General features: G+C 41.0%; 2 protein-coding genes across 4 annotated transcripts; one reads left to right on the top strand and one right to left on the bottom strand.

The window, feature by feature from the left end:
* The first annotated feature begins 2883 nt into the window (after positions 1 to 2883).
* Positions 2884 to 3694, top strand: LOC307180698 (ferritin light chain-like). The gene has a single exon (XM_079911066.1). It carries the CDS (start codon positions 2974 to 2976, stop codon positions 3553 to 3555), a length of 582 nt encoding a protein of 193 aa, XP_079767192.1. The 5' UTR covers positions 2884 to 2973; the 3' UTR covers positions 3556 to 3694.
* A 56322-nt stretch (positions 3695 to 60016) lies between these two features.
* Positions 60017 to 115731, bottom strand: OTC (ornithine transcarbamylase; the record flags this gene model as incomplete). 3 transcript variants are annotated; one of them, XM_079911063.1, is made up of 10 exons in its annotated part: positions 60017 to 60076; positions 65796 to 65933; positions 67579 to 67728; positions 67809 to 67862; positions 73349 to 73471; positions 75293 to 75446; positions 96057 to 96144; positions 106982 to 107063; positions 108531 to 108669; positions 115655 to 115731. In XM_079911063.1, the coding sequence occupies 10 exons, from the start codon at positions 115729 to 115731 to the stop codon at positions 60017 to 60019; spliced, it is 1065 nt and encodes a 354-aa protein (XP_079767189.1). The 3 variants fall into 3 exon arrangements, with proteins under 3 accessions (XP_079767189.1, XP_079767191.1, XP_079767190.1); XM_079911065.1 differs by lacking the exon at positions 65796 to 65933; XM_079911064.1 differs by lacking the exon at positions 73349 to 73471.
* Positions 115732 to 144179: the final 28448 nt, after the last annotated feature.

The following is a 144179-nucleotide window of genomic DNA, read 5'->3' as shown; positions in this document are numbered from 1 at the left end:
AGCACTTTCCCAAAAAATCACTTGCATAGGAATCCTCATCTCAAGGTCTGCTTCTGGGGAATCTGACCCAAGACAGAAGCATTCCAAAGTCTACATTTGAGTGGGAGAGGAGGTGAATTCTACCATTCACATGAGACGTTCTGTAATCTTATCCTCTCCTATAAGGTAGGCGTTCATTAGATGTTTCTTGCTGTAGTGATGATCTCAAGCTGGAGAACTGAGAAAAGAAACAGACCTCTGCCACCTATGCACTGCTCCCCTCCCTCCACAGCTGACAGGGCCACAGAGGACCTTAGGAGGTGTTGATGAATCTCACTTAGCCAAGGGAAGTAAGAGAAGCTGGCTTTGCTCATGCTTTAAATGAATTAGATCTTGGACACCCAAAGCTGTATCTGGGTGCTTTCATACTTGAAAGGACATTGCCACAGAAGATAGTGATTCAGCAAAACAGGTCTGCAGTGAGGAAACGTGGATCAAAAATATATTGGGGTATGCTTCTGATACTTAATAGGGTTTGACAGTGTCTCTACAATTTTATTGCAAAACTGATTGATGATACAGCACTATTTTTTTTTTCTTTTTTGGTATGTGGGCCTCTCACTGCTGTGACCTCTCCAGTCGCGGAGCACAGGCTCCGGACACGCAGGCTCAGCGGCCATGGCTCATGGGCCCAGCCCCTCCGCGGCATGTGGGATCCTCCCGAACCGGGGCACGAACCCGTGTCCCCTGCATCGGCAGGCGGACTCTCAACCACTGCACCACCAGGGAAGCCCCAGCACTATTTTTTTGAGTGCTTTCTACTTGTTTGGCAGTGTTTTCTCATGCATTATATATCATTGAATCCTTGTGGTCTGCTTGTGAGATATTAACATTGCCATTTTACAGGCAAGAAAGCTGAGGCTCAGAGAGGTTATGCTCCTTGCCTAAGGGTTACACTTGTAACAAGTGGCAAAGCTGGGATTTGAGCCCACGTTATTCTGATTCAGACAACTATGTGCTTAACCACCCACCAGAGTACAGGTCCCACACTGGCTCTCTTCTCTCTAAAGTGATCATGGAAAGATTTATCAACATTTGCACAAGGCAGAAAACTATCTCATCTGAGAAAGTTTATACAGACAGTTTTCTTTTCCAAGAATAAGTAAATGCATAGGAAATTGAAATATATTAAATGAGCCTGACATGCTGCAATACAGAGAGTATGTTATATGGTGAGGTTTTCTCTAAGCTTTGCATTTTCTTGTTACAAGGTCAATATGATGTATGCACAAGGTAGAAAATTATTATTTTCTTTGCAGTTATTTAGAGGGTATTGCATCTGGTATAATTTCTCTCCTGTTTGGGGGAATACTAGGATTGTCCTTGGATTTGGACTTTTGTTTTTCCCCCTCCTTTCCACTCCCAGCCTCTTTTTGGCCCTAGCACCAAGGCCAGAAAGGCTGCAGAACTACTCCTGTTTTACCCAGTTAATTCCCTCCAGGACTGAAAAAGGCGCTATTCCTGAATACTAACAGTTTTTGCAAACCTCAAATGCAATATGAGAACACTTTGGGACAACAGCCTTTAATGAAAAAAAAAAAAAAACGAACAATATATCCTGTATTTAGATACAGGATATGTGTTCATATTTTAGCTTAAGCAGTGAAGGGAGACTGCAGCTCTTCTTGAAATTTTAAGGTGTCATTTTTCAACAACACAGAAAGTAAAATTTGAAAGTGGTTGCAAAACAGTGGGTCTTTATCTTTATTTAGAACTAAATCCAGAGTTTAGAGCAAAATTCTCTTCTCTGGGGTTCAAATATTGTTTACCCCGAATAGAATATGCCTTCCTGTTTGATAGAAAACACATGAAAGCATTCTAATTGTGAAACAGCCCCAGGCAAGTGGTATTTAGGAAAATAAAATGCTAAGCATGGAATCACGAAGCTGGAAAAACCCCTATGAGAACATCTAGTTCTGCCCTCATCTTCTAACTGAGAATGACTAACTCATCCTGTATGGGTTTTTTCTATTTTGGTAGGATTTATAAATGTACATTGTCATCTTTAGTGCCCATTCACATGACGTGTTTCAGTTAATGGTGGAATATCTGGGTAATCACGGGAAGCCACCAGTACCTAAGAAAACACCTGGCACATAAACAGTATTTAGGAGAACTTTTAGTAGAAGGAATAAATGCATCAACAAATGAAAAAATGAAGGCTGAATAGTAGAAAATTTATGATGGGACTCTTACTGGTCTGATTAATTAATAAAATAGAAAGGAATTAGCCCAAGTTCAATGTCTTGCAAACTGTGCCATTTCACATTACATAGTGTGGATTTTATCCTTCTCAATCAGTAAGGTGACTATGTAATGTATATTCCAAACAAGGACCCTTTTGGGTGTGAAAGGGGGTGTTATTTTTTAAATTAATTAATTAATTTAGGGGACACTATTAATAATTGCACCAGGACAAGACTGCTCTGGGCAAAGTGGAACCAATAGTCACCCTCTCCATAAGGGATCAGGGGCAGAGGAAAAATCTATTCATACAGGCTCTAAAATAAGAAACAACGGGGTGTTAAGTCACAATTGAAGATTGGAGGACGTTTACTATCAATACTTCTGGCTTTCTCACCTTGGACATTCTTGTCTCATCTTGGAATTACGGTAAGAAATAGGGCAAAATGATAAAGACTCCCTTCCAATAATTAGGAAAGAAAGAAACTCTTACCAAAAGCTAGACTGAGAGTGTGCCCAGCAGCCCCCCAGCTCTCTCTCTTGCTTCACCAGCCGTTGGATGGAACAAACGGGGTGCTCCCACCCCGGCCTTGCCTCCCCCTCTCCCTCCCCCTCCTCATGCCGCTCACCACCCTCTAGCGTCGCCACTTTAGTCGCAACTTCCGGCAGAATCGTTGAGGCTTATCCTCCACTTCCGGGACCCGCCTAACGGACACTTTCTGGAGAAGTCCTCCTCACTGCTGACTAGCCATGAGCGCCCAGAGCAAGCGGAGTTCCTCCGCCGAGGCGGAGGCTACCATCAGCCGCCTGATCAACCTAAACTTGCAGGCCTCGTCCGCCTACCTCTCCCTGAGCTATTACTTCGAAGGCGACAAGGTGGCTCTGGGGGGCGTGGGCCGCTTCTTCCGGGAGCTGGCTGAGGAGAAGCGCGAGGGCTCCCAGCTCCTCTGGAAGATGCAGCAGCAGTGGGGCAGCCGCGCCCCGGCCCAGGACGGGCAGAAGCTGTCGCCGGACGAGTGGAGCACCATAGTGGAAGCCGTGGAGGCTGCCATGGCCCTGGAGAAGAGCCTGAACCAGGCCTTCTTGGATCTCCATGCCCTGGGTTCTGCGAGCGCGGACGCCCAGCTCTGCGAGTTCCTGGAGAGCCACTTCCTGGAGGTGGAGAGGAAGATCCTCAAGAAGATGGGCGACCACCTGACCAACCTGCGCAAGCTGGCCGGGCCGCAGGCCGGGCCCCTGGCTGAGCAGGGCATCCCTTCGAAAGGCTCTTCTGCCAGCGCGACTAGGAGCCTCGCGGCAGCCCCGGAGAGACGCCTTTGCCTCCTCCAGTGAGATCTCCGCCCCAGCCTCCTCTTCCACCAGGAGGCAACGCTTTAACCACCCTGTAAAACCTTCACCCGAGCCGAGGCACCAGATAGAAACTCCCCTCTCTTTGCAGAGGGGGGAAAAAAAGCTAGGTTGTGAGAAAAATAAAAGTATCTTAATAGCATGAAAGATTTGTAGTCTGTTTAATTCTCTAGATTGTTTATAAAGAAACGGTTCCTAACTTTTGCGTATCACCTGGGTACATTGAGTATCTGGTAAATTATGTTTTCTCTGTCAAGAAAAAGAAACACACCTGTTCAGAAAAGGTTGCGTAGAATTTTAGGGGTTTCATGACTTCTCTGGAGTCATTCTGGGTACTGGATTCAACTCTGTTGTTCTAAAATGTATCTTTGGTTTCTCCGAGCAGAGCAGAGAGCTGAGTATCTTGACCGTATCACATTGTGTCCCCCCCTCAACCCTCCAAACTCGTGATAAACTTGCTTTTCCTGATTTTCACATTGGCGTGATGCCATCTGCCTGTATTGAAGAGAGAGCCCAGTGAAATTCACCTTTGTGTCTCCCGTTAGGTTGCTACTGAGAACACTTTATTAACATCATACACTGACCTCTTTATGAAGCCTCTCAAAAGCAATTTCTTTCTGGTCTTAATATTAGGAATAACGGTGCTTCGCTTAGGTCATTGGTTTGTTTTTGTTTTATGGGCTCTGTAAATGACGTAACTAATTAAGTTTCCTTATTTGACTGCCTGCTAAAAAGGTTAGAGCCAAATTTGTGGTCCACCCAGAGTAAACGAGTAAGATTGTATAAGCATTTTGCATACGCTTCATTCCTGGTTCTTCTAAGTGCTTATTGTAATTTACGGATTCTTTCAAGCCACCTTAAACCCCTTCTGGAACAAGGTTGTGTATAAACAGATACATAAACTTTTAAAATGCAGATTTTAAAATGCCTCTGTATTCATTTTAGAGAAAAGAGAAGATAACTTTAAGGAAGTACTAACAGAGCCAAAATGATTAGAATGGAGGTAGGTCAGATGGAGGTTACATTCCAGAAGCCAAGAGAAGGAGAAGCAGCAGTAAAATATAGCATTCTTTTAAAAAAAATGTGTTTCATTTTTCTGGTGAGTTGTTTTCCTGCTAAATCCGTGCATTTGTGTCTCACAAATAGCAATCTAATAATTGTGCATTATTTTCCTTGCACTTGGAAAAGCTGGAGTTATAACTTGTTCTCAAACCACAGAAGTGGAAAAAAATCAATTCTTTTCCTACAGCAACTTTCCTTCCTGGAGCAGGAAGACCAAAGGCATACTATCATTTCTTTTATCTTACCAGGGTCAGAGGCATAGAAGAGTATCTTACAGAGATTGCGACACCTGTTTTGCTCAGTTAAGGAGAAAACCTTATCTTCCTGTTTTCATGCAAAGTCCTTTGATAATGAAAAAGAATATACTGGAAAAATTACTCCTACGGAAAAGTTTTTTTGCCCATTTGCTGATAGTTGGCAGTAAGAGATATAAGGAAGCAGTAAACAATTTTCAGCTTTGGATTAAAACTTAAAACCAAAATTATTTTCAAATTAGCACTCATATAGACACATAAATCTGAATGAGAAAAAAAACCACCTAATAACTATGAGACTAATTGAAAGACTATATTTGGTAGATTATTTGGGAAGAAGGATACAAACATTTGTTTCCAAACAATGACATATTTATCAGACCATATTTACTTATGAGTAATGTTACTCATATTTACTTACGAGTGTCTTTTAATATCAAGAATGGGGCTGTAGGAGAAAGCTTTATTAAAGTCTCCCAAATAGGCTGAAATATTCTTTGGCAATCAAATAATTATCGAAAAAAGCAACTGGCTGGGCAGACAATAAACGATTCAAAGACATATGGATAAAATATTAGTTTAGCTTTTAAAAATGACTAAGTTTCTTGGCAAATATATTTGTGGAAAATGGGGATTTGATGACATTAAACTTCTACAGATTAATTTGGAAACAAATACCACAGTGATTTTCTCTGTTGCTAACCACTGTACGTATATGTGAGTGTGTGTGTGTGTGTGTGTGTGTGTGTTAGTGCACTCGCACAGAATTATAATAACTGATTCCTTTAGGCTATGACTAAATTCCTTATACCAGCCTTGAAGGCTCTCCTTGGTCTGCCATGTCTAATCTACTTTTTAAATCGAATTTTCCACTACTTCCCTATTGTTGGAAGTTTGGGGAATACCCACTGCTTTCCTTTCATCCAAGTTCAAATCAATTAGAACGGACACAGGAAGCCCGATGGAAATGAAGATAGCTTTATTGGTGGTAAAACCAAATTGGAGAATGTGTTAGGGCTTCCTATTGCCACGTTCTGAATTAAACTCAACCACCCAGTTTCAGGAACAGAAGTTGAAACAGAGCAGAAGCCAGGCTGGACTGGCTAGCCTTTTCTGCTAACCCCATGGAGACTGGAATCTAGAACAATGCTGGTGGCCCGAGGGAAGTGGGGAGGGCATGGCAGGCCCCATTGCTTTGTTATTACAGTGACCCTGTACTGTGGCTAGTGTGCACCAAAAAAAAAAACCCATCAGGCTCTCACAGTTCTCTACATTCACTCCAGTAACCCCCTGTTAGGGACCAGAGTGGAAGTTTCCTCTCTTTTATAGAAGTGTGAGGCCTAGGAATCCCGCAGACAACTGCAGCAGCTCTCTGCCATAGCCAGAGTGCTCAGTTTGCTGTCCCAGTACCAGCAATTTTCATGGGGTTCCCTTCGCCTGGAAAGCCCTTCATACTCCTCTTCACCACATCAAACTCAGTCTACTTTTCAGCCTAGTTCCAATCAGCCTTCTTCTGTGAAATCTTCCCTGACCAACCCAAACCAGTCACCTGACGTGGATTCATCTCCTTCTCTTAGTTGGAGTCTGAAAGGCAGAAAGCATGATGGTTGAGCAATGGGCTTGTGTTCAGATCCTGCCTCTAACTCATTTGGTCTAGTCTCTTCACCTTTCTTGGTCCCAGCTTCCTCCTCTGAAAAAGTGGACATGATCATAATAAAGGCGATACTATCCAACTCATAGCTTTTAGGGAGGATTAAATGGGATGAGCCATGTAAGATACCTAAGTCATGGCCCAGCACATGCTAAATGCACAATAATTGTTAACTTTTTTTTTTTTTTGCGGTACGCAGGCCACTCACTGTTGTGGCCTCTCCCGTCATGGAGCAGAGGCTCTGGACGCGCAGGCTCAGCGGCCATGGCTCACGGGCCCAGCCGCTCCACGGCATGTGGGATCTTCCCGGACCGGGGCACGAATTCGTATCCCCTGCATCAGCAGGCTGACTCTCAACCACTGCGCCACCAGGGAAACCCTGTTAGCTTTTTTTATCAGCTGATTTTATATCCCGGTAGAGCTTAGTAAAGAGCTATGATAGTAACATCTCAAAATAAGCTTGCTTCTCAGTTTCAGGAAAATAGATACCTTTAGATTGTATAATCCTCCTTAATGATCATTCCTCCCTCTAAACTGGCCCTATGTGTAGAAGTGAAATGTAGGAATTTGCTCATTTCTTGGATGGGACATTCAGTATGCAGGAGGGGAAAATAAAAATGAAGAAGGACCACTCTCTCTTTAGCCAAATAAGTGGAGCCACCTTATATAGGACCTGGGATTAAATGTTTTAATTACCATCCTGCTAAAAGCAGGCATGACAGCATCTTAACCTCTCTCTCAGGAAGGACAAGCCACACAAAGGGGTCATTTCAGAAACTAATTAGCTGCTGCCGGCTGCTACTCTTTGCACAGTTTCCAATTCTTGGGAGTCTTCTCTGCCCTTTCTTTTTGCCCACACATCCTCCTCCTTACACTTCATGGTAGCCTTGGATATGTTAGCTTGAGGGAGCAGGGACTGAATAGGCACAGTCAAAACTCCAGGTGTCACTGACGCCTTGAACTTCCTTACCGTCGGGGCTGTTTGAAGCTCTTACTTTTGGAGTACTATGTGGTTGACTCTCTCCAAAGAGATATACAGTCTTAAAGGGTTAGGTTAAAAATGCTACTTATTTAGAAAAAGACCACATTTTTACTACATTTATGTCATGTTATTTATCCCCATAAGCCATTTATCCACCTTGATGAATAATTTATTCTTCATAATAATAATGAAGCAGGCACTAATTCATGGGAGTGGGAGGAGGCACACATTAGGAAACAGTTTTGAATTAATATGAGTTTTCAGCTGAGTATAAAGTCCCCAAGTAGCATATATACTCTTCAAGATTTTATCAGTTCTGATGGCTAAATTAGGGATCATAAGAGGAAGCAGAGAAAAGTCTGGATTTCATCAGGAGACCTCAAAGGGCCCTCTCCTGCACGAGGTATCAGGTCAAAGTGTGGGAGACGTGGGTAGAGGCAGCTATTCTGGGATTTTAAATCAAGTACATGTCCCTGCTAAAAATTCACACCCTGAATCTAATAATGAGAAAACATCAGAGCCAAATTGAATGACATGCTACAAAATATCTAGCCTATAATTTTCAAAAGTGTGAAGGTCAAGAGATTAGGAGTTTGGGATTAACTGATACACACTACTGTATATAAAACAGATAATAAGAAACAGCAAGGACCTACTGTATAGTACAGGGAACTATGTTCAATATCTTGTAATAACCTTGTAATAATCTATAATGGAAAAGATTTGGAAAAAGAATATATATATATATATATATATATATATATATATATAAAACTGAACCACTTTGATGTACACCTGAAACTAATACAACATTATAAATCAACTATGCTTTAATAAAAAAAGAAAGAAAAGCAGAGAAAGACTAAGGAATTGTCCCAGGTTAAAGAAGACTAAAAAGCATGACAACTAAATTCATGATCTTGGATGGGACCTGTGTAGGGGTAAAAATCTATAAAGGACATTGAGACAATGTATAAAATTTTAATATGGACCATGGATTAGATAATGGTATTGTATCAATGTTAAATTTCCTGATTTGGATAATTTCATGATAGTTCGGTAGGAGAATGTCCTTGCTTTCAGAAAACATACACCAAATATTTAGGGGTATAGCTGAGCACAATTTCTCTAACTTATTCAAAAATGGTTAGGAAAAACAATTGGTGAATCTGTATGAAGGGTAAACTATTGCTGCAACTTTCCTGTAAGTTTGAATTTATATCTAAATAAAAAGTTTTCCCTAAAAGTCAATCCAGATAATTTAGACCTGTAATTACTACATTTAACATAGTACCTAAGTTATACTAAGTGCTCAAAAATAATTTATTGAATGAATATCGTATTGGCTTTCAAATGACCCTGTGGACCTAGCTTTATAGTCACAGGACTTCATAACCAATTTAACTACCAGAAAATTCCAAATTCTTTTTTTCTCCCTGAACATAAATTATATACTTTCAGGTTTCTTATCTAACCCTCACCCCCATAAAGGATGTCAACAATTTTTTTTTTTTCAAAAAGCGAGTAGCCAAAACAGGGAGGCAAGGAAAAGGAAATCCTATTACTTTATCACTACGCAAGTGATATTGCTGCTGGATTAAGTATTCTAATTTTCCAGACCTTATGGTTTTATATCTTCAAAGAAGAATCTGTGCTACTTGCTTTTCTGGTGAAAAAAATTCTTTCAGCCATTATATGCCGTTAATACTATGCAGCGCTTCAGAATTTAAAACTCCTGTCAACCTGAAAAGGTTATAGAGCAGGATTTTCACTTTTATTCCCCTTCTTTTCAGCTCTCATTCCACACTTGTGAACGCTATCAGCACATATACATACTATAACCTTTCTTTGGGGCCTTTCTCTTTGCTCCTCATGTCAAAAAATGCATTCCCTGATGTTCAAAACGTACCTGATGTTCACAACTAGACCTCGGTATTATTACAAGCTGATCAGACATTTACAGCCAGGCCATTTTGTTCTGTTGGACATAAACAATCTCACAGAATACCAAACTCAGATAAAGTTACTCTGAGACCGTAATAAAATGAAACAAAACAAGGTTACTTCATAATATTGTCTAAGTACAGACAAAATCAAAGTCACTGTGCCTCTTACAAAGTACCCAATCATAGGCTTGCCCCCACTTTCTGACAGCATCTCATCTAGAGCAGATCTCTGCTTCCTTGGTCCCTCTCCCAAATCATCTATCCGAAGCCCAAATCCTATAATAATTTCTTTCTCCATACTCTTACTGAGACACCCCACAGTCCCTCATGATGTGTGTTCTTTGTCTGCAGTGAGTAAAATTCCAACTTTTTAAACTACGGGTGTGTTCTTGGTTGTCTTTGACTGAAGGGCAAGGACATGCTGTTCTGGGGAATATTCTCCATTCAATCTACAAATACTTGATAGTTGTATTAGAAGTGCCCAAAGCAGGTACGTTCAGCCTCTTGTTTCATCTAATCAGGAAGTATTTATGGGTCATGTTCATTTGTTCATTCAGAAATATTTATTAAGCATTTACTCTATACCAGGCACTGAGCTAAGTGCTGCAGATAAAGAAATATTTAAGACATAGTTTACTTTCTCAATGAGCTCACACTCTGGTAGGCAAGACTAACACACAAAAACGTAAACTTCAGTACAGTATGTAAATTGTATGGTGGAAGTAAGAGCCAGGTAGTGGTTTGCAAAAAGGGCAGGATTACTCTACTTGGGTGGAACATGAAGCACTTATATGAAAGAAAAGTTGTTTAGCTGATCTCGAAAGACGATCAGTGTTGACCAATTGCACAGGGGAAGAAGAGGTATTCTAGACAGGGAGGAGGCACGTGAGGTAAATCGAGTGACTGGAACGCTTGGATTGAGAGAGTGGACTGCAAAGAGAAGTCTGGAGAGGGAGTCTGGGGAAGGCCCAGGTCATGGTGGGCTTAGTGGATTTAATCTCCCAGTAGCAAGGAGATCTCCAGAATTTATGGGGGGAAGCAATACAAATCCTATAAGCTGTGGCCCATGCATTCAACGAGTTTACATTCCTGTTGGTGAAATGAAACTCACACATAAAAAAACAACCAGAGAGTAACACAATCAATATAGAATTATAACACCCGCATCCTCTTCGTCTACCCTGGAAATTGCTTGTAAATAGTTCCCATACAACTCTTTGCCAGAGGGCACTCTCTGGGCGGAGGAGCTTGCTTGGTCTGCATGTGGGAGATTTCAGAAGTGCCATGTTAACTTTCGCCCTTTCCTCATAGTGACCTTGAACTGGTAGGGGGTGGGAATTAGTGTATAAATATCTCAGTGTCCTCAGCTCTCGGTAGGGCAATTCTGAGACATGTTTTACACAATGTTTCAGAAAGTGCCCAGTGAGATGGAGCCCTGGGATTCCCACAGCTGTTAACACTTTCATTTATACACATTTTATCGGTTTTCCTTCCTTCCCTCCTTCAGCATGTTTCTGGAGATCATACCTCCTCTCCCAATAAACTGCTTGTGCCCAAATCCTTGCTGAGGGTCCACTTTTTCAAAACCCCAACCTAAGACAAAGATGAAGTCATAAATTATGTGTTACAGTCTCTATTGACTCTAGGAAATTCTGGAAGAACCCATTCTGTTCTCCCTTTATCCTCCAAACAGTGTGCCTCACCCTTCTGCCCCTACAACCTTGTGCCATACATTGCTCATGACTTTGCCCCTAGGTAGGTAACAGTCTATCTTCACCGTGTTGATGGTCTTGGGGAGAGTCAGCCTGAAAAGCTCCCACTCCCATGCAAAGCTGCTTTTATTCTGGTATCCGCTAGGCGAGTGATTTGGCTACCTTTCAACTTTCAGATAAAATCGTCACATTTTGGGGGCACTGAGACCATTGCCAGTCACTGTAGCTTCCTAAATATTCATAAGTATAACAGCTGGGGCTTGGTAAACACATTTTTCCAGACAGTGGTCGTTCGGAATTCTCTGAGTAATGACAACCTTAGTACTGGGATCAGCTAATAAATTTATTCATCTAAACATCAAGGTCATGGACCCACTGAGACTCAAGAAGAACATTTGAGCCTGTTTCTCTGAAGCAAATATTAATGAGCTGGATGTCTATTCTTGAGTCAGCTCACATTCCAATTATTATTAGCGGCTTGCATCAGTAAAGTTGTATTTAGCATGACACCTGTTGCAAAGAGGCTCATGTTTCTTTATGCCCGTAACAACAATTTAAATCTCTAGGAGCAGTCAGACTTTGACATTGAATCTATTTCTATAACAGCATTGACTGGAAAATCTTTTTGGCATGGTCAGATAGAGTGAGAACTAAGACCAAAACAAGAAATTGGAATGTGATGCCTTTTCAAATGACGAAGTGCTAGTAAGAACTGTGAAAGTATGTAATAAAAATGGAATTTACTAAATTCCATTTATTTATTTATAAAATCCATATATAAATATAAAAATCAGTAATGGGGATGGTGGTTAAGTGGGTATATACTTTTATTAAAATTCATTGAACTGTACACATAAAATCTGTGCTTGTTGTTACATGTAAATTATACCTTCATAAAGTTGATTAAAATTAATACACTTTATATATAGAAGCAATAACAAGTTCGAAAATATAATGGAAGAGAAGACCCCATTTCAAACAGCAGATAATAAACCAAAATAAATAAAATATAATATCTAGTTGGAAACTTATTTTTAAAAACTCCAAAACCTATATGAGAAAAACTAGAAAACACTTATGAAATACACAAAAATACACAGGAACAAATAAAAAGACGTACCATATTCTGGTTAGGAAAATGTATATCACTAAGATGTCAATTCACCTTAGGTTAATTTCTTAGTTCACATACTAACTGAATATTTAATAGTATTGAAGAATTATTGTCAACTTTTGGATGTGATAATGGTATTGCAAAAGAATCCTTATCTTTTAGCAATACACTTTGAAATATTTATGAATAAAATAATATGATTGTCTGGGTTTTGCTTCAAAAAACTCCAGCGGTGGGGAGAGGGGAGAAGTGGCTGAAGGTATAGATGAAACAAGATGACCATTTTCACATCAAATAGTTAGATAAAAAAGTGTAAGTAGTCTGTTTTTAAATAAATCAAATTCTATTTACAGATATCATTATAATTTTCTATTTTCCCTTCTTACAGTGGTTGACCAGACAAACAAATCCTGAAACATATAAATCAGTATTTCCCAAAAACAAAAGGAAAGGAAAGGAAGCAAAAAGGAAAGAAAGGGAAGGAAAGGAAGGAAGGGTAAGGAAGGAAGGAGGAGTAAAGAAGGAAGGAAGGGATGAAGAGGGGGAGGGAGGGAGAGAGGGAAGAAAAAACATTTATATGATCAAGTAAGGTTGGAATATATTTCAGATGTTTTCTTTTTTTGTGGTACGCGGGCCTCTCACTGCTGCGGCCTCTCCCGTTGTGGAGCACAGGCTCCGGACGCGCAGGCTCAGCGGCCATGGCTCACGGGCCCAGCCGCTCCACGGCATGTGGGATCTTCCCGGACCGGGGCACGAACCCGTGTCCCCCACATCGGCAGGCGGACTCTCAACCACTGTGCCACCAGGGAAGCCCCTCAGATATTTTCTTACTCTTATAGATTCACAGTGCACATTAACCAGTGATTCTTAATCAGGTGACTATCAGAACTATCCAGAGAGTGATATTTTTTTTCTCTTATTCCGTAGATCTGGGTGGGGCCCAGTCATCTGTAGTTTTTTAAAGTTCCCCAGGTGACTCGAATGTACATTTCTGAGTGGGAGTCACTATGAGCATATAAAATACCTAGAAAATTCCTGCAGTCAAGAAACTTGTATGATATTACTTACCTTGATATTTCCAAAATTTATGTTACCAAGGAACCTTTTTATCGTATAACACTTATTAAGATTTCCCCAAACCAGTGGTAAGAGGCAGTAAAACACAAGCTCAAGCTTCCTTGAATGCTATGTAAACAGTAGGAGCTTGGATTAGATTACCTCCAAGGTATCTTCTAGCTATAAAATTTGCCAATTGTAAGGCCCAGATCTCTAGGGGTGAAAAGTAACTACCAACATAATTAACTTGTACCTTTATATTCAGCCAAATGATTCCCCCAATCAATAATATACTGATGAATTTAGATGTACTTTTAGTCCGTATTTTTGATAGCTTTGTGTCTTCCAAACTTGCTCCTCTATTTCATCCCCTACCTTTCAGCTTAAATATGTCATCCGAGTAAGATTAGTAAAGTCTTTCCAATGTCATTCTCACTTTTTAGTGAGAAGAAATAGAATTTATGGCACTACCTTGAAAAATAAACTCTGCCAGTAGGGTGTTTATAGCTTTCAAAAACAAAAGTTTAAGAAAGTAGCTTTTTATTGACCCCTCCAATTAAAAAGCAAACATCAATGGGAGCAGAGGCCTTTGGGAATTAATGGTTGTTGCTGGGGTGACCAACCATTCTGGTTTGCCAGGGACCGAGCTGTTTCCCTGGATGCAGGACTTTCAGTGCTAAAACAAGAACCTCAGACAAATCAGGACAGTTGTTGCCAACTGCTGTTTGAAAAGAATGGAGAAGGTGTGCACTTTTCCCCGTGGTTCATTACGCAATTGCTTTTATCTTCTGGACTTTTTCTACTCCTACCATTATAGTGGCTGACTGTGGCTCAGTGTCGTTCATTCCATTATTACCTTTTCTTGCTGTGGGAGTTGAAGGGCTGCATGTTTTTCAGTTTTACTTCTATCTTCTCTGAGTTTTAATCTGTCGTCCCATGGCAACAAGAGGCTTAGAGAGCTGGAGAAAGCATGCTTGGCTGATGTCCATTTACATGACAACTGTGCTATATGTGGGTGGGGATGCAGGGGCAGGGAGAGACACACACTGGAAAACATGATGTTGACTGGGAGTCACCGAACATAACTTTACTTATCACTGCGCAGTAAGCCAGCTGGTACCCAATTTGCATTGTCCCTTATTGATTAATTGATTGAAACAAGCAGAAAGCCAAAAGCTTATTTCGGATGCATTAAAAAAATTCCTTACCCAGTCCTCACTCCTAATTTATTTGTTGTTTACTTGGTTCTAAGGGCACCAAGTACCAATCACACTGGAAAGTTAATGCTTTTCTAGCGGTTTATTGCCACCATCCTAGCTAAGTTTATTGGACTGTAAAAGTACCAGAGGTGATAGATTATTGGTTAGAATTTCTATTGGTAAGTCACTGAGCCAGAAGTAGTTAAGTGTTACACAGAATAACAAGCCTGCCTCTGCTTTCCAGGTAGCAGTTGTTTTTTTGTTGTTGTTTTGGTTTGGGTTAGGTTGGGTTTAGGGTTTTTTTAAAATACCACACATTTATTTTCTCCCAGTTTCTGTGAGTCAGGAATTCAGGCACAGGTTAACTGAGCCCTCTGGCTCAGGAACTCTCGTAGGCTGCAGTCAAGATGTGGACTGTGGCTGTAGTCTCACTGGGGAAGGATTCACTTCCAAGCTCACTCCGGTGGTTGTTGGCAGGATTCAGTTTCTTGCAAGTGTTTGGACTGAGGGCCTCAATTGTTTGCTGGCTCTTGACTGGAGGCCACCAGGAATTTCTTGTCACATCGGCCTCCCCAGCATGGCAGCCTGCTTCATCAAAGCCAGCAAGAGGGTCTGCTAGCAAGAAGGAATTCACAGTCTTGGAACTATCATGGAAGTATCATCTCATCACCATATTCTATTTGTTAGAGGCAAGTCAGTAGGTCCAGTTCACACTCAAGGAGAGAGGATTACATTCGGGTGTGAATACTAAGAAACAGTGATCATGGGGTGAGGGGCATCTTAGATGTAGTTGCTTCCATTTAGCAATTTTGGAGGCAGCGTAGCAAAGTGGTTGACTGAACTGCCTCTGAAGCCTTGTTTGGATCCCTGGCATTGCAACCTCCTAGCTGTATGGCCTTGAAAAAGTTACTTAACCTCTCTAAGCTTCAGTTTCCCCATCTGTTAATTCAGAATAATAACAGTACTTAGCTCTCAGAGTGGTTGTGAAGGTTCGATTTAAATGAAATTACTTATGTACATGTTTAGCATGGTGCCTGGCATGCGGTAGGTACTCAGAAATGTTCCTTGTCTTAGCCAGGGTTTCCTAGCAGCACCCTGAGAGACAGGCAGATGGGTTAGGGAGCAGGGCAGAAGAGGAAGTCAAGCCAGGGTGATATCTCAGCAAAAATCCTGCAAGGGTTAACTTCAGCCTGACCCTGCAGAGGAACTCTCAGTGTGAGTTTGCCCTCCGAGTTGTATCATCTTGAGGTCAGGCAGTTGGACTTTCATACTCCCATGCTCGATATCAACAACTGGTCAACAACCACCCACCCCAAGGTAGAGTGGGGGGAAACTCCCAGCACTAGCCTTCTGACCCTCTACTGGCCAAGCAGCTCCAGTAGCCTGAGGGCAGCTCTCTGAAGAAGAGCTGCCACAGGTGCTGGCCTGGCAATTCAAAGAACGCCGACATTGGTGGAGGGAGGCCACAGAATAGGAAAATGGCAGAAAGGGATCTGGGTGGAGCGCTGATATTGTCCAATATGTTACCCAATTTAAAAAACGAGGTTCCAGGCTGAGCAGGGGGATGAAACAAGTTCACAGAAAACTGTAATTAGATGCAAAATGTAATCATTGCTGTAATTGAAGTTTCAGATGGGGTCTTGGCAGAAGTTTCAGCCAGATTTTTACAAGAGAAGATAGAGAAGGCATCCAAAATGATATTGAATATTGATCAAAATTTTAACAAGCAGAGATGAGGGTAGTGGTATGAACAAAGGCATGGAGATAGGGAATATGGGAACAGATTTAGGGAACAAGTAATTCAGTTTTCTTGTAGGGTATAGAGGGGGAGTAGGGGGGGAAAGCCAAGCATAGACGGGTTGGGGATAGATCACAAAGAAGCTTGAATGTGGGGATGATAAATTTGCACTTAACTGAGAAGCCATTCAAGGTTTTTGAACAAGGAAGCTATCATTGCTCCACTTTAGGAAATTAATTTGACTTTGCTGAATGTGATGGCTTAGAGTAAGACAGGAAAGATAGGAAGAGAGAAATTAGAAGCTTATTACAAAAGCAATATGAGTGATTGTGAGGATTCGGGGTAGGGTAGTGAGAATGGAAACGGGAAGCAGACGCAGATGTTACAAAGGCAGAGAGCTTACAGATTTGGCAATTGACTGGATAAAGTGAGGAACAAAGAACAGGCTTCCAGCCTTTGGGAAAGGAGATAATTTGTGGGAGAACATAATGAATTTATCTTGGGGCCTGTTGAGTTTGAGATGATGTTGGATTATTCAGGGAGCGATGTCCATCAGGAAGCTGTGAACACAGGGATAGAGCTTGAGGAAATAATTGAATTCAGAGATAGAGGTTTGGCAGATGAAAGCATGGACATTGATGAGCTCAAGGTTCAAAAGTGAGAAAAAAATAACGACCAGTGGCAGTCTTGGGAAGCATGTAGGAGCAAGAGGAGGAAGAAAATCAGTGCAGAACACAGAGAAGGAGCATATGCAGAAGTAGAGTGAAGAGGCTTCAATGTTGTAACAGTCAGGAGAAGATGGGCTTCCCTGGTGGCGCAGTGGTTGAGAGTCCTCCTGCCGATGCAGGGGACGTGGGTTCGTGCCCCAGTCCGGGAAGATTCCACATGCCGTGGAGCGGCTGGGCCCGTGAGCCATGGCCGCTGAGCCTGCGCGTCTGGAGCCTGTGCTCCGCAACGGGAGAGGCCACAACAGTGAGAGGCCCGCGTACAAAAAAACAAAACAAAACAAAACAAAAGTCAGGAGACGAGATGGCCTCAAAGAGAACAACATGAAAAAAAATGGAGAGACGGAGAGGAATAGGGAGAAGGAGACAGCAGTGGGATTGACAATTAGCAGTTCATCTGTGACATTTGGTGAGTGGTTTCAGCGGGGCAGCAAAAATGGAATCCACACTTCAAAGGGATAAGCAATGAGCAGGTTATGAGAATGTTTTCAAGGAGTCTGATGACAGTGAGTTTGGCAGCTTGTGAGAGGTAGGGTGTAAATATTTTTCATACAGGATAAACCTAAAAACGTAAGCAAGGGGAAGGGACAATAAAACAGGAGTAATTAAAATATAGATTGATGGAGCCAGATCTAAAGTGTCACCAGAAGAGACTGAGGTCAAGAGAATATATGTGTTCTTGCTGTCCTTGCCAGCGCTGGTCAGGTAAATAACCCATTACAGCTTCCTGTGGTTGACGTAGTTGTCATCCCCTGCCCCCATCTCATTCCCTTTAAACTTCGAATCTTTCACATTTTTACTCAAGTAGTGTCTCTAGTAAAGTGTCTAATTTCAGATGAAGTTTGCCATTTGAGAGAGTAATTTGCAAAGGATGACTATAGCAGGGTGAGGAATAGCGGATGCGTGACTAGCGCTGAAAGCTCACAGATCCACCCACCACACTCATCATTATGGAGGAGAGCAATTACCCTAGAACAAAATGCAATTTCCACGTCTAATTTTTGGTTTCTGTGTTAACTAAAGGTTACACCAGCACACAGATAAAATATCCTTCAGTTGAACTTCATATGCCCAGTCACTCGAGATAATTCTAAAGGTAAAGATCTGGGGACAAGTTTATTAGTCAGAGGCTCTAAATAGAATCAAAACTGAAAGAACCTTAAAAGCAGTCACTATATGATCTTCAATATATTTTTGTTGTTGTCGTTTGTGTTTCTTTTCTCAGATACTAGGAGAAGGGATTTGGGGTTCTAAAGTGAGCCTGGGAATGAAGAAAGTAAAGCTGCCTCTGTGACATTATTACAGTTTTCCCAGAGTATCATCCTGAATTACAAACATGAAATTAAGCTTCTAAGATGAAGCAAGGCTCTGCCTCGTGCATACAGTGACAGTGGCAGCTGTCTTCCCCTGTGAAGGGATTGGTAGTGGTGGTGGTGATAGTGACCTCTGAAAGCTGTGCAGAGCCATGCTGCACTGTGTAGTCACTTTCCTGCTGCTAAATTTATATGTGCCATGGTTAAAAAGTTGGAATTAATTTAGTCATATCGTATGTGCGTGAGGTAGTTTCTTTTCACCAATCTGTAGCCTATAAGGAAAATAACCTAAGGACCAAACAATGCAACAGGAAAAAAAATTCACACACATAAATTGAGAAAACATTGCTGAAATTAAAAAGCCTTTGAATATACAGATGGGAATGGCATGATATATCCCAGGAAAATTGGATACTGAATGAGCATGCTAGTTACTAATCTCTCAGCTCCAAATATACCCTTCTTTTATATTCCACTTGGTGATGCTGTGGCTGACACTCTGGAAATTACATTTTTCATTTGCCCGATGGTTTCTTGTTAGGCTCTACCAATATTGGAAGGCAGGAGGAGGGAGCATCCTTCCTTCTCTTTGTATGATACTCCCCATCAGCGTAGAACCAGCAAAGGTACTTTATTGGTTCCTGTCTCCAGCTTCTTTTGGTATTTCCATTACTGACTGGTCTTGCCCCTTTAAGATAACAGCAGCAGCCAGAAGTGTACACTCTTCAGAGGTCTGAGGTTCAACTCTGCAGGGTCTCTTCAAGCTCCTGAAGTAACAACACCAGCCAACCAGCCAGGCAGCACCCCATTCTTGGGGACTGGAGTCCCCTCCTCCAAGCTTCTGGGTTCTGATCACCTCCTCCCTTTATTTTCCAAGTCTTAGAAGTGATCACTGTTTTCCACACGTATAACCTCTGGGTTCCCTCCGTGTTCTCCTTTTGTTCTTTCAGCCCTCTTACACCCATGCAAAGTTCCCTATATTAAATACCCTCTGTTGAAATACCTAGCATGATGTCTGTTTTAATGACTGTACCCTGACTGATAGAATGAGCAAGAACAAAGCATATCCCAGTAAATTTCCTAGACTTCAAAAACAAAGTGTCCTGTGGGCAGTAAAACATAAAACCACCTACAAGGGAAAAAAAAAACAAGGTTGACTTTTGACTTCTGCTCAGTAATATTCAACCCTAGAAGATAGTAAATACAGCAATGCCTATAAGCTTCTAAGGGAAAAAAGAGCCCTAAGAAGATTATAACCATCAAAAATGTTGTTCAAGTGTAGAGGCAACAGATAAATATTTTCAGACATGCGAGAATTCAGGAAATATATTCCTTTAAAATATTCTTGATGAAACTAAAATAAGGAATTTTCTCAAACAAAAGATGGAGAGTCTATGACAAATGAACTGGCAACAGGCATTAACTTCTCTTAAATATATCCCTCAGAAACACACCATTGTAAAGAAATTGTACTCCAATAAACATGTTAAAAAATATATATATATGTAGACTACAAATGTAAAATATGACAATAAGCCAAAAACTTACTAACGAAACTCAAGAAGCAGAGGAGATACATTTTCTAACAAATTGTCAACTGTTTGTAGAAATGCAGTAGACTTTTATACATTTTTTTAAATTCAGGGAACCTGCCAAACTTTTAACTCTTGTAAATTATAAATTCTGTCAGATTTTCTACATAATCACATCATCTGCTATAATGACAGCTTTTCCTTTTTTCAATACTTACACATTAAAATTTTTTTCTTGTTTGGTTGCACCGGCTAGGATGTCCAGTACAATTGAATAGAAGTGGTGATAGAAGGCCCCTTTGTCTTTTTTTTTTCGGATCTTAATGGTAACCCTTTCATTTTGTCACCATTAAGTGCAATAATTGCTATCAATATTGATAGATGTCTTTTATCGGGTAAGAGAAGGTCCCTTTTATTTCTCATTTGCTGACTGTTATGATCATGAGTACGTATTAACTTTATTTTCAGACCGATTTTCTGTATCCATGTGGTTTTTCACCTTTAAATTGTCAATGTGGTGAATTACATTGATTAATTTTCTAATATTAAATTAATCTTGCATTTATAGAGTAAACTAAACATGGTCATCTTTTTAAACCTCACTAAATTCAGTTTGTTAATATAGTGTTTGGAGTTCCTATGTCTATATTCTTCATTGAGAACAGCCTGTAGTTTTCCTTTCTTGTACTATCCTTGATCTGTGTTTGGAGTCAAGGTTGTGCTAGCCTCATCAAACGAGTTGAGGTGCATCCCCTCTTTCTCTGCTTATCTTATGGTCTACCATATAATAAGTTTTTATAAGTGTTCTCTATGTGCATGAAAAAAATGTGCTTTCTCCAGTTTGGGCCTGCAGTGTTCCATGAATGTCCACTGGACCAAGCTTCCTTATTGTCACATTAAAATCTTCCATATCAGTACTGATTTTTCTGCTTAATTTGTCAATTCCTGAGAAAGATGTGTTAAAATTTCCCCATCAATGTAGTGGATTTCTTTATTTCACCTTGTTTCATATTCTTACGTGTATTAGGCACATATGAATTTAGAAGGTTTATACTATCTTGATGATACCCTCCTCCTGAACAACACAAGGACCTTAATATTATCTCTGATTGCCACTCTTCGTGCTTACATGTTTGTCCAGTATTTTTTAAATTTATTTATTTATTTTTGGCTGCGTTGGGTCTTCGATGCTGTACGCAGGCTTTCTCTAGTTGTGGTGAGGGAGGGCTACTCTTCATTGCGGTGTGCAGGCTTCTCCTTGCGGTGGCTTCTCGTGGAGCACAGGCTCTAGGTGTGTGGGCTTCAGTAGTTGTGGCTTGCGGGCTCTAGAGCACAGGCTCAGTAGTTGTGGCACATGGGCTTAGTTGCTCTGTGGCATGTGGGATCTTCCTGGACCAGGGCTTGAACCCATATCCCCTGCATTGGCAGGTGGATTCTTTTTTTTTTTTTTAACATCTTTTTTGGAGTATAATTGCTTTACAATGGTGTGTTAGTTGCTGCTTTATAACAAAGTGAATCAGCTATACGTATACATATATCCCCATATTTCCTCCCTCTTGCGTCTCCCTCCCACCCCTCTAGGTGGACATAAAGCACCGAGCTGACCTCCCTGTGCCGTGCGGCTGCTTCCCACTAGCTATCTGTTTTACATTTGGTAGTGTATATATGTCAGTGCTACTCTCTCACTTCATCACAACTTACCCTTCCCCCTCCCCATGTCCTCAAGTCCATTCTCTACATCTGCATCTTTATTCCCGTCTTGCCCCTAGGTTCTTCATGAACTTTTTTTTTCTTAGATTCTATATATATGTGTTAATATATGTGTTAGCATACGGTATTTGTTTTTCTCTTTCTGACTTACTTCACTCTGTATGACAGACTGTGGGTCCATCCACCTCACTACAAATAACTCAATTTCGTTTCTTTTTATGGCTGAGTAATATTCCATTGTATATATGTAACACATCTTCTTTATCCATTCATCTGTCGATGGACACTTAGGTTGCTTCCATGTCCTGGCTATTGTAAATAGAGCTGCAATGAACATTGTGGTACATGACTCTTTTTGAATTATGGTTTTCTCAGGGTATATGCCCTGTAGTGGGATTGCTGGGTCATAGGGTAGTTCTATTTTTAGTTTTTATCTTTTTTTTTTTTTTTTTTTGCGGTACATGGGCCTCCCACCGCTGTGGCCTCTCCCATTGCGGAGCACAGGCTCCGGACGCGCAGGCTCAGCGGCCACGGCTCACGGGCCCAGCCACTCCGCGGCTCACAGGATCCCCCTGGACCGGGGCACGAACCCGCGTCCTGCACATCGGCAGGTGGACTCTCAACCACTATGCCACCAGGGAAGCCCTATTTTTAGTTTTTTAAGGAACCTCTATACTGTCCTCCATAGTGGCTGTATCAATTTATATTCCCACCAGCAGTGCAAGAGGGTTCGCTTTTCTCCACACCCTCTCCAACATTTACTATTTGTAGATTTTTTGATGATGGCCATTCTCACCGGTGTGAGGTGAGACCTCATTGTAGTTTTGATTTGCATTTGTCTAATGATTAGTGATGTTGAGCATCGTTTCATGTGTTTGTTGGCAATCTGTATATCTTCTTTGGAGAAATGTCTATTTAGGTCTTCTGGCAGGCAAATTCTTAACCACTGTACCACCAGGGAAGTCCCTATCCAGTATTTTAGTTCTATCTTATTTTTCATTTTAAATATTAGACATTACTCTCTATATATTCACTTGTTTTAGTGTTTTATATACCCAATTTGGATTTTATCCATTATCTTTCCTTCTTGCATTTCAGACCTTACATCTGAGATTATTTTCTCCTACTTGAATGACAGTCCTTTAGACTTGACTTTACTGAGGATCTGTTGATCCAGCTGTTTTAATTTTTGTTTTTCTGAAAAAGCTTTTTATTTCATTTTCATGCTTGAAATGTAGTTTCTGTGGGTACAGAATTCTAATCTCACAGTCATTGAATCTCAGAATATTAAAGATATTATTCCACTGCTTTCTGGCTCCACTTGTGGCTATTCATCTAATAGCCATTCCTTGTAAGTGACTATTAGTCTTTTCTCTATGGCTAATTTTGATATTTTCTCTTTGTTAATCCACAGTTTCACTAGGATATATGAAGGTGTGGATTTCTTTTTAGTTATCCTGTTCGGGATTCATTAAGACTTCATAATGAGATTTAGTGTCTGTCACCTATTCTGGAAAAATCTCATCTGTGATCTCTTTAAATAGTTCCTTTCCTTCATGTCATTTAATCTTTCTTTTATAGTTTTTATCTCCTGTTTCTGGGCTACATTCTAGGGAGTTCCTTTAGGTCTCCTGCCTGTTGCTGCTACAACATATTCTTCTGATGGCTAAGCCTGTTTCCTCCCATGCTGCAGTGGTGCAGCAGGACTGGAACTCCCAGTTCCATCTTCTCTCTGTTCACGTGGGATTCATCTTCTGTCCCTCTCAGGAAACGAACTTAATTGGGGTTTGTTCCTGGAACCGTCTCTGGTTGGTAGTCCCTCACCTTGCCATCTGTTCCCAATTTCTGTTCTCCTCCTCCAGTAGTACAGGGACAGTCCAGGAAGTCTCTGGCTAAGGAGACAGCCAATGAGAGAGTGGAATTCCAGTCACCTTTTCTAGTAGGCATCCATAACTTTATGAGTAATTCTCTTGAAATCCCCATCTTGGCTTTGCAAAAGGGGAGCATCCTTCCTCAACCCAATCAGAGAAAGGTTGTATGGTAATGGTGACGGGTTAAAACTGCTCACTTCACAGATACTAAAGGGCAGTGGGCTCTCCCTTAGTTCTCCCTCTGTATTAACTAGGAGAAGGATGGCATAGGGTGGATGTGGTAGTGTCTGTTTTTTTGCTCTCCACTTCATACTCCTTGCAGGGGGTTGGCTAGCCCCAACTCTAAATGCTTGATGAACTTAGATTTAGAGTAATTAGTCTTTTGTTACCAACTTTGGGCCTTACTGTAACTCCAGGGTAACAGAAAAACCCACTCAATATCTGGTTATACATCAAAGCATTATTGTTGACAAAGGTTGATCAATCATTAGGCTACTCACCTGTTACTGTCAGTTGTATTTCCAACTGTACTTCTTAATTTACTGTGTTTAACTCAGATAACTAAATGAATATGTGTTTAGAAGAATCACAATATCTTTCTGCACTCTTAGTTTTGATACAGTAATTTACTTGTAATTTCTAAAATTGCATCTGCTCTAAGGAATAGTTTGTCAAACACTTCAGAATGCATGAAGTTTACACAATTCAGTACACCCTAGCCTCATCTTGGGTTTTCCCCTAAACAATAGCAAACCAAAACATCAACTTCTGGTTAGCTTTCCAAATTAGACTATGTACAAGCACAGTCTATTGATTGTCTGGGATGAAGACACACTGGCATCATCCATTAACAGCTCTAATTAGGGGAGCCATCAATTAAAGTAAAGCAGGCCTTGGGCTGAGAATAAACATGACAGAAAACACGCATGATCTGCTGATTGTCTAATCACTAATGGACATTAGTGAATTGAAGGACATTATGACTCTCATAAAAACAGTGGAATTTTAAAATAAAAGGACATATGCTTATTGTAAAACAAGTTAAATAAAACAGAAGAGATAAAAATCTCTACAAATCCCCTGGCTTAGAGATAAACGCTATTAATATTTTGGTAAACAACCTTATAGACATATAGATGCTTGCCTTTTGAAGGAATCACATTGTCAGTGTTTTGGGTAACTGTAACACACATTACTATTTCAGATGCTTCTCAGTAGTCTCCATAACCCCTTGACATTCTTTCATTTTATAGAAGTAAGATAAATGACTAGCCAGTGTCCATTTATAGACACTCCTGAAGGGTGGTAATAGGGACAATCTCCAGAAGCCGGGAATGTGAAGAAACTCTAGAAAATATTGAGAAGCATCCAAAAATTCAGAAGTTGCCCATAATTTTAGAGAAATTCCCCAACTTTGATAAGGAAGACTGTATTTAAAGGCATGACATTAACAAGTTAGTTTTGCCCTGTTGATCCCATGCTGGTGTTAAATCAATGGTAATGTCTTTTTGGTTTTCTTCTGTGTGGATCTTCTTTAGAATTGTCTCTCTGGTGTCTCCTTTAATTGCCTAAGCAGGACTGCCACCTAGCTTCAGTTGCTAAGCTTTCAGAATGTCAGAGCTTCCATCAAATAATGAGCGGCCAACTTGAAGTTCCCTTCAAATGCCTTTATCACTTATCACTTCAAGTGCCTTTATCCCAGGACAAAGGAGCTCTTCATTTGGACTATTATAGTTCGAGCTTTGTTATATTATCACTGCAGGCATTGAAGTTTTCAGAGGAAAGAGTAGAATGATTTATCCTTGTGTGAACAGAGGATAACAAGAATGAGCAGGACCTTTGACCACCCAGAGGATGGAGCAAAAGGGATAATGCCATGGTCCTTGGTTCAGGGTAGGGGGCAGGGGTATCATTCTTCCCCAAGGAGATTTTAAGTTTCGTTTACCACTCAGAATATCAGGTGCCTTATAATAGAAATAATTACTTGATTACTGTCAGAATCAGTGATTCTCAACCCTGACTGCGCATTAGAACTACCCTAGAGGCTTTGAGACAGTACCGATGACTAGGCGCCACTTCCCGAGACACTGATTTAATTGTTCCAAAGTGTTTCTCAGGCATCAGTATTTTTAGGCTTTTCAGGGATTCTAATGAGCACACAGGGTTGCAAAGCACTGGTCGAAATGAATAGAAGAGAATGGAAGTCTCATTATATGTACAGTTTAGATTCTGCAAGATGTCAGTTTGAGCATCTTTGGGAGAAGGAAAAATGGAAAAAAAGGTAGGAAATTTTCCCATTTTGGTCATTTGTGCTTTAATGCTGTTTCCTTATAGCTAGGATAACCATATAGTTTATCATCGAAATCAGGACACTTGTGAAAGTGAAAGATGGAGCTATTCACAATTATGCCAGGACAACAGTTGTTAACTGTAACTGTCCAGGCAAACTGGGACCAGTTGCCACTCTGCTTGTAGCTGTGGCCTGCCTCTCCTCTTGGTCTCAGTAATGGCCCAAAGTTAAGCTATGCTGTTGCTAATGTGTTAATATTTGCCCATTGGAAGACTTTTAAGTCACTTTTTCAAAATGTGCTTTTATCATGTGAAATTTTGGCAACTGGTTTTTGGAAGGTCATTTTTTTGGGGAGGGCGGTTAATAAAGTCTACTTTCCCAAGATTCTTATATCACTTCTTCACCACCACTCTCTTGCACGATGAGGCACGAAAGGAAACCCACATACATTGCATTTATTTCCCCCATTGTGGATACTTTTTAGGGCCTCCACCAAAGTTTAATGAACAAGAAGTTAGAAACTACTTGTTCTAATTAAGTTTTTAGTTGTGTGTGGATTTTGCACACACATACTGGGTCCATTTCCCATTAACAAGGATAATTAAATATTAACTGAATTTAACACATTTGTGAACGCATAGTCTTAATTAATTGCCTTTATTGATTAAGTTTGTTCTTCTGGCCAAATGAAATGTCTATGAAAGCTCTATAAAGAAGTGTCGGGCTTCCCTGGTGGCACAGTGGTTGAGAGTCCGCCTGCCGATGCAGGGGACACGGGTTCGTGCCCCGGTCCGGGAAGATCCCACATGCCGCGGAGCGGCTGGGCCTGTGAGCCATGGCCGCTGAGCCTGCGCGTCCGGAGCCTGTGCTCCGCAACGGGAGAGGCCGCAACAGTGAGAGGCCCGCATACCACAAAAAACAACAACAACAACAAAAGAAGTGTCTTGTAAGAGGAAGACATTATTTTATCACGGAAAGTTTGTATTTTAAAACGGGGAGGGGGGGCTTCCCTGGTGGTGCAGTGGTTAAGAATCCTCCTGCCAATGCAGGGGACATGGGTTCCAGCCCTGGCCTGGGAAGATACCACATGCCGTGGAGCAACTAAGCCGGTGCGCCACAACTACTGAGCCTGCGCTCTAGAGCCCGTGAGCCACAACTACTGAGCCCACGTGCCACAGCTACTGAAGCCTGCACACCTAGAGCCCGCGCTCCGCAACAAGAGAAGCCACCGCAATGAGAAGCCCGCGCACGGCAATGAAGAGTAGCCCCCACTCGCCGCAACCAGAGAAAAGCCCGCGCGCAGCAATGAAGACCCAACGCAGCCAAAAAATAATAATAATAAATAAATAAAACAGAGGGAATCCTCATTTTCCTGGGATGATTTGATTCAATGAGTTTTCAATTTTCTTTTTTAACCTCAGAACAATTTTAGCAAATGAAATCTTATGTGGAAATTCAATAGATAAAACAAGCAAAAGACCAGCTGCTTTGGTTGAGATGAGGAGAGGTGATTGGGGTGAGGGTGAGGGCACAGGGCCTGTGTTTGCCTGTTCAGTCCACACCCCTCATCCCCACCCTTTCAGGATAAGGGAGCAACAAGAGAATAGAGGAGGAACTTCGGGCTTGGGAAATCTATATTGTGTTCCCAATTTCAGTCCCGGATTTCTGCTACAGCTCAAGATATTATTTTACTTCCAGACGTTTCCTTTACATTTGAGGGAGGATAATTGATTCTGCCATCTGCCTGCCACTCAGGAATGATATGTGAGCCAAAGGTGATAAATATGACATGCTTTGATTTCTGCCAATGACAATTTACATAAATCTAAAGTATTTTAGGTTTGTATAATAAAATTATTACTAATTATTTTAAAAGCAACAGGCCCAGAGAGAAAAAAGGAGGCAGAAATTTAGTTGTCGAGGTAAAGAATATTTTTGCAAGAATCCCACTCTCTTTATATCTTCTGTTATTCATAAAGTCAAAGTGGCAGGTCTACAATTCTGTTGGTTTCAGATTTCCTTCTTTTACAACCATTTGTCCATCAATTGGTGTATGGAGAGGCAAATTGTGGTATATCCACACAGTGGAATATTATTCAGTAATAAAAAGAGATGGACTTTTGATACACACAAAAACATGGCTGAATCTCAACATCACATTCAAGTAAAGGAGCCCGACACAAAAGATCATATACTCTGTGGCTTTCAGAAAAGACAAATCTAATCTATAGTAACAGAAAGCAGATCAGCAGTTGCCTGGGGCTGGAGGTAGGGAGGATTGACTAGAACCATGTTCAAGGGCACATTTTGAGGTTTTGGAAATGTTTTGCATCTTGATTGTGGTGGTGGTGGTTACACAGGTTTATAAATTCATCAAAACTCATCAAAATATACACTTAAAATAGATTAATTTTAGTGTAGGTAAACAACATGTCAATTTAGTTTATTTTAAAAGTTTCATTTTCTTAGGACAAACAGTTTGTTCTTGGCACTGATGCTGGTGGAACAAGATGAAATATTACATTGAACTAGTCCCGTTCAAGATATAGATCAGTTGACATGCTTTTATCTCTTGGACATTATATGGAATACTAGAAGCTTAAACTCTAGATATAAATATTATTGTTGTATCTACTTCTATTTTTTTCTCCTAGTTCCACTTTATCCTCTGATTTATTTCTTCACCCCATTTTTAATGCTTGCTATTTTTTTTATGTTGAGATGCACCCATGCAAGTTATGTGAAATCCTTTCTAGTACAAGGTAGAATATAATTTTTTTAAAAATAAAATAAACGTATTTGGGTTTCTTTTATTATAGACAAAAATAATGTATGTTTTCTCCTCACTATACTTATACACTTACTAGTATACACAAACACACATGCACACAATTACTAACCATTAATAGATTTAGAAATCAATAAAGTTGGTGGATTTGAGAGGATAGTCCTTAACTGCGTTAGGACTAATAAATGAAATGTTTGTTGTTTCTATGAATCCTCTCCTAAAATAGATAGAACCTTGACCAGATATGACTAATAGTGGACACCCTGTAGTTGAGAAAGTTGGCAAGAAATACTTCTAGACAATCCATTGGAAAAGTATGGTGTGGATTTAGATATTGTTTATCATGTTAATGGTGGCAATGGAGATTAATAGCTTTGCGGTGGTATTTTGGAATACTCAAAATCAGATTTTCTTTCCTAAAATCAAAGCTGTCTCATGGCGTGGATGAAGCGTGTTGTTCAAAGGAGGTTTGCCATTGGGAAATGTGCCCAAAGAAAAGTAAATAAATGAAGCTTTAGATAAGGAATTGATGAAATAAATCTACAAAGAAGCCTTATTCAGCACTTTCATGTCTTATATATGGAATATACAAGATTTATAAAGAAATATGTTCCTATAAAGTAAGAATAAGGAAATCAGGCTAAAAAATACATAACTCCATGTGTAGGTACAGATGGTACCTGTATGTGATTGTGATAGGAATAGGCAATGAGGATATGTTAATGACTTTTAAATTATCTAAAAATATCAAGTTTAAAATTTGTTCAAAATCCAAAAAACAAAACTAAATAAAACGTGAATAGTACAGTATAAAAAGTAGAGCAACAACCATCATCTGTAATTTTTGTATCAATTAAAATTTGCTTTGTTGTGGAACTTCCCTGGTGGTGCAGTGGGTAAGACTCCACGCTCCCAATGCAGGGGACCCAAGTTCGATCCCTGGTCAGGGAACTAGATCCCACATGCATGCCGCAACTAAGAGTTCACATGCCACAACTAAGGAGCCCCCATGCCACAACTAAGGAGCCAGTGAGTCGCAACTAAGACCTGGTGCAACCAAATAAATAAATAAAATTTTTTTTAAAAATTTACTCTGTTGTAAGTTGAGCACCCTTCCTTTAAACTGTTTTTCATAAACACAATTGAACTATTGGCAATTAATCTCTTTCTCTTCATTATGAACACTCATAAAGGAATAATATTATTACACAAATACTTTTCCTTCCTTAAGTTAAAAGAAGAGATGAACTACAATTAAGTTTCAAGTGTTGGAGATCTGCAGTAAAACTATGACATCAGTATTATGCCTGCCCTTTGACCCTTGACCCTCAAAGTGTGTTACATGGGTAGACCAGCAGCATCAGTATCACCTGTGAACTAGAAATGCAGACTTGCAGGTTCCACCCCAGACCTCTTGAATCAGAATTAACATGGTTACAAGATGTCAGGGAATTTGGCTGCACTTTAGTTTGAGAAGCCCTATCCTAAGCCATCAATGTTGCTAGAATTATTCAAGATATTGCTAAGGTGGCCAACTCTCCAAATTTTCCCTGGACCGAGAGATTACCCTGGATTTAGGACATTCAGTGCTAAAGCCAAAAAAGTCCCAGGCAAATCAAGATGAATTGGTCACTCTAAAATTGACCAAACTTCAACTTTAGAATTGAAGAGAAAAAAAATAAGAGTATGAGGAAATTATACTCTGGTTAGATGTCTGTTAATGTTAGCTCTTCTTTTATAGTCTGTGCTTCCACTCACTAATTTTAAGCATTAAGAAAATAAATGTGGAACGGCTCTCTGTTCTGTGAGATGTTGAAATCTTACATCTCTTTAGGTCCTCCTGTGACTCAAGACATGGAGTCCAGAGTGAAAGGTCTAAGAGGTAAAATCTTTTTGCTTTGTCTGTAAACTGCTTGCCACAGGGTTAATACATTTGATAGTCTCACGCAAGGCATTTTCTATTCCTTTCCTGGTTTCTCATTCAGGATTGTTGAACTGCACCTCTGGCCTGCATGTGATTATCCTACAGTTGCAAAACCTCTAAGGAAAGCCACCTGGGATAGAGCTGTTTGCTCTCATTAATTGGGAAAACAGCCCTCTGTTTATTCCTCATGCTAGTGTCAAGGGGATCCTGGTTTAATTCCAGCACAGGTCTAGGCGTTGATTTCACATAAAGGGATTAGCTTAGGCGCCTGTGAAAGTTCTAAGGCAGTCTCCTAGGAGCCATCTGACTCAACACAGTGTGACTAGGGAAAACTGGGTGTACAAAATACACCGTAATTTTCTTTTACCATGTGTGATTAGAAAATATTTATGAAGTCAAATCAAGTAAATAAAATGCCAGTGATGCTCTCTCATTTATCATAGACACCAGTGTTGCTTTTGAAATCATGCCTGATAAACGTCCCATTTGTACAGTGCTTACCACTCACCCCCCATGAGTATGGGATGGATAGTCACTCATTGAAGTCGATGCTGCCAGTGTTCTTCCCAAAACCACACCCCCCTTCCCTTTACCATTTCCATGCGTCTTGGCTCTATGTGGGTTTTCATTCCCAACAGCCAGCACCTACATCTCTTAGTCTGCTGACTACCCTCAGGCAGTTGGAGCCTGATTTGCCTAGAGACATGGAAAGCTGGAAGTGCTTGGGAGTCTATATCCCCTGAGAGCAGCCCTTAACCAGTGATTGACAGTGAAGAGAATTAATATTCCAGCTCCCTTGCCCCCCGATGGGGACAATTCTTAGATGTGTTTTCCACTGTCTCCATAACTCCCCTTTGAGATTGAATCAAAGCAATATTCCTTGGAACTTTGCTTTCTGTCGCACCCTGGCTTGGCCTCCTTTCTTTCTTGTCCCATTTCTTCTTTTGCCTACTGCTTTTTCCTAGAAATACCTCCTAATAATTCACTTTCACATGAATCCTTGTCTCAAGATCTGCCTCTGGGCAACCTAACCTAAGACACTCAATGTTACATAATTTGAAGAACATCTAAATCTCTCCTGTCTCATAAAGACAGAGGTTTATACAAATAGACATGCAAATGGCTCTTAAGCATATGCACAGATGCTCTACCTTGGTTATGATAAGAGAAATGAAAATTAAAACTACACTGAGATACTACTTCTCACCTATCAGAGGGGCAAAAATTTTCAAGGTTTAACAACATACTCCATTGGTGAGGCTGTGGGGAAACAGGCACCCTCATTACAGAGCTATTGGAACTCAATGACTAACTTAATAGTCTTATTCTTAATAATAATATTGTTATTTTTGAGACTATGGTATGCGAAGTAGGATAAATCAAATTATTAATTATGTTAATATAATAATAAATTTTTTCACTGTAAGAGGAAAGGGATACAAATATAAAGTCAAGTAAGTTAAGAGCTCTATAAACTTAAATTTGCCTTGGGAATCTCAGTATAAACGCATGATTTCTTTTGTACTTTCTAAAAATATACATATTTCTGGGACTTCCCGGGTGGTCCAGTGTTTAAGACTCCACGCTCCCACTGCACAGGGCCTGGATTCAATCCCTGGTCAGGGAAATAGATCCCGCATGCCGCAACTGAGAGCTCGCATGCCACAACTAAAAGATCCTGCATGCCGCAACTAAAGATCCCGCATGTGGCAACGAAGATCCTGCGTGCCGCAGGTAAAAAAAAAAAGATCCCTCATGTCGCAAACAAAAATTAAAAAAAGAAGATCCTGCGTGCCACAATGAAGATCCCACACATGGCAAAGAAGGTCCTGTGTGCCACAACTAAGACCTGGTGCAGCCTAAATAAATAAATAAATATTTTTTATAAAAAATCAATAAAAATATACATATTTCCTAATTCTGTTCACTGAAAAACTATAGAATCGATGAAAGCCCAGTAAGAGTGAGGACCGTAACATCCCAATTATGGTTTCTAAATAGTATTTGCTAAAAAAGGAATCAGAAGTCCTTAGAGTAATGTTTAGTTCCAAGTTGGAGCAGGGAGTATATAAAAGAAATCTGAGACATCATGTTATTCTAGAAAACAAGGAAGCTATCAAAGTCTGTTGGGGTCATGACAGAAAGGTTCCTGCTGGTGAAAGATGGGACAATTTGAGCATCAAAAAGAAAAATGCAGCACACCAAATATATAAATATCCATGATTTTACAATATTTGAAAAAAAGTGAGCTTCTTTGGAAGTTACTGGAACGTCAATTCATTATTCTAAAAATTGACTAAAGAGAAAGAATCCAATATTTATTGTTTCTTGTACAAAGTATATTTTCAGGTAACTACATAGTTGATGCAGAGCATTTCTAGCGGAAATCATCATTAGTTGTCAAAATCATTAGGTGGATGTCAATGGGGACCTTTATAATGGAAGGACCACTCTGACGACACCTGAAACCCATGTCATCAGTCAAGCCACAAAAGGAAACAGTATGACCTTGTTGTCATATAAGCCAAATAAGATAATTTAGGACAGTTTAATTAAAAGACTATTTACCAAAGTGTGGACATGGTTAAGGAAAACCAACATGGAATGATGAAGCACCCTAGGACTCACATGAGCCGGGGGCATTAACTCTAGGCCTGAAGGGGTAAAGAGAAGGAGCAGTTACCATAACCTTAAAAGAGAACTGTAGCTTTAAAAGAAGGTCACGCAATGGGATCTGTGGCCTCTGTTAAAGAAGCGTAACCACTGCCAACCTGTGACAACTCAGCGGGGAAGCAACCACGGGGATATATACCTCAACTTTACTCTCTACCCATCCTATGATCTATGGGTGGCTATCATTGGAAAACCAGGAGCCAGAGGACAAAGAAGTCTGTTGATGGAGTCTATAAAAGTCAGCTCCTGGAGCAGAGAGCAGGACAGAGAAGAGTGGAGATAGAACTGGGGAGACAAATAGGGAATATCTGGCACACAAGTAATACATCCTTTCAGCACCAGTCTAATTCTTTTAACAGACCTGAACAAAAGACCAGACTTCATAAGGATGCGCCCAGCATTCAGTATTTCTCAGTTTCTCCCTGATGTTGAAAACCAATGAGAAGCAGGCTGACGTTTCAACAGAGTCCTCAGGATGGAGGCTGCGGTGACCCTATTTGTTCATCCCATTTGCCAGCTGGCAGACTAAAACATCCATAGTGAGATTCAAGATTTGGTTTGGGCTCCAGCGACTCTAGAGAAAGAAAAAATCTGCAACAAATCCAGTCTCTCTGGCCGCTTGCAGTTTCTTGAAGTTGATTTTACACATTAATTTGCTTCAACAAAATCTTGTCAAAACTCCAAATCTTCCTTCCTCTCCCACTAATTCTTCCAGAGCTCCTACTCTTTCTATCCATGAAAAGACCTAATGATTTTTGTCACTTAGTAACTAGGGTGACCATAATATACAGTTGATGTCATGGTTCACAGATACCATATTTGTGAATTTGCCTACTCACTAAAATTTATTTGTAACACGAAAATCAATACTCGTGGTGCTTTGGCTGTCATACACATACATGTGCAGAGTGGTAAAAAAAGACTTGAGTTACTCATGCATGGGCATGTTCCCACCTGAGGTTGAACGTGGCAATGCTCTGCATTCTTGCTTCAGCTCTCATACTGTAAACAAGTGTCCTTTCTGTGGTCTATTTAGTGCCACATTTTCCCAACTTTTGTGCTTTTTGTTGGTGGTTTTTCTGTTTAAAAGGGCCCCCAAACATGTAGCACCGGAGTGCTGCCTAGCATTCCTAAGCACATGCAGGCTGTGATGTGCTACATGGAGGAAACGCCTGTATTAGGTAAGCTTCATTCAGGCATGAATTATAATGCTTTGGGCCGTCAGTTTAATGTTAATGAACCAACAGTGTATATGAAATCAGGTATCTTGAAACAGAAACGCAGATAAAACAAAGTTGTATATTGATAGATTTATGAAAATGCTATGACTAAAAGTTTGCAGGAACCTAATCCTGTATTTTCGCTGAGAGCACCGGTTCAATATTTGGTAATCCAGTGTTTGCACTGACTTTACAGAACGTAACTACTATGAATAGAACTGTATTAAATAAAATACTTTAGGAAGTGGAAGATGGAATGCCTATAGAGAACAGACCTGTTTCCAAGGGGGTGGAGGGTGGGGAAAGGATGGGTTGGGAGTTTGGGATTAGCAGATGCAAACTAGTGTATATAGGATAGATAAACAACAAGGTCCTACTGTATAGCACAGGAAACTATATTCAATCTCCTGGGATAAACCATAATGGAAAAGAATATGAAAGAGAATGTATATATATATATATATATATATATATATCTGAATCACTGCTGTACAGCAGAAATTAACACTGTAAATCAACTATACCTCAATAAAAATAATAATAAAAAAGAAAGATGGAATGCCTAGACAACAGGTGAAAATCGGGACTCATAATACTATAGTGTGTTGCAGCCAACCCCCACTAGCTTGCAGAGCTGACCCTGTGCATCTCTTCCTAACTCCACATTCACAGATGCCACATCAATAGCTTGAAATTTACACATGGAAATTGGTAAATCCTACGAATCAAAGAGCCGGTTGTTAAACATTTACCAGCACACCACTGACTCTAACCCTTCATTTCTGTAATTTTCCCCTTAAATTCCTTTTGTTGAAGTACAGGAATCACAGTGAAGCTGTCACCAATTACCTCAGCTAACTGTAGCCCTGGAGAAAATAATTCTTAGGTGGATGACCAGAGGTGTGTGGCAAAATCCTATGCTTACTGCCTCTTCCTTCATTCCGTCTTTAATTTCTCTCATAGCAAAATCTAACTGGAACCTTGATGATGAAGGAATCTAGAAGGTATAGTATCCAGGCTTCAAAGGTGGAGATGATACTGAATATCAGTAAACCCTATATGACATGGAAGGAAAATAACTCTGATATTAGTAAATACCAATAAACTATTCAATAAATATTTCCTATGTGCCATTCACTGTACTAGGGGATTTCAAGCAGTAATTTTTAAGCTATGGGTAAAAATTTATAAAAAGTTATATTATTAATCTATTATGTTGTATCCAATGTTATTTTTTAATAAAACTGAACAAAGCAGAATAGAACAGAAATCTCAGAATGCATCACATGTAATATGAGTAAATATTGTTTGTAAAACTTTCATCTCGGATAGATACATATATGTCTATATATGTTTGCAAAGTGAAATGCATTTCTTACTGTTGATTACAGTCAAAGTTTAAAAGAAAAAAACATAGCTTTTAGAGCAAGGATTAGCAAACCTTTACTCTAAAGGGTCAGATAGGAAACTTGTTACACTTTGAAGACCACGTGGTCTCTGCTACAACTACTCAACTCTGCCTCTGTAGGGTGAAAGCAGCATAGATAATAAGAAAATGAACTGATCTGGCTTGTTCCAATAAAACTTTATACACAGAAACAGGTGGATGGCGTGTAGGATTTGACTCACAGGCCATAGTCTGCCAACTCCTGATTTAGAGCAAATGTTTCTCAAACTATCTGTTGGAAAGCACCAGTTTTTTGTTTTGGTTTATTCCTGCCCAGGACAAGTATACAGCTCACGCCATATGCAACTCATCCCAGCGAGTTCAGCAACCGCCAATCTGACCTATGCCTTGCTCAACAACATGAGTACAGTGAGCGTGCACTTGAACAATACAGTAATGTCAGTTACATTTCTAGAAAAGATTATAAATACACACTCCCACTTTATGTACTTATCTTGTTGCGGACTGGCGACAAACAGTTCACAGACCAGGGACCAACCACATTTTGAGTAGCACTACTTTAGAGAATACAAAAAAATAAAAGATACTGCCATTGTATTCAAGAGGTTTATGAACTAATGGAGACAGACCTGTTAACAAATAACAATAATACAAGGTAGAATGCGATATGTGCTCTAATACAAAAACTAGTTCATAGCACATGAACATATTTTTCCCAAACTTGACCTATCTATCTGAAATGGCCACTTGTGCTTGAGGTATATAGATACAGATACTCCACATCCAAAGAAATTATTTAATGCATAGCAACCATTATTAAAACCCTTTTATTTGATAATAATCTGTGTCTGTATATATGTATATATACACACACATATATGTACATATATGTGTGTGTATATAAGTATATATACAAGATTTTTCTATCTTTGTTTTGAAAGGTACTCTGTGAAATTTAGAGGACAGAGGTCCTCTCACAGACATCACTATGAACAATTCTTGGTGAATGAAGACTTAGAAAGCATCCAACTCATTTACTGCTATAGCTGGGGCTGATCAACTAGAGACAAAGGCTATTGTTATTTTTTTTGTTAATAATTTGATTTTTTTGTTTTTTATATATATATTTTTCATTTTTATTGGAGTATAGTTGCTTTACAATGTTGTGTTAGAGGCTATTGTTATTTGCATGTTAAATAGTTTGCTTCTCTCTCCAATTTCTCCCCGACTTTTATATATATATATATATATTTTAGAGTTGAGTTTTTATTTATTATTAAAAACCAAAAAGCGCAGCCCTGCCGAGGCCCAGTGTCCCCTGGGGGAGCGTCCTCAGTCCAGTGGTCTCGGGGCCGGGGTAGGGGAGGCCTGGCCACAGACTCCCGCTGTGATGCACGGACTCTAGAGATGACAACACTTTCTTTGTGTGAATAAAGTACGTATGGACACTTGAAAGAAAAGAAGACGTCAATTTTTTTTCCAATGTCAAAGAGTTTACTTATCTCTCCAGTTTTTTTGTTTTTCACAGTGGTAACGTTTATTAGGAAGGAGGGATTCAATTAGACTTCCACATCACACACACAAGAAACAGACTGTAACCGTCGTTTCTAAAGAGGAAGGAGGAGAGGCAGAGGGCCCGGACTCCCAGGGGTCAGGCCGCTTCAGCTGAACAAGGGGGGGAGTATGGGCTGAGGACAGATAAGGCCCCTGCTCACCACCCCTCCAGTGAAGTTTAGTGGCTAAAATACTCCTACACAGCCCCTGCCCCCCAAAGCCAGCAGCCCAGTAGAAAGCTGTGTTCTCTAGCAGACAGCCGGGTTATGGCTGGTGGCAGGGAGGAAGAATGTCTTGCTATCTCTTGCTGCTCCTCTGGGTTTCTTTGCCATTAATGAAAGGGTTGCTGGAGGGTCCAGGAGGGCCGGCAGGTGTGTGGTTGGGCTGCCTTCGGGTAATTCGGGTGCTGGGGGGTGTGGGCCACCACCAGAACCATTACTCTTTATAAGCTAGTAGTGAAAACCATTTCGGAAATACTTTAAGATGTATAAATACATAAGATGGTTGATGAGAGTCGGATCATAGTGTGATGGAGTAAAAATTCTTGACACTTGAGAGTTTCTGGCCATTACCCTCCCCAGGTGCTTTAAAATGAACTGTTTTCTTGCTCTTTCCTTTTTCTGCCCTCCAAGGAGGGACTTCTGATGACAAGCTGCTTTGAGAGCTTCTGTGCTAGAGAGTCAGAAGAAAATGGTGAAGCAGAGTGTGTGGACGAGGGTTTCATGGGATCAGGAGTTGTTAGATGTGGACAAGACATCCATGTAAGCATGGGTTGCTAATGTCCACGTGTTGACTGGAAGGAGAGGAATAAAGCAGCGCCCGTGGCGTGTGATGGGAGTGTATGGGAGAGGACTAAAAGAGGGCGTTTTAAGGCTTATCGCTGAGCACTGTGTTTCCCTTCATGGAGTTGCTGAAACATAAGAAAAAAATTATTTAAAACATACCTTTAGTTGTATGAAATACATTCTTTCAAAAACAACACCATGTGAGGAATGGTTTTATAATATTAATATTGTTGTGGTTTTGAACTAGTAATATTAACTACTGTAGTGACATTTTGTGCCTTTCCCGGTCAAGGTACTCAAAGGATGTTTGAAGCTGCACCTTCAGAGTCTGTCAGAGCTACTAAGTTTTCTTTTGGTGAACGCAAAACTAACATGACTAATGTTGAAAGATCGCCATGAATCACACATTTGACACTTTATCTTGACCATTATAACCTGATTCAATTAAAATTGGATCATCTTTCCCCTTCATCAGAACCTATGGAATGAGGAAGAGATAAGTAATATTATCTTAGTTTTACAAATGGATGAATTTAGGTGCAAGAGATTAGATGCTTGCTCTAGGGTCACTTGGTGAATTGGGTCTCCTGATTCATTAAGTGGCAGAGTTGGCATGGACGTCCAGTAAATTTTTGTGCTTAGAAGAATGCCCAGATGATTTTGGCAAATGGATCAGCTACGGATATAGGAATGCGGGGAATATCTGATCACTCTACTGATGTTCCAGTAGTTTCTTCATCTCAATACTGTTACCGAACCAAACTTGGGTCCACTTGCCTGTGTGCAGTAAAGCCAGTCTATTGACACCAGGTTGTGGTGAAGGAAAGTGCAGTGTTTATTGCAGGACACCAAGCAAGGAGTCCAGGGCAGCTAGTGATTAAAAGACCCCAACTCCCCAAACTCCCTGAAAGGCTTTCAGGGGAAGGTTTTTAAACACAGGGTGAGGGAGGGGAGGTTGTGGTATGTGATCAGCTGGTGGACATTCTTCTGATTGGTTGGGGGTGAGGTAATCAGGAGTCAACATCAACCTTCTGGTTCCAGCTGGTCTGGGGTCGGCGTGCTTGTGGGCAGCAGACAGTTAACTTCTTCCACCTGGGGGGGACTTCAGTATCTGCAAAACAGCTCAAAGGATTTGGCTCCGAATATTATCTATAGCCCTTGGGGAGGAACTAAAGGTCCTTGACTTTGTTTAATGGCCAAACTATTATTCTTTTGTCTTGCTTTATTGTCTTCCTTTCCTTCTGCATTTTCTCACTTCTCTGATTAAACTTATTCTTTTTTTAATTTTAAATTAATTTTCATTGGCGTATAGTTGATTTACAATGTTGTGTTAGTGATTAAACTTATTCTTTGCCTAAAGCTTTTCTACAGACAAAAGGCAGCTGGGGAAAAAAAAAAAAAGGCAGCTGGAGGACATGGAGCTCTGGGAAGGCTCCGTAGGGTCCTGCTTGGTTACACTATCTTGTGTGAATACTGGAGTGCTCCCCAGAGACCTCACTCTCAAGGAAGGATAATTTGGACTTGCTGTGCTTTTTTTTTTTTTTGCGGTACGCGGGCCTCTTACTGTTGTGGCCTGTCCCGTTGCAGAGCACAGGCTCACGGGCGCAGCTGCTCCGCGGCAGGTGGGATCCTCCCAGACCGGGGCACAAACCCGTGTCCCCTGCATCGGCAGGCGGACTCTCAACCACTGCGCCACCAGGGAAGCCCGACTTTCTGTGTTTTTAAAAAGGCTTCACTGCCACCTATATCCTGGGCTCCACCTCCAGCCTCTCCTCTCCCCACGCATAGGACAGTCATACCTTCAGTTACTTTAAGTTAGGCTGACATCTGGTGGGATTTCAGACATTGAAATTTTAGAAAATAAGGTTTTTATTTTGCTGTTTGGAGGAACAAAGACCCAGGAAATATTCCCAGGACGAGAGTGGGACAGAAGAGGACAGAGTATGAATTTAGCTTCAGTTTATTCTAAGCTGTGAAATAGAAAGCTTAAGTGAGAGAGTGGCATGGACATATATACACTACCAAACGTAAAATAGATAGCTAGTGGGAAGCAGCCGCATAGCACAGGGAGATCAGCTCGGTGCTTTGGGACCACCTAGAGGGGTGGGATAGGGAGGGTGGGAGGGAGGGAGATGCAAGAGGGAAGAGATATGGGAACATGTGTATATGTAGAGCTGATCCACTTTGTTATAAAGCAGAAACTAACACACCATTGTAAAGCAATCATACTCCAATAAAGATGTTTAAAAAAAAGATTATTCTTGATAACATACCCATGAATAAATGGGTCAGGGAGGAGTGCTCTGAATCAGTCCTGTCACCAATAAGAGAGAAGGATGTCACCAGCCTCTGAAACACTCCCCCATGGGTAACAGATCTATTAGGTAGATACTGTCCCACTCCTTGCCAGCAGAACACGGTTAATGTCATGGAGAAAGCTCCACGGTGGCTGGGAAATTCACATTGTATAAAAAAGCCTAACTGTCTAAAGCCTGAAATGTATGTATTTCATTTTCTCCAGAAATGCTTTGCAATCATCTTCCCTCATCACTGCATTTTTCCTGATAGAGAAAGCCTTTGTGTTTGTGGTACACGTCAAGTTCTTGAAGTGAATGATAGCACTGCAACTTGGATGATTCAGAAGGATTTTTAATTCTCTTTAATTTATTATTTTAGTAAGTAAATTTAAAGCAAACTATTTTTCCAGCCTAATTGCTTTCGTGACATTCCCACTGAGTCCCTGTCGTTTACATAATAAGGCTGATTCTGTTAGAAGGGTGACCTGCCTGGCCAGAGGGAAGAGAAATCATTGTTGGGCCTAAACTTATTCCCAGGCTTGACACGTCTTCCCAGATGCATTAGCACAATCTTATTTGCCTCGATCAAGGATAGGGCAAGAATGAGACCATTGATCCGAGTCAAGAACTCTTCCAAATTCTGTTCTGGTTCTTCTAAGGCAGGAATGCAAACTCAGCATCTCGCAAATGGGTCATAACCTTTTTTAGGTCACAGACCTTTTGAGTATCTGATGAAAGCTGTGTTGATCCAGGTCCTCTAAGATGGGATTAGCCATGCAAGAGATTTATTGAAAGCTTGTGAGGAAAAATGAGGGGAGCGTGGAACTGGGGAGGCTAGGAGAGCCCTCAGACTGAGAAGGATATCTGATCTGACTCCCTGTAGAGGAGAGAGGGAAAGAAGGAAGGTTAGGTGGAAGCATCTTAGACTTCAGTGCTGTTTTAAGAGTTCAGTCAGGCTCTCAGGGAGTCCTCGAGCCAAAGTCGCCCATCAGGGCTTCCCTGGTGGCACAGTGGTTAAGAATCTGCCTGCCAATGCAGGAGACACGGGTTCAAGCCCTCCGGGAGGATCCCACGTGCCGTGGAGCAACTGGGCCTGTGCGCCGCAGCTACTGAGCCTGCGCTCTGGAGCCCGCGAGCCACAACTGCTGAGCCCGCACACCTGGAGCCCATGCTCCGCAACAAGGGAGGCCACCGCAGTGAGAGGCCCGCGCACCACAATGAAGAGTGGCCCCTGCTGTCTGCAACTGGAGAGAGCCCGCGCGCAGCAGCGAAGACCCAACGCAGCCAAAAATTAATTAATTAATTAATTTTTAAAAAAGAGAAAAGAATCAAAATAAAATTAAAAGAAAAAAAGTCGCCCATCGGAAGAGTCCCACGTCTCCTAGGAACATGCCTGCCTTAGTTTCCCTGAATTACTCGCTCACTGGCTGGAAGCCACTGGGGCTACTGGTCAATTACACTCCCAAAAGTCAGAGGTCTCAGAGGGACATTTTCATGGCCACCAGTCTATTCCTTGCACTGCACAGAGCTACTTGACACAAATTCAGGGAATAGATCCTCTGTGGTTCCCATGGGCCACTCTTCCTGAGGGGAAAACTCACAAAAGAGGAGTTAGTGGGATGAACTACAACCCCTGTTGCTGCAGTTGCTCTTGGAGCTACAATTGGTGCTCATCCTCTCTTTCCTCTCCTATTCATTCTAGATTTCTCTCACCTTCAGATATCACCTCTGTAGGTCTTGCTGGCTTGACCTGATGGTGTTATATAACCCCAACCTTCATTCCTGAGAGGTGTGAGCCCTTGGGAGTCATACCCTTCTGAGGCTGGGGTGGCTACACTTGCCCACGCACAGTCATAATTGGGTAAGAGAGTACCAAGAGGTGCCCAGGTGTATCACCTGGGTAGCACACACGTTCTCCACGCTGCCATAATGTAAAAGCAACCTTATTACCTCCTGATGATCAGCGCCAATTACTCTTGTCCCAATTGACCCGTCTTCTTGCCTGCTGGTCCCTGGGCTCCAGGAGTCCAAAGTGTCCTGGTGGTAGCCAGAGCTTGTAGTTCAGTGGGACCCTTTCCTGCATCCTCTGGCAAGAGTGTGCCCTCTTTGAGGACCATGACCACCATCCTTGTCATGCCCGGAGTTGATGGGACTGGAAGCACAGAGTCCTCCAGTGGTGAGTGGGGCCACTCATCTTCCACCCCTTGGTCTCTGGATCCATGTATGCTTTCTACTAGGATACACAGCACCAGATACAGGTCTCTGATTTAATATATACACTGTGTCCTGAAGAGCACCCCCTTCTTTCAGAGTGTTGCCCCCAAACTGGCACTTTAATTATTCCTTTCAAAAGCCATTCCAGTGTTCTGTGAGGCTGGATGCCTCTGGATGGTGTGGTACATGATACAACCAGTGGAGCCCATGGTCATGGGCCCGCTCCCTCACCTCCTTTGCTGTAAAATGGGTCCCCTGATCAGATGCCATGTTGCGTGGGATTCCATGCTTCTAGATCAGGCCTTCCGTAATCCCCAGGATTGTGGTACTTGCTGAGGCTCTACAGGCAGGAAAGGTAAACCCAAGTCTAGAATACGTATCTATACCTGCAAGGACAAACTACTGATGCTTCTCAGATGGAAGGGACTCATTGCTGTTGACTTGATACCAAGTGACCAAGAGATAGTGCCAGGGCTGGGAGCTCGGTTTGGGTCCCTCCTGCCAACATGTTGGACATTTGGAGGCACCAGTAAACTAGATCAGCTTTGGTAAGTGGGAGTCCATGTTATTGTGGCCATCTTGGCAACCATGGCCACTACATGAATATGCCCATTGTGCCAATTCTAGGGTGGCTGATGACAAAGGCTAGCTGATGTCAACTGGCTGAGTCATTTTTGTCTACTTCGTTGTTAGGTGCCTCTTCTGTGATGGATGATTTCTGGTGGACGTTTATGTGTGTTACAAAGATCTTCACATTTTATACCCACTCCCATATTTCCATCCCCATGCCTCTACCCCAGAACTCCTTGTATCTGATCTTCTAGCCTTCCCTTCCAGGCCATTGGCCACTGCCCATGAATCTAAATATTCTTACCTCAGACCACTGTGCCTTCCACACAAAGTGGATGACCAGATGTACCACTTCAGCGCCACCCATTGGGAAGATTATCCCTCCCATTTTCATTCAGGGCCACTCTCGAATGTGGTGTAATGTAACCACCATGCATTTTCAGCTTTCCCTCACACACTGAGCAAGAACTTTATTTTCCTCCTTCAGCTGTTTGCATGAGAACCCTCCCCCATGTGTCTGCAGGTTCAAGCCTTGGTGGGACACTGGTACAACTCTTATGGGTGACATGGGGATCCGGGCTACCTGCTCATGCAGTTAACTTGTGTCCTCTGGTCTTGCTTGAGCCCCATCCTGGATGTAACATTTCCATGTTGTTATGGACTGATGCTAAGCCTGTCTTACTTTATGACTTGACAGTTCAGAAAGAACCCAACTCATAATGTGTAGCTCCAGCTGCACGTTGATGCTCGTGAGCAAACATTTTGTCTCTACCAGGGCCCACTAAGCAACCAGGACCTGTTTCTTAAAGGGCATATTATTTTCTGCTGTGGACGGCATGCCCTTGCTCCAGATTCCGAGGGCCTACATTGTCTTTCTCCCGCTGGAGCTTGCCATAAGCTCCACACTGTGTCATTTTCCACCACTGATTCTTGTAACACCTTGGATTGTATCCAGAAGGTCAGCTGGATGGTATGGCCCACGTGGCAATGTTGCTTGCACCATAACCTGGACCTGCTGCAGAACCCTTTCCTACTCTGGCCCCTACTTAAAGCTGGGAGTCTTCCATGCCAGAGTAATATTCCAGGAGTAGAATGGGCTGCCTCTAGGACCCAAAGAGGCCTACAAGATGCTGTGCTTCCTCTCTGTGCTAGGGGATGTGAGATTCAGGTCTGTTTTTTTACTTTGGAGGGGTATTCCAGCATGCCCCTGACCCCTGGACTCCTCCACTGGGATCACCACCAATGAAATCTTTAGCAGATAAGTTGTTACTTTGTTCCAAGGACTATCTGTGTCTCACCTACCAACCAGGATAGTGTCATCTTCACCTGCAGGGAAATGAATGATCAAGTTCCAACTCCACATCTTACTGCCTATGTTCTGAGACCACTCCTGGTGCCACTTATGAAGTCCAGGTCCTCTAAGAAGTAGGTGTCACAACAGAACTAGCCATGCAAGAGATTTCTTAGGGACAGTGCCTAAGACAGAAAATGGGGAGGGAATTGGGGGAGGCTGGATACTTCAAAGCAGGTCTGAGTCTGGGTGAAGGAGAGAGAGAAGGGAGGAAGAAAGTAGGAAGGTTGGGTGGAAGCATCTTAGACTGCAACACAGTTCTGAAGGAGTCTACAAGACCATCAGGGAGGCCTTGAGCCAGAGGTGGCATCAGAGAAGTCCTGCATCATTGGCTGGGAGCAGGCTGTGGGAAGCATGGCCTTGGTATCTACACAATGATACAGTTCAGAGTGCAGCAGCTGGGACCATCAGTCGCTTACGGTCCTTGCAGTAGGGGATCGGAGAGGTCTATTTTCATGGCTGCCAGGAAGGTTTGTTTCCCTTCACAAAAAAGAATACTAATATGCCATGTAAAAATGTGTGTAATTTCATAAGGTTCATGGACCCTCATGGACCCTCTCAAGTCCACTCGTTGGATGGCATGGGTGGTTAAGAACACCTGTTTTCAGAATTTACTGCTGATGTCATTCAGAATAGACTGCTGTGGGTGTTTATTGGAAAGACAAGCAACACATCTTCAAAAGACACATAAATTCCTTAAGGATGTATAGTCTCTTCATTAAAAGGGGGGCCTATATCCTCTTAATATCATGTACAGTACTATATACATTGTAGATAATCTCAATATCTTGGATGGGTATACAATAAGGATCCCAGCCAAAATAGTCCCATTTTGGGGGGAGTTTTAACAGTAGGATTGGGAAGCAACAAAGGCTTTTCAATCTTGAAACTCTCTCTTGTCTCATAGTTTAGCAGAGCAGAAGTTTGGTGAATCCACCAATTTCAGAAGGCTCAGAACTTTGTTCTAATAAAGAAGATGCCCAATTTCTTTAATCAAGTAAAATGTTTTCAATATGTTATTCCTCCTCGGTAAACAGTGCAGTTGAAGCAGGGTAGTGGAATACATTTACAAGTCCAGGCAAAGGATGATCTTGCACAACTCATTTGATCCCTGTGTGTTGGATTCCCCTACCTTTTTTTTTTTTTTTTTTTTTTTTTTTTTTTTTTTTTTGGCGGTATGCAGGCCTCTCACTGTTGTGGCCTTTCCCATTGCGGAGCACAGGCTCCGGACACGCAGGCTCAGCGGCCATGGCTCACGGGCCCAGCCGCTCTGTGGCATGTGGGATCTTCCCAGACCAGGGCACGAACCCGTGTCCCCTGCATCAGCAGGCGGACTCTTAACCACTGCACCACCAGGGAAGCCCATCCTCTACCTTTTTTAATGTTTAAAAATATAAATACTTTATTTATAATTTTAATTGAGATGAAATTTACATAGTTCAAAGTGCACAAATTTTGAAAGAACAGCTCAATAAATTTTCACCCATGTGACCACCAATCAGGTCAAGATATAGAACATTTCCAGGACTCCCAGAAGGCTCCCTCGTATTCCTTCCCAGTCAGCACCCCACCCCTGCACATAAAAGTAACCACTATTCTGACTTCTATAACCATAGATTAATTTTGCCTGTCCTTAAACTTCATGAGCTCCTTTGTGTCCAGTTTCTTCCACTCTGCATTATGTCTGAGACTCATCCATGTTTTTGGGGGTGACTGTACTTCATTTATTTTCAGTGTTGTGTAGTATTCCATTGCATGGTTATCTTATCATTTACTGGCCCATTCTACTGTTGATGGATATTAGAGTTGTTGCCAGGTTGGGACTATTATGAAAAAAGCTGCTGTGGATTCTTGAAGATGTCTTTTAATGGACATGAGTACTCATTTCTCATTAGTGCATATCCAGCAGTGAAACTGCTGGGTCAGTGAAATATGTGTGTTCAGCTTTGCTAGATATTGCCCAATAGTTCTGTAATGTAGTTGCACTACCAGTTTTCACTCCCATCAGTAAGGTGTCAGAGTTCTAGCTGTTCCCTAGCCTATCCTGGCCTCACAGACAGTAGGTATCGTAATTCCTTTAAATTTTGGTCATTCTGGTGGGCATTTTCCACTTTTAAGTAAGACTGACTGAGCCATTATCAGTCAGGGAAAAGGCATGTCAGTGCTCTCAGAACCTCTTAAAGAGCTTAGGACGGTTTTACCCCACTGGATACACAAGGTTGTGATGTCGATTTTTTTTTTTACTATTTATTACAGCATTCTTGGTTCTTTGGAAGCACACCTATAGAAATAACAAAAGAAGTTTTATAATTATAAAGGCCCTTAGAAAAGGCACTGGAAATGATTCTTGGAAACTGAAAGTCTAGTCTATGGCCCAAATTGAAGTGGTACAAAGAGGGAAATGGCCTCTTCAGGGACCAGAGAAGAGGTTAGCTCCAGAGGAAGGAATGGATCACGCATTTTATTACTGAGAATAACTGTCCGTTCTTACTTAAATGTGTATAACTTCTCAGTGGTATTTAAAGGGTTCATAGTTATCAAACAACTTGGACTTTGTTAGGTCAGAGAAACAGCGGTGTTCACATCGATCAGGTTCTGCTGTTTTTGAGCTTTTAATGATGAAAGAGGAAGGACAAGAAAGCCATTAATAATTATAACTAAGTAGTTTCCCTACTTTACTCTCAGATTCATGGACAGGAAATATGTCCGTTTGATCTATTAATCTGTAAATCAGGATTTGAAGACAAGAATTATAGATTCATCATCTCCTTTAATCCTTTCCCTTAACTACTCTTACCCTATAAAACTGCCTTGATTTGTCTGTGGGGCTCTATTTCTAAGTTATTTTAATTCACAATAATTAAAAATGAACAAATGTTTATTCATTGCTTTCCTTGTGCTAGGTAAATGGCTAGGGGTCCTTGCACCTATTATCATTTATGCTTCACACCAAGTATCTTGCTTAAATTCTTCTCACCCCTGTGAAGCTAAGAGATTATATTTTATTAACACTGCTTTAAAGATAAAACTATTAAGGCAAAGAGGTGAACTGACCTGCTTTTGTATGTTTCATTATAATTTCAAGTTCAAAGAGCTTATTCTCTTTCTTTCACTTTTAGATTCAAGTTGCCAAGTCCTGTCAGTTTTCTCTTGGATGAAGGCTTCCATTTCCACAACTGCTGCTCTTGTTCAGGGAACAGAATAGCCACAAGACTGGTTTCCCAAATAAATCTACACAGTATCACCATATCAATCTTGATGAAACACTGCTTTCATTATGTCCCTCTCTCCTGCCACACTATTCAATGGCTCCCCAAAGCCTGCAGGGAAAATTCCAAACTTAGTAGCTTTTTGGTGAAGGCGCTCCTCAGTTATACACCAACATACTTTTCCAAATACTTTCACACAAAATCCTCCATTTCAAACAATACAGACTACTTACTGACCATCAAATAAGAATTCCAATCTCACACATTTGCTCACAGACCTGCCAACCTGAATGCCCTTCTCCTTTTTCTTTGCCTAATCAAATGTTGCCAGGCCTTCAATGATAGACATCCATCCACTGACCTGAGGGGTTCCCTCATCAGGTATTTTCTCCCATCTCTCAACTCCTGTGGCATTTCATAGTTGTATTAAGGAGACAGCAAATTACCTATAGAGTAACAACAGGATGAAAAGTGGCATGGTAGATTTGAAAATAAATTATATACTCCTTGAACTGAAAGAGCTCAAAATGTGAGATGACAATATAAATGGAAAATTTAATTAGGAACTTAAAGATATGTTAGTAGCATTTCTGAGCATGTTCTATGTACTAGGCCATGCACTATTTTCCCTGGACTTGCACATTTATTTCTATAAGTAGGCACTGTTATTATCCTCCATTTACCGTTGAGGAATCTGAGGCTCAGGTGTGTTATAGGACGTAGCCAAGATCATCCAACTAATAAGGGGAGAGGGAGCATTTGAATCGCCCATATTCTTTTTTTTTTTTTAACATCTTATCCCTTAGGGTATAGTGCACTTAAGATGTGATCTCAAGTTCCACTTGCTCCAGGAAGAAGACAGGGAGATTGGGGGAATGTAAGACATTGGAAGACTAGTAGGAAGGTGAATACAGAGAAACAGAGGAGGGCAAGAATTAACAAAAGAGAAATAAAAAGATGGACTGAAACTTGAGCCAATAAAACGGAGCTTAGGATTCTGGAGCTAGCTCTGTCAACATTTGTCTTCCAGGGTCCTCCTTTTATAAACCAGTTGAAGATTTGTAGATTCTTAAGTGGCTCCAGTTCAGTCAGCCATTTGGTTCTCAGCTTTAAAGCTGTGGAAATGCCATTTTACTAGTTTGTCAGCAGTTGCTAAGACTTTGAGGACCAGCTCATACCAACCAAATATCTAAGAGATTGATGAATAAACCAGCTAACAGTATATTCATGTACAATGACACTATTTTACAATACAGTCGACTCATAGCTGTCTTCACAGAACACTCCTAATGGATATGTCCTGTCAGTGGCTTCCCATTGTGCTTAGAATAAAAACCAAAATTCTTGCTTTGGCCTCAAAGGCCTACATGAGCTAACCCCGGTTGAACTTTCCAGACTTGTCTTGTGCTCCTCTCTCCCTTGCTCACTAAACTCTAGTTATATTCACCTTCTTCCAGTTCCTTGAAGAAGCCAAGCACTTTTTCACCTCAGGACCAACCTGTATGCTACTCCCTCTAGCTGGAATAATCTTCTCCATTCTTCACTTAATTATATGGAGCTCAGAAATTAAATACCTTAACTTCTTTTACTGACCTTAGTTAAAGAAATGTAATTTTTACAGTTATATTTAATGAAAAGTCTTGAGGGGAGCTAATCTTATTAGCATAAGCACTTTGAGAATTAATTCAAAATGTCATATTTGTACAACTCTCAGGAAGATAACGAAGAGAACTCAGAGGACATTGAAATTCTAGTGACCATGTGAAAAGGCACTGTTGGAAAAATAGCCAGTAAGAACATAAGTTTTTAAACATTAGGATATGTGCTCTGTTCCTTGTTAGTGAGATGAGATCTTCAGAGAGATGTTCTATGATAAGACTTGTAAGCACAAAATGTCTAGTGTAATCACTTCTGCTCATAAAACAGGTTTGTTATAGGAACTTGTAGTTATTCACTTCAGGGATAAAATAATTTCATAATAATAAATGGAATGGGCTCACTTAAGCCGTAAATGTACCTACCAGCCCTATGGTTCAACCTATACCTGTAGAAGAAATTCCATCACCTCAGACAAATCTGCTCCAAATCCAGTGAAAAGCCTGGGCGCCCCCCCCCCCAATTATTCTCATCACTTAGGATTCAGTTTTAAGGTCACCTTCTCTGAAAGGCTTTCTCTGGGCACTGTATTTATAGCAGCACTACTTAAATTTTGGAAAATCACTTGGTAAAACTACAGATACCCGGCCCCTCCCTATTTCCATAAGCCAGGGCCTCTGTGCTCTTTATTAGCTCTCCAGGTGATTCTGATGCTCACTGAAGCTTGAGAACTGCTGATCCAAATGTGTACTCTTCCTTTTGTCCCTTTATTCTCTATTAGAGCGTCCTGTTTGTTTCCCTCCCAGCCCCTATCACAATATCTATTTACATGTGGTTGTCCGTCTCCCCTACTAGACTATAAGCACCATGAGGGCAGGGATCATGTCTTGTCAATTACTACATCCCCAGCATACAACACAGAGCCTGGCACAAAACTGGGGGTCAAAACAATAGATGGCTCAGTATGCATAGGATGAATGAAATAGATTTTTGTTCATAGTGCACCCAAGACTTGCTTTATAGAAGTGGGTCATAAACTTTTTATTTTTCATGAGAATCTTTTTGGGGGATACTACTAAGTATTACAGATGAAATCAGAGTAGAGTCAGCTGTTCTGGTTAAATCAGAAATGGATGTTCCAGAGTTCTTCCCACCTGGCCTCCCTTGTATCCCTGAAGGAAGTATAGGACCTTGCTTCACAATGGGTGGTACTTGGACCAGCAGCATCAGTAAATGGTACAAAAGGAATGGTGGGTAAGACTGCTGACGCCATAGCACGAATCAAGGCAGTAGAACCAAAAGTCATTTTATTCTTCACTGTCACATCCAGGCAGTTTAAAATTTTTTGTTGTTGTTTTTTGTTTGTTTGTTTTTTTGCGGTACGCGGGCCTCTCACTGTTGGGGCCTCTCCCGTTGCGGAGCACAGGCTCCGGACGCGCAGGCTCAGCGGCCGTGGCTCATGGGCCCAGCCGCTCCGCGGCACGTGGGATCTTCCCGGACCGGGGCACGAACCCGTGTCCCCTGCATCGGCAGGCAGACTCTCAACCACTGCGCCACCAGGGAAGGCCCAGGCAGTTTTTTTTAAAAAGCCAGATTCACTTACTAATGTCCTTGATGAAGCAGTAAAAATTATTAATATTAAATTTCAACCCTTGAGTACATGTGTCTTTAATATTCTGTCTGATGACATGAGAAGTAAGCATTAAGCCTTTCTGTTGCATAACAAAATATGATGATAAGATATGCTGAAGATAAGAACATATGCAATTCTTTGAGTTGTGTGTTGAACTAGCTGCCTTTTGCATGGTACACAAGTTTTTTGTTTGTTTGTTTACATTTATTTATTTTTGGCTGTGTTGGGTCTTTGTTGCTGCGCGGTCTTTCTCTAGTTGCGGTGAGTGGGGGCTACTCTTTGTTGTGGTACGCGGGCTTCTCATTGTGGTGGCTTCTCTTGTTGTGGAGCATGGGCTCCAGGCGCGTGGGCTTCAGTAGCTGCAGCATGTGGGCTCCGTAGTTGCGGTTCGCGGGCTCTAGAGTACAGGCTCAGTAATTGTGGCGCACAGGCTTAGTTGCTCCGCGGCATGTGGTATCTTCCCGGACCAGGGCTCGAACCTGTGTCCCCTGCATTGGCAGGCGGATTCTTAACCACTGCACCACCAGGGAATCCCCTTGCATGGTACACAAGTTTTAATTTTAAAAAAACTGACAAACTATGGTCATTTGGACTTGGGTATTTGGCAGACATTTTGAAAATGAACGAGGTGAACCTTTCACTTCAAGCAAAGTAACTGACAGAATTTGTTGCCAAAGATAAAATTTGAGCTTTCAAGAGAAAATTAGAATTGTGTAAAATTTTTATCTTCTTGGCAATACTTAAAGATTTTTCTAATGAGATAGGTGGTTGTCTTAGCCCATTTGGGCTGCCGTAAACAAAATACCATAGACTGGATGACTTATAAACAGCAAACATTTACTTCCCACAGTCCTGGAGGCTGGGAAGTTCAAGATAAAGGTGCCAGTACAGTTGTGTTCTGGTGAGGACCCTATTCCTGGTTCATAGCGCCTTCTAGCTGTGTCCTTACCAGGTGCAAGGAGCTAGGGAACTCTGGGCAGTCCCTTTTATAAGATGCTAATCTCATTCATGACTTAAGTGCTTACCCTCGTGACTTAAGTGCACCCTCATGACTTAAGTGCTTACCAAAGATCCCATGTCCTAATACCATAATCTTTGGGTGCTAGGATTTTAACATACGCATTTTGGGGGCACACAGACATTCAGACCATAGCAGTGGTGGTATTAACAAATGCGATTTTAAAATTTTGCATAATGTAATGTGCCATCATTTGGAAGATCTGCATAACTCAGTGAACTAATATTTTCCAAATGACCAGTGTAGAATCACACATGGGCAAAAGATTTATTCAAAGTGAAGTTTTATGTAACAGTGTAGAAAAGTTCTTGATGTGGTTTCGGATTCCACACTGCAACTAATCTTTAAGGAGCTATGTAACATCCAAGAATATTCATGATTATTTGAAAAGGCTACTTCCCTTTTTAACTACTTATATCTGTGAGGCTGAATAGTCTTCCTATACTTCAAACCAACATAGTACCACGGATGGAAAGCAGAAACAGATATGAGAATACATCTGTCTTCTATTAAGGCAGGCATGCAAAAATACAAATCAATGTCGTCTACTCTATTCATTAACTTTGTTTTGGAAAATATAGTTATTTTCATAAAATATTATAGGTTTACTATTGTTAGCTTTAAATAATATATAAATATTTTGAAAATTTCTCAGTTTTAATTTCTAATGTGATATATACTGATAGATATATACCATATAAACAAACATCTTTGAGATCTTTATAATTTATGAGAGTATAAAGAGGTCCTGAGAACAAAACATTTAAGAACTGCTACCTTAAGAACAATTTGAAAACTTCTTCCTTTAAGCAGTTCTAGCCCCAAAGATAAATAAACCCTGATGAGTTGTTCCTAATCCCTTTCCCCTTTTATCAGCTAGACCCCAAGTCTGACAATTGCCAAATGCCTCAGATTTATTTCACATAAATGTACATTCCCGTCATGCTTTCCTAAGCAAAAGAGTTGTCACTTTAGGGATGCAAGGATTCTTCAATATATGCAAATCAATCAATGTGATTCACCATATTAACAAATTGAAGAATATAAACCATATGATCATCTCAATAGATGCAGAAAAAGCTTTTGACAAAATTCAACACCCATTTATGATTAAAAACTCTACAGAAAGTGGGCATAGAGGGAACCTACCTCAACATAATAAAGGCCATATATGACAAACCCACAGGAAACATTTTCAGTGGTGAAAAACTGAAAGCATTTCCTCTAAGATCAGGAAGAAGACAAGGATGTCCACTCTCACCACTATTATTCAACATAGTTTTGAAATCCTAGCCACAGCAATCAGAGAAGAAAAAGAAATAAAAGGAATACAAATTGGAAAAGAAGTAAAACTGTCACTGTCTGCAGATGACATGACACCATACATAGATAATCCTAAAGATGCCACCAGAAAGCTAATAGAGCTAATCAATGAATCTGGTAAAGTTGCAGGATACAAAATTAATGCACAGAAATCTCTTGCATTCCTATACACTGACAATGAAATATCAGAAAGAGAAATGAAGGAAACAATCCCATTCACCATTGCAACAAAAAGAATAAACTACCTAGGGATAAACCTACCTAAGGAGGTTAAAAGACCTGTACGTAGAAAACTATAAGACACTGATGAAAGAAATCAAATATGACACAAACAGATGGAGAGATACACCATGTTTGTGGATTAGAAGAATCAATATTGTGAAAGTGACTATACTACCCAGAGCAATCTACAGAGTCAATGCAATTCCTGTCAAATAACCAATGACATTTTTAACAGAACTAAAACAAAAAATCTTAAAATTTATATGGAGACACAAAAGACCCCAAATAGCCAGGGCAATCTGGACGGAAAAAAACGGAGCTGGAGGAATCAGACTCCCTGACTTCAGACTATACTACAAAGCTACATTAATCAAGACAATATGGTACTGGCACAAAAACAGAAATATAGATCAATGGGACAGGATAGAAAGCTCAGAGATAAACCCATGCACTTATGGTCAACTAATCTATGACAAAGGAGGCAAGGATATACAATGGAGAAAAGACAGTCTCTTCAGTAAGTGGTGCTGGGAAAACTGGACAGCTACATGTAAAAGAATGAAATTAGAACACTTCCTAACACCATACACAAAAATAAACTCAAAACGGATTAAAGACCTAAATGTAAGACCAGTCACTATAAAACTCTTAGAGGAAAACATAGAAAGAACACTCTTTGACATAAATCACAGCAAGATCTTTTTTGACCCACCTCCTGGAGTAATGGAAATAAAAACAGAAATAAACAAATGGGACCTAATGGAACTTAAAAGCTTTTGCACAGCAAAGGAAACTATAAACAAGACGTAGAATCTAGAAAAATGGTACAGATGAACTGGTTTGCAAGGCAGAAATAGAGACACAGATGGAGAGAACAAACGTATGGACACCAAAGGGGCAAAGGGGGAGGGGGAGGGGGGACGAATTGGGAGATTGGGATTGACATATATACAGTATATATATACATATATACAGTAATATGTGTAAAATAGATAACTAATAAGAACCTGCAGGGACTTTCCTGGTGGCACAGTGGTTAAGAATCTGCCTGCCAATGCAGGGGACATGGGTTCGAGCCCGGGTCCGGGAAGATCCCACATGCCGCAGAGTAACTAAGCCCATGCGTCACAACACTGAGCCCATGTTCTAGAACCCGCAAGCCACAACTACTGAGGCCGTGTGCCACAGCTACTGAAGCCTGCATGCCTAGAGCCCGTGCTCCGCAACAAGAGAAGCCACCGCAATGAGAAGCCCGCGCACCACAACGAAGAGTAGCCCCTGCTCACCACAGCTAGAGAAAGCCTGCGCGAAGCAGCAAAGACCCAATGCAGCCAAAAAGAAATAAACTTAAAAAAAAAGAACCTGTTGTATAAAAAATAAATTAAATTTAAAAAAAAAGACTTGTCACTTTGATTAGATTTTTGCACTTGTTGGCTTCCATGATTTGGTTTGGCAGAGAGCCAGGCCGCTCACCTGGGTAGCATAGGCGTTCACAAAGCAGCTTCTAGAAAGAGATGACTCAAGTGAAGCATCAGCTGCTGGCTTCTGCCAACTTCAGAAGACAAACTCATTCTCTGCCTTTTTTTAGGCAAAAAGCTATTCTACTCAGTGTTTCTGATGGTGGGATATAATTTTGTTATTAAGGGCCAAAGAAAAACTATAAAGTATTAAAAACAATCAAATAAAAGGGGGCTAATATTTATTTAGCACTTGCTTTAAGCCAAATACTCTTATATATGTTAATTCATTTAATCCTTTCAGCAACACTATGAGATGGGCATTATTATTCTCATTTTACAGATAAGGAAAGTAGGATTAGATGGCTGTTACATAGCAGAGGAGGGATAAAACCCAGGCCTCAGTGGCTCCAAAGACAGATTAATAGTCAGAGGATCTGGGTTATGTCAAATGCTTTATGGTGGTGCTTTATGGATGTGGGGATAAAGACACCTCAAATAATTCTTTAGAATTAATTACCTCATACCAATGATTCTCAAAGTGTGGTCCCTGGACTGGCAGCATTGGCATACGTGGGAACATGGTAAAAATGCAGATTCTCAGGCCCCAATCCAGACCTGCTGAATGGGAAGCTTTGGGGGAAGTGGGGAAGGCAATGCAAAGGGCAGACCAGCTGCCAGAGTTGCCGACCTCTAGTGTTTAACTGTGACAGAAATAAACCTGCAATATTGTCAGTTAACTCAGGTGTACTCTTCTCCAGGGAGAGCAAATTGGTCTCCTATTCCATGCAGCTAATAAATTCCTCATTATGAATTTCAACACGTGACAGGAAAATAATATTTGTTATTTATAATGTTCTGCTTCCTTCCTAAGGAAGACTGATCCTGGTAACCAGGAAAATTTTTGCTTGCTTAAGCACGAGCTCTTCACCATTTGTCTAATGGCCTCTTATCTTCCTACTCCTCCCTTGATGCCTGAAGGATCAGCAGTACAGTACAGACCTCTGAAAAACCTTATTCATGGATCTTCTTAGATCAGATTCCCTAGAAGCAGAGCCTGAGTTGGGGATTCCTGTGCAGATGATTTATTGAGGAAGCACTCTCAGGAGAAGAGAAGCAAGGGAAGGAGGTTAAGCCTCAGGGAAAGCTAACCAAGGATGTGGTCTCAGACAGATACTGGCTTCAGCCTAATCCCCAGGGAAGCTCTGGAGCATGAATTTCACCACAGGGTTGGTCCTGCCTAGAAGGATGAGAGCCAAGTTTTTGTACACCTCTCTATCAGTTACTCACTGACTGTGGACTGCAAGTAGTGGGATGAGGGTGAGAGTGTAACCTCCTGGGCTAAGTGGTTCCTGATGGCTGAGGGTAGCAAAAGGGGCAGCTGTGAGCCATTAGTATCCAACCCTGACAGCAGCTGGGGGGTGGGCGAACCCAGGTTAATAGACATCTGGTTGAGACACCAACAGCATCTACTACATGAATGCTTTTTGGATCACTGTTCACATCCCTGAAATCTGTATCGATCTCTGCTTAGGTGTGAACTCTCCTCTCATCTGTTGGCCTCACAGAATCCAAGTCCTGGACCAGCCAGTTTCCTATTCCCCATTCAGCCATTGAAGTAAGTCAAGTCAAGTGGCTACATTTGTAGGATCCCAGATAGTTCGCAGAGGGTGTTGAACACATGCATTATCCCTCCCTGTAGAATATCTTTCTATCCTAGGAACATTTTATTGTTATTTCCTGTTTCCTTCTTTTGTAAAATGAAGGGATGATCTGGATCATTTCTAAGCCTCATTCCAGTTTAAAAATTCACTCGCCTAACGATTTTGCTGCAGAAGGCAGCTGTTGTACCTGCATTGCCTCTGGGAATGAGTTTCACAAAAACATGGATTAGAAACTAAGTCCAGTGTCATTGATACAAGTCAGGCACTGTTCAAACTGTGAAAAGATTTAGTCCATATAAAGGAGTGCACTTCCACTTGTTCTGACCACGATTCTTTTATCAATAATTGATATTAAATTTACTGGATAATTATGAGGGATGAATTACTTTAAAATATTAGAGAACTGCAGAGTTGATTGCAAATTCCTGCCTCAATGATCTGTGTCATGTGTTTGCCACACAAAAATGCACAGATGCTATCATTTCCATTCCCAATATTACAGTGCATCAGCACTTAAATTAAGGGCTTCAGGAAGGTTTCACAATGGCAAAGCAATATATCGTTGAAACTCTGGCAGAAACTGAGGCAAAACTGCAAAAGTATCACTGAAGTGTCCCTATGTGTCTCCTTTTAATCAAGTACAAGCTGATATTGAAAAAAATTCCTGATGGAAATAACTGAAAGTAGGTCTACCCCGACCAGATACTGGCCCTTTGTGTGACTTAAAACAAAGCACCTAGTCAGGTTTATAAAACACTGAAAAGTGTCCCCTCTCGCTGGACAACTTACAAAAATGTCATTCCTTCCTTCTGGCTGCAAGGCCTATAAGGAGGCACAAGCCTTGGTATCTGAAGTGCAGACCGGGTTTTAACCCTTACTCACACCTTTTACCTGAGACCTTTGCACAGAGTACATCTTGCATGGCAGTATGTAGTGTTCCTGGTTGTAGGTGTCCAATCATTGTGACTTGACCGGTTTTCCATTCTTTGATATGACCTTTCGTATTTGTCATCAATCCTACAAAATTGCTGAGTAGCACCATGTCTGGAGACATGCTGCAGCTCATCTCCATTGATGAGACTGTCCAAGACAAAAATGCCCAAAAAAGAATGTGTTCTGGACACCCTCTCTGTATGTATTCTTCATTCCTTTTTATCATATGAGAAGATTTGCCTTGGAACTTTGGCATTGGACCAAGAGGCCCTCACCATGTTACTGAAGTTCTAGGGTCGCTTATTTGTGTAGGAGCTCTAATGTGGCATGCCATGCTAATCTATGCAGATCTTTCTGCCTGGGGGTGTTACAACAGTCAAATTGTTAGCACAATATTTGTTCGAATATCTGACATTGAATTATTTTTCTTAAGTTCCTAGAAACATCACTGCAGGAAAAAAGAAAACAACTGATAATTCTTCCCCTACATGGAAATCATTGCAGTGTAATTACATGGTGTTTTTACTTCCATTGTTACAGTGGAGAAAGCCTGGAAGAAAGGAACTCTTTGACTAGTTATATTAATTAAGTCGATAGGATCTACTACACCAGCAGCCCAAGGGTCATTGCTGGAGTTTTTGTTAATCTCTGTCATTACAGTAGTTACACAGGAAAGGGAGTGAGGGAGAAAGGGGTAAAAAGAAACAGGAGATAACATACCTTTGGAAAAATTAATATCAATACTAAATCTTCCTTCCCGGTTTTCTTTATTCCTGACAATATAAATAATGTCTTCTTAAGATGAAAAGTTAAGAAAGCAAATAAATTCCTACAGGCTTAGGTTGAGAACAGTGTTAATTTGTGTGTTCATAAAAAAGAAAGCTTCGGGGCGTTTTGAGGTAAGGTAACTACATTTTGGCAAGAAAATGATACAAGTTCTTTCTGATTGAGGGAAGATTATACCTTCTGTTTGGTTCAGAGAATAGCCAGTAAAGAGATGAGAGCTCGTTACCGTAGGAGACTGTTTAGAAAGTGGAGTGATACTCAGGATTATGTCCTTTGTGTATAGACTCACGGCACCTCCTAGTTAAATTGTTCTTATACCCTCTGCCGAAAGAAGATAGTTCATGAAACTCCACACTTTCTTTCTGAAGTGCTCCCAATAAATTACCATAAACATGAAAGTCACCTTTGATATTTACTAGAAAAATTGATTTTTTTCCTGTAATATTACGAGCCTTCCTCCATCTCCCTACTAAATATGTTTTATTGCATCTTCATTGCACATCTGATTTGTAATTCATCTCATACTCCCTCATTTAGGTCATAGCTATCTGCTGAAGAATAGCAGTCAGCCAGCCTGGAAACATTCTTCCAATAGTAGAAATGGAATATAAAGGTAATTACTTTTCTTGTCCTCTGTAAAATATGTTACTTTTTTAAAGTTTCAGTTATTTAACATTTGAACTAAAGATTTCAAATTATATCATAATAATTCAACAATACACATTGTGTTCACCCACAAGAGACATCTAGCTTTAATTACATAATAATCCAGTAATGAAAAATTTTATTATCTTGAAGAAAAATTAGAGGAAAAAAATGGATTAAATGTAGCAAGTAGTAGAATTATGGAACTACCCAGTGTGTGGTGTGATTAGATGCGTGACAAGCACAAACATGAAAAAATTAAATTGGTCCTGCTGGAGAATTTGAACCTACTAAAATGTCACTAATGGATGTTATATTCCTAGCTAGGTATTCATGGTTTTACCACTTGTTCCCAAAGGCTTTTGTAGGCTTGTAACATTAAGTATTTATTATAGAAAAGAGATGTGTGCTCTTGAAGGACCCTCCTTCCACAAATGACTAGAAAAAACTCCAGAGTTTGGACATAATTATATCTGTTTTTCTAAGAATTTCATCATTTGCCTCCGTAAGTGAATGTCTGTCTACCTCATTTGCCTGAAAATTGTATTACATAAGCAAGACGGATCATCTGGCTCCCTTGTTGGTCCTAGGGGATATGAACACAGCCCGCACATCTACCAGCAGCTGACTGTCTGGTAAATGTTTACTTATAAATTAGTGTGGGCGATAATTTATTAAGGTAGTAAGTGTAGATTACATTTAATGGCTTAGGCATTATGTGTTATGAACACAGTATTTTATGTTTAGTTGAAGCAAACGTATATGATTATGAATGTGGTACCCAAATGTAACTCAGAAATTGTGAATTAGAAAGTTTAAACGAAGTTAAGCCACGTGTTACAGTGCATCAGCACTTAAATTAAGGGCTTCAGGAAGGTTTCACAATGGCAAAGCAATGTATCATTCACCTATACCCTGTATCAAGATTTGTTTATTTCTTCGATTCTCTTCTCCTTCCCTCATAAACTGACTCGTTCTGTTACTGAAGAAGATGGTTTCTCTCTTGAGAAGCATCCCGGCATTAAAACTTCAGCTTCTGGAGCTGAGGCGAGTAATCTGTCAGCAGGGACACCATGACAGCCTGGGATGACACACAGAGAAAGAGAAAGAAAGAAATGGGTAAACATTAGCAAGAGTCTGTTTAGGGACCTACGGAAGAGGATCCGGGTTGCAGCTTTGAAGGCCTATGGTTGAAATGTGTTTTCCCGAGGAAATGATAAGGGGACGGTTCTGAACTAATATTTATTTTTATTTGGATAAAGGGAGGTCAGGAGGGATCAGGGTGACCCCAATACATACACAAACACCATGCTTATTTAGGCCTCATTCCAGGACTAGTGGGGGAGAGAGCTGAAGTGAGATTCCAAGGTGGTAGCCATGATTGGATTTTCTAGTCATAGTGAAACCTAGGTATTGGCTGGTTTTAGAGAAATAGAATCCCTCCCATCCTTGTGTTTACACTGTGGTTTGGCTACTTGTAACCTAGAGAAGGTTAGAATAAATCAGATGTAGAGTAGTTAAGGTAAATCATTTAGGTTAATGAATAATGTCTTTCCGAATCTGGGTCCTCATGAAAGAGTGTTTATAACCAAGAGTACAGCTTCCCATTAGGCTGGCAGCTACAAATGGGAATTTTCACCTTTACTCTTCCCAACTTCCACAAGAATGCCAATAGTAATAAGATCAGAAACAGTGATGACAAATGTTGATTGAGTGCTTGCTATGTACCAGACGAAGTGCCTTATCATGTGTTAGTCGGTTAAGAAGTATTTGCCAGGCACTGTGCTAGGTGCTACGGTGAGGCAGAGAGAACTGTCTGTGCATTATCTCATGTAACGCAACAACCTTCTAAGGCAACTTGTGTTATTATCGCTTATAGATGAGAAACTCGATCCTGGAAACAACACAGAGTACAGAATTGGGTTTGGACCCAGGTTTCTCTGACTCCACGCTTAAGAGGTAGTTTTACTGCCTTTCAGGTACTTGCTCTTGCTTTTTGACCAAGCAAGAGCAGGTCTTGTCTTTCAGATGTGCCCATTGAAAATATTTATTGAAGAGTTACCATGTGCTGGGCCCTGTGCTGACTGCTTTATGTGCATCGTACTATTATGATCCATTCCTACTATGTGAGGTAGGAAGAGATATAAAATACAGATGAGGAAACTGAAGCATAGGTATTTTCCTGAGTGGTGGTAGTAAGGGGTGGATCTGGACTTGCCTGTCCTGGACCTTGACCACCATTTTCATATGAATAAACTGGGCTTAGAGGAGTTATGGTACTTTCCCAAGATCACACAGAGAGCCAGAATATTAACCTGACTTCCAAAGCCTGTGTTCTAGAACCAACCAGTACTCTGTATTGCCTTCAGGCTACAAAAATGTATTGAGCACATATTTAGGGTATTTGTCAGGTACCCTTCTAGGTATAATGAAGGACATTACAGACAAGATCAATGCTCTTATGAAGGAGTTTTCATTATAGGGAGGGGACAGGCAAGAAACAAAAAAGAAAATATCAAGGAGTGATAAATGTCATTAGAAAATAAAAAACAGGATAAAGGAGGCTGGGGAACCATTTAAGAGAGGGTGGCCAGGGAAGATCTTGTTAAAGAATGACATTTAAGTTGAGATCTGAATGGCAAGGAGAAAATAGAAAGGTCGAACACTGGGATAAGAACATGTTCCAGGAAAATATTTTAAGCTTTTTTATGGGTTCCTGGGATCACATCTCAGGTTTGGTTTTGTTTTTAATGGTCACTGCATATGTCAAATTTATTTTCAAATATTAAATCTTAGAAAGTCAGTTAGGAATGGAGTTGCCAGATTTAGTTAGACACATACGTACATATATACATACATAAATAAATAAATAGGCATTTCAGATAAACAATAATTTTTCTTAAACTATAAATATGTTCCAAATATTGCATGGGACACGTCTATACTAAACAATTATTTATTGTTTATTTGAAGCTCCAGTTTAGCTGGGTATCCTGTATTTTATCTGGCACCCCTAACTTGGAGAGAAGAGACGATAAAATACTATGAACTACGTTCGCAATAGTGTTGTGTATCTAAGGGTCATCACGATAGCAGTGCTTTGAAGTGGCAGATTTTTTGCAGGATCCCTTTAGGTTACTTCAGCTCCACAGTAAAATTTGTAGGCAGAGGAAGAAACCCACCTGACTCTTCATGAGTCCTACAGCCTTAGTAATTATTGAAAAATACAAAAGGTAACTTTGTGGGAAGGAGAGCATGCATGTCCGTGTGTGTGTGTGTGTGTGTGTGTGTGTGTGTGTGTGTGTGTGTTTTAAACAAAGGGATCAAAAGGCCTGTGCCCTATGGAGAGAATGATGTGATTACTGGAGTGTTCTGAACAGCACTGCTGGAAATCGCCCAGCAGGAAGGCCTTAAAAAGCTACTGTGAGTGCTGAAAGAGTATACTTTTGCTTTAAAAATATTATATGCTTTTAGAACAAGCCCTTCACCTTATTTAGTTATTACATTAGTCATTATGGGCACCTCAGAACTTGAGGATAGATTGTATCTTTCCTTCCTTCTTCTATCCTGATTGTAAATGAAATTGTGTATGTGGAAATCATTCTCTAGAGAGTAGTGCTATCCAATAGGACTTTCTGCCATGATGGAAATGTTCTATGTCTGTGCTGTCCAATACAAATAGTGTAGCCACCAGCCATATGTGGCTTTTGAGCACTTAAAATGTGGTTAGTATGTCTGAGGAATTGAATCTTATATTTTATTGTCTTTTAATTAGCTTAAGTCTAAATTTAGGGACTACCCTGGCGGTGCAGTGGTTAAGACTCCACGCTTCCACTGCAGGGGGCGCCGGTTCGATCCCTGGTCAGGGAACCAAGATCACACATGCTGCACGGCACAGCCAAAAAAAAAAAAAAATTAAATACCCACATGCGCCTCGTGGCTACTGTATTGGATAGGGAAATTCTAGAGGAAAACAAGTATTGTGCCTTTAGAACATTCCAGAAGACTCTATCACAGCAATGCTGAGCCTAAATGCCATTCTAAATAAGCAGTCTAAGAATAATTTCTTTGCCTATGAAATAGGAATTTAGACTAGGCAATCTCTAAGGTCTCATCCCTCGAAAATGCCATGCTTCTATGAATTGTACAGGCTATGTGGGGACTGCACAGTGTTCACTTTTTTATCTCCAGTGCCTGCCAGAGGGCCTGGCACACAGTAGATGTTCAGTATATGATTGCTGAAATGAACTTAATTCAATGGGACTGCCAAATCATCTGGCTCAGAGACATAAAGAGGACAGCATGTGTGTCACCAACCCCCTTCCAGAATCCACGTCAGGTCTCACTAGTCAGTTATGCCACTCTTTCCTTCCAAGACCACAGGCAGGCTTAGAACCTTCTGAACATAGGACTCTAAGTAGCCTGTTAATGAGATTGAGGACCTAAGAATTAAAATCACTTGCCATCGATATGGCTTGATCTGATTATTTTATATGTGAGGAAACTGGGACCCAGAGAGGTAACACTTATGCAATATGACATAGCTGACAGTTGTGACATCAGAGACAGTTATAGAATTCAGGTCTCCTCACTCCCAGTCGAGTATTCTTTCTATTTTAGATTCTCTACTTTCATTTTAATATGACTATGCCTCTTGTTTTCTTTAAAATATATTTTCCCATTAAGGAAAGGAAGATGGGAGATGGAGAGATGGTGGTAGGACTTAGATGGTGGAAAGTGGGTGGGCATAACATTTCACTGTGTGTATGTATAATATATACACTCCAAACATTTCAATTATGTGAATGCATTAAGTACTTAATTTTTTAAGTAAATTCAATTGAAAGATGTGCATAGTAAGCTCTTTAAAAATTCAGATGTGAAGAGACTCTTCATAAATGATATTTTAGAAAGCTTACTTTTAGTTTCCCCCTCTGAATTTCAACAAAGGACCTATTTTAACAGATTTGGGTTGAAAAAAATGTATCTTTGTAACTTCAGTCATCCTCTGATAAAGAATAGAGCCTGAGGCCTATGTTTCTTCCTGAGGTATATGGGTTGGAGAGCTCACATTTCTTTTTTCGTCATCTGGATCTTTGCTCCTCAAAATGTGGTCCACAGGACAGCAGCATCTGCATTACCTGGTTGCTTGTTAGAAATGCTGAATCTTGGGCCCCATCTCAGACCAAATCCAAATCTGCACTTTAACAAGATCCCTAGGTGATTCAAATAGACATTAAAGCTTCAGAGGCACTGGTCTAAATGACATGACAGTTGCCATTTTGGCCAAAGTTAGTGTCCTGAGGTGGCAAGCTGGAAGGTACAGTCAAACAAACAAACAAACAAAATCATCCCTCTTGTTAGATATGACAACTTTAGGCCTGATACACAACTTTTCATTGCAAAGGGAGTCGTGATTGGCTTCCAGTCAGCTATAGTAGAGCTCAGATCTCTGCTGGTCACTGCATTAGATCAACAGTGAAGATGATGATGGTGATGATAATTATAATAACAACATTTACAGTGCATTAGATAACATACTAAATGTTTTACATGCATTATTTAATGCTCACGATAACCCTATCTATATCCATTTATAGATTACATAAATAATTAGCAGATAGTCCTTTCCAGCTTGTTTTTATCTACTCCGTATACTGAAAGCTATAAACTACATTTCCCAGACTCCCTTGTAGCTGGGGTGCAGGCATGCCACTCAGCTGCATCTTGCAGCCATAAGTGAACAACATGCAGTGGAAGCCACCTCTGGGAGATTGGATCTTCTGGTTCATATGCAGGTGGGGGAAACTATAATGGACTATCTGGCATTTAGTTTCCAGGGCATTAGGTACCAGGCTATGGGTGCCCGTGTCAGTGGTGTTTTGGTTACAAAACAACCACAGTGTTGCTGGGCAATTTTCCTGCCTGTGTTGTTTCTGAATATGTGGTATACAAGAAGGATTCGCTGCACCCTCTTTCCCCAGAGATTCTGGGAGGTGCCTAATATCTTTTAGCAAATTCCTTTTTATTTCTCTACCTGAAGGGGACTCTATTGTTTGCCAGTAAGACCCTGGCTGGTATAGTAATTGAGATCAGTTCAATCGCTAAAAGATGGTGGTACTAAATTAGGGCACTGGAGTATTCCGTTTTCCAGAAAAGACAATGGTGTTTGGGATATTGTAAAGCAGAGATGTGAGGTTAATATTTCCTAGAATAGTGGTGGTGAAGATGAAACTAGTGGCATTTTGTTAAAGGGACCAATAGTTTTTAAGATTAGTCTTGCTGCCATTTTGGAAATGTTCTATGCCTAAAAACAAACGTGTCTGTGGGGCTAAAGCCAATAGAGAACCAAAACAATTATCTAGGCAAGGAATGAAAGAAGGAAAGGGAGGAGAAAGGAAATAAGATTTCTTTGAATGCTCACTTTGTGCCAGGCACTGAATTAGGGACTTCTATAAACATTAACGAGGGGATTTTTAAATTATTGTATAAGAATTCTACAACTTATCATGGTTGGCAGGCAATGGTGGCTCGTGCTCACACTGATCAAGAACAGTAAGAATTTTGACTAAAATAGATATATTTCGATGGGGGTCAGTTTTACTCCATTGAAAATATACTATAAATGCTTTAAGCAATAATAATCTATTATGAACTTTCTGAAAAAAAAGTAGACGCCACCTGAGCAAGTAATGTGTGTGGGTAATCCCAGCTGCTTATTATTGACCAAAAGGCATGGATGACCAAGTAGGAGGCCACACAGAGAATTCCCTCTCCTCCAGTCACCATTTCTTGCTTACCATGATTGTCCACTTTCTGTTTTCGGCCTCTGGGAATACAAGTGATCGTGGAGAATAAAACACTTCATCGTCCACTTCTTCTGGCTTTCTGGGCAAGCAGTGTAAAAATGTCCAGTCTGAAGCAGCAACTTTAGCCATCTAAAGAAGAGATGGGGTTAAGACTGTGTTTTGACTCTTATATGTGGCTATCACATTTGTCTTCTTCACAGTCAGAGTCTCTGACTCTGACCCGGGGTCAAAGATCAATGCAAAGAGAGAGATAAAGGGGGCACAGTGAGGGTTTAAGCTCAAGGCACCCATCGGAAATGTATATGGTACTTTCAACTTATGGAACTTTCTAGTCATTTTTTTTGATTTGGGAGATCACCACTCCAAATTAAACCACTAACTCAGTTTTCTGGTACTCTGTCTAGTGAGTTGATGGACACTTGAGTAAGGAACTCTACTAGGGTAATATGTGGCTGATAGCAAAAGTCACCAGTTACACCCCAATGTATTTTAAAGGTTGCGTTTACGTGATAGTGTTATATTTTTAGCTTATCTCAAAATTATGCTCTTTAGCACTTGAAGCATACTTCATTACTAGTTAAAACAATTTTGAAAAAGAGCTCTGAGATAGGAGTGCATTAAACAGGATTATGGGCACTATGCACTAGGTGGTTCATTCTTCATGCAAATGTCCTAGTAATTTTAATTTTCTCTAACAGTTAATTCCTGAAAATTACATTTTCCCATCCATTTTCATCATTCACTTACAGATTCAAAACTACATTCCCTCATAAATTATTACCTCAAAATTACTGCCTTTGTACTAAATTTTTTTTGGTTTTGTTAAAAAAACAATAGAAAATAGGCAAAGGATAATATGATATAATATGGAAGAATATTATAGTTTATAGAAAAAGATATGGAAATGGCCAATAAACATGAAAAGATGTTTAACTTCATTAGTAATCAGAGAAATACAAATTTTAAAAAGCATGAGATACAGATTTTTAAAAGTCAAAAATGTAAATTGCAACTAAGAACGGAGAGAGTGTGGAGGGATTATAAATTGTCAATCCTTTTTGGATGGGCAGTTTAGCAGCATTTCTCATATTTTCAAAAGTATATACCACTTCACGCAGAAATTCTTCTCCCTAGAAGGAGGATTCTATTCTCTAGTAATACCTGCACAAAGAAATATATATAAAATGATCTTCATTGCAGCATTGTTTGTAATTGGAAATAGCCTAATTTTTCAACAGGAAACATTTTAGGTAAAATATGTTCCACTCATACTTTGGAATTCTATGCAGCCATTAAAAAGAATGAAAAATATCTGAATGAATGGACAAGAAAATCTAAGATTTGTTAGGTGGAAAAAATAAGTCACAATAATATGTCTAATCTACCATTTATGATAAATCATTAGGGGTGGAGGGGTGTGTGTGTGTGTGTGTGTGTGTGTGTGTGTGTGTGTTTGTAGGACTATGTAAATACACAGAAAAGGTCTGCAAAGAGACACAAAGGGCAAAGAATTCTGATGCGTCCACCATTGTGAGAGGGAAAAGCTTGCTTCTCTCTTCTGCCTGGGTTTCAATTCCTTCATCCCAGACAAAAGTGTCTTTCCAAAGGACAGAGCTAATCTTCAGGAGGAGAGAAATCACTGGGGGATACAGTCAGTGAGTCCTTTATAGGGAATGAAGGGACAGTCTGTTCTCCCCAAAGTGAATGAGTGATTAGATGATTCTGGCCTTTATGAATGGAATTAATGAACCTTAAGAGAGGCATCAGTTTGTACCTTCATTGTAACCTGGTAACCCTGGAAAGCCTGGAGCCGCTTTTTCTTCTCCTCTTCTTGCCCCATACTTATCCAAGTGTCTGTAATTAATACATTGCCTCCACGAGCCGCTTCCAATGGATCGTTCATCAGTGACAGCTTGGTACCATTCTGGCATACACGAGCAAGCCGGTTAAAGAACTTCACAGGACAGGGAAAGACAGTTACACCTTTACATATAAGGAGCATACCTCCTTGGTATACTGCTCTGCCAACTTGGTTATGCCGGGATCAGGCTCATAACCCTGCAGGGGGAAGAATGAACTGTGATTTAGATAGTTTTCTTATAAATGCCTTCTTATACATGCATTATTTTCCTTTCAACAATATCCCTGCTCTCCTTCCTGTTTTTGCTCTAAGTTGTAGCTCAACCATGTTCAGTAGAATATGATGTTGACATCTAGAATTTCAAACCTTAATGGTGCTTTGGGGGAATTTAAAAAGGTAATCAATTGCCCCATTTGTCTTTTATTATCTTTGACCTCGTTCGTCATAAAGACAAATGGGGTGTGGTGCTTTCCAGCTCTCGGTAGCACCTCTTCTTGTCCTCTAATAGTTTAAGAGGATTATATACATAATTCTACAACTTAATGCATTTTTGTTGCAGAGTCTCTCCACAAGCTGTTTTTTTTTTTAATGCTATTTTTGTCTGAAATGCTTTTTCCCACCCACGCCACGTGGATAATGCTTTCGGGTCGCAGCTCAAATGTTTCCTCCTCAGAGAAACCTTCCCTCACCACGTGAGCTAAATACTCAGAGCCCACATGCACACATCTTACTCTTGTGCGCTCACCGGCCAGGATTCTGTGTGCAGGGAGCTTGCTTTGAAATGGCCTTTGCACAGCAAGTATACAGTTTTTGCTGAAATATATTCGTTTGGGTTGGTTTGGTGAGGGCAGGGTCGGGACTTGGGTGAGGCAAGCGCTCACTGTCAGGCGTGCAAACACAAATTTTGTACCCTGGGTACCTCACTTGCTCAGTCTGGTCTGAACCCTAGGTGGGGGACGACACTGTGGGAACAGCTAAAGTCCCCCAAGCTATTCCAGACCCCACAGGTAACCCCTCTGCCTCCATCCACACCCTCCAATCTGCTCTATACGCAGCAGAAAGAATTGTTTTATCCGAAGCCTTCAATGTTTACTACTTGTTTCTTAAGTCGAAGCCGATTAAGAGTATCAAGGCTCCCCGCCGACATCTCCTGCTTCTGTCTCTTTTAATTTTGCTCAACATCTTGCTGCAGGAAAGCCAATCTCATTGTCATCCTTGTACACGTCTTGCCCTTTTCTGCCATCCCAGCCTTTCACCCTTGCACACCTCCCCCTTTGTCCCCTTCCGGGCGTCTTCATTGGAACATGTCAGCTCCTCCTTTGTCAAAACTCTAGGCCTGCCTCACCTCTGGACCCTCCATGTGGAAGGCTTGTCAGTCCAAACACCATAATTATCCTCATCATCCTCCATCCTTCTTGTTTTTCTGAATTCTTAGAATTTATTTTTGACTCGGTTTTATAAATTCTCAGTAGGACATTGTGATGGGTGCTGTGATGTGTCACCCAGATCCCCCTTCATGAATAAAAGACTTACTGTCCCAGCTGCTGCATGTGCGCCAGAAGATGGCTTTCAGCTGTCAGCCCTCTTCGGGCACTGCCTCAGCTGCACAGAAGCCGACTCACCCAGGGTCACGTACCCTTCCAAGGCCACCTGCATCCAGTGACTGATTGGCAGGAGGACATAAAAACCTGACTCCATCCTCCCAACTTGGGACAGCCCTAAATGGCCATCTCAGATCTAGAATTCTCCATAAGGTCGGCTGAGTTTGCTCTTGGGCCTGCATCGCAGTTCGGTTTCTCCCTCTGCACTCCTGCTTCCTTCGCCTCCCTTCTCAAGGGCACGGTGTCATAAACATCCTGCACGTCCTGCATGCCAAACTCTCAGAATCTGCTTCCCAGGAAACTCGACCCACAACAGGCATGTTCAGATTTAGTCATTTGAAATTGTGTTTATTTGCACATAATTATCTATAATAGTTCCTTCTCTCATTAAAAAATTCTTGAGGAAAGAAACTATCAGATGACGATGATACCTGCAGCTTTATCATCCTCAAATAGCCATAAATTCTGGAGCGTTGTTTCCTGAAATTTGGGGAAGGTAATTAATTTAGTAAGGCTTGCTAATTTAGTAACTAATGTTGTGACCATTCATACTGGTAAACATAAATGCAGAGGCTTGGCTATTACCCCATGTACCTCCTGCCCTGAAAATTTAGCTCTCCCTTTGGAAAGCAGGTTTTATACTCCCTAAATATAATCATTCTTAGAGAAGGAATCAATAAGCACTTAGAGAACCAACAGAGAGGTTTGGAAATTAGAAAATCACCCAACCTTGCATGCGCTGGGCCATGACTGAGAATACAAAGAGGAATTCTTTACTCACAGCTCAGCTTTCAATACTAAATCACTCATTGGCTTTTACATAAATCTTAAAACCAGACGAAGAAGGTGATTAACAGACCCAGTTCAGTCTAAATATTCACTTAGAACAATGTTAAAATCATTACCATCAATAGTTTATGGAACAATTTTACAATCAAGGACAAAATTACGTTTTCTTGAATATGTAAGTTATTGGTTGAAGAATGGAGAAATAGATTAACTATGGCCTTGGAAACTTTTCAGTGCTTCTTAAGTTTACACTAAGTCTCCTAGCTTTATCTTTAAAGGAAATAGGTCTACTTATAAATTGATGGAAAAACTTCTACACTTCAGACTTTCCAGAAGACTTTTTAAAACTGTTACTCCCACCAAAATTTAACCAGGTTTTAGTACTCTTTATCATTTAAATGAGTTTCTGCATAAGAACAATACTGAAATTACTCTGTAATATTGGGATTTTTTCATTTGATGTTAATAAAACATCTTTGACATGCAATAAAATGTTTAAATCATGTATTTCTCCAACAGAATAAAACCTTTCCAAAAACACCTTATAGCAGGGAACAACTATTGTCAACGTATGTTTTATCTGTAAAACCCAAATGCAGTAAGAGTTTGCATTAATATAAAGCCCTTCTTCAAGCTAGATTTGTAGTGAGAGTGTGCTAACTCTCCCCATAAAAATGAAGAAGAACTACCTTATTCACACGTCAGATCCGACCCTTTATTCCAGTTCATGCTGAATGAAAGAGGATTATCTGTTGTAAGGGTTAGCTGTCTGCATCCCCAAAGTTTACTATAATAGGGTGGCTTCCAATATATGCTGCTGCCTATGCCTTGACATTTCTTCTGTGGCAAGTGTATCAGGTAGAACAGTGTCCTCCAAAAATTCCTTCCCCACCAGAACCTCAGAATGTGACCTTTTTTAGAAGTAGGGTTTTTGCAGATGTAATTAGTTAAAAGGAGGTCATACTGGATTAGTGTTGGCTGAAATTTAATATGACTGCTATCCTCATAAGAAGAGGAACATTTGGGCAAGAAACACAGACATAAAGGGAAGAAGATGGAGGCAGAGATTGGAGTGATGCCGCCACAAGCCAAGGAATGCCTGGGGCGACCAGCAGTAGGAAGAGACAAGGACGGATCATCCCCTAGAGGCTTTGGAGGGGCTGTGGCCTTGCCAGCACCTTGACTTTGGGCTTCTAGTCTCCAGAGCTGTGGGATAATACATTTCTGTTGTTTTAAGCCACCCAGTAGGAATTTGTTATGGCAGTCCTGGGAAACTAAGGCAGCAGGTGCATTGACTCAAACTGGTTCAGCAAGAACACTAGAGAAAAGCATTTTGTTTTGTCTTATTTGTTTTATTTGGTTTTGGCAGGATGCAGCAATGCAAGTGCTCTACCCAGATGCCCTCAGAGGACCCCGTTTTCCATCTTTTGCCCCCTCTCCCCATTTCAGTGTGCTTTTAACACCTTACAGTCACAGCTCTTCTTCAGAAGATGGCCCACTGGCCACCGACTGCTTTTCCTGCCAAACGTGCCAGGGGATTCACCACCCTACCTCCCACGCTGCCCTTGGCCAATGTCTGGGTTCCAAGGATAACAGCCCATCTTCCTTGCCTTGGGTTGGGACAACTCTGGGGTATAACCTACACTCCAGAGCTCACTTGTTGGATCAGGCTGAAGCCCCCTTCTGTGGGACAGTGCCTGACATGGCACTTGGGTGACCAAATAACCCTAGCTTGCCTGGGACCCTCCCAGTTTTAGCACTGATAGTCCCATGTCCCCAGAAAGCCCTGGGTCCCTCTTAAACTCAAGAAGCAGAAGCAAGGAGGAATTTTTAGGCCTCACATATTCACCTCTGAATGTCTTCGCTTATCAGAGTGAACCACAGCAGTGACTACTGAGATAACAGCAAACACATGTTCGGTCAGAAACACTGGTGGACAATTTTGTGAATCATCATCCCTTAATGAGAAGATCAGTTCTGTCTTTTACTTCGTTTCTGAAATGGCTTCTATTTAGGGGAGCTTTCCCCTCAAAAGACTCCTGATAGGAAATTGTAACTAATGAGAAACATAATGGTGAAAAGAATTCAGTAGAGAGGGGGTATGTAAAAGGTTCGGTGGAGATCCTTCAGGACTGATTTGTGTATGAGTCTCTTGTAGAATTAGTTTTTATCCTCTAAAAGGCCTACTTATTTTGTATGAGGCTGGGAGTATCTTTTTTTTTAAGTTTTATTGAAGTATAGTTGATTTACAATGTTGTGTTAATTTCAGCTGTACAGCAAAGTGACTCAGTTATACATATATAGATACATTCTTTTTCATATTCTTTTACCTTATAGTTTATCACAGGATATTGAATATAGTTCCCTGTGCTATACAGTAGGACCTTGTTGTTTATCCATCCTGTATATAATAGTTTGCATCTGTTAATCCCAAACTCGAGGCTGGGAGTATCTTAACATAGGGCTTCTCCTAGGGGGATCTGCACTTTTTTATTTTGGTGTATTTATTTACGGACTTAATATGAAGGTAGAACATTTACATGTTAAGAAATTCAAACCACATAAAAGGATATGCTGTGGAAATAAAGTCTCCCTCCTACCTCTATCCTTGAATCTCCCAGTTTCACTTCTCACAGACAACAATTATTACCAGTTTCTCGTGTATCATAAAGGGTTACTTTGGACCTATAAAAGAAGTCACGCTTCCCATACATCCTGTGAGAGATTAATAGCAGGGTAGGAAGTAAGTGGGGGTAGCTTCACAGCCGGGACTCAGATTTAAAAGGCTGAAGGGCCCCTGGATTTGAGTTTTGAAACACTAAGCTGGTGTACATGCCATTGCTGTGTCCTTCACATTAGAGTGAATTTTTTTTTTTTTTTTTTTTTTACCAAATCGTAGTACTCAAAAAATGACAGCATCTTCCCCATGCCTTTTGGGATTTCTACGCTGTCTGGATTTCATTACTTTCTTCAGCCTTTGTGGTAGCAATGCACAAGAATGCCAGTCATCATAATGGCTGGTTTCAGGGTACTCAAAGGGATAATTCAGACATGCTTTTAACACAGACTTACAGGGTGAAAGGCATCAGGCAAGACTATCTCTTTTTGTAGAGATGGGAAATTGGAAACTCAAGAGGCCGGGTAGCTATAATAGTAGGGCTAGTAACATAACCTAAACTTTGTGGCCTCACCTGTCCTCTCCTTGAATGGAAGAGAGGTTTGTCTTTCACTAGGTAATTGCATCTGGGAATGATTTCAAAGGGGGTTAGTTTCGAGGCAGAAAGTTTCCCTACCTTTGGAGTAGCCACCTGAAGGTGCATCCCGAATTTCGCTGCACTCATCATGATGGAGTGCAGGATGTTATTCCCATCCCCAATCCAGCTGAGGGTAAGGCCTTTCAGAGAGCCGTAGTGTTCCTGAAAGGCAAGGGATGGAGGAGATTACATCTGGGAGGAAATCCACTCATGTGAAACAGTTATTAGGGTTACAATAAAGGAGACAATCTACATCTCAATTTTAAATGGTTTCTTGGAAAGAATAAGCTACTAATTTTTTTGTGCATTATACAGAGCAATTCAATAACATGAAGGTACAATCACAAAAAAATAGCAATATGTCCTAATATCTTAAGCCAAGACATCATATGAACTCATATGGAGACTCATTTTCATATATTTCAAATCTGAATCTTTGTTGTATTTATTCTTTCATTCAACAAATTGAGAACCATCAATGTCCAGACACTGTCCTTGGCCCTGGAGATAAAACAATGAACAAAGGAGACAAAAATCACTGCCCTTATGAATCTTACACTTGTTGGTATAAGAAAGGGGAAATACAATGCACCTAGAACAGTGTAGCATGGTAGTTGAGTAAGTTCCCGTTTATATAAAGTTTAAAAACCATTAATACATTTGGTTGTTTATAGATATTGACATGTACAGTTAAAGTATAAAAACATGCTTGGAAATTATAAATACAAACACCAGGATAAAAATTTCTTTGCAGGGTTCGAGGAAATGGACTTCAACTCTTACCTGTAACATTTTATTTAAAAACAACAAAAAATTCTAAAGTAAGATTTGGCAAAACTGTATAATGGGCACATGGATATTTGTTTTACTTTCCTTGAAGTGTCTGTAGGTTTCGTATATCTTATACGTTTATATATTTATAAAGATAAGATTTTAAAAACAGAAAGGCTAACTAATTTGAAGATCACAGAACTACTGGGTGGCTAAGCTTGGATGTAAATCCAGGTTCATCTGATTTAGATTCCACGCCCTTAATAAGCTGCTGTGTATTCATTCGGCTCCTACTTTGAGAATTTCCTTTATGAAGGCATTGCACCAGGTCCTGCAGGGGACAATATGATGAGTAGAACATTTCACTATACCTGATGAATGTATAATCTAGTAATGATAAAGCCCCAAGGGGAAGCATTAATTATCTGACGTATATGTAAAGCCACCAATACAAACAGCCACTTGGTATCTAACATCGTTGTGTCATCCTCTCTGCATTAATCTTACCTTCATCACCAAAGAGTTTCATTTTGAGTTTAACCTGACATGTACATGTGTGTAGCTTATTCAAATGAGGAGGAAGATAGACCTACCTATCCAGTTTGCCCTGTCTCCCCAGAATAGTCCATAGACGCAGAAACCATGGTTGTTAGGATTCCCAGTGGCAAGACTCTGTAGATTGGCTGCGGCAAACCCAATGGGATGAATCTTTCAAAGTTATTCAGGTTTTTAATTTGAAGGAACATGGCTAAATTTGAGCCTCAATTCTATAAATTCTGCATGCTCTTAACTCCACTCTTAAGCAATTTATTAAAATGATAGAAAATGGCCTCCTTCTCAGAAAGTCATTTAGTAATTGACCATTTTGAATGTTCAAAGCACACTCCACCAGTCTTCACTGCCAAGTCACAGAGCCTGATATATATGGATTACATAACGATTCTTCCATTTTCTGTGCCCCAGCATTCCCTGTTCATCCACTGTGTTAAATATGGCACCAGAAGAGCAAAGGTTTGAGAACAGAAGTATCTATAATCTGTTTTTAGCAATGCCCTGTCTTCCTTGGATATCTAGTTGTACACATATGCCCTAATTCTTTGCCAAGATATTATTTGAAAACAAAACACCAATACCACAATTTAAATGCTTCCGTTTAGAGCTGGTTAGGAATTATTGATTCTGCTCTTGTGTGAGGCAAAGAAATAAGCCAACCTGGAGAGTGAGGTAATCAGCCAGGATCTGGATAGGATGGTACAAATCTGACAGCCCATTGACGATTGGGATGGATGCTTCTTTAGCCAGGATGTCCAGATCTGATTGTTTATACACTCGCGCCAACACTGCATCTGTCATGCTAGACAACACACTGTGACAAACCAAGAAAAAATCATCTAAGTTGATTATGCTTAATAATTCCTTCTAAATATAGGGTCTTAGACAGTAATAAGAAATGCTAATACATTAGAATTTTTACTGTTACAACTACCTATCAACCTGACGGATTTAAAAGCTAATAATAAACATGTAATCATTCCAGAAGCCAGATGTTGTTCCACTGATGTCTTAGCCAATGACCGCTGATTTTACTATTTTTTACGGAGATAAGAAACCAATTGTGAGCCTAGCAGTTGTGATAATGAATTATAATTGATATATGGCAGTTGGTAAAGTTAAAAGAGACAAGACCAGGGGCTTCCCTGGTGGCACAGTGGTTGAGAGTCCGCCTGCCGATGCAGGGGACACGGGTTTGTGCCCCGGTCAGGGAGGATCCCACATGCCGTGGAGCGGTTGGGCCCGTGAGCCACGGCCGCTGAGCCTGCGCGTCCGGAGCCTGTGCTCCGCAACGGGAGAGGCCACAACGGTGAGGGGCCCGCGTACCGCAAAAAAAAAAGAGAGACAAGACCAAAAACAAGATATACAAAGAAAAATTAATGAACTGGATTGCGGCATTTTGTGAGAGGGACATCATCTCACAAATATACACTTTCACTATAAAATTGAAGGTAGCAGTGTGGCGGCCAAAGAGGTGCATACAAAGGTTGTTTTGCAAGAGAGAACCTTCTGGGAGGAGTGCTATTAGCAGACAGCCCCCAGCTGCTGCACCTTTGGAGTCTGCTGCAGCATTCCTGCTGAGGCCACACCCTCCCCAGGCTGTTCCCACCAAGGACAGAGCACAGGAGGGCCCCAGAGCTGGGCCATTCTGCCTGACACGGGACATCTCTGATGGGCAGCAAAGATGGATATAACTATTCTCATTTTATAGCTGAAGGACCTGAGACAAAAAGAAGTTTAGTAACTTGCCCCAGATCACACAGCTAAGTAAGTTGGAGGAGCTCATATTCAAACCAAAGTCAGTTTAACTCAAAAGACCACGTTCTTACCATTACAACACATTGCCTCAAATTTGCAGATGATAAAAACCTGGAATGAGAAACTGGGATCCAGATTTTAAGCTCTCTCTATATGTCAGAGTGATGGTGGTCCCTCAGCTAAAGCTTCAGCCTTACAAAAATAACAGGGATGGCCTTTTGTTTAAAATCTTGGTTTCTTCTTATTTAAAGGGAAACCCCACAGCAGAGGCTTCTAACCATTTCAGTTTTAAGGAACTCTTTTTAATGGCAAAAAAAAAAATTGGAAAGCCTCCCATAATAGTAGTTATATTAAATATATAGAGTCATTATTATAAGGTATCCAGTTAGCCTTTGTAATTTTGGTTCTGTAACTTACTAGCTGTCTGACCTTGGACATGTTATTTAATTTCTCTATGACTTAGTTTCTTCATCTGTAAAACCATAATAACAATATCTATCCCATTGCGTTATTGTGAGGACTCATGAGATAACCTATATAAGATGCATATGCCTTGTTCATATGTATGCCTTGTTCATAGTTCATAAGTATGCCTTGTTCATAGTAGAAGATCAAAAAGTAATAGATGATATTACCATGTCAAAAGAAAATGTATAAAAACTAGAGCTAGTATTTAGTAAGGATTTCATAGATTTGTATTTTAATCATCATATATTTGGAAAATTAGTCCTTCTTATATATCTGAGACATATTATTCACTCAGTCTGTAGAAAACTTTTGCTGCTTATAAAATTCAATGACCACTAAAAAACTTCCTTGCTCCCAGGGATTAGAGAATCAAAGATTGAAAACCGTATTCCTGTAACAGTATTTTCTAGACTCAGGGTTTTTTTCAAATTTTCACAGATTTCTCATACCCATAGTTCCCAGGTTTTCAGATTTCATGGATCAGCAAAATTTCTAAAAACATATGGAGATCAACATATGATTCCCAACTTTTTGTTTAGAAGATTAAGGGCATGAGAAACAAGCAAATAAACACATATAATATGTTAATATCTTCATTTAGTAAGAGAGGACATTTTAACAACAAAAAAGGTGTGAATGACCTAATCTCAGAAATGATCCTTGAATTAATTTAGCTTTTTGAAATTCACTATATTGTCTTTACTTTTCTTATTTTACAACTTCTGATGAAAACTTCCCATGGCAGGGCATCAGTGGAGGGGTCAAAATTTGGAAACCAGTGCTCTGAACTGTCTAAGCACATTGTACATTGTAGTTTGAAAGAGGTGAATAAAAGAGCCGCTTTAGAGTTTCTCTTGTAAAACAGGTGACGTTTGATGGTTGACTAAGACCGGGGTTTTCAATTTTTGCTGCATATGAAAGTCACCTGGAGAATTTTTAAAACTCTGGAGGCCCAGGCCATAATCTCTATCAATTTCATCAGGAAAATAGAATCTCTAGAGGTACGACCTAGAGATCAACATTTTAAAAAACTTTCCAGAAAATTCCAGTGTGCAGCCAAGGTTGAGAACCAAAGCTAGAACCTCACTCCTCAAATCAACAGTATCAGCATCAGCCGGGAGCTTATTAGAACTGCAGAATCACGGGCCCCACCCAGATTTACTGAATCAGAATCTGTATTTTGACAAGGTTTCCAGGTGATTAATTTGCATATTAAAGTTTGAGACTCCTAATAAAGTGAAAATTGACGCCACCGTATTTTTGAAAGTATCATCCATTCTTTTCTTCAAAACCTAACCAGCCCCCCTCCCCTCCCCCGCAAACATCAAGAGATCAAGAGATGGCAGCCCACGAAGACAAAGGACTTTGTCCACAGTCTCGTTGGCAAGGAGTGCTTTCTAGTTCAGTTGAAAGAAAAAGGCATCTCAAATCCTGAAAAATGAATAATTTACTCCCTTCCATTAAGGCCCGCATCTTTACAGTAACCAGCTAGCCTGACCTATCTGGTGTCCTAAGGCAGTGGGTCCCAAACTTGGGTGTATATCAGAACTAAGTGAATAACTAATAAACAACAGAGGTCCAAGCTCCTGAAATAGGGTAGACTGGGTCTTTGTACTTTTACCAAGTTTCCCAAATAACTCAGATAACCTTCCAAAATTTGAGAACCACTGTCCTTAGACATAGGCTATTATGTTAAAAGAATTTTAGATCTTCTCCCCTTTTTTCAAAATCACAATACAGATTCCCTTCACCATACAGATATACTGATGTTTCATACTACAGAATGCAGGCTTTTAACTCCACCTTGAGAAAGTTATTTAGATGCCGGTAGATATCCCAATAAGATCTATAATTATAATCAATTTCCTATTTCAGAAGAATTGGTTAATTTTATGATACCTAAAATCCTATGAGAGAGAGGTAGAGGGGTGTTTGACCCCAAAGGATTTCTTTAAATATGCATCACTTCCTACAGTGTGTAGAGACAGAATAAAAAAAAAATCTGGATTAACCATTACAGTTGACTTTCTGGAATCTCCCAGTCAGAAAAACAGATCTGAGTTCAGTTGTAGCCTCTCAAATAATTTTAGGGAGCTAGGACCATGGGCTGCCAACCTCTTATGGTTTTTATGAACTTTATGATGTGTTGTTAAGTTTTGCTATGTATGTCACAGATAAATGTTATCAACCTCATAGATGAGAAAACCAAGGCTTTTGAAAGGCTTGAAGTAATTAGAGCAAGGTTAGGAAAGAATAAAAAAGGATGAGGCTGAAAGAGGGAGACACTAGGAGAGCAACTGGAGAAGTCAATGCCCGATACACTTGAGTTTTTCAAGAATATTGGAAAAGGGCAGTTGTCGTCATTCCCTCCCTTGAACAATCCCAAGAGCTCTGGAACAAAGCAGCCAAAAGGCAAGCATGCATTTACTTGCCCTGTTTATAATGTGGAGTTGGTAACCCTGGAACCTCTGTGGTATAATCTCATGGAATAGTGACTGGTCTGCTTTACTGAGGTTGCCCAACACCTCCTAGAACAGAGGTTCTTGACCTTGGCTGCACATTAGTATCACCTATGAAGCTGTAAAAACCCTGTTGCCATATTCTGCCCTTTGGAAGTTTAAATTAGAAGCTATGGTGGGGGAGTCACATCAATATTTTTTTATAATTGCTTTACATACTTTATAAGATTTAATCATCATGATAATTTTAAAGGTTAAGTATACATACTTTTTTTTTACATATACGTGTATCTATTCTTTTTCAAATTCTTTTCCCATTTAGGTTGTTACATAATATTGAGCAGAGTTCCCTGTACTATACCCAGTAGGTCCTTGTTGGCTATCCATTTTAAATATAGCAGTGTGTACATGTCAATCCCAGACTCCCTAACTATCCCTCCCCACCACCCTTCCCCGCTGGTAACCGTAACTTCGCTCTCTAAGTCCGTGAGTCTGTTTCTGTTTTGTAAATAAGTTCATTTGTAACATTTTTTTTAGATTCTGCATATGTGATAGCATACGATATTTCTCTTTCTCTGTCTGACTTACTTCACTCAGTATGATAATCTCTAGGTCCATCCATGTTGCTGCAAATGGCATTAGTTCATTCTTTTTAATGGCTTAGTAATATTCCATTGTATATATGTACCACATCTTCTTTATCCATTCATCTATCGATGGATATACTTAGGTTGCTTTCATGTCCTGGCTATTGCAAACAGTGCTGCAATGAACATCGGGGTGCGTGTATCCTTTCAGACCATGTTTTTCTCTGGATATATGCCCAGGAGTGGGGTTGCAGGATCATATGGTAGCTCTTTTTAGTTTTTAAGGAACCTCCATACTGTTCTCCACAGTGGCTGTACCAATTTACATTCCCACCAACAGTGTAGGAGGGTTCCCTTCTCTCCACATCCTCTCCAGCATTTATTGTTTGTGGATTTTTTGATGATGGCCATTCTGACTGGTGTGAGGTGATATCTCTTTGTAGTTTTGATTTGCATTTCTCTAATAATTAGCGATCACATCAATATTTTTAAAGCTCCCCAGGTTATCCCTATCTGAAGACAAGGCTGAGAACTATTATCCTAGAAAATAGAGTGAGAAGGTGGGAGGAGAGTGGGATACTCTGCTGCTGGGTGGAACAATAGATCAGTGTAGAGGAGGAAAGTCTTAGTAGTTGCTGAAATCTCATACTATAGGAAAAGTGAGGGATAACAACACGATATGTTGTACTGGAAAGAACAAGATTTCATACACTTATAAAAGAAACACAGTTGACCCGTGAACGATGTGGATTTGAACTGCACAGGTCTACCTAAACGTGGATATATTTCAATAGTAAATACTACAGTACTACATGGTCCATGGTTGGTTGAATCCATGGACGCTGAGAAACTGCAGTTACGGAGGATGGACTGTAAGTTATATGTGGATTAACCCCTGTGTTGTTCAAGGGTCAACTGTATTTTCCTTTCAGCTCAGTCACTACCAAGAGCAGTCGTGTGGCAGCAGCAGTAGCTATAATCTTCTCTCCCCTCAACACTTGTAAGCATCCCTAGTGCCCAAATTTTGGTCTTAATATTGTTCTATACCTAAAAAAGGAACCAGAAACTATTAGAGGATAGTTAATTCCATGTCCTTGGGCAGGATAAAATCAGTATAGGTCTGTAACACCCTGTTGTTGCTAGGAAGCAAAAATGATTTTAAAAATAGTAGAGGCAGTGCTAAAAGGAAAAAGAACTAGCTTAACCATTTGTCAAGTTGTGATCATTTATAGTAAAAATCATTAAGTAAAACATGTTGTGCTTATAAAAGACCATGATGCTCATAAGAAAAGAGTTAATATAAAGAAAATGTACAAAAATATAATTGTAATATCAAAGAAAGATGAATATTACCATGTACATTTAAATTTATTTACTTAAGTAGGAAAGTGCTTATATATAACTATATAGATACAGATAGATATTTCGTGGGATTTTGTTAAGTGTATTTCTCTTCATAAAGTATAGATAATGTGCCATTTTTAATGTGTGTAAGCCACAAATAATTAACACAACTTAGATACCCAATAGTCCTAGAAATAGTAGAAACTATAACATGAATGGACAGGCCCCATCAGCATTTGTGGTCTTATGTAAAATGAAGTAGAAGAAGAATCCTGCAGCTGACTAGCACCCGTCGCCACACACAATTTCCAATTAGAAAGATGATACAACCATTTATTCTAAAACAATAAGTTAACTGTCCTGAAGAAGAAATCTAAATTTTCAAACTCACGTTCCTGTCGCTCTAGTAGTGAAACCTCTTGGTGACCCAACTAATTATAAAACAATGCCAATCAGAAAGGCATATATTTCAAAATGTGGAAACCAGGCCAGGTTAATATATCATAAAAATATTACAATGGGTCATGTACTGCCAGAGATTGAAAACAAATAAAAATGGAAGGATACCCCATCTTTTAACTTCTTTAATAAATCAAAATCCATATGAAAAACAGAAACAAGGATCCCATGGTAGACAGAATAATGCCCCTCCCCCAAGGATGTTCCTGTCCTAATATCCAAAACCTGTGTATTTCCTTACGTGGCAAAGGAAATTTTGCAGATGTGATTACATTAAGGATCTTGAGATGGGGAGATTATCCTGAACTGGGTCCAATCTAAGAGAGAGGATCCTTATAAGAGAGCCACAGGAGGGGGGATTCCCTGGTGGTCTAGTGGTTAGGACTCCGTGCTTCCACTGAAGGGGGCACGGGTTCAATCCTTGGTCCGGGAACTAAGATCTCACAAGCTGTGCAGTGCGGCCAAAAAAAAGGAGCGAGCGAGGCAGGTCAGAAGTGAGAGAAGATGCTGGCTATGTTGCTGGCTTTGAAGATGGAGGAAGGGAACCATGTGCCAAAGGATGTAGGCAGCCTCTGGAGGCTGGAAAGGCCAAGGAGTCTTTAATACGGGAGCCTCCAGAAGGGGCACAGCTCTATGGGCTCATTTTAGACCTCTAACTTGTAGAAGTGTAAGATAATAAATTTGTGTTGTTTTTAAGTCACTAAATTTATGGTGATTTGTTAAAGTAGCAATAGGAAACCAATATCAGATCCCATGATTAAAAATGAAAATTAGGTTATAAAAATATATTCAAGCTAGTGGATGGCAGCTTGAATTTAATTCATCTTGAACTTAGCAAGCAGTTCCCAAACCCAACCAAAATTAAGTGGTCAGCAATCCACTAAACCTACATTCCTAGCCTCTTGAGATGATTTTTCTTCTTTCCAGTCTGGTAAAATTATACACACACATTTAAATTCCAGGACCATGTAAGGATAAGAATAAAAGTAGGGGTAAGAATGTAAACAAAATTAAATCTATGATATTAATAGCATTGTGCTCAGTTTTATTGTTAAAATATTAATCAGCTCTCTAATCAGTGTGGTGTTTTAGGTATATATTTTCCTTTTTAAAATATTTAGAGCATTCAAGAAAATCTGAAATGCTAGGCTTGTGATTAAGTGTTTTAAAGCATTTGATTAAATTGCAATCAATGTTTAAATGGTTGACGAGACTTGTTTTGTTCATTTAATATGTATTTGATTTAGTGGTTGTATAAGTAGTGTGTGAATGTTTAAAGCAATCATTCTGAAACTTAAACACGCATCAGAATCACCAGGAGGGCTTATTAGAACACAGCCAGTTGTGTTTCTGATTCAGCCAGTTGTGTTTCTGATTCAGTAAGTCTGGGTTGGGGCCCAGAAGAATTTGCATTTCTAATGAGCTGTCGGTACTGCTGATGCTGCTGATTTGGGGACCACACTTTGAGAACCACTGAGGAATGTTTGCTCTTTTTTTTTATGTTTGCTCTTTTATGTTTATAGAAATACTAAATTCATAAGATTAAGATATTGGACTGTAAACAAAGTACGAGTAGGGAGTATTTCTATAGCACAAAAAACCTCTTAGACATTAAAGCATCTATGAGCAAAGGGGAGTATGACAAAGCTTGATAGAAAATGTCACTTCAGTCATTCAGCCACAGAAGCTGCAGGTGAAATGAATCGATATGGGGGAAGGAACAACCCTAAGCTGTTTTCACATTGGAATCACTTGGGGAAACAAAGATATTAAAGACCTTTAAATAGACAATATTATTTTGTCAATAATGTTGCTTTCTGCTTTATGTTTATAAGTCATAGAGAAATCACCATTCTTATTTTTCTTCTTCCAGTCTACTAAAGATCTTAAAAAACAATGACTTTTCACTAGAAACAATGACAGACCTGTAACTCGGGCTGGATTTACAGGCCCATTAACAGTAATCTGGGCTTTCTATAGTTCTCCAGCAATTTGACACCCCCCGCTTTAAACATTGCAAGAGCTGTGTTATATGTGTTACAAATGAAAGGTTGACAAGTTAAAAATACTCTCTGGCTCTGTAATGACTTTTCATTTTGGTCTCTTTTCATTTCCATTGAATATATAGAGTTCTGTTTGCCTTCCGGTGGATTTCTGCAGCTTTGCAGACAATCTTAGGCATCTGTCAACAATGGTAGCAAAAAAGCTTTTGCAAAATCCAAAGTACCCAAATTTAAAGTTTCTCACACATATCAATTTGCTCTGGATGTTTCATTACCAATATGAGGATTTAAAAAAAAATAGTTAACAAGTTAAAATATTTATTCAACTTGATTTTGCCTAAGTGTTTAAAATGTCATCTATTTTTCCCCCCATCATCTCTTTTCCTACTGTTTAGAAAAAGGAGAAGCATGACGTAGGACTTTAAATGGAAAGATAGTTCAAGAGATAAAATGTTAACATTGATTATTTCTGGATGATGGCAGTATTGGTGGTTCTAGCTATTTTTTAAATCTCTTTTAGTATTTTCTACCAAAAGGAATATGAATGTAATAACCAGAAAAAAACCATATCATTCAAAAAAGGAAATTTCTCCCAAACATGATTTGGAAAGTAATTGAAAATGAAATAGGGCTTCTTAGAGCTAATTCTTGACCTTAATGAAGAAATGTGTAAGATGAGCCCGGAACATCTTGCCATGTCAAAAAGCAAAGGAGTTATTAAAGACTAATAAAGTTATGTCAAAATGACCCAGTAGCCAACTTGAAGACAGATCACATTGGCCAAATATGGGACAATTTGAGCACCAATAAGAGTAATAACTGCAATTAATTGAAACCTTCAAATATATTAAAATGCATGAGTTTATGAAGATACTACAAAACAGGACATTGAGAAGAGTCATAGCAAGATCAATTTTAACTCAGTATAAAAGAGAACTTTCAGTCAGTTTCAATGAACTCTGGTCAGAAAAGTCAGACTGTATAAAAATGGAACAAGAACTTCAATGAACATACAATGGAATATTACTCAGGCATAAAAAGAAACCAAATTGAGTTATTTGTAGTGAGGTGGATGGACCTAGAGACTGTCATACAGAGTGAAGTAAGTCAGAAAGAGAAAAACAAATACCATATGCTAACACATATATATGGAATCTAAAAAAAAAAAAATTCTGAAGAACCTAGGGGCAGGACAGGAATAAAGACACAGACGTTTTGGAGAACGGACTTGAGGACACGGGGAAGGGGAAGGGGAAGCTGGAATGAAGTGAGAGAGCGGCATGGACATATATACACAACCAAAAGTTAAATGGATAGCTAGTGGGAAGCAGCCACATAGCACAGGGAGATCAGCTTGGTGCTTTGTGTCCACCTAGAGGGGTGGGATAGGGAGGGTGGGAGGGAGATGCAAGAGGAAGAAGATATGGAGATATATGTTTATGTATAGCTCATTCACTTTGTTATACAGCAGAAACTAACATACCATTGTAAAGCAATTATACTGTAATAAAGATGTTAAAAAAAATGGAACAAGATAGCTCTGTATATAAAGAGTGCCCTGATACTGGATATTTTCATGCAGGCTCAAGAATGATTTTGAAGGACTGGTGTGGAAGAGGCATGAAAAGGATGGTTGATCTAAATAACTCATAAAGATCTTTCAAACCTCAAGTTTCTATTCTTCTTTAATATTTTTTCCCTTTGGTATGAAATCACAACTTGTTTAGGAACTAACTAAAACACCCAGAAAGCCAAAAGAAAACAAAGCAAAACATAACAATAAATACCATAAACAAAGTCTCCCATGGCTCCAGGAAGGTCTGGTGCAGAGTCTGTGGTTGGGTAAACAGATACTAAAAACAAAGAAACAAACAAAACCCAAAACCCAAAACCCCAATAGTGTGCTGGGCCAGATCTTGAGAGCAAACATGGATATTGATGAGATGGGCAATCACAAAACAATCCTGATAATCTTAGAAAGAGTTGAGTAGTTCCTAAAATATTGGAATATGGTAGATGTGTTGCAAAAGCCAAAAGCAAACGCAAGTTGTATTCTCATAGGGTCCTCCCATTCATTCTTCCTTCTGTCCCCATCCTGCCTTGAATCACTGTGTGCCCCCTAAATTCCAGTTGGTTATCAATGACATCTCCAACCAGTTGAATAGCTAATTGGCAAACAGTGGGAGGAATTTCCGGTTGTGCACAACGACACCATTGAGAACTCTGTAATCATTTAAAAATGGGCATTTCCTATTTTTACTTTTTATGGAAGCAGGCCAAGGCCCTAGAGAAGACATAGACTTTATCCCCAATGTAAATTGGCCAAGGAATAAACTTGCTGACTGAGTCTCCCTCTGGGAGGGAGAATATTCCAGTGCTCTGATATCTCTACACAGGTTATAATTTTAGTTATATCAATATAAGAATGATGAGGAAACAAGATAATACCTTCAGCACACCTAGGTGGGCTCCTCTCAAGTGGGCTAAGGTTGGAAGAAGCCCAAGTTGCCATATGCAACTTATTTAGGAAGACAGAAGCCTTTTGACTTATATGTTAGTTCCTAGTTTTGAAGACCTCAGAGATAAATGGGTAGGGCATAATGGCGTTCAGAATGACCTCCTCAAAATGCGCTATAGGAATCTCAGTGTTGGGTCAGCATAAGCTGACTAGGAGATCACAAAGATGGCCAGAATTGAATCAGAGCTTGTCCTGAGATTGAGTTAGCCCATACCTTGATTCAACCAACAGTACTTGAATTTCTTCTGTGGGCCTGTCCTTTAAAAGCACTATCTGATTTATCCTCATATAAACTCATTGAGATACGTATTTGTATCTCCATTTTACAACCGAGAAACCTAAGTTTCAGAAGCAACTGGTCCAAACCACAGGGCCAATGTGGTATGAGCTGTGACTTGAACTGAAGCCCAGCCCTGCTTCAAAGCCCCTACTCTCTACGCTGTGGCAAACTGCCTCTGAACTATGGCTATATCATATTTCATGTTGTGAACAACTAGCTTTTGTTACCATTTACCCAAGGACCTACAACTGCCATGCTGCTAGTTTCTTGGTGGCCTCTGTAAAGATTCTTGGAGATATCGTATTTCCTATTAGATACAAATTTATTAGTACCTAATCAGGTACGTATTTCCCATTAGGTGCCAATATTTTACAACATTTTACCAAGAAACCTAAGTAAGATTACCTTTTTTGGTCTTAATATCATTGGTATAAATATCTTAAGATCAGTATTCCAGCTTTTCAAAACATTCCTTTCAATATAACAGTAGTTCACTCCTAGTCTTTTTTTTTTTCCCACTGCTACTCTTAAGAAATATGTCTCCTGGGCCTGTGCGTCCGGAGCCTGTGCTCTGCAGCGGGAGAGGCCACGGCAGTGAGAGGCCCGTGTACCGCAAAAAAAAAAACAACAAATATGTCTCATCCAAAAATCCCTTTATAACTTCCATTATTTGAGCTATCAGAATGACAATGATTTGAAACCCTTCCATGTTGCTGCAGGGGCATGTGAATATGTGCTTGTGTAGTGGGTTGAATGGTGTCCCCCAAATTCTTATCTACCAGGAAACTCAGAATGAGGCCTTGTTTGGAAGTAGGGTCTTTGAAGATGTAATCAGTTAAGATGAGGTCATACTGGAGTAGGGTGGGCCCCTAATCCAATGACTGTTGTTCTTCTTAGAAGAGGAGAGGATACACAGAGATACACAGAGAAGGTTAAGGTGGAAGCAGAGATTGGAGTGATGTAGCTAGAGACCAAGGAATGCCAAAGATTGCTGAGAGCCACCAGAAGCTAGGAAGGAACAAGGAAGGATTCTTTCCTAGAGCCTTCAGGGAGAGCATGGCCTTGCTGACACATGGATTTGGGGCTTCTAGCCTCCAGAACTTTGAGAGTATAGATCTGTGTTGTTTTTAAGCTACCAAGTTTGTGGTAATATGTATGGCAGCCCTAGGAAACTAACAGTGGTTTATGCTGATTTTCCTTTCTACTGGTTTTACACTGGCAGAAAACACTTCAGCGATCCGTACCATAAGTGAGTTACATCTATAGGGGACCTAATTAGAGTAGAACAATGTTACATTATTTGGTTTTATATGGTGCCTTTCATACACATGGTTCCTGAAGCTGTTTTACTAAGTACTGTATTAAAGTGAAAATGACTGTGAAGGTATTATGTACCTTTCAATAGTGGACTCAGAGCATTAGGCATGAACAGCTGTCATTATGGAAGAAACAGAAAGCCTTGAAACTGGAGTGAAAATGTCCCACTACTGTTGCTAAGTTTCATCCTTTTTTTTTTTAATGGTAATACTTTTTTTTTTACATCTTTATTGGAGTATAATTGCTTTACAATGGTGTGTTAGTTTCTGCTTTATAACAAAGTGAATCAGCTATATATATACATATATCCCCATATCTCCTCCCTCTTGCATCTCCCTCCCACCCTCCCTATCCCACCCCTCTAGGTGGTCACAAAGCACTGAGCTGATCTCCTGTGCTATGCGGCTGCTTCCCCCTAGCTATCTATTTTACGTTTGGTAGTGTATATATGTCCATGCCACTCTCTCACTTCATCCCAGCTTACCCTTCCCCCTCCCCATATCCTCAAGTCCATTCTGTAGTAGGTCTGCGTCCTTATTCCCATCTTGCCCCTAGGTTCTTCATCACAATTTTTTTTTTAGATTCTGTATATATGTGTTAGCATACATCCGTTTTTAAACTTCCAAAGAATAAGTGATCTGAGTCATGCTAAACTGTCACTTCTGGTGTCACATCTAAAAAGACAAGCCCAGAGTGAGGAAAAAAATAGAATATCCAACTCTTAACCCCAGTAGAGCACCAGAGAATTGACAAAATCTGAAAACACCCTCAAATCTGAAGTAAATTTAACTGAATATATATGTATGTCTTTTGTGTCTTCTGATATGTTAGGGGGTGGAAAAGAGTCGCCGAGAGAGACTTTTCTAAAGAGGGAAGTGAGCAATGGTTCATTTTCTCCAATGGGAGCCTGGCCCTACAGGGATCCACAGTGAACTGAGGAAACAATTCAAATCTTAGGGCTGTCTTCCCATGAGTGTAGGATACACTCCCTTACTAGTTACATTATATCTAGCAAAATCCAGAAGAGAGATGATAGCCCAGTTGTACAAAAAAAGAGCTAACATAGCAGTCCTGAGATGGCTATCTTCAAAAGGCCTGCTTACAAGGTTGGCCCTTAGCTGGCACTTGGACTTTGGGAAGGTCTCCACCACTCCTAGAAATAATAAGGATGGCTCACTACCTAAACTGTTTTTATAAACACTACGGATTATGCTGAACACCTGCTTTCCTTCTGCGAGCCTAGAATTTAGCTTCACGCTAGGCAGAGGGTGCCTATGTGAGCAGCTCCCCGTAAAAATCTTATGCACTAAAAAATATATATATATTATGCACTGAGTCTCTAATGGGCTTCCTGGAAGACAACATTTCACACGTGTTGCCACAACTGATTGCTGGAGGAATTAAGCATGTCCTGTGTGATCCCACAGGGAGAAGACCCTTGCAAGCTTGTGCCTGGTCTCCCCTGGACTTGGCCCCACGTGCCTTTTCTCTTTGCTGGTTTTTTTATAATGAATCTTAGCCATGACCATATGCTGAGTCCTGTGAATCCTCCTAATGAATCATTGAACCCGGGGGTGGTCTTGGGGGCCCTGACATACCAACTCCTCCACAATATCAGGCGACAGCTCCATCTCAATGCTCCCCTTCACTCCCCACCAGTACCCTCAGATTACATGATACTCAACTGAGACTTAGCTAAGGAGAATTCCCCTACTATATTTTGAAGAGTGAACAGGTTTTATTATTGTAATCAAGTAAGAAAAGCGAAATACCTTTTATTTTGAATGTGTATTTAGGTCTTTTACTCCTTGATCTGGTTTTTCCTTCCTTTGGTGGCCAAGACAGGACTAACTTGTAAGGGTACATTTTTTTTTAACTTTCAAGTTTAAAGTATGTTTCTTTGTAGATGTAAAAACATTGCCGGCTGTCCTTCTGCTCCTGAGTGCATCAAGTTTGTTCTTGCCTTAAGCTTTTTTTTCTTTTTTTTAATAAATTTATTTATTTTATTTTATTTATTTTTTATTTTTGGCTGCGTTGGGTCTTCGTTGCTGTGTGCGGGCTTTCTCTAGTTGCAGCGAGCGGGGGCTACTCTCCGTTGCGGTGCATTGGCCTCTCACTGCAGTGGCTTCTCTTGTTGCGGAGCACGGGCTCTAGGCACACGGGCTTCAGTAGTTGTGGCACATGGGCTCAGTAGTTGTGGCTCATGGGCTCTAGAGCGCAGGCTCAGTAGTTGTGGCACACGGGCTTAGTTGCTTCGCGGCATGTGGGATCTTCCTGGACCAGGGCTCGAACCCATGTCCCCTGCATTGGCAGGCGGATTCTTAACCACTGCACCACCGGGGAAGCCCACCTTAAGCTTTTGTACCAGCAACTCTTTTTGTCTGAGGTGCTTTTCGCACAGCTTGGCATCCCTGGCTCTGTCTTTTCAGTGAGCTCTCCACTTCACTGTCACCTCCTCAGAGAGGCCTTCCCTGACCACCCAATCTAAAGGCGCCCCCAAATCCACCCACAGATCACCCTACTTTGACTTCATCATAGCACTTATTTCAACCTCCTATTGTATTCATGCTTTATTTTTTGTTTAGTCAAAGTCTCCTCCCTCTAGAATGTAATTTCCACTTGAAAAAGTGTTTTGTTTGATTTGATCAGCATTTTATTCTCAGTGCTAAAATCCTGGAAGAAAAACTAGGCATTCAGTAAATATTTTTGAATAAATGAATAATTAAGTCATTTGACTAAATAAGTGACATTTTGGAAACTGCATTTAACAGGTTTCAGGAGAATGGCCCAATTTTCTTTCTTTCTTTCTTTCTTTTTTTTTCCTGTTGCCACATTCAGTGTGTTCCCCATCCGGTTCTTTTTTCACCAATGGGTAGTGACTTTTTTAAAAAAATTAATTAATTAATTTATTTATTTATTTTGGCAATGCCACGCAGCATGTGAGATCTTAGTTCTCCAACCACGGATCGAACCCATGCCCCCTGCATTGGAAGCATGGCATCTTAACCACTGGACCACCAGGGAAGCCCTGGGTAGTCACTTTTTTTTTTCACCAGGCCCCCAAAGCAGTGAGACAGGCAGACAGAGAAGCAACGCCATCAATCAGTGTCAAGTGTGCACTTTTCTCTTGATTCAAAAGGGCCAGCACTGGGCTTCCCTGGTGGCGCAGTGGTTGAGAGTCCACCTGCCGATGCAGGGGATGCGGGTTCGGGCCCCGGTCCGGGAAGATCCCACATGCCACGGGGTGGCTAGGCCTGTGAGCCATGGCCGCTGAGCCCGCGTGTCCGGAGCCTGTGCTCTGCAACGGGAGAGGCCACAGCGGGGAGAGGCCCGCCCGCGTACCGCAAAAAAACAAAACTAAACAAAACAAAACAACAAAAGGGCCAGCACTACCATTTAAACATCATCCAATCTCTTTGCATCTTACAGAGTTTAAGGTCTACAAAAAGCAAGGGGGCAATTGCTATGGATTGTACCGTACATATCGGCAGAGTAGATGTCATTGAGATTCACCTCCTTGCTTCTCCTGTTCAATTACTTCTGTGCAAGGCAGTGGATTTCTCTTGTCTTCTTCAGTTTAGATTGACTGAATTTCTGAATCTCAGCCATATCTTGTTTGTCAGAGATTTTGGCAGATTAAGCAGGAATGGGATGCACAAAAGAAATGTTTCCACAATAGCTACTCTAACCCCTTTTCTGCCATCCCCATCTACCATTCCAGCCTCCTCTGATATTGTACTAACCTTATTTACTTCGGACCCTAACGATTTCCTCCTGTCCCTCCCTAACTGCACCTGTCCTCAAGGTTCAGCCTTCTGGAATTCTCACACAGTGAGACTCTGCAGCTCATTTTCTACCACTGAGTTTATACTTCTATTTCTCCAGCTATCAACTTTACCCAAATTCTTTATCTCCAGTGGCTCATGGACATTTGTACGTGGAGGTTCAACGTTTAATGCAATATGTCCAATACCTAGTCTCTCACCTTCTTCCCGAAGCAGAAACTCCTTTCATTTTCCTGCTTCTGCTAATATATACATATATATTTTAAGAATAACAAATCTGAAACCATGTTGCCTGCACTATCAGTGTACCCTTCACATTCAGTTAGCATGAGACCATATACATATCTTACTAGCTGTCCCTTCTTTACTAACACACTAGCATAGATTGATAGCACAACAGCCAGGATGACTACACAACCTCCCAATTCAGGGTCTCTCCAAGTGTGGTCCAGCCCCGCTTGCAGCAGAATCACTTGAGGAGCTTGTTAAAATATAGATTCCCAGGGCTTCCCTGGTGGCACAGTGGTTGAGAGTCCGCCTGCCGATGCAGGGGACGCAGGTTCGTGCCCCGGTCTGGGAGGATCCCACATGCTGCGGAGCAGCTGGGCCCGTGAGCCATGGCTGCCGAGCCTGGAGCCTGTGCTCCGCAACGGGAGAGGCCACAACAGTGAGAGGCCCGTGTACCACAAAAAAAAAAAAAAAAAAAATATAGATTCCCAGACACCAACTGAACCCTAACCTACAAAATTAGAAGTCCTGAGTGTGGGGCGTAGAATTTTGCATTTTAACAGGTTCCCCAACATAATTCTCAAACTAGCTTTAGAACCCTTGGAATTCTCTCTCTACCTCCTATCTCTACCCAGATCCAAATTACTCTGCATCTGTCTACACATGGTTTACACTGGGACACACCTCTGTTTAAGGACTATGACCTTAATACGTTTGCTTACATTTGAGAGTATAAAGTGGGCCTTCGACATCGGAACGCCCTCATTTTATAGAAAAGGAAACTAAGATCCAGAGAAATTTTCACCCGTGGAGGTCACAGAGTAGGTAAGTGGCAAAGCTTGGACTAGATCTCGAGTCTTTCGATTTCCAAGCCACGCAGGAAAGAGTTAACATAGCAGTCCTGTCCGCTGTCCTTTGAAAGGCCTGAGTGTAAGATTGGCCCTTGGATGGCGTCTGGGAGCTTCAGTTTGGGGAGGGTTTCCACCATTCCCAGGACTGCTAAGAGGAACTCCCTGTGCCTAAAATGTTTTTTTGTAAACAATATGGTTTAAAATGAACACCTGCTTTCCTTCTGGGAGTCTGGAATTTGGGTACATGTCAAACAGAGCATGCTATGGGACCATTCCCCAATAAAAACCCTGGGTACTGAGTCTCTAAGGAGCATCCCTGGTGGATAACATTTTACACATGTTGTCACAACTCCTTACTAAGGGAGTTAAGCGCATCCTGAGTGACTCCACTGGGAGAGGACTCCTGGGAGCTTGGACCTGGTTTCCTTCAGATTTCTCCTCACGTGCCTTTTCCCTTTGTTGATTGCGCTTTGTATACGTTCACTGTAATAAATATAGCCACACGTCTGACTATATGCTGAGTCCTGTGAACCCTCCTAGTGAATCATCAAACATGGGGGTGGTCTTGGGGACCTTGCAGCGCACAAGCCAATGTTTTCCATAACTCATTTCACTGCCGCTCTCATTAACTGTATAAAAGAGACAGTAGGAGTAAACCAAAACAGCATGGCCTTAAAAAACCAGCATGATTTAAATGCTGACTTAGCTGCTAAGCTCGATTACTTCTCTGAGTCATGGTTTCATCATCTATAAAATAACTGGGCCAATAATACTTACTTTGTAAGTTTTCTTTTTTTTTTTTTGGCTGCGCTGCATGGCTTGTGGGATCTTAGTTCCCCTACCAGGGGTTGAGCCTGTGCCCCCTGCAGTGGAAGCACAGAATCTTAACCTCTGGACCCCCAGGGAAGTCCCTGTAAGGTTTTTACAAAGATTTAGCGATAATAGTACAAGAGGTCCATAGTATACACCCTTTAAGAAGGAGCTATGATTATTTTCCTTCGAGTCTTTTGGATAAGATGGAATGACCAGAAGGAATTCTATGGATCCAATTTTGTGTATCCATGTAGCAATGGAATTAATTGTATGGACTAAAAAGTCCCAATCACGGCTTCCCTGGTGGCGCAGTGGTTGAGAGTCCGCCTGCCGATGCAGGGGACACGGGTTCGTGCCCCGGTCCGGGAAGATCCCGCATGCCGCAGAGCGGCTGGGCCATGAGCCATGGCCACTGAGCCTGCGCGTCCAGAGCCTGTGCTCCGCAATGGGAGAGGCCACAACAGTGAGGGGCCCGCGTACCAAAAAAAAAAAAAAAAAAAAAGTCCCAATCATATTGGGACTTGTGAGCAGATTATTTTTCCTAGGATCTGTGTAGAGCTCCTCTAACTAAGGACTTGCAGTGCGAATTGTGTGGAGAGCAAGCACGGAAAAAATATGTTTTTACTCATCCTCGGCTTTCAACCCATGCTTGGCTATTCGTCTCTTGCTTTTGGGGTCCTGCCTACTCCACTGATTTCTGGGCCCTGACCTCTTTCTTGCTGCCAATGCGCACTCCTTAGCTCTTTGTTGGATGTTCATCTGTTCCTCCAGCTGCACCTTCTTCCAACCACGAGTTCACACATGACTCATTCACCATCATTCACTTGGTCCTATATAGAGGATCCCCACTGAGACTTCTTTCCTGACTGTGGCCCCGGCTTCAACCCCTAACCAGCTTGTAATATTTGCTCTTGAATAAAGTATATTTCACTTTTGTGGAAACAGTTATTAGGCAAATATAATTCCAGTCAGTGGCAGCATATTTGGAAGAAAAACTCATTTATGTTTATTTATTCTTTTTGTCCCTTGCATCCAGAAGATGAACACAACACTTCTTAATGCTGACATTGTCCCATCTGAAATACCGTAACTAAAAGGTTTAAAGATGAGTTATTTCAAATCTCTTCAGCAATTCAAATGAGGTGGATTTTTAGTATATACTAGGGTAGCTGCCATAGAAAGCAGCCAGTGTCTGCAAGGAGTTGCTTTATCGCACATCGTTTTCAGAAAATAATCATTAGTCTTAGATATCAAGGGCGAAATATTTAAACAAAGACATTTGCTCTGTATTTCTCAATCAGACATGATACAATAGTGAGGGCACTGCATGAGGAGTCAGAGGGCCTATGTTTCAGTCTCTAACTATAGTTAAGTGGTTAAGAGCCTTTTCCCACCTCCACTTTCATCTAGGTAGGGCTGAGCTAATAGTACTTGCCAATAGAATGTGAGTGGAAGTGATTGTGCCACTTTCCTGCTAATGTGGCTTTAAAGCAAGCATCCGGTCTCCATGCTATCTTCCCCTAGCTCCTGGCTGGATGCTGACACCCAGGATAACCTTGGAGGCCACATGTTGAAGATGGTAGAGCCATTCTCATCCAGAGTTCCTGAATGGCCACACAAATAATCAGTCCTTCCGTCTTATCAATCAGGAACATTTGCACTATGTTAAGCCATTGACATTTTGAGATTTTTGTGTTATAGAAGCTAGTATGTCCCTAATTAAGTTGTTTCACTTCTTTATGCCAATATGTTTGGGTTGTTATAAGGATTAAATGAGTTAGAACAATGCCTGACACAGAATAAATGTTCAATAAATGTTAGCTATTAATATCACTACCTGCTCTGATGCTAGCAGGTTATGGGTCATTGAACATGTCAGTTTCCCTGGACCTCCATTTCTTCAACTGTAAAACATAAGAGTCATGCTTGGACTTCCCTGGTGGTGCAGTGGTTAAGAATCCGCCTGCCAACACAGGGGACACGGGTTCGAGCCCTGGTCCAGGAAGATCCCACATGCCCGGAGCAACTAAGCCTGTGCGCCACAACTACTGAGCCTGCGCTCTAGAGCCCGCGAGCCACAACTACCGAGCCCGCATGCCACAACTACTGAAGCCCGCGCGCCTAGAGCCCGTGCTCCGCAGCAAGAGAGGCCACCGCAGTTAGAAGCCCGCACACCGTAACAAAGAGTAGCCCCTGCTCACCGCAACTAGAGAAAGCCTGCGTGCAGCAACAAAGACCCAACACAGCCATAAATAAATAATTAATTGATTAATTAATTAATTTTTTAAAATGTCATGTTTAATGACCATATTTCCCAAAGTTTGAAATTTTATAATCAGAAACCTCTTCAAATTGCTAAGAAAAAATATTATCTTAACCCATGGAAAGTGGCCAGAGGATGAGGGAGAGGCATTCAGAACATCAGATAAAGAGGGAAAGAAGGAAAACAGAGAACAGTCCAAGAGGGAAAACCACTATTTAAAGAGAAGCATATTTTCTTTTTGACATTTATCCATCAATTCTGAAATAAGCTTCAAAGAGAAGATTTACAAACCGTGCTGTGTCCATGAGACTTTCATTCACACCCAAATGAATATCTTGTGTGGTAAGAAAACAAGGGTGTCCTCCCAGAAGTGCAAAGCCTACAGTAAAAGAGAGAGAAAAAAGACATTTTGAAAAAAAGAAAGTAGCCAACAAAATTGTGAGCAATCAGCACCATCTCAATTGAAAAGTCAAAATCTTTCAATCTCACCAGCCTCTCTGATAGGGAATTCCCAGGGAAAGCATAATGAGGAACGGAGAGAAGTAGATGAAATTTTCTGTACCAGCGCTTAACTCTCCTTCAGATGTGTGCCCATTTCTCCACCCTCTTGTTCAGATCTTGGCAATATGGGGCATGTTCTCATTTGGAGACTATACCTCATTTTTATTCTTTAAAATATATAATGATGTCCACCAGGAAAATGGGAAAATAAACTATAGTATGGGATATCATGGATTACAATGGAATACTATTCAGTAATAAAAAGGAATGCACTACTATACGTACAACATGGATGAATCTCACAAGCATTATGCTGAATGAAAGAAGCTAGACACAAAAGAGTACATAATGTATAATTCCATTTATATGAAGTTCTAGAATGGGCAAAACTAACATAGAGTGGCTGAAATTAAAGCACTAGTTGCTTCTGGAGAGGCTGATTGGCTGGGAAGGAGCATTGGTGAACTTTCTGGGGTTACAGGAATACTTTATACCTTGACAGTTTGTACGTTACAAACCCATATATGTGAGTATATGTATTCCTCAACACTTATTGAACTGTACACTTAAGATCTGTGCGTCTTCCAGTATATAGATTATAGGTTAATTTTTTTTAAATAAATTAATTTTATTTATTTTTGGCTGCATTGGGTCTTCGTTGCTGCACGCGGGCTTTCTCTAGTTGTGGCGAGCGGGGGCTTCTCTTCATTGTGGTGCGTGGGCTTCTCATTGCAGTGGCTTCTCTTGTTGTGGAGCACAGGTTCTAGGTACGCGGGCTTCAGTACTTGTTGCACGTGGGCTCAGTAGTTGTGACTCATGGGCTCTAGAGCGCAGGCTCATGTGGCACACGGGCTTAGCTGCTCCATAGCATGTGGGATCTTCCAGGACAAGTGCTTGAACCCGTGTCCCCTGCATTGGCAGGCAGATTCTTAACCACTGCACCACCAGGGAAGCCCAAGCCCTTAATTATTTAAAAATTGAAAATAAAGTGAGTATTGAAATGGCAATTTCAGGTCACTAAAGATCAGCAAGATCAGAAGGTCATTCAACTGCTGTATTTATCCTCCAACCAAGACAGGGCTAAGCACCACTTGCATACTGCCCTCACCACTTTTCAGCCCTCCATGGGATGTGAGGTTATTGCAGACATCTGAGCAGATGAGGATGGCTCCTTCCCCACCCTCATAGCACATTCCATTGGTCTGGGGAGGATGACACAGAGAGGGGCCTGCCCCAAGCCATAGCTAAACTCTGTGGTAACAAGGAGAGCCCTTTTACCACATGCCCTGAGGCAAAATTATGGGAAATGGTGACATCCAATCAGAACTTTACTTTCTCATTTGAGACAGGTTCAATAGGCAGGCTTTCTTAGATATACAATGTAAAGGCAAATAAGTATAATTACAAGATAGAGACGTGTCTGAGGAATTTTGCAAACATTACTTTTTTCCTCCTTATTGTAACATACCTACTTTGTCTTTTGGAAAATATGCAAGTCACAATTTTCTAATCCTACTTGTTTCCCATGAGAAAGGAGGAAATCATTAATCTCATGGTGAGTTGGGGGACAAAGAGTTTTAGACTCATGAAGGGGAATTTGACCCAAAGTCTCATGAAACAGCCCACTGAAACCTTAATGCAATTTGAATGTGGATAGGTGATATTAACAAATCATTTTTATTAGGTATGATAATGATATTGTAGCTATACAGAAAATATTCTTAGTTATTTGAAATATGCATACTGATATATTTTGAGGTAAAATTTCATTGTAGCTTTAATTTACTTTAAAGTATTTCACTAACTGGGACTTCTCTGGCAGTCCAGTGATTAAGACTCCATGCTTCCACTGCAGGGGACACGGGTTCGATCCCTGGTTGGGGAACTAAGATCCTGCATGCCATGCTGTGTGGCCAAAAAAAAAAAAAATTTCACTAAGAAAAATGAACAGATAAATCAAAGAAGGCAACATATTAACAGTTGATTGATGTAAGGGGTATTGGGGTGCTCATTATGCTAATCTTTCTACTTTCTGTTCATTTGAAAACTTTCCTAAGTAAAACAACAACAAAAAATCCACGACAAAACAATTGTTCTCATTTCTGTTACTACATTTAAAAAATAATTATATTCTACCTATTTCATACTTAAAAGTATTCTCTTATAAATGCCCCGTCCAAATGATTTTTTAGCTACAGGTCACTATGCTCTGACTCTAGCAATGACTAGTCACAGAGCACTACCAGGTGATGGCAGTTCAGAAACTTTCTTCCATTGAATCCTTCACCCTGACAAAGAGCATATTAGATATTATTATAAGAATTTTATAGACAGGAGTTTTGAGAGTCAGAGAGTCTAAAAACTTGTTCAAGATTGTTTTTTTAAGAACCTAGAGCTTTCTCCTAGGAGAGCCAGCCCCTAAGCCAACTTACATTGGGATCTACAGAGGCAGGACAACATAGTGGAACTAGATTCAGTCTTCATCTGAAAATCAGGCAGTTTGCCTAGAGCCCTAAGATCCCTTGCAGATCTGATGTGCTACATCCCAGGTAGAATGAGAGAACATGAAACACACAAACAGTCCTACTTGCTATGGGCATTGTAATAAAGAATCTGACTCAATTTATGATGTTTGATTGCTACCCACCATCACTCTCCCTTCTCCTCCCGCCCTGTGCATGGGCATCTTCACCCCAGCCTCACCCCACAACCACAATAAAAGCACAAGCCATATGATTTTCCTGCTCTCTAATGCCACTTTGGGACCAATTTTGGAGCTAGCCCTCCTCTCCCCAGAAAGCCACATTATGTGAATAGTAAACCTTTTCATACCCTCTTGGTGCAAGTATGTTATCCTCACTGTCAACAATCAAACCAAATTTTGGTGGGAGGCACATCTTGTCTCTGTGGAGTGACCACAACAGGTCCTAGCCCCATGGCATGGTTCTAAAATTTATTCATTCATTCGAAAAGTATGTGCCTGGTGCCGTTCTAGGCACTGTGAAAAGCATCGTAAACAACAAGGTACAAGTCCCTGCCTACCTGGAACTTTCATTCTAATGGGGGAGAGATGGATAATACACTGAATGAGTAAATTAAATATCTTGTATGTTAGATGTTGACAAGTGCTACATGAAAAATAGAGCAGGGAGGGAGGATAGGCAATGTAAGGAATAGGAGTTATCATTTTAACATGGTCAAGGAAGCCGCGTTGAAACATACAAGACAGTGGGAAGAGCATGTCTTGAGGGCCCGAGGAAGGGTCATGACTGGTGGATTCACGGCACAACAACAAAGTTAGTGTGGAAGGTATAGAGTGTGTGAGGAGGAGAGTAATAGTTGGTGAGGCTGCAGAAGGAAGGTGGGGAGGAAGCGACAGCTTTGACTTTTGTCTGAGTGAGACGGGAAGCCATCAGAGGGTTGGAGCAGAGGATGACATGATTGGACATATGTTTTAATAGAACATCCATAGTGGGGCAAGGGCAGGAGCAGGGAGACCAGTCAGGACACTTGCAAAAATCTTGCTGAGAATCGATAGCTTGGACCAGCATAGTAACCACTGAAGCAATGAGAAAATGATTGGATTCTTGATATATTTTGAAAGTAGAGCCGCACTCAGTTGATAACCTTACTTCCCACCTCAATGAAAAAAATGGTAACAGAGAACTTCCAGATTCCATCACCCCATTTCCATACTTGTCAGCATCTGTACCTATATGTTCTGCTTCCCTTCCTGTTCAGCATAGATGAACTTTCCATACCCCATGTATGAACTAGAAGCCATGCCCCCTCACCTACTCAAGAATGTTGCTCTACCAACTCTTCCCTTTCTCTCTTACATTACCTGCATCGTGAATAGGCTATTCTAATTTTTTCACTCATTAATTTTAAAAATGCAAACTTTCTCTTGTCCTTATTTCCCTTGCCAGGTATCCATTTAATTCTTTGCTCTCTTTGCAGCCAAACTCTTGTTTTTTCTTTCTCTCTCCAGTTCCTCATCTCATTTCCTTCAAATCTATTCCCATAAGTCTTTGGCCCCCCAACATGGCACCAAAACTCCCCTCACCAAGGTTACCAATGACTTTCACATTGCTACATCTAGTGGCCATTTCAGTTCTTATTTTTCTTGACCTTGGAGCAATTAACAAAGTTGTTCACTGCCTTGTCCTTGATAAACTTCCTTCGCACACCATCCAGGACACCACACACTCTTGCTTTTACATCTACCTTGGTAGTTGCTTCTTCTCAATCGCCATTGCTGGTTCTTTCTCTTTTCCTTTACCTCTTAATGTCGATGTTCCCCAGGGCTAGTCCTTGGTCCTCTTCTCCCCGTCTACACTTATTTCCTTTATAACTGTATCTGGTCCCATAGCCTTAAATACCATCTGTATGCTGATGACTCCCAAGTATTCGAGGTCAAATTTCACTCCCCTACTCCAAACTAATACCCAGCTGCCTCTTCAACATCTTTGCTTGTGTGTCTAAAAGACATCTCAAACTCAATACTTCCAAAACTGAACTCTTGATTTTCCCCTCCATCCTGCCCGACCTGCTCTATCCTGCTCCATCCTGCCCACAGTTGCTCAGACAGAAACCTTGAAGTCATCCTTGATGCCTCTCTCTTACCTGATACATCAGGAATCTTGTTGGCTCTCCCTTCGAAACATATCCCGAATCTGGCCCTCCTACCCCTTCCTCTGCCACCACCCTGGCCCCAGCCTCTATGTACTGTAGCAACCTACTGACAGCTTTCCCTGCTTCTATCTCATCTGCACCCCCAGCCCCGAAGTTTATTTTCAACAGAGCAGTCAGAGAGATCCATTTAAAATGCAGGTTAGGTCACATTCCTCCTCTGTTCAAAACCCTCCAAAGATTTCCCTATTGTACTCAGAGTAAAAGGCAAAGTCCAAATAATGGAGTACACGTTTCTCCCTCACTTCCAGGCAGTCTTCTCCTTGCCGAGAGCGCTTATCACCTTCCAACGTGATATATCATCCACTTAAAATGTATTATGTCTATTGTTTTTCGTCTGTGTACCAACTAGAATGTCAGCTTCATGAAGGCAGGGATTTACCTCTCTTTTTTTCACTGATATATCAATCTCAGGAACCTAGAATAAATACTGGTACATAGTAAGTATTCAACAAATACTTACTGAACAAATGCAGGAAGGATTTTGACTCTGGAGAGAGGACCCATTCTTTTCACTTGCAAACATCTCCTAATTTTGTTAATGGAATTTTCTATTACGTGTGAAGTGAGCTAATGCGATTTAGTGACGATTATAATCACTAATCACTCTTGAGCCCTTAATCTATTTCTAAACAGGGGAAGTCACCTAAACAAAAATGAATACTGCACATTCGTCAAGAAAGTATTTACGGTGCACCTACGATGTGCCTGGCACAGGGATGAATGCCATTGAGGGTTGGGGACTGTGGAGGAAGACTTCAGAGAAAGTTTAAGGCCTCCTGGCAAGTCTGCTTGAAGTCATACTCTTACTGTGACAACCCAGGATTTGTTTGTTGGCTTTTCATTTTTCTCTTTGTGCTATAACGAAGATTCCCGTCAAGCCTGGACTTACGAGGTAGGGATAGGAAGAGAGGTTACAGAAAGTGTTAAGAAATAGGAGTGGAAGCTGTGAATGAAGAATGTTGCCTGCCCTGTCAGCACACAGATGATGCTGTGGGCTATTATCAGCCACTACCACCGCCCCGAGGGTGAGTCCTGAGGGAACTCCCAATGGAGACAAAAGGGCTGCCCACTGCCAAGCCCTCAGTCACTACAGCCACCCCAGCAGTGCACCCTGAGGGGACTCCGGATGGGAAAGAATGGGATACTGGCCCTAGATAATTAAGGTGCATATCAAAGGAATGATTTCCATGAGCCCAGATTCTTGCTTCTTCCCATACATAAAAAAGTGCTAAATTCAGTAACTTGAGATGTCTGGTTTTCTTTCATTAACAGTAATTTTTTGATGTTCCCACGACCTGGATTTTTTTGCAAACACTCCTGTATATCCTGGTTCCTCCCTCACCTCTTCAGAACAGTCCCTCAGAGCTACCTGAGAGGCTGCCTTCCAGGCTTAAGTCCTCAGCAAGTCCACCGAATAAAACATAATTCTCAACTTTTAGGTTGTGCAATTTTTTTCAGTCGACAAAGCCTTCAGCAGTTCTTGAAGAAGATTAAACGGGAGGACATTGCTTCTAAGAAGGAATTGCCTCTGCAATTTTTGGTCACCGATCGAAAAGAAGCCTCAGACCCCAGTCCAAAAGTACAGGTCAAGCATTCACCAGTTCATCAGACGTGGATGGCATTAAGTGGTTCTGGAAGGTGTCAGAGGTTCTGAGAAGCCACCAGGAGCTGCCATTGCTGAGGAAAGGAGGACAGCTGGACGGGTCTCTACTCTCTCTTCACTCTTCATCCAGAGGAGTTTGTTTTTATCTGTTTCACTTGTTTATGCGTACACATCAGATATTTTTGAACAAAGGATTTCACCTGTTAATATCTTAATTTCTGTCTGGGAAAATAAAAGTACATCTTATTTTACTGTTTCTTTTCCTCACAGATCTCTGCAAGCTTTGGAGGAAGGGTTATAAATAGAATTCACGCTCTGGAAATGTAAAGGCTCTGAGAGCTCTTGCTGGTAGAACTAAGGCAGCTATTAACCTCTCTGTGCTTCGCTTTCATTCCTGCAGCATAGTATCACGTTTTTTATATTGCCTCCTCTGTAAAGATGATGAATTTGAAACAGCTTGGAAAGCACTAGCTTCCATTTCACCTTGAAAGTCAAATACCAGTGTTAAATAATGAAAAGAACCATCTCGTAGGATGCCCTGTGCATTTTTCCATCAGCTGCCGCACTTACCAAGATTAATAAATGTATCCACCTATCTGCTCAATTAATTTGCAATAAAAGAGTATAGTCATCAGTAGACACACAGGAGAATTGTACAGTTTGGCAGGCAGGCATACACAAAGAGTGGGTGAGGAATGAATAAGCTACAACTACACACACAGCAACATCGATACAGCTCCCAAACATAGTGCTGAGCAAAAGAAGCCAGACACAAAAGAGCATATGCTGAATGACTCCATTTCTATAAAGTTTGAAAACAGCAGAACTAATCTGTGAGGTTAGAAGCCAGGATAATGGTTACCCTTTGGGGGCGGAGCAGGGGTTGGGCGGGGGGAGTAGCAACTGGAAGAAGATACAAGGGAGGGCTTCTGGGTGCTATTCACATCCTATTTCTCTATCTGGGTATTAGTTACAAGGATGTGTTTACTGTAATAATTCATTGAACTGGACACTTAATGATTTGTACACTTTTCTCTAGGTGTCTTACATTTTAATAAAAATATTACATGGGCAATTAATATGGCTTGATTTGGGTGAAGAATTTTTTTTAATTAATTTTTATTGGAGAGTAGTTGATTTACAATGTTGTGTTAGTTTCTGCTCTACACTAAAGTGAATCAGTTATACATATACGTATATTCACTCTTTTTTAGATTCTGTTCCCATATAGGTCATTACAGAGTATTGAGTAGAGTTCCCCATGCTATACAGTAGATTCTTATTAGTTATCTATTTTATTGGGTGGAGAATTTTATTTTGTCCCCCGAGATAAGTATAAATGCTGCTGTATCTTTGCAACTCAGGCCTGGGATGGAAGCCTCAAGGACTGTCCTCCGAGGATCACCCCATCCCAGAGGCTGACACAAATCTGGGGTAGCAATTGACAGTTTTAATTACATCCTATTTTCATTCTAAATACCAAGGTAACAGGTTTTGATGAAAAATTGTGTTAACCGACAACCATTAAGATGCACATGTACACAGTAGAAATGCTCTGCCGTGTTGGGGGTTGAGGTTTACCATTTCTGTACGCATTTAAATCAGCTGCTTACTCTGACTGATTCTCCTACTGTTGAGTTTGGCAGGATGCCATATGCAGTGAGACCCATGGGTATTTATTGAGGATAGTGATGAATATTCTGTGAACCATAACTTTTTATGATCGTATGTTCCTTTTCTCATGTATTTGTTATAGTTTGTAATTTTGTGCAGATTTCAGAGCATTTTTTTTTTTTGGCCTTGCCGCACGGCATGCAGCATCTTAGTCCCCCGACCAGAGATCAGACCTGTGCCCCCTGCAGTGGAAGCGTGGAGTCTTAACCACTGGACCGCCAAGGAAGTCCCAGAGCATTTCTCTATAGAAAACCATCATTTAACAAAATGCTTAATGCGACCTGTAGAAACAGCTTTATTGGAATAAAACATGACTAATAAATGTCTGAATTAAATTAGACACTTAAAAATACATTTAATAATAGCTTCTAATCCTGGGTCTGCCATTTATTAGCTATATGTCTGTGGGCCTTTTGCTGAACCTATTTCAGCCTGTTTTCCTCAGTGGTCTCACCCTCATGGAGTTGTCATGAGGACTGAGATAATCCCTGTAATTAATGTAGAGCACTTAGCACAGGGTCTGTACCCAAAAGCTTATTAAATCTTCACTCTTGGTTTTATTAGTAGCTTAACTACCACGTGATATGTGCATGGTAAAACTGATCACTTATTCAGGGGTATTTAAATCGAAAATAACATTTGAACAGAGAAACGTGGTAGACAACACTAAGAACCAAGAAAAAATAATCTGAAAGAAACTTAAAATTGAGAAACTTCTATATATTAATCGATTCTTTTTTTTTTTTTTTTTTTGCGGTACGTGGGCCTCTCACTGTTGTGGTCTCTCCCGTTGCGGAGCACAGGCTCTGGACGCGCAGGCTCAGCGGCCATGGCTCACGGGCCCAGCCGCTCCGCGGCATGTGGGATCTTCCTGGACCGGGGCACGAACCCGTGTCCCCTGCATCAGCAGGCGGACCCTCAACCACTGCGCCACCAGGGAAGCCCATATTAATCGATTCTTTTGATGACTTCAAAAAAGAACACCTCTCTTAAGTACTAATGATTTTAAAAGATGGTAACCAATGTTGAAAAGGAGCAGAATTTCAGAATTACTGACTGGCTTATGCAATATTCATTTTTCCTTTACTAAACGTCAATGTCATTGTGACCTTTTAAAGAACCCAGCTTTAAAGAGCAAAATGTTCTCAGCAGTTTTCTTCCTAGGACTTTAAAGATTAGATGACACTTTATATGTTTCCTTTCTTCCTCCTTCCTTCTCTCAAAGGGCAAGGGGAGTGCATTAGTAAGAACAGTAAACATGAGATCTGAATCCTGGTGCCAATTTGTATTAATTGCATGAACTTAGCAAGTCACTTGATCACTCTAAACTCCATTTTGTTATGCATTTGAGGCACCTCATTGCTGATCATTACAAGGCAAGAATTGCATGAAGTAGTTGTTTGCTTCTGAACCCTAGAAAGCTCTGATGCTTGTAAGTAGGATAAGATATGCAAAGGATCAACCAACATGTTTTTGTTTGTGGTACCTTCTCCTCAGTCCTATCCATTTGCTCATTTGGGCAGTCATATTATTGATTCAAGGGAGGTCTGATGGAGCAGAAATGCAGAGAGAAACAAGAGGTGATGTATGGCTTATGAGTTTCAAAACAGACTTTTTGAAACTCATTACAGAGATCATAGTTTGAGAAAAAAGAAATTTTGAATTTCAACAGCTTAGGATTTCAGGCACAAACAGCAGACTTGAAAGAATACATGGATAGTCAGAGCCAGTTTTTCCTCTTGCTTTATCACCTGGGAACTGGAAGGGGAAGAAAAGCTGCAAGAGCGAAGAAGCAACAGAAATAGACTTTTGACACTGTACCCTGCTGTCGGTCCCCCAAGCCAAGGACTGAAGGGTAGGGAGCATGATGGAAATTTCAGATGAGTTTGGGGAACCCCAGAGCTGAGATCACCTGTGTCTTGCTTTTAAGACAGCGTTCTAGGAGGGAGCGAATGTTCTAGAACTGCTTAGCACCCAGAAAGAGGAAGGAACGATAGAGTAGAGAGAGCCTTGCAATATCTCTGTGCCCACTGTGGCGTGCAGAGCCGCCAAGAGGTTGAGAGAGCCAAACCAAGAGATAGCTCAGATCCTGTGATCAGAGTAAAGCAAACTCCACAGTAACTGGGAGCCAGTCAAGGTCAAATAGGTCTGGTCCAAGGTTCAGAAGTCTCCGCAGATTTCAGCATGGCCATGTGATGATGATGTCCTGATGACCAGTGACCAGATCCCCATAGCTCTTAGATGCCTGGACATTGAGATACTCTCCAGGACTTAACCATGACTGTGGGGAAAAGGGGAAGAGACCCTAAACTGACACAGTAAACACTTTTTAAACAACTGAGGATTGCCTAGCGTTGCAGAGATTGTTTCCATCATCCAGCAAAATTGATACAAACAAGGAAAAGTTCTTTACATGTTAGAAAAATACACATTTCTTGCTGACATGAGTTGGAGGCCTGAGAATTTATGCCCACTGACATTCTGTACTGAACATGAAGAATTATTTGGGACTTCTACCCAAGTCCTCATGGAATCCCTACAGATGAGACTCAGCCTTCTGCTTGCAGCTTCTATGAGAATTGGGAAGAGCATGCAGAGGCTTGCACTACTCATTCTCAGTGACAATGTTTGCCCTTTGTTGTTGCCAAAGAGACAAACAAATGCCCCCACTGGGCTACTCCTCCCAGGTCCTCACCCTCTGGCCCCCTCTTCAACACAAGTCCAAGTTTGTCTACGGACTCACCTGTTTCTGTGGACAATCTTGTTCGAGTACTTCTTTTTTCAAAAATCATGCCTAAGGACTTTCCTTGCAGTAAAGGCAAATACTGAAAGTCAAGGACAAGAATACAATTAAAATGAAATATACATTTTATATCCAATAGCAAGGATTACGTTTCAAAACTTATTCTTTACATTATCAGAAAATGTAGAATAATTAACACTGTTCCCAAACAAGTGTTCAGATGTTATTTAAACAGTGAATTTAAAGTGTTTTTTTTCATGTTGTATACAAATGGGGGAAGGGAGCAGGAACTCCCACAGCTTACTGACACGTAATGAGAAAGTAGTATTAGTTGCTCTGGGTTCAACCTGAACATTTGTTCCAAAGTTTATTAATATTTCACACTGGAGCCATCTTCTTACTTAAATCCGTGAAAACCTCTACCAGTGTTCAATGCCCTTGGAGATGCTTGGTTCAGAAGTGTTTTCTCAGCTAGGGATGTGCTTCTCTGTCGCAACGTGGGGTACTCAGACTCCTAAAGATGAAGCTCCAGAGTTTCAGCTACACTTTCATCACGCATCCTTGTGAGAGTGCAAAGACTTTGTTCCTAGAAGTCATGTGGAAACAATCTGGAGAGTTTGGGTGTGGGGTGGAGCTCTGCCTCCTTCCTCTTCTGTAGATGGACTTCCCAGTAGGATGAGTTCTAGAACAAACACATTCCTGCCAGCTAACCTTCCTCACCACGAGGTGTGAAGAACAAAAAGCCTGGGATCTTGGGGGACATTTTCTCCTTATTTCAAGGTCTTCTATAGGAACCCATAGCACTTAGAGTCACTCCTATTTTCAGTTCGTTCTTAGGAGCTTGGAGAGCTAGTGAACTAGATAAGAAAATCAAGGTTGTGTAAAACTTTCTCAACCTGAAACCAGCTCTTTCAAATGCTTCTGAGCAAGCTTGGAATATGAAAACACTTTCACAATTAAGCAGTCTAAATGAAGCTGCTGCATTAATTAAGCGTGTTTCAAACATAAATTGCTTAAAATGCAGAATAATGCTTCCCGCAAGGCACCATATCCCATCTCTTCTCCTACTTGGTTACCATTTAATTGTTTATTTGCTAATCTAAATTTTTTAACACTGTCACATCATCCTGAATTTTTAAAAATTATCCTAATGATGATATATCTGATATTCATCCACAATTGAAATTTGTTGCTAGAAAAAATGTATCATCCTTATTTTTCATTTGATAGAAAACACACAGAGAAAAGAAAAAAGGTATAAAAATAAAATCCTTCCAGAGAAATGATTCCTTAGGTTCTGATTCAGTTAATAATGACTTTCAACATTCCACATGAAAGGAATGCAATGAATTGTCATTGAATAACTGATTTTTATGCTTTTTATATGCCTGTACACTCAGTGATAATCAATTACCTTGCCTGTGTAGTTTCATTACTTAGCTACTGTTTAGGAATTTTAATGTATTTTCTTTTCCCTCTTTCTCTGGAAAGGCTGTCATTAAAAAGGCTGATTGGTAGCAGTGGAAGGTAATGTGGAAATGCTACATACCTCTCCTTTCTGTTTTATCCTGTATTTCAGATCTGCTGATAGCCATAGCATATACTTAATCTCTTCTCCTGTAAAGTTCTTTAGAGTGAGGAGGTCACGACCCTTTAGCTGTACTTTATTTTGCAGTGGTTGTCCACATCTACAAAAAAGAAAAAGAGAACTATACATTTAAGAAAACAAAATCTAAAAAAAAACAAAAAAACAAAATCTATGTCCTATGGTAATTCACTGTTTAATTCTTGACACAAAACATAGCAGACACATAGCAACATTGCAAATTGGTATGGCTGTGGTTTACATTTTAGATAGCCAGCATCCTGAATGTTGAGAGAAAAGAAAAATTTGAGGAAAGAGGCTGAATTCTTCTCTGCTGGAAATAACCATATGAGTGGCTTTGTTATGTATTAGTTAGGCAAGTTACCTAAACTCTCTCTGCACCTAAATTTCTCACCTAGAAAATGAGTATAATAATCTTATAGGGTTGTTGTAAGGATGAAATGATTTAATACATGGAAATCAGACAGTGTCTGGCATATAATAAGTATTTGATAAATTTTAGCTATTATCATTGAAATCATTCAGTGGTACAAACAGAATTTGTTATGTACATATAATAGAAAACAATTTCATTCTTTTCCCTCTACTGCCCTTCAGATCTATTCTTGAAGATTTGTTCTTTATTGTCCCTGGTCAGATACAATGGACCCTGTGGCTTTTCTATTAACTTTTAGGGGGAAAAAAGTCCTCTGCTTATTTTATTCCCTCAAAGAGTCTCAGTAAAAGCATGTGTAATAATAACAATGATTTTTGTTTAACTTTAAGAAATGTACTGCAGGGCTTCCCTGGTGGCACAGTGGTTAAAATTCCACCTGCCAGTGAAGGGGACACGGGTTCGAGCCCTGGTCCGGGAAGATCCCACATGCCGCGGAGCAACTAAGCCCGTACACCACAACTACTGAGCCTGCGCTCTAGAGCCCGTGAGCCACAACTACTGAGCCTGTGCGCCACAACTACTGAGCCCGCGCACCACAACTACTGAGCCCTCGTGCCACAACTACTGAAGCCCGCGCACCTAGAGCCCATGCTCCACAACAAGAGAAGCCACCACAATGAGAAGCCCACGCACCGCAACGAAGAGTAGCCTCCATTCGCCGCAACTAGAGAAAAGCCTGTGCCCAGCAACGAAGACCCAATGCAGCCAAAAATAAAATAAATAAATAAAATTTTTTTAAAAAGAAATTCAGCAGATTTCTGAGAATAAATTTAGAGAGATCCACCATGATGGATTTTCAATGCCATGACTAAAGTCTGAAGACAAAAAAGATACCAAGAGCCCCCCCAAACAGAATTAATGTTGAGGCAAGAGCAAGTATGGCCTGTGGCCTAGGCTGGACACAAGACCTAAGAGTCATGGAGGAGACTTGACTGTGGTCTAGTATGTTGCTAAAGCTGAAATCCTCTAGGGCTCAACCACTCCAGTATTGTATTTGCACTACTAGGAACAATGGTTGGACATATGCATGTGAAACAAAAGCATTATAACCTTGGATCCTATGCCTAGCAGCCTGTGTCAAGTGCAAAAACCTGGAAAACTGGTGAGAGGACCTGGTGGGATAAGTTTTTGCCCATAGCACTATGAGGGCCAAATCCGAAGTACATTAATAATGAACTATACCAATATTTTGGTTACCTCTTTCCGTGAACCCCTTTTGGACAGAGTAAGTCCCCTGGGTTCTTGGGGACAAAAAGAGTGGAAAGGTAGATCTTGTAAATCTGTCATACTAGCCTGTGAGAGTTGGAGTAATTAACTGGAAAATTTTTTAAAAACTGTATCTCACCTGGTGAAGGGGGTCGTACTGTTTACACCATTGAAAAATCATTAGAGCAGCCACCGCCTTTCTCAATTCTGTCCAGGAGGCGGGGCAGGAAATGTTGTCTTGGGAAAAAGAGTTGTTTTTCATAGATATCAAGAGCTAACCAGGAAAATTTATCACTGGAAGGAAAGCAAACACAATGGTTCCAATTTAAATTCCTATCCTGTTTACTGTCTCCTCCCCTCTGCTCCAAAATGGAGTTGCCACACCTCTTTCCTAAGCTACTTAAAAATTAGAGAAAAGTAAAAAGCCTCCACAATTGTACCATGTTGAAATGCCTCCTCCACAGACCCCTTTTTTCCTGTCCGTATCAAGCATTTCTTGCTTTCTGGTGATAAACTCACACGCGAGTTAGCTAGGTAAAACCGCTGGCCTAAAGGGCTATTAAGTTCTCACAGAGACCCAGTGCTTCAGTTGGAAGCAGCCTACTCTAGTTCATGAGCCAGACCAAGGCCAGAATCACTATTTTAGTGTTCCCATAAAATGCTTGGTCTCTTTGTACTCAAGTGTGTCTCCTTGGTAAACCAGACCTAAACCACATTCTCATTCTTCAGCCAACACATAACGGGGAGAATACAATATTGGAGAAAACAATGGGAACCACATACAGATTTTCTGTCAAAACTGTCATGGCAGTCGGTTATAGCAGAGCTTTTGAAAAAGGCAACTCGTTTGTTACATTAATTTTATCCCTTGAAAAAATAATTACAGAGATTTCTTCACCCCAAACCACTGAATGCTAAGAAGTTAGGCCAAGGTAATAGTAAACCCTTGTGTTAGCTTCACCCAAATATCTTCCTAGCTAGAAAATGGAAGAGTATTCTCTATTGGCAGAATGAAACCTTTCATTGCTACAGTCTGCATTTTCCAACTCTAGTAAATTGTTTGGAGTAGCGGGGGCAACCTGGATGTGTTCCCTTGTATAATTGTATTTTGTTGGAAGAGAAAGTGCTTAATTCGAGTAAAATGTGGTCAGTCAGAAACTGACTTTGCCAGAGTAGGAAAAAATTCAGTGTTAAATGATATTTTGATCCCCATGGAGAGTTTGCGATAAAGACTTTAGCTTCTGGAGGCATAAGAGAGGGCCAGTGGGCCTTATGGCAGAGATTTTGGTGTTTCTTTAACATTGCAGACTGATACAAAAGGCATATTTTCTTGGTGTTTTTTTCGTCTTTACTGAGATTTTGGCTGTATCTTTTAAACAAGGTGGGGGAGAGGATGGGGGGATATTGAACAAGGGGAGATTGGCCAATTTGATCAATTTGGAAGGATCGAAGTCATCAAAGCAGTGGAATGAAAAGAGCAGTGGTTTTAAATATTCAAATTCGAGTCCTAGTTCAACTATGACCTTGGGAAGATCATTTTCCATTTTTGGCATTAATTCCTCATCTGACAAAGTAAGAAAATGAACTACAAATCAGTGATCCTTCATGTCTTTGACTTCCACAACGCTCATGAAGTTCATAAATACAAGATTTCCCACAGGCCATACTGGAGCCATCTGAATTCTCAGTGGCCTAAATTTAATTTCATCCCTTTCTTTCCATCTCAGAAAGGTATATTGCAACACAAGGCAGGGAGAGTGACCCTCTTTTCACAAAACACTTGAATATGATCCTATTGATTTGGAAAATAAAAGCACAAATCATTTCCAAATTTCTCTATTATTAACAATAATAATAATTTATTAATAAAAATATACCTGCAACATTTGTCACTGTTGCCACATGCTCATATGTGGTATAAATTACTATTGATAACTGGGTGACTAGATGGTTTCTAAGATACCTTAGATAGTCAGTATTCTAAAACTGTAAAACTTTGCCCTCATCTGAAAATTGAAGAGTGGGATGAGGATTCGTGCAGACCTACTATTAAAGGGCTGGAAACGCGAAACTGTCAAAAAACTGTGGCCGCCTCTACTTCTTTTATCTTAGTTAAATTATTAAATTACTAAAAATAACAAACTAGAAATAAAACCCCAATTCTGCTGTTGGCCAAGGGAAACATAATGACCCCATTCCATTCCTGGTCTCATGCCTTGTATAATTTTCTGAAGTGAAGAAATATGTTTTGTTGTTGTTGTTGTTTTGTTTTAATTAATTTATTTTTGGCTGCATTGGGTCTTCATTGCTGCGCACAGGCTTTCTCTAGTTGCGGTGAACGGGGGCTACTCTTCGTTGCAGTGCGCGGGCTTCTCATTGCAGTGGCTTCTCTTGTTGCGGAGCATGGGCTCTAGGCAGGCAGGCTTCAGTAGTTGTGCCACGCGGGCTTCACTAGTTGTGGCTTGCGGGCTCTAGAGCGCAGGCTCAGTAGTTGTGGCGCACGGGCTTAGTTGCTCTGCGGTATGTGGGATCTTCCCAGACCAGGGCTCGAACCCATGTCCCCTGCATTGACAGGTGGATTCTTAACCACTGTGCCGCCAGGGAAGCCCCAAGAAATATGTTTTTTAAAAGGCACTCATTTTCAATTATGATGGAAAATGTGAATAATCAAAGAGGACTGTTTTCTCTCCTCTACACAAGAGCGTGGATGGCCTGTAATTGCTTCGTCTGCATGTCCACGTATGTATAGATCGGCACGTGTGTGGGATGAAGGGAACTTAATGAGTTCTGTAAGCCCTTAGAGAGGCCTGGAATGAAATACCTGAAAACCAGTCACCTCCAGCTCCAATGCATAACCTCCACAGAATTGGGTGGCTTAGCTCAATATTCTCTGAAGAAATTGCTATTTGTGAGATGAAATTGAACTGCACTTACAAGTTGGTCTTCTCTGATAAAGAAAGATATTATTTTAGTGGTTTCTTTAAAAGCTATAAGTGGTTTCCTTAATAGGAACAAATCATAGGACACTGTCTATTATCCAAACACAGCCAGGCTCTAGAGCCTTGTTTGTGAGATGAAAAGCCTATGGATTGGGTGTTCTCGGCAGTCTTGGTGTCTGATCCTATTGATTTTGTAAAAAAAAAAAAGAAAAGAAAAGAAAGAAAAGAAAAAATTACTGACTAAAAATGATTGATCGGGAGCCTGTGTAGATGGCTGCAGCCTCACTTGAGCAGTCATTTTATCATGCCCATGTGATACGGCTGCTCGCTTCAAAACTGTGCGGTCCCTATTTTGTGGCACTGCCAAACCCTAACCACATATTTCCTACTACTCTCTAGCGCTACACTCACATGGTATGTAACAAGCGCCCTCCGCCTTTCCCAAGAGAGACAGGGGTGGGGAGGGGAGAATGGGGGAGTGGGGGGGATGCAGAAGAACCCGAATCTCTGCAGAAGGCTGAAAATCAAAGTAAAAGTACCATACAGGCAGAGATAATGGGGAGATTTTCTCTATTGTTAAGGGGTCGTCAAAGATTATAGGTCTTATTGGAGATCAGCAATTCTGAAATCATCTAGCTGGCAGGTAGGGTGGCTAACAAAAAGAGCAGGAAAGAAAAATACTCACGCCACCTGAAGAGGACACCATTTCAGTGTTATGCCATTTTTCAATAGAGACTCATGCTCTGTAGTTTCTAATGACATGAGTGATTTGAGACTTTCATATTTTCAAATAGCAGGTATGGATTTGGGCTGACTTAGCCATGCTTTTGCCTCAGTCCCCATTCACTGTGAGAGATGGCTAGCCGGAATTTTCAGAATCATAGTCTAGCTACTGGATAGAGAAAATAGAATCTTAGTAAATGCCCCAAAATGCCTAAATATTTGGAAGAGGTTTTTACTTGCAAAAATTTAACCTGTAATAATGGTAAAAAAAAAATCAGTCATCACTGTGATTTTCAAAGAGGAGTGTAAGTTTAAGCTCCAAGCTTTGGTTATTCATTCAGTTGATTGTTTCCAGCTCAGTGATGAGTCTTTGTTAAAAACCGTGGAATGAAATTTCATCGCACTTTCATCTGATGTAACTCAGCGGGATGGAATGATCAAATAATGAACATGTGCCTGTCACTTGACAGTTTTCACACACATTATCTCACTGATTATTGCTAGACTGTGATTTCATGTGTCTGGAATGAAATAACTTATTTACCTTATTTACCACCGTATCTCCAACACTTTGCTTAGGGCGTGGCACGAAGTAGGTGCTCAATAAGTGTTTATTAAATAAATGATTGAAGCACCCTGTGATGTAGGCAGAACAGGTATTACGCTTTCTCCCATTTTATAAGTGAAGCAACATCACAGAAAAGTTTAGTGACTTGCTCAAGGTTATATAGCCAGCGAGTGGTAGTGCCAGGCCTTGAACCCAGTTCTTTAGACTCTAAACCTGAGCTTTCCTCCAGATGCTTGGTTTATATAGTCTAACTCTGGCACTAACTAGTAAACCCCATAACCTCTCTGGGCCTCATCTACCTTATCTGTAAAATAGGAGAAGGCATTATTCTGTGGCTCTGAGGTCCCAACTTTACAATATCATTTACAATGTTGTTCTGGCTTCTGAGTGGTGCTAATGGTAGAGTCCAGAGAGTCCAGAGCTGTCAGGCGGCCCAGAGAAGGGAGGCCCAGGGCCACAAATCACAGGGCCACTTCCTAAGAGTGGGAGAAACCTTCAGACTAGAAGCTTCTAACTTTAAGAGTCATTGAGGTCATTTTGAGGTCGGTTTCGGTTGTCAAGAGGCACTGGGAAAATTCTGATTGTTAACAGGCAGTTACTCTAGAAGCTTTCTGGCAACAATGTCCGGATTTGATGGCCTTACTTCCCCGATTAACCCATCACCCTTGTCCTCTTCCCCAGGGACACACTCCACACCACCTTCGACCGCAGGCATGGCCAGTTGGCTGTGAGGAGGATGCAACTTTGTAAATATTTATGTAGTCGTTCTTTTGGGGTCTGTTTTTTTTAAAGATCGAATCAATCACCATGCCCCAGAATGATATATTGTTTTCAGGCAAACCCAAATACAAGCTGAAGGCCCTGTGGAGATTAGTTCCTCTCATTTCCTTCAGCCAGTTGCTCCTTTAGTATGTACACAAATGGAAGATGTCCAGAACATTTAGTCTGTTATACGTGCCACGGTTAGTCGCCCCCCCAACCCGCCGTCACCTCCCAGTGCCCCATGAAATCTGATTACAGAGGACCGAGAAATGAAAGCTCAGCTGGAATTAGAGACAGTTGTCTCCAACAAGGGTAGAACCTGGCACTATACCCTGCAGAAAGAGGCCTTAGGAGGCTGCACTTCTCTGCAGAATAGAGTTTCATTTATCACCACGGTTCCTAAGTCAGACTCAAATCTCTGGCCATCACTTACCGATAATTTCGAACCGCGAAACTGTGACCGTTTCTAAGAGCTGCCTTGTTCAACAGGATCCTCAAATTAAACAGCATATTCTTTCGATAGTGAAAAGGATGATTCTGTGCTCTTGGAAACGCCGCACCAAGGTAGCCAGTGGGGTCCACCTGAAAGCTAAGAGTCCTTTTGATTACAGAGAGAGAGCAAAGGTAATATCACCCTTCAACTACCTTATCAAATTCCCCTGGTTAGAGATACTGCAGGGCAGGGTCCAGGAGCATTTGAACTTTAAGCCAAGCTCCAATCCACCACTGTGGGGTTTTTTTTGTTTGTTTTGGGTTTTGTTTTGTTTTTCTTGGAGAAGGAATCCTGACTCTTTTGGTGCACAGACTCCTCATTTTTCATAATATATTTATGCTGTCACATACTTGTACAAAATCAATTGACAAGTACTCGTTGGGTGTATAATATATGCAAGACACTGCAGTGCTGGCTGCTGTGAAGGAACATAGAAATAAGTCATTCCAAAAATGCGAGTTGGCAGTGCAAAAGCCCAGATGTAGACGTGACATCCCTGAGTATTTCCAGTGATATCACTTTCCTCCAAGTCCCAGCCTTTCTACAAAAACAAATAGAAAGATGTGCCCTGGAAGGTACTTGTGTGTGTGTGGCAAAAAGCTGGAGTGGGGTTGGAGATGGAGTAAAAAGATCTCTGTCCTGGAGCTCCCACTGTGCCTTGCACATAGTAGGTCTTCAATAAATAAGGGGTTGCCTAATAATTCCAGCAGAAACCCATACTCAGCAGAAGCAGGGAGGTGGGGTACCAAATGTTCCTCCCCTGGCAGCCTCTCCGGATCACTAAGGGGCCATCCAAAGCTTCACACTCATTCATTCATCCACAGTTAGAAATCAGTTATTTTCAAAATCTGTTCTGTGTCAGATACTGGGCTAGGCTGGAATTTCAGGGAAGGAAGATGATCTCGCCTTTGCAGAGTTTACAGTTCAGTAAGGGTCATATATCTGTAAATAAATATCCATAATACCAGCCCATGGGGAGGTCCAGATAAAGTGCCTCCACATCACAGGGAAGGGAAAGAACTCTAAGTGGGGAGGGTGGGAGGGCAAGGTAAGCACTTGCTAGATGTTTGTGGAATGCAAAAAAAAAGTGTCGTTTAAAAGCCAACTATGACCACTTCAGGGGCAGGGATGGTCGTGATGTCATAATTAATATCAGCAGGGAAATTTATTGACACGATTCCCTTGTACTCACAGAGGATGAGGTGGGATAAAGAGAGGGAAAGACTGCGATTTCCAAACCTCTGGCAAATCTGTTCTGGAAAGACTATTCCAGGCAGACTGCTTGCAGAGGTGCAGAGGTGAGAAGATAGAGAATGAATGCTCCACGTGGGAGAAGAGAAGGCAGCTTTGTTTGAGAAGATCACCTTAAAGCATCGTTGAAGAGGCAGAACGGGCCAGTTGTTGGATAGGTTTTAGAGAGTAAATCCACTCTACCTAATACAGGGAAGGAAACTGGATGTTTGCAGGGAGACTAGAAGCGAAGACGATAAACTGCATTCAACTGAATGCTAGTATAAAGCCCACATCTTCAGTCAAATATGCTACCCACACAAACAACTCATCTGAACAACACTCGGGGAAAAATCAAGAAGTGTCTGCCGTGGTGTGGTGGGGAATGTGGGCAGCACTGCTGAGATTCCAAAGTGACTCATAAACCCTCGTCATTCTATGGAGGTGAGAGCTCAGTTCCCCAGAAGGGACTAAGAAAAACTTACCCCCCCCATAATCCCCAGAGAGATTGCAAGAGAGGCACCGTACCACAAGTGGGATGAGCTTAAAGGTAATTTCACTAAATCTCAAAAGACAAACTATCTCAACAGACATCTGTGTTATAGGTGGAAAAACACCATACAGGGTTTTCCATTTTTCCTCAGAATTTGTACAGGTGCTCTTATAGACCCGCCCCCTGACTCCTTTAATTCCACTTCAACTGCCCGCTTTGGCTCTGAGGGGTAGAGTGATAACCAGGAATGGTGAGCCCTTTCTCACATGGCGTTCACCGTTTGGAATGACTCCAGAGCACAACTTCTGTCTCTGTCCCCTGACCCTGTGCATTCTAACCAAGAGGGTAGGGGTTATTCCCTGCTCCCTTGCTTCAGGCCCTATGGGACCTCCAGCTTGGAGTGTCCATCATCCAGCTTCCATCAATGGGGGTTGGGGATTAGATGGGGTTCCTGAAGGAAGTGGCACTGGTCCTTGATGAATTGGGAAGAATTAGGGAATTGTCAAAACTGGAGGGGGTTACAAACGATATTACAGCAAAGGATGGAAGCTGTGAGTAGACCCAGAGGAAGGAACAAATAGGGTGTGTGGGGTAACAACATTTGGAGGGGTGGATTCACTCTATCATTGACCTTTAAATGAAGCCCTGCCACCACCAAGACCAATATGAAAAGCACAAAACCATGAGTGTCCATGTCCTGTCTGTATCCCCTTGGCATTCTGTCTTCACCTACATACCTGCCACTTTTTTTTTTTAATTTCCTACATAAGAGACTTCCCGGGTGGTGCAGTGGTTAAGAATCCACCTGCCAACGCAGGGGACACAGGCTCAAGCCCTGGTCTGGGAAGATCCCACATGCCGCCGAGCAACTAAGCCCATGCGCCACAACTACTGAGCCTGCGCTCTAGAGCCTGCGAGCCACAACTACTGAGCCTGTGTGCCACAACTACTGAAGCCCGCACGCCTAGAGCCCGTGCTCCGCAACAAGAGAAGCCACCGCAATGAGAAGCCCGCGCACCGCAATGAAGAGTAGCCACTCACCGCAACTAGAGAAAGCCCACACGCAGCAACGAAGACCCAACACAGCCAAAAATAAATAATAAATAAATAATTTTTTTTTTAGATGTTGGGCATAGGAGTTTATTAATTAATTTATTTTTGCTGTGTTGGGTCTTCGTTTCTGTGCGAGGGCTTTCTCTAGTTGTGGCAAGCGGGGGCCACTCTTCATCGCAGTGCGCAGGCCTCTCACTATCACGGCCTCTCTTGTTGCGGAGCACAGGCTCCAGATGCGCAGGCTCAGTAGTTGTGGCTCATGGGCCTAGTTGCTCCGCGGCATGTGGGATCCTCCCAGACCAGGGCTCGAACCCGTGTCCCCTGCATTAGCAGGCATATTCTCAACTACTGCGCCACCAGGGAAGCCCAATAAATATTTTTTTTAATTTCCTGACATAACACTTTATTCAAAATAAGTCTACAATTGGAATATGATGTTTTTGTTTTGCTTTTTATCCCATAAATAATGATTATTACTTTTTATTACATTTACATTCAGTAAGTGATTATTATTATGGTGTGATTTTAGGTACAAAATCCTTCTTGCCCAAAAAGATTTTCTTCTACCTAAAAGTTTCATCCATAGTATCATTGTTTGGGATTAAGCATTATTTCAGATGAAATTTATTATGTAAAATACATAAAACAGTAACTGGCTAGGATAATACTGGCATAGAAATAAATTTAACAGATCATTTTTCAATGTTTCCTAGGACAGAAATCATGGTGAGAGGGTAATGACTTTTGTTGCTGGGGAAGCATACCTGCTACTTTTTTTTTTTTTTTTTTTTTTTTTTTTTGCAGTATGTGGGCCTCTCGCTGTTGTGGCCTCTTCCATTGCGGAGCACAGGCTCCAGACGCACAGGCTCAGCAGCCATGGCTCACGGGCACAGCCGCTCCGTGGCATGTGGGATCTTCCCGGAGCCGGAGCACGAACCCGTGTCCCCTTCATCGGCAGGCGGACTCTCAACCACTGCGCCACCAGGGAAGCCCCCTGCTACTTCTTAATGCCCGTGCCCACAGCTGTCTGGCTGAGGGTAAACTCCTCACTCCTGTGTGGGCGACCATGAGGCATGTTTTACACGCTCCTCCGAAGGTCCCCAGTGGGACTAAGCCTCGATTGCCCACGGTAGTAAACTGTCTGTCAATTCACCCTCTGTTAGCTGCCTTCCCTTCCCTGTCTCACTTCCCTCACACCCCTACCAGTGCTTCCTGGGATCATCTCCCAAATATACCACTTGAACCCAAATACCTTTCTCAGTGTCTGCTTCTGTGGGAACCCAATCTTTGCCCAGGTCTACCTTCTCAAATATTTTTCAATGCTCTGCTTCTTATTCGTTTCTCCCAGGCCCTCCCATCTCTGATTTGGGCTTTTAGTGTCAACATCTTTGTATCCTGTATACCATATCGAACACTCACTCTTAGATTTGGTCCTAGTTACCCTGCAACTGGTCGTGTCCTGGTAAATATTTAATGACCAGCTCTTCAAAAAGAGAAAGAAAGCTCTGATTTGTGGCATTGACCAATTTGTGTGGTATAAATGCTCCCACCATGGACAGCTTCAAGCTACCAAAGTGACATCGCTGAACACAGAGTTGGGAAGAGAGGCGTAAGATTGGCTCTTGCAAGCCATTGTGAGCTGGCTCAGGTACACCACTGCCAACGACTCCCACCCAGAAAGGAGGATTCTCTCAAGGATGGAAATGAATAATGGAACCAGATTGTTGAGGGCCTTGAAATCCAGATTATGGAGTTAAGAATTTAATCTATAGTCAAAGGAAGATTATTAAAGTTTTAGAGCTGGGGCAGACAAAGGGACATATGTCATTATCTGCATTGTGTCTTGAAAACCTTAATCCAGCACCACTGTGTAAGAAGTGCAATGGGGAGAAAATGGAGGCAAAGAGGCAGAAGTTACTGTGTTATAATAAGGGCCTGAGAGCATACTGGGGCTGTGGAAATAGAAAAGTAGGGATGGATGCAAGAGAGATCTAGGAATTAGAATCCACCTATTGGGACAATTGGTTGGATGGTGAGGGAAGGGAGATGGAAAAGTTAATGATTTCAAGTTTATTCTATCACACTTGAGTCTAAAATTCCAAATAGCCAAATGTCACCATTAGGGATATAGAAAAATGTTCGTTTTCTGACATTTAGAGCTTGTAAACATCATATATGAACTTGCAATATTTCTTTGAAATTGCAACTGTGGTTCCCTAGTGAAATCTAAGCACTGAAGAGACAATCAATGTTATGTAAAGGAAATGGGAAGGACGTTTGAAGATCAAATGGGATCTCCGGCTGAGTCGCTAACTGATGGTGAATTGGCCAAGTGACTTGACTCCTCTAAGACCCTCAGAGTCCTCATCTGTCCAACTAAAGGTTTTAAAAATTTGGGCTATTACACTGCTTGGGAAACTTTAACATGCTAACCAAACATGAGGTACAGTGTCTTGACATAGCTATTGCCAAGGATCTAATGCAAATTTGAGCTCTGTGCAAATAAGACATATGGCTGTTACTGCAGTGAGAAGCTCTGTTTATTTCAGAGTGTTGCTAATTACATAAATACTTTTTATAGCTGGTTGTCTGGAGTCTTTAAGATCCTAAGAAACCACAGCATTTGCATGCAGTACACACATTAGTCACAAGCTCTGTGGGATTGTTGCCGGTAGTCTATCTTCCACTGGATATGAATAAAGAAGCATGTATCTCTGTCTGAGAACAGTAGCCATCCTGTGACCACGAGGAGAAGCAGCCTTAGAATGGAACTGGGGTTTGGCAGAGTGAAAGAAGAAAGGAACGTTGGTCACTTATTACATCATTGAGTTGTAAAATCAACGAACCTCATGACTCTCCCTACCACTGGACACCTTGTTATGTAAAATACTAAATGTTCTTTTTGTTTAAGTCACTCTGAATTGGGATTTTTGTTACTTGCAAACAAATGCATGCTAACTAATAAAAATTGGGCTTAGGTTTTTGAAGGTTTATCTCTCCTGTAACAACAGGGAAAGAATGATGTATTTCAAAAGTGTGGGTTCTACTTCAGAACCTATCATTTATTGGTTGAATGACCTTGGGCAAGTCAGTTTCCTTATCTGCAAATGAAAACAATATTCTTTTTCTCTTTCTTTTTTTTTGGTTAAATGAATACATATGATATGCTTTGTTGTTTTTTAATTTTTTAAATTAGCATACAGTAAATACCTTTTTTGTGTTTATGGTACTATGGCTTATAACACATGTATAGGTTCGTGTAACCACCACCACAATCAGGATACAAAACCGTTCCATCCGGGCTTCCCTGGTGGCGCAGTGGTTGAGAGCCCACCTGCCGATGCAGGGGACATGGGTTTGTGCCCCGGTCCGGGAAGATCCCACATGCCACGGAGCAGCTGGGCCCATGAGCCATGGCTGCTGAGCCTGCGCGTCCGGAGCCTGTGCTCCGCAACGGGAGAGGCCACAGCAGTGAGAGGCCCGCGTACCGCAAAAAAAAAAAAAAAAAAAAAAAACCGTTCCATGTCCCCCCAGAACTCTCCCTTAAATCCTTTTGTAGTCACACCCTCCTCTCACCCCTAATTCCTGGCATATTGATCTTTCTCCTTATACTTTTGCCATTTCAAGAATGTAACATGAATGGGATCGTACATTATGTAATCTTTTGAGACTGGTTTCTTTCATTCAGCATAATGCCTTTGAGAGTCATCTGTATTGCTGTGTTTATCATTAGTTTGTTCCTTTTTATTGCTGACTAGTATTTCATTGTGTGGATATATCAGTTTGTTTATCCATTCCCCATTAAGGGACATTTGGGTTGTTTCCTGGTTTTGGAACTTATACACAGAGTTGCTACAAGCATTTAAGTATGGGTTTTTGTGTGAACATAAATTTTATTTCTAGGGTAAATATTTAGGAGTAGAATGGCTGGATTATATGGTAAGTACATGTTTAACTTTTAAAAAAACTGCCAAAATATCTTCCAGAGTTGCTGTGCCATTTTGCAGTTCCCCCAGGAATGCATGAGAGCTCCAGTTACTCTGCAGCCTTGTCAGCACTTGGTATTGTCTGTATTTTTCATAGTTGCCACCCAGATGGGTATGTAGTGGTTTCTAATTGTGGTTTTAATTTGCATTTTCCTAAATGCTAATGATGCTGAGCATCTTTCCATGTGCCATACATATATCTTCTTTGGTGAAATATCTGTTAATACTTAGGCCTACTTTATTTATTTATTTTAAAAATTTTATTAAAGTATAGTTGATTTACAATGTGTTAATTGCTGCTTGGCAAAGTGATTCAATTGTACATATACATATTCTTTTTCATATTCTTTTCCATTATGGCTTATCACAGGATACTGAATATAGTCCCCTGTGCTATATAATAGGACCTTGTTGTTTATCCATTCTATATATAATCTGCTAATCCCAAACCCCCAGTCCATTCCTCCCCCACCCCACCTCCCCCTTGGCAACCAAAAGTCTGTTCTCTGTATCTGTGAGTCTGTTTCTGTTTTGTAAATATGTCCGTTTGTAACATTTTTTTTAGATTCTGCATATAAGCGATATCATACGATATTTCTCTTTCTCTGTCTGACTTACTTCACTCAGTATGACAATCTCTAGGTCCATCCATGTTGCTGCAAATGGCATTATTTCATTCTCTTTAATGGCTGAGAAATATTCCAGTGTATATATGTACCACATCTTCTTTATCCATTCATCTGTTAATGGACATTTAAGATGTTTCCATGTCTTGGCTATTGTGAATAGTGCTGCTATGAACATTGGGGTGCATGTATCTTTTCGAATTAGAGTTTTGTCTGCGTATATGCCCAGGAGTGGGATTGCTGGATCGTATGGCAACTCTATTTTTAGTTTTTTGAGGAACCTCCAAACTGTTTTCCATAGTAGCTGCACCAATTCACATTCTCACCAACACTGTAAGAGGGTTCCCTTTTCTCCATACCCTCTCCAGCATTTATTATTTGTAGACTTTTTAATGATGGCCATTCTGACTGGTGTGAGGTAGTTTTGATTTGTATTTCTCTAATAATTAGCGAAATGAGCATCTTTTCATGTGCCTATTTGACCTACTTTATTTTTTAAGTGGGTTGTTTGTTTTCTTATTTTTTTAGTTTTGAGAGTTCTTTATATGTTCTGGATATAAGACCTTTATTGGATATGTGATTTGCAAATATTTTCTCCCAGACTATAACTTGTCTCTTCATTCTCTTGCAAGGTAGAAGTTTTAAATTTGGATCAAGTTCTTTTTGTAGATTACACCGTTGATGTTATATCTATGAACTCTTTGCTAACCCAAGGTCACAAAGAGTTTCTCCTATGTCTTCTGAAAATTTTATAGCCTTACAAGTTACATTTAGATCTATGATCCATTTTGAGTTAAGTTCTGTCTAAGGTATGAGGTTTAGGTTTAGGTTTTGAGGGGGCGGTTGGGGCATAAGAATGTCCAATTTCCTTTTTCTTAAGAGCTCTCTATGTCCTAGGTCATACCTAATTTGCTGAAAAATCAAAAAAATCCTTTTGTATTAATGCCCCTGGAGTGCTTCATAAGCTATAAACCTGCATCCTGTTGTAAGAATGTATTCTTATGTGGCTTGGATCTGCATGGGAATTGGCAAAAGAAAATAAATTAGAATTATGATAGTGAAGTAAATCACCCATCAGCTGGCTACTATTATATTCCTTTCCACTTGTAAATATGTCAACTACAGAGCTCCTGATAATCTGAAAATTACTTTTTATTTAACAGATGGTGATGGGACTTTGTCAAAATATTGATTCGGGGGTGTTTTCTTGCTATGTAACTGCTAAGTATTTGTTCAAACATTCAGGCCCTAGGGGAAATTGTGAAATCAGTGAAGACTACCTCTGATCCCCTCTCAACCCCCTTTCCCACCCTACCCTTTCAACTGAGGCATATGAAGAAGGTAGACGGGGTCCTACGTGAAGACCAAAATCTGAACTAGAGCGTGAAATGCTGATCATCACATTCAAGGGTAACCTCTCTTCTCTGTTGTCATATAAACCACGTTTCCATCGAAGTCATTCTTCTGTTAATCATTTACTCTGGCAGCTGTTGATTTTAAACAGAGCCTAGAATTTTTCAGAGCTTAGATAGGGACAGAAATCTCAAGTTTTCAAACCTGAGGCTTTTTATTTTGTGTTCTGGTAAATGTCAGCGTTAGAAAACAAGATTGGGAAATTCACACACAATTTAGGAGGTAGAAAAAGGGTAAATAAATATGATCCAACCTTTATGTCAGAGGCAGATGAGTTGCAAAAGGCGAGGTTATCTTTCTTGAGTACACTTTCGTTTGCTCAAGCTCTCACCCAGAATCCTACAGCCATCTCTTCCCCCATAGGCTGATTCCAATCCCTCCCTTTGGAAGCACAGAGGTCAAGCTGTGCATAAAGGAGATTTATTAGCAGATCAGAGGCTATCAGGCATTAAGCAAACAGGGAAATCACAGAGGTTCAAAGTTCACCGCTGTCTCAACAACCATCCCTGATGCTCCCTAGGACTGCCGGATACTTCTAGAGTCTGAGTGACGTGAGGGCCCTGTGAGGCTGTGGACATTGTTTACGGCTGCCCAGGGCCTGGTTTAGAAGCACTGTCCCAATAATAATTTCCATAGCAATATTTTCCCCTTGAGCTTAGGACACATATACTGTATGTTCTCAAAAATCACAGTTTAGTGAACGCCTTTCCTGCTCATTTCTAGTTCTTTGTGGTGGATGCCTCTCTTTAGATACGACTTGGAAAGTCCTCGTGACCTGCTTATGACTGTTGTATTTGACCACATCTGCTAAGCAAGGGCTCTACCCTCACCTTAAGCAAATAGGAAAACACACCCTTCTTCTCTTAAGGCTGCTCCACTGGTAACAATTCTATGGCTTATAAAGATGGGACCTACTCAGGGTCCAGAAGATGAACTATGGGAATCTTGTCTCCAGAACAAGAGAGAAACAAGCCCTTTTCCTGGAACTTTTCTGAGTATTTGGAGTCTGGGTCGTGCGGACTAGGCACTCACCATTACCAATTTCACCCTCCGGCATTCTTTAACTGGAGTTCGGCATTCTTTCTTCCAGAGAACCGGGGAGTTCATGGATTCCCAGGTCATCCTCAATTGTTACACAGTGTGTTACTTTTAAGGAATAAGCAAATCACCTGGCAAGCAATAGAAGAATGAATCCAGCGATGTGAGAGTCACTCCATTACTGTTGATTGTGAGCAAATTCCTCAGCCTCTCTAAGCCTCAGTTGCCTCCTCTTTTAAATGGTGGTACTAGCAGCCCCTGTCTCATGGCTTTGTTGTTTAGATGAAGCGTGGTAATGGATATAGAGTGCTGTAGCACAGTACCTGGCTCGGTGTTCAATAAATGTTAGCTTTTATTAGTTACCAGCATCAGTACGCGTGGTGAGAGCCCCCGTGCCTGTCCCAGTTGTTGGCTTATTATAATCACTTTCCTGGAAACAGAAATGTTGAGGTGCCCTGAAATAAGAAAGAAACAAAAACAGTGTTTCTCAGTGAGGACCTATGATGTGTTTTCTTCTCTCTTTTCCTTTTCCCCCTAAATGATGGAAAAAACAGGAACTTATTCACCCTCAGTACTTCAACTGCCTAACTTTTCAAGTTTCTAATCTTTTTTTTTTTTTTTTTTTTTTTTTGCGGTACGCGGGCCTCTCACTACTGTGGCCTCTCCCGTTGTGGAGCACAGGCTCCGGACGCACAGGCTCAGTGGCCATGGCTCACCGGCCCAGTCGCTCCGCGGCATGTGGGATCTTCCCGGACCGGGGCACGAACCCGTGTCCCCTGCATCGGCAGGCGGACCCTCAACCACTGCGCCACCAGGGAAGCCCTCAAGTTTATAATCTTTTATTGTCTGATTGTATTTTCCTTCTGCAACCCTGCCATGCTAACGAACCTATCTCATTTGAGATGGAAACGAGATAAAGAAATTAATGATTACTAAGTGCTTTGAAAATACAAAGGACTCTATAAATGCCAAAAGTCATTATTGCCTTTCAGTATAACAAAACAGTATAATAAAAATTGATCATAAAATCTCTCTGCTACTATGGTCCCTACTCTTTTTTCAAGTTAAAATTTACAACTATAGCCTGTTTGTTCAAAGCCACGAGGGACATGAAAACAATCCAATCATTTTCTAAAGTAGGTGTCCCTAATCAATTGAACATAAAATGACTCCGGAGACATGAGCAAATCCATTGTGCAAAGTCCATATGAGAATAACACATCATGATCATCATCTAATGATCATGATGATATTAGTAATGACATTACTGACTCTTCCCTCACCTGCAAGCTCTTTGTCTGCAATGAACGTGCTGTTCACATCTCTTCTGCATGTATTTGCTACTTTATATCACTACCCAGCGTTTGTTCCTATGCGCCCTGCGTCTACTGAATCCCACGTGCCTAGAACCCGTGCTCCACAACAAGAGAAGCCACCACAATGAGAAGCCCGTGCACCGCAACGCAGAGTAGCCCCCGCTCGCTGCAACTGGAGAAAGCCTGCACGCAGCAATGAAGACCGAACGCAGCCAAAAAAAAAAAAAAGCTGTTTGCTAGTTTTCCTATTATGATTCCATATAGGACAGCATTTTTTAAAAAAAAAATTATTGAAGTATAGTCAATTTATAATGTGTTAGTTTCAGGTGTACAGCAAAGTGATTCATATATATAGATTCTTTTTCAGATTCTTTTCTATTATAGGTTATTACAAGATATTGAATATAGTTCCCTATGCTCTACAGTAGGTCCTTGTTGGTTACCTATTTTATATATAGTAGTTTAATCTAGCCAGGTATAACTGCCATACCTGGAAGCCCACCTATTTCTTTGTGTTTGGGGAAGCCTGGGGACTTTAGTAGTATTCTACAAATGAGTAATACATATGGAGTGATTCAAAGAATTGGGTTTCCATTAGAGGGTCTGAACATATTCATGACCCAGGATACAGGGTTATTTTGAAACCAAATTCATATAAAATTGTTTAACAATTTTGAAATTGACTGCAATTTTAAAAACATTCTGTGATTTTTTTGTTTTTATCCCGACACTGCCCTTTGATTTGACAAAGTAATGTTGGCACCTGACACTATTCCTTAACTTTATTAAGTGAGGATAATTAAAAGTTATTTGCGTTCAGTTATTTGCTTATCTGCTTCTTTGATTGTGCTTTCTCTTTTCATCAATACCAATTTTAGTTTCATTTAATCAAACTGGTGAAATAATTAGATAGATAAGACATTTAAAGTAAAACTGATGCATCAACCTTGATAAGACCCTAAGGCCTCTTGGAATATTAACTTCCTTTATCACTGTTCTTCCCATGGTTCACCTTGATTTTTATATGCATTTTAACTTAGTGGGCGTGGGTACTGAGGGAGCTGTTGAAATCAACATGAAATGTCAAAAGGCAAGTAAGGTCAAAATACTTCAATATCTAATATTATGGGAGGAATTCCATAAATATTATAATTTGCTGACATATGTAGAAATTTCATGTACAATGAGAAACTGGGTCAAAAATGATCATTTAGGGCTTCCCTGGTGGCGCAGTGGTTGGGAGTCCGCCTGCCGATGCAGGGGACGCGGGTTCATGCCCCGGTCTGGGAAGATCCCACATGCCACGGAGCGCCTGGGCCCGTGAGCCATGGCCGGTGGGCCTGCGCGTCCAGAGCCTGTGCTCCGCAACGGGAGAGGCCACAACAGTGAGAGGCCCGCGTACCGCAAAAATAAATAAATAAATAAATAATTAATAAAATGATCATTTAAAATTACTCAGAGAAAAGGAAAGATGTTGGATTCTTCATTTATTAAACTTCTAATGTAAGCATAATACCTTTCTTACTAGATTCTTGAGAGATCTGAGATCATAGAGTGTTAGACATAGATGAACCGTAAATATGTTAGTCCAACTCTCTCCTCCAGAGGACCAGAGAGGTACACTGATTTTCTCAAAATCTGGTAAGGGAGGGAGTAAAGAGAGAGAAAGCAAGTGAGGGAGTGAGAGATAGAAAATAGCTTCTGGACTCTTAGTGAAAGCTCTTTCCATGACTGATTGACAGGCAAGGAGGGATTTTCACTACTCAGCATCCCAAACTCTCTCCAGTTCTCATTGTGTGAATATTAGTGTAGAGCCTTAGTGTAAAAACCTTCCCTCCCTCTCTCCATCCCCTGAAAAAGCCAGGTCATGGGCACATGATCCAGCAGATGCTCTCACCTGGGGCTTTGAATCTTGAAGGACTAAAGGAAAAGAGCCTGGGAGGTGAGATGTATAGTGCTGTAATCTACCAGCATTTCTGGCTGTGTCCAGTGACTAGTACACTCTTGCCATGGTGACTAGGCCCAACGGTGGCTGCCTTGCCTCCCTACTTTCCCTACCCTATCCAAGCATTCCTCTCCAGACTGTCAGTTCTGTGAGTTTCCTGATGATTTCCCACTGTCTTTTTCTTTTACCCCAAGAACTCTGACTGATTCACAAATTGGTACCACAAAGTGAGCTGCAGGCAACTGACCCTCAGGAAAAGTGATAAAATTGGGAATGGTTGAACGACATTAAAACTCCCCCTTAGAAATACAGTGGCAAAACTGATGCTTAAACCATTGCTTATGGTCACCTCGAATGCTGATTGAGAATATGATTTAAGGAGAACAGTATGAAGGGCATTAAGAGTTCAGTGATGGCCAATGAGATGGCTGCTTCTTATAGTGAATAGCTTAATGGTGAAAAAAGTCACCTGCCTCCGCTGATCTGAGATGGTCAAAGATAAACTCAGACTTTGGTCTGATCCTGTGTGCTGATGAATTACAGTATCAGTGGTATTCACAACCCTGACAGGTTTTTTAGCTGCATATTGTGGCATTATTGGGTTAGACTGAATGCTGGAAAATTGACATGGAAATATGCGAGAGGATTTAGAGGACCCTAAGAATGCTAAACCCTTGAATCTCCCTTGCAGGCTAAGAAATCTTTCCTAGCTTGTCTAATGAAACGGTCCTTTTCTTGATTGAAGATGCTTTTTCACTTGAGGGAGTTGCCTTGCCAGATGAAGCCAGTTCTCTTCGTCCTTCCCCACCAATCCCCAGGATTGTCAGATTTCAGCATGACCCTGGGAGGGGGCTGGCAATGACAAAGTCAAAAGCCAGAGAAGGCCAAAGAACTCCTAGATTTCTAGTTTATATTGGAAAAACTCTGGGAAATCTGTGTGTGAACAGAGTATAAAGATGCTTGATCGAGGATGAGAAATGTAATTTTGGATTGGTCTGGATCCAGTAATGCAAGATTCGCTGTAGACTGAGCAGCTATACTGAATCCAAGGGGTGAAGAAGGGAAATGCTCCCAGGAGGCAAAACTTCAAGCCTTACACCTCCCTGGCATTTGACCTGGAGGGAGAGAAGCCCTGAGGCATGGGTCTATACCAATTCATGAGCAGTAGTTAATGGTACGGCCAGATGATTAGGGGCATGGAAGGAACAAGATTCAAGACTGGAGACAAGGAGGTTTCGAGAAAAATGTGAGTGGGCTTCTCAGAGGAAATATTGATGTTCTTTGTGAATGCACACCAAACAGCACGGTGTGCAGAAGCTTCTTATGTCTCATTTACTAATCTATCCATTAAAAATGTTACACTGCATTTTACAGACATAAATATAAACAGCAGCTGCTAAAACAAAAAAACCAACCAAAAAAAACACCCAACATTGTATTGAGAGAAATGCATGCTCAATGAAGTTTAGGTATTAACAGCCCAAGGGGTTCTATCAGGAAGACATTGATTAGGGCCTTCTCTTGGATGGGCTGATTATATTATTTGGCGGCCCAACAGTTGAACCCCCGACTAGATTTGAGAATCTTTGGCCTGCTTTCTTGTATAAGGATCTAGAGAGGGACTTCCTTGGTGGTCCAGTGGTAAAGAATCCTCCTTCCAATGCAGGGAACGCGGGTTCGATCCCTGGTCGAGGAACTAAGATCCCACATGCCGCAGGGCAACTAAGCCCGTGTGCCACAACTACTGAGCTCGCACGCCTCAACGAGAGAGCCCGCGTGCTGCAACTAAGACCCGATGCAGCCAAAAATATAAAGAAAATAAATAAATAAACAAGTTAAGAGAAAACTTAAAAAAAATCTAGAGATAAAGGGACCTTCCTAAGATCAGGAAATGGGGAAGGAAGGAAATGAGAGAGAAAAGACAGAACTGGAAATAAAAACCAAATCTCTGTACTCTTGTCTGACGGGCTTGCTGTTGCAGATTATAAAGGATATTTAGGAGGTTACTTGTTAATGGAGATTTGTCTTTTTTTAGAGGAGACAGAAAACTGCCTTGTCTTTTTTTACAATTTATTTGTTTTTTTTGGCTGCGTTGGGTCTTGCTGCTGCGCGTGGGCTTTCTCACGTTGCGGCGAACAGGGGCTTCTCTTTGTTGTGGTGTGCTTCTCGTTGCAGTGAAACTGCCTGGTTTTTTGTTGTTTGTTTGTTTTGTTTTTGTGGTATGCGGGCCTCTCACTGTTGTGGCATCTCCCGTTGTGGAGCACAGGCTCTGGACGCACAGGCCCACCGGCCATGGCTCACGGGCCCAGCCGCTCCGCGGCATGTGGGATCTTCCTGGACCGGGACACGAACCTGTGTCCCCTGAATCGGCAGGCGGACTCTCAACCACTGCACCACCAGGGAAGCCCAAACTGCCTTGTTTTTGAGCTCTTTCTGAATATCTAGAAATCCCCAAATGTGCGAGTCTTAAAAGAAGGTAGCAGCCCAGTTCCCATCAGGGAAGCCAAAGGAGGCAATATTCCCTGTCCCCACCCCTTGGCAAAGAGGATAAACTAGTAAGTGAACTAGCCTCAGCCAATTGGATGCTCCCACCCAGGACTTTGCTCCCAAGGATGTAACCGATGTGTCATGGACATATATACACTAGTAAATGTAAAATAGATAGCTAGTAGAAGCAGCCACATAGCACAGGGAGATCAGCTCGGTGCTTTGTGACCACCTAGAGGGGTGGGATGTGGGGGGAGGGAGACGCAAGAGGGGATATATGTATATGTATAGCTGATTCACTTCGTTATAAGGCAGAAACTAACACACCATTGTAAAGCAATTATACTCCAATAAAGATGTTAAAAAGAAAAAAAAAGAATGCAACCGGAAGATGAAGGCATGAGATTAGAAGCATAGTGAAAGCAGGGCTTTCATCCAGCAGTGGCGTCCTAGTCAGATTGCTCCTGCTGGGTAGCTTTCCTTGATCTCTGCCTTTTTTTTTTTAACATCTTTATTGGAGTATAATTGCTTTACAATGGTGGGTTAGTTTCTGCTTTATAACAAAGTGAATCAGTTATACATATACATATGTTCCCATATCTCTTCCCTCTTGCGTCTCCCTCCCTCCCACCCTCCCTATCCCACCCCTCTAGGTGGTCACAAAGCACCAAGCTGATCTCCCTGTGCTATGCGGCTGCTTCCCACTAGCTATCTATTTTACATTTGGGAGTGTATATATGTCCATGCCACTCTCTCACTTTGTCCCAGCTTATCCTTCCCCCTCCCCATGTCCTCAATCTCTAGTAGGTCTGCCTTTTTTAATGAGCCTCATTCCCCAATCTTCCCACTGATTCTCTGCACCAGCTGATAGCCTCTAGTGTGAGATATCTACCCAGGAAAGTTGCTGTGCATGGGCTTCATCAATGAGCTCCCATGTCTTCTAGCTTCTGGTTGGATTTGGCCATTGGAATCCCAGCTGGAGAATGGAGGGAGTAGAGTGAAGTCAGAAGATTTATTCTTCTGGTTTCCCATGAGGTTGCCTTGGGCTGGCTGTTCTTCGATAGAAATTCACTGTTCCTGTCAAGATGGCCTACTTTACACAGCTCTCCTTCCAAGTTGTAATGAACCCTTCATCTCTTTGGACCAAGGGAGAGCAACAGTTCCCCTGCTGTTAGCCCTGGGTCGTTGCACGATGCTTTGTGGTTGTGACCCAGCCCCCTTCCAACCCTTTGAAATTTGTTCCTTTGTAAACAAACCCTTTTCAAATTATCCTAATAAGAAGATGTTATCTGTTTGTCAGAAATCTGACTGATATGCCTTCAAGTACATTTATTTTCTGGTTAGCTTTGTGCCAAAGAAATCCAACCATCTTAGCATTCTGAGAGGAGGGGAAAGAAGAAACAAAAGCCCAAAGTTGGGGTCAAAGGTGAAATTTTCAGTCACTGGCAATAAATGAGGCTGAACGTAGCCAAGGAACCCTGTTAGGAAAAAGTTACCTGTGGAAAGGCACAGATAAAAATAGTTCAAAATACACGTAGAGTCTTCAAGCCCAATTCCAGTCACAAAGGGCAATGGCAAACAGCTCATGTAAAAGGGAACTTTTGTTCACAGACATACGATTGCTCAACAGTCAGGCCATTCACTTTTTGTGTCTGGACAGTCATTAAGTCCTCCCTTCCTCCCAGTCCCTATAGTGTTTTGCACAAAGGAAAATGTACATTGGTTCTTCCCCATGTCTCCTGCGCAGTTTTCACAGCTGCACCATGTTTGGAATGATGCAGCATGAAAAAGCTATTAATCTAGCGCCACCTAGATGCACCAAGTCAAACTGCAGGGCTGCCTCCAGCTTAATTATAGGAGTACGTAGTGAAATTTTAAAAACACAGACCAAGGGACTTCCCTGGTGGTCCAGTGGTTAATACTCCACGCTCCCAATGCAGGGGGCCCGGGTCCGATCCCTGGTTGGGGAACTAGATCCCACATGCTGCAACTAAAAGATCCCGTAGGCAGCAACTAAGACCCGGCACAGCCTAATTAATTAATTAAAAAAAAAAAAACAGACCATGAAGCAAATAACGGGAATTTTAAATTATGAGGGAAAGTAAATCATCTGGAAAAAGATTGCTGAAAGCCAGGCACTACAGGTTCTGTACACACCATCTCATTTAAACCGCACAATCCTGCAAGTTAGGGGTTATTATCCTGATTTAACAGATGGAGAATCAGAGGCAAAGAATAAACAACTTGCCTAGATGACTCAGGTAACAAGTGGTGAAGCCAGAATTCAAAACCATGTTATCCCAAGCCTATTTTCTAAATGGAGGTGTGTGACACACGCCCCCAGGGGATGCTCAAGACAGTCCATCTTGTTAGTTACGTTTATTCTTTATCTCATCATTTTAAATCTTTTTGTGTATATTTTACAATATGCATAATACATTGGTACAGTAGTACATGCATACAAACATGTACATACACACATATTGCTTCTGCTGGGCAGCTTTTCTCCATCTCTGCCTTTATTTTTTTCTGAAACTCATTCCTCCAGCTTCTCACTGATTCTGTCACCAGCTGAGAGCTTCAAGTGCTAGATATCTACCCAGGAAAGTTGATGTGCATCTGCTTCATCAGGGAGCTCTTATGTCTTCTGGCTTGTGGTTGGTTATGAATGAGGATATGTGATCTACAAGTTTGAAGACTACATGCTCTTTCAAAAGGCAGTATAGGGCTTCCCTGGTGGAGCAGTGGTTGAGGGTCCGCCTGCCGATGCAGGGGACACGGGTTCGTGCCCCGGTCCGGGAAGATCCCGCATGCCGCAGAGCGGCTGCGCCTGTGAGCCATGGCCGCTGAGCCTGCACGTCCCAAGCCTGTGCTCCGCAACGGGAGTGGCCACAACAGTGGGAGGCCCACGTACCACAAAAAAAAAAAAAAAAAAAAAAGGCAATATAGTGTAGTGATTTGGAGCATAGATTCTGGAACTAGACTGCACGTATTCCAACCTCAGCCCTAACACGTTTTAGCAAACTTTGGGTAACAACTTCTCTGTACCTCAGTTTTCTCTTCTGTAATAGGAAAATTTAAATAATTAAGACATAGAATGCTTGACCAATGTCAGCACAAACAAGAGTATAATAATCTAAGCCATTACCATCACATTACATGAGCCTTAAAAGTTGTCATCTAGCAGGCTTCCCTGGTGGCACAGTGGTTGAGAGTCCGCCTGCCGATGCAGGGGACAGGGGTTCGTGCCCCGGTCCGGGAAGATCCCACATGCCTCGGAGCGGCTGGGCCCGTGAGCCATGGCTGCTGGGCCTGCACGTCCAGAGCCTGTGCTCCACAACGGGAGAGGCCACAGCAGTAAGAGGCCCGCGTACCGCAAAAAAAAAAAAAGTAGTCATCTAGGAAATTACCTAGTCATACAAATACTGCCAAATACCCCTCACAACTCTCCTTTTGGAATTGTCTCCTGAGTTAGTTTGTGAGTCACCGGAGATCATCAAATCTGTGTCTTTATAGTCAACTCTTTGTCACCCCAAAGCATATTTTTTTCTTGAAATTCTTTTATATTTTTCATCAATTTAAGTTCCAAATTATTCTTCAGAACAAATCTATTTTCTAAATCTAATACAAGTACAAAGATTTAGGATTTTCCTTCTATGGTTTTTTACAAGAACATACCTCAAGCTTTGGAGTCTCTTCCAAAAGAGTCAAAGCACGTTCCCATCAATTTCAGCAATGCTAGACTAAGTGACCTCCCAAAGAAGGAGAAATTTCATTTGGATGTCAAAGTTTTGTCTCACAAAAATAATGCTCATATTCCAGCAAAAATAACCATTTTATTAGAACATAGTGTACTGTAGGGATTCCAGTCACCAGTGTCAAATAAAACTAAGTTTGATTCCTGGTTCGATATTTGCTAATAGAATCACTTACAGATCAATAACATCTAAAAAGTGATTTAATGATTCCTTGTTTGTAGGTTTGAGATGGGAGATGAGCTCAGTGAGGTAGAGAGCCAGATGGTGTAGGCTGTTGTTAGGACTTTGGCTTTTATTTTGAAAGAGAAGGGAAGCCATTGGAGAGTCTTGAAAAGGGGAAGGCATATCATGCCCTTAAAAGGATCATTCTGTTGTGAAAACTGTTAGAATGGAAGCAGGGACACCAATTAAGAAGTGATGGGGCCTCCCTGGTGGCGCAGTGGTTGAGAGTCCGCCTGCCGATGCAGGGGACGTGGGTTCGTGCCCCGGTCTGGGAGGATCCCACATGCCGCGGAGCGGCTGGGTCCGTGAGCCATGGCCGCTGAGCCTGCGCGTCCGGAGCCTGTGCTCCGCAGCGGGAGAGGCCACAGCAGTGAGAGGCCTGCGTACCGCAAAAAAAATAATATAATAAAATAAAAATAAACTTAAAAAGAAAAAAGAAGTGATGGAAGGGCTTCCCTGGTGGCACAGTGGTTGAGAGTCCGCCTGCCGATGCAGGGGACACGGGTGATGCAGGGGACAGGGGTTCGTGCCCCGGTCCAGGAGGATCCCACATGCCGCGGAGCAACTGGGCCCGTGAGCCGTGGCCGCTGAGCCTGCGCGTCCGGAGCCTGTGCTCTGCAACGGGAGAGGCCACAACAGTGAGAGGCCCGCGTACCACAAAAAAAAAAGAAGTGATGGAAGTACTCCAGGTGACAGGTGATGGTGTTTTGGAGCAGGGAGGTAATAATGGAGGTGATGAGACATGAGGAGTTTGCAGATATATTTTATAGCCAAAAGGGATAATGTAGGTAAAAGGCCTCAATCAGGTATCTGGTATACAGTAAAACCAATAAAGAGACACAATCATTACTCCTTTATGCTTAAAACTTATACGGATAGCCAGTTTGTTCAGGAATATTACGAACTAGGATCTTCTAACATATACACTTCCTAACATATTTTATTTTTTCCTAAATAGGCAGATGGCATAGTCCCAAGTCTTAGGGTCTTGTAGCCAGACAGGATGGGTTCAAATCTTGACTCCACCACTTACTAACTGACCATAAGCAAAGGTACTTAATCTCTCTGTACCTCAGTGTCTTCATCTGTAAAATGGAGAGACTCAATAAAATATACCGCAGAGAGTTTTGTGAGGATTCAATAAGTTATTGTATGTACTTAGAAATATGCCTGCCACATCATAAATACTCATTATACATTAGCTATTATGGTTGTCAGCTTCTATTAGTTTTTCTGTGTATTATTTTTCATTTCAAACCTTTTTGTTTTGATTGAAAAAGCAAATTGTGTTTATTATTAAAAAATTAAAGCCATATAGATATGTATGAATTAGAAATTGCAAGGCCCCTGAAATTCCACACCCCAGAGGTAACTACTACTGCATAGCACAGTAAAGGTTAGTCCATATTTTTACCTATGTGTATATCATACCTATCCATGTATTCATATCTATTAATTTACTTTTATATAGTAGAAAAATGCTCTGCATATTATTTTGCAACTTATTTTATCACTTAAAATTTGGTCTTAGAAATCTTCCAGTATAAGTACACGTAAAACTATTGTACTGATTTTCATGGTTGCGTGGTATTCTGTTGTATGTAAGGCTGATAATTTACTTCTTATTTGTTAGCTTACTGAAGTCGTTTAGGTGTCTTTAATTTTTTCTTAAACAATGCTGCAATAAACATCCTTGTACATATTTTTGGTGCAAATCTGTGTATTTCTGTAAACTCTGTAAAAAAAATTTCTGTAAAAAAATTCTGGAAGCGCTTATCTACAGAAGTGGTTATGATGAGTAAGAATTATATGCCTTTTAAATATATATACACATAATTTATACTGCCAAATTGCCTTTTGAAAAGGTCATACCTTTTCGAATTCCCACAGACTGTAAATAAATGTGCTTTTTTCTCCTGCTGACTAGATACTGGCGATCTTCTCGATCCTTGCCAACCTAATAGGCAAAATAAATTTTATTCTTTTATTTGCACTTTTAATAGTAAATTGCTTTTCAAATGTTGAAAATTTGGATTTTTTTTTGTACAAGCTCCCTACTTTTGTCCATTGAGGGGGGTCTTTTTATTTATTTTTTTCCTTTTCTTATCTTTCGAATTTGAAAAAGGCAAGCCATAGGTGGAGAAAAATTATCCGCAATACATAAACTGACAGAGGATACTAGATGTTTAAGCAAAAGAAGTTTGAGCATTTGTCCACAAAAACCCCACGAATATCCATAGCGGCTTTGTTTTTTAGAACCCCAAACTGGAAATGACCCAAATGTCCATCAACAGGTAAATGGATAAATAAAGGTATATCCATAAAAATGAACAAATTACCGATACACACAACATGAAATAATCTCAAAAACATTATGCTGAGTGAGAGAAACCAGACACAAAAGAAACTGTACAAAAGACAATACTAATCTATGACCGATGAAAAATCAAAATGGTGGTATTTTTCTAGAAGGTAGAAGTGGGGGAGGGAAATACATATCTGGCTTAAGGAGGTGGTTAAATGGTATAAGGGTATATACCTCTGTCAAAGCCTATCAAAGTATACACTTAAAATGTGTGCATCTATTTTATGTAAATTATGCCCCACTCAAGTTGACTTAGAGATAAAAAAATTGTTTTGTTTCTAATTAAAACATTTTCATTGTGTATTAAAGTACAGAAAATAGTATAATAGTCACTCACGCACCACCACTCATTGAAAAGATGTTGACCTTTTGCCATATTTGTTTGAGATCTCTGTTCTTTTGAAAGAAGCAAACCATTACTGATACTTATGAAGTTTCACTGTTCATCCCTCACCCTTCCTTCCTGTTCCAGAGGAAATGACTCTCCCTAATATGACGTTCATCATTCCCATGAATGATCAAATTGTATATGTGTATGTCTTTATCATGTATTTAAAACTTTTAAGATAAAATATTTATCATGTATTTAAAACTTATTTATCATGTATTTAAAACTTTTAAGATAAAATAACAACATAGAGTACATTTTTCATTTTTCTCAACATTAAGTTGTTGAGAATTCCTCATGTCCATACATGTAAAACTGGTTCATTTATTATAACTGCTATATGATATTCCTCTGTGTGAATAAACAGTCTATCCACTCCTCTACTGATGGACATTTAGGTTATTTCCACTTTTTTATTTGGGACAGGTTATCTTTTCAACTTTAGTTTTGGCAATTTTTTTTTTTTTTTTTTTTTGGGGGCCATACTGCATGGCTTGTGGGATCTTAGTTCCCTGACCAGGGATTGAACCTGGGCCACGGCAGTGAAAGCACCAAGTCCTAACCACTGGACTGCCAGGAAACTCCCTGGCAAATTATTTTCTAATGTGATTGTACTAATTTACACTCTCAGTAGCAAGTTTCCTGTATTCCTAAATACACTTATTAATGTTATTATTTTTACCAATAATGTGAATATAAAATGTTATATCATTATTCCTTATTTTGCATTCTCCTCATTTCCAGTAAGTTTAAACATCTTTTTATATGTTTACTGACCATTTGAATTTTTATCTGTTAATGCAATACCCTTTGCTCATTTTTTATTTCTTATATTTTTGTCTTTTTCTTATTGATTTGTTGGTATTCTGTGCATGTCCTGAATACTAGATCCTTTATCCATTAAATTGTCCATAATCACATTTACCAGTCTTTTCCTTTACTGCTTCTGTAAACTACGTATGCTTTTCCATGAGTTAATCCCTTGCTACACAGAGTGTGATCCATGGACCAGTAGCATCAGTATCATCTGGGAACTTGTTTTAAAAATGCAGATTCATAGGGCCCCGTCTAGATCACTAAATTAGAATCTGAATTTTAACAAGACCAGTAGATGATTTGTATGTGCATGAAAGATTTTTACATACTAGATTAAATGATTAAGAAAAATGCAAATTTTCCTCCTGGGGTAATAGCCCAGTAATCCCCACCTGGCTTCTGCTTCTTCTTAATAAATAAAACTTCCGCTTTGGACCTGTATGTCCTCAATTCATATATCCTGGAGCTGCACTACAAAATTTCAGAAATCAAAGAAGCTATTAGAATCTGATTTGTAAATTTGGATGTTTATGGGATTTCATAGAGAGGTTTTCAAAGTGGGCATACCTGTTTATCTGATTCCAAAGAGAGAAATAAACAGCAATGGCAGCCGCTTTATGATACAATTCAAAATGCAAGCCTTGGAAATTTTGTTGAATGCTGTCAAGAAAGGAACTAGTTCAGCTAAGATGCATAACCCGTCAAATGTCTTCCTTGTTCATAGATGCGTCTATTTTTAGTTGACACAAAATGCTCCAGAAATAAGTAACAACAAGAATTAATAGGGGAAATTGCCAAGAGTTGTGTGTGTTGTCAGACTGTGATGATTTCTGTATATCAGAATGATTTCCTGAGGCACGTATGAGTGGTTGGCCATGTATGAAGGGGGCACCAAAGAGCACGTGACCGCAGTCATAAAATTTTATTTTCGATTTCCCTGCCTTCAACACGACGGAGGTAACCCCACAGGCTGAAACCCTCTGGCTACAGGGATGTGGCAGAGGTATTTCCTACTCACTGAATGTCAGGGGCGTTCTCACATTCCTCTACCACCCTGCAGTCTGGAGCACAGAACACTAGATCTGGCTAATGGGTTGTAAGAAGGAGAAACGTGTCCCCGCTGGTCTGAAACATTTAATTCCCTGCTTCAGCTCCCTCTTGGCCTGCTACAGCCACTGAAGAGGCCAGGAGTCACGTAGGGCGCAACTACAAGATAGTTGAATTAGTAGCCTGGGTCTCTGAATGACCAGGTGGAGCAGACCACCCCCCACCCCGGCCACTGACCCACATTGGACATAACCCATGAGTGAGAAAGAAACTTTTGTTGGTGTTAAGCCACTGAGACTTGGGTGTTTTTTGCATTGCAGCATAGCCTGGGTTACAGTAAGCATAGCCTGACTGATACAGTAAGCATAGCGGACTCTGCCTTATTAACATTGTTGCATGTTACTCTATACCAGGCACCAAGCAGTAAGTTCTACCTGTTACCGAGCCAAGCTTGCTCTGCTCGCTGCACAACAGGCCAATAAATCGGAGACAAGGTATTGAGGCAAGGAATACGTTATTAAGAAAGCTAGCAGACCGAGAAGATGGCAGACTAAAGTCTCAAAATAACCATCTTATCGGGGTTTGGATGTCAGTTTCTTTTGTAGCACAGAGAGGGGGAGGAGATGAGGAAGTAAAGTAAAAAGGCCATAAGTTTTGCAAATGTCCCATGGAATCGCCAGCCTCGGGGAGGGGATGTGCTAATTTCTTCTTTCTCGCAGCCATCCACAGGTGGAGCAGGGTCCGGATGTTTCCCTGAACAAAGGCACTTTGGTTTAACATTCAGGCAGAGGGGCAGGGTTCCCCGAGGCAGGTCATTATGTATAGACAGTATCCTTTTAGTGAACAAAAGCAGTGGATAGCAAAGGTTAAAGTAAAAGAAACAGATCCAACATGGAGTCTGATTTGGCTCTTCCCTGTTACATACCTAGTACCTCACAACAACCTTCTGAGATAGACAATCGTATTATACTATATTACATGACATGTATGATAGATAGCTATATTGTATATATCAATAATATGTAGATTATTGTCTCTATGTATATGTGTGTGTGTGTATATATATATATATATATATATATATATATATATATATATATATATATAGCAGTAGTATATTGTGAAAGGACGCTTTCTTCCTTTCCTCTTGTTATGCTGGAAGTAGTGTCTCTTCTTTTTTTTTTGCGGTATGCAGGCCTCTCACTGTTGTGGACTCTCCCGTTGCGGAGCACAGGCTCCGGACGCACAGGCTCAGCAGCCACGGCTCACGGGCCCAGCCGCTCTGCGGCATGTGGGATCCTCCCGGACCGGGGCACAAACCCGTGTCCCCTGCATCGGCAGGCGGACTCTCAACCACTGCGCCACCAGGGAATCCCTAGGGTCTCTTCTTGCTAAAGCCAGTCCCTCCATATGGGATCTGGATGCCATCTCTTCCTCCCTTACGTTAGTGATTATTCCTTCACTCTCCTGAATCTGTGTTTTCTCCTCTTCTATTCAGTTTGCCCCTGAGCGTTCCCAAGTCTCTCCAGCCTTTGTGAAGGGCTTCCATCTGCCTCCCTTCCTCCTCCAACTGTGCTCTCCCTCTCTCCTGTCCCACCTCTATCTCCTGTCTCTAAAGTGTTCACCCTCACTTCTTTCCCTCAGCATTCCCCACTCTGCAACTACCATCCATACAATACGGTTCTTCCTCCATCAATCTACCAAACAGCTATTTTCAACACCAGCGATGATCTCTGTGTTGCTAAATTCAGTGGACAGTTTTCACCTTACTTCATTTCTCAGCATCACTTGACAAGATTGCCCGCACTGTCCTGTTGAAACCTCATGCTATAGGCTTTTCCCCTCTGGTCACTGTCTCCTTTACAGCTTCATCATCTGTTCCTGGGTGATTAAATTTTAGTCTTCATCACAACTCATCCTAGCCTCTCTTTTCTTCTCATCCTATAGTCTTTCACCTAGCAGTCTTTACCAAAGCTGCTATCACTATGTACACCCAGGCATCCTCCAAATGGATCCCTCCACCTGGAGTTTCTGCTCACCAATTGCCCGCTCAGTTCTGTGCCTCCACTTTGATGTCTTAGTGTGGACAAGGCTGGACTGTCAAGTTCTCTCCCCTCTACTTACTTAACGTCAACCCTTCCTGCTTCTTCCTCTGCGTTCCCCGTCTCAGTAGACAGGGTCACCGTCCACCTATTTGCTTATTTGGGAACCTGGGAATAGGGTTGCATTAATTCCTCTGGGAGTGCTCAGCAGGAAAATGTGCTTAACTATATTTTGAAATAAAAAAACAAACTAAAGCATATCATAACTAAAGTAAGTCTTTTAAATTCTGATTTTCCCACAGTGACTATTATGATGCTTTTAAAAAGAATATCAAATCCTCTCCAAAATAATTTGGGGCCCCTTCTTTTGCTGTTGCTCCAGGAGCTCCTGCCCTGCGTTGGAGTCAATAGTCAGACACCATTTCCTGTTGATTCTCCCTCCCAAAATATTTTCAAATCTGTCTGCTCCTCTCGGGCGCCAATGCACTGTATCTAAAGCCAGCGTGACGCTTGTCTGAATTTCTGCGATAGACTCTGAACCCTCCTCCCTGCTCCAAACTCTTTTCCACAAAGCAGTCACGCAGAATGATTGCAGGAATACACATAACTGTTCCCATCAATCCACTGCTTAAAAACCCTCAGTGGCTTCCCATTGTCCTCAGGATAAAATCTCAGATTTGTAACAGGCCCAAGATCCTGCCACTTTGCCATGAGCCAGTGTCACCTCTTTGAGCACCTGGAAAGAGCCAAGCTCCTTATGTGCCTTTGCAGGTGATTTACTCTTTGCTCAGAGCTCACATCTTCTAGCTTCTGTCTCCTCAGTTCTTAGATTTAATGTCCTTTCTTCAGATAAGCTTTTCTTAACCTCTCACATCAGGTCTGTGCTCCTTGTTAAAACACTTTCTTAGTAACCCTCACTTGCTTTGTAAGTAAACAATTATTTGTATATTATTGGATAGTTTAATCTCCCCTCCTAATTTGAATGCAAATTCCCTGAGGAAGTCAGTACACACTCCAGTACACACAGGAATTCAGGGATCCTTGAATCCAGCTTTGTCTGATTTTAGAGCCCATGCCCACAACCACCACCTGTACATATATCTACTCATCCTGGAAGATGGCATTTTGCCTCTTTGTTTTACGACGGCCAAGTGTTGATGCATGGGAAGCTAAGTGTCAACTGAAAAAAATAAAAAGATAAATCACAACCTAAAAGTTGAGAATTCTGTTTTATTTGGCGGACAAAACTGAGGACTTAAACCCAGAAGACAACCTCTCAGGTAGCTCTGAGGGTCGGCTCTGAAGAGATACGGGAGGAGGAGCCAGGATATATAGGAGTTTTGCAATGAAAATCAAAAGATTAAGTAGACATCTCAAGTTACTGAATTTAGTTCTTTTCTGTGTATGGGAAGATGCAAGAATCTGGGCTCATTGAAATCATTCCTTTGATTTGCACCTTAGCTACCTAGGGCCAGCTATTTAGGGGCCTTTTCTTTCCCATCCTGAGTCCCCTCGGGGTGCACCTTTGGGGGTGGCTGCAGTGGCTGAGAGCTTGGCAGCTGGCGTCCCCTTTGTCTCCATTCTGAGTTCCCTCAGGACCCAACTATCGGTGACTTCGGGGGCTGGTAGTGCCTGATGGCTTAATGACCATCCTTTGTTTGTTAATATGGCAGGCAATATTTTTCCTTCACATAAGAAACTAGAAAAATGTGACATCTCTGGCCGAATTCTAGAACAGTGATGTTCTGGTGTTGGTGAATCTCTTCGTGCAAGTTCTGTCTGTAGCAGATTGCACACCTCAGCCTCCTCTTTCTGTGGAAGGAGGGGCGGGGGTCTGAGGGGTGTTCAGATTACCAGCAGGACTGCTAAACTGGACCCCGGTTCTCCCACTATATAATCTTCACATCCATAAACGGGAGTAACATTAACCACCTTGCAGGGCTGTAGCAGGACTCATTCATCTAATACGTATTTAATGGGCATCTAGTATATGCCAGGTTTGGGGTTGGGTGATGGGGATACAAATAGGACTTAGGATGTTTAGCAGAGTGCCTATCTCATTTAGTTATACACGGTCACTGTTAGTAGTATTAACACAGCTGTGTGTTGACGTTTGCCTGTGTCACGTAGCTTGAGTGAGAGGGGATGTGATATTTGTCACGTTCGTCACTATCCGGACGCGGGACCTGGGGAGCCTGGGTCTCCACCAACGTAAACGCGTACACTCCGGGGACATTACC

This window comes from Stenella coeruleoalba (genome assembly GCF_951394435.1).
Source record: "Stenella coeruleoalba genome assembly, chromosome: X".
NCBI classification, from domain to species: domain Eukaryota; kingdom Metazoa; phylum Chordata; class Mammalia; order Artiodactyla; family Delphinidae; genus Stenella; species Stenella coeruleoalba.
This window is presented reverse-complemented; position numbering and strand designations above follow the sequence as displayed.

Bases quoted from the DNA above. Each gene is read 5' to 3' on its own strand.
- LOC307180698 (XM_079911066.1), top strand. From the start codon at position 2,974: ATGAGCGCCCAGAGCAAGCGGAGTTCCTCCGCCGAGGCGGAGGCTACC.